The 144,179-nt window shown below is 36.8% G+C and overlaps 1 protein-coding gene and 1 long non-coding RNA gene across 3 annotated transcripts; one reads left to right on the top strand and one right to left on the bottom strand.

Annotated features, from left to right (window-relative positions):
• Window positions 1–54,555: 54,555 nt before the first annotated feature.
• LOC108401147 (uncharacterized) lies at window positions 54,556–92,421 on the bottom strand. Its single transcript, XR_001854096.3, has 3 exons — window positions 92,294–92,421; window positions 58,469–58,550; window positions 54,556–56,588 (listed from the first exon to the last, which is right to left on the bottom strand). It is a non-coding gene; the product is annotated as an uncharacterized lncRNA (long non-coding RNA).
• Window positions 92,422–92,464: 43 nt separating this feature from the next.
• On the top strand, window positions 92,465–117,949 carry TMEM106B (transmembrane protein 106B). Of its 2 annotated transcripts, none has more exons than XM_017666885.3 (8): window positions 92,465–92,639; window positions 94,876–95,097; window positions 104,883–104,946; window positions 106,305–106,464; window positions 110,077–110,217; window positions 110,471–110,520; window positions 111,256–111,309; window positions 112,059–117,949. In XM_017666885.3, the coding sequence occupies exons 2-8, from the start codon at window positions 94,878–94,880 to the stop codon at window positions 112,195–112,197; spliced, it is 828 nt and encodes a 275-aa protein (XP_017522374.3). In that variant the 5' UTR covers window positions 92,465–92,639; window positions 94,876–94,877; the 3' UTR covers window positions 112,198–117,949. The 2 variants fall into 2 exon arrangements, with proteins under 2 accessions (XP_017522374.3, XP_017522379.3); XM_017666890.3 differs by lacking the exon at window positions 92,465–92,639 and adding an exon at window positions 92,646–92,789.
• The last annotated feature ends 26,230 nt before the right edge of the window (window positions 117,950–144,179 follow it).

Genomic DNA, 144,179 nt, shown 5'->3' with positions numbered 1-144,179 from the left:
GTAACAGCACATGGTGCCGAGCCCTGTATACTCACAGTCTATCCCAACTTCTCAGCAGCAACGAGCTGATACTGCAAATTTGTGATTTCAATCCCATTGTATATTTTGAATACCAGCCATCAAACAGGGAAGGAACATCTCCCTGAATCACACGTTCTTTGCTTGGCTCTGTTGCCCTGTCTTGCCTTAACTTTTGCTATCACCTTAAAAATGCTAAACAGCACTGCCTGCATACCTCCATTCCAACCCCAATCACAGGCCAGAATTCTTTCATAGTGTGCAGATCACCTGGACCGGGATGCCACCAAATCTCACATTGTGCCAGTTAGACTTCTCATATTGCTGAACCCAAGTAAAGCACGGCACTCTATCATTTAACCACAGTTGCCATACCTATGGCTTGTCCAAGTCATTCAGATAATAGGCAGAGAAAGATACAGCTCTGTAGCTATAATCATATCCTAACCCCTATCAAGCTACGTCTTTACTTCATTTTTTTCATCAGCCTGATATATTATGGCCTCAGCATATCTCTTAAGCACGCATGTGCAAAGCCAAGATTAAATTCTGATTAAGTCATGAATTCACTGGGAAAGTAATACATTATCTGTTACTGAGAGTCTAAAAGTCCTAACTCTTGCTGAGAAATAAACAATCACATCATTTAAGCACAGAAACATTGAAGACAAAGAGAGTTGCCTTTGTTGATCTCCTGGTAGGCACATTTCCTTTTAAAGGCAGTCTTTGCCTGTACATTAAAAACATTCATTCCCCTCTTTTTCAGAAATTCATATATTTCTTTACCAAAAAAGTAACATAGAAATGATACTTTCTCACATGGGAAGAAGCTTTCTAAGAGAAAACACACCTAGGAATTGATAGAATACAAAAAGGGGAATTGCTTTTATTTTGGTTGATTTTGGTTGGTTATGGTTGTTTTATACTTTTTAAAATTTTTATTCCTTCCTCATGGTTCCTTTTAGTTGAACTAGTTGGTTAAAATAAATTGTAATATTATCACACTAAATTTGACACAAGAAGAATGAGTGGAGAAGAGAAATGTCAGACATGGAAGAGAGACAAGAAACAATGTCATAAGTAAAAAATAAATTTCTAACAACATTCTCCAAAAGTCTTTAAAATCTGAAAAATAAGGGAGCTTAGGGTCAGAGGACCCCCAGATACTCAAAAGTGTGATGTTTCTCTCTTTTATGGAGTTTACAAAGTCATGGGAGAAAAGCAGCCCTAAAAAAAGGCAGACAAAGCAACTTTATTTGCTTTCCTTCTTTGCCTCTACTTCTATGATGGTCCTCTGAAGGCTAATAATGCAAAATGCTATAACCTCCCCATCTGCTTTGCTTTCTAGAGCTATAGCATTAAAGGATAAGTGATAATATAAATTGACACTATAGAAGATCAATTTCTATTTGTAAATTTCAGTAGAATTTGGTAATTTGCTAAAGAAAGGAAAAAAGATGTTCGGCAACTTTGCCAGAGAGAAGACTTAGACTTAAATCCAGTGCTATAAAATAAACATTGTTTTGATATCATAACTAGATAATGTCTCCATCATAGCTACTTGAATATATCTAAGTATTCACTTAGTGATGGAAATATAAACAAAGAAAAATGAAGTATTTCCAGTTCTTGATTAGAAAGCAATGTAAAAATCACTTCCAAATGTGATACTAAGAGAAATATATAAAGGTGTGTGTGTTCAGTGACAATTGTACTAGTACTGGTAATAATAGGAGTAGCTAGCCAGTGACTAAAGTTACAGATATCATGTCCCAAACAGAATCTGGTCAGATAAAACCTCAATCTTTTACTGATATTATTAAAATATCAATCTGTTACCCTGAACTTAATAATTGTTAACTGATACTTACCAGTCACTGTGAGCCATGTCTTTTGCTAAGCCTTGTAATTACAGTATTTCAGTCAGTCATCATAAAATTCTATGACATAGACACTGGAAAGGAAAAATTAATAGCTGTTATCGTGGGTTTTTCCCCAAGCTTAGGAATTCCTGATGATTTGATGCTTGGTTAATTCTCCTAGCAATGTATTTCACAATATTTATAGAAAAGTAAGATACTAGGTAGAATATAAATGAGAATCCAGCCAAGAACTATGTATTGAACCAAGCACTTGCTTTACTGTCTAAAGTGAGTAATGAATGATCTATATTGATAAAAAGCAACTTTTCTGAAGATGGGACTAATTATAAGCATTTGAGGTAACTGTGTGCCTAATTAAAGAAAAAAGTTAAAGGGATTGCAATGCTAAACCCAGGTTGTCTAGTATTTTATCTTATGATCATTGTTCCAAGTATGGAATGACTAGGATGATGAAAGTAGTGCATATTAGTCATGCAAGATACATAGCCTCTGTCATGTTTTTGCTATGTGTGCTGTGTGATTTTCTTCCTGTCTTTCCTTAAAGCTCAAAAGTTTAGTTCTGGTTAAAAGATACTGTCTCTCCTAAACTTGATAGTCAATCCAAACATGGACCATTACTGTTAGTATGACAGAGTGGGTTTGCAAAGACTATTTACTATCTCTCTGTTGCAGATAAGAAAATATAGGATTCGAGATTAATTTATGTTACATGGTCAAGCAAGTACTGGAGGTGTCTGACATCTAAGAATGTGCTTTTACATAATATCAGATGTTTTGTCCACATTGCTCCCTGCCACCTTAGTTATGGGACTTTGAATTGTTGGTTACTAATGACTTCTTCATATTAGTGCATTTTGGTAGTCGATATATAATCTAATCACATTCTAAGTGGATGAAACTCACCATTGCACTATGGGGAATCTATTGGATACAAGAGTATCTAACTCCCAGCTCTCTCTGGTTTATTTCCCTTTACTATTTGAACTATCACTGAAGTCACATATTTTCCTTGAATTTCTCCTCAGGAATATAGGAGAGGATAACAACTTTTTTTTCCTGAACTTATTTATATATGCATCTATAACTATTTTGCTGATTTCTCCCAAAACATATCAAAATCTCAGTCTATTTTATTTTAATATTGGCATTATTTACTGTCCCAAATATTCTTTATGTGATTGTTCTAACCCATGTTATCATAAGACTATGACTACCTTAAGGGTAGGGTCTGTGTCTGTCAACATCTTCCTTTGTGTGCCCATGTATCATAGTGGTTTAATAGTGATAATTATTATAGTAAAAGATCATTAATGCACATACGTGGCATACAAAGCTTTTTTATATAAATAAATAATATCTACTAAATTCAACTTAGATTACCATTTTTACAGAACACCCAAACAAAAAAGTCAAAATTTATGAACCTGGATTTATGTTAGAGGGTGCATGAAAGAGAAATTTCATCTAAGTTGCAATTTCGTATTAGCCTTAGGTGTAGAAAGCTTTATTCCCTTTTGCTGTTACTTTTAAAGAAGGAATAAATTTTACTACAAAACCTACACAGACTTAATCATGAGAAGAAAAGGAGTTAGTTTCTTTTCTAACCTAACCTTGAAATAAAAACTGAATGACCTGGCTCTGCTTTTTATAAAGTCCTATAGGAAAGAGTCCCACTTGTCATTTTTGTGGGCCCAATTGATAACTGGCCTTTTTTGCATTTTACTCTGTTAACCTTTTAGAGTTCTTCTACCTTCCAAATTCCAGAAGCACAATTATCCATTTAACATCTCAATAGGTCAAATTTGGTTTTTATAGAGTACAAAAGCATGGAGTCAGTGATGACAAGATCTTTCTGGAAATACAAATATAGAAAATTTTCAAAGGATATTTATTATGAATGAGAAATATTTTCTTCTAACACAAATTATTTTTATTCTAAAAATATAAGGCAGTATAGATTCACTAATATTATATATTGTAATCACTAGCTTATCCAATAATTCTATGAGCTTAAAATTCTATTGTCTTTCTCTAGTTTATTGTACCATTGTTCCTTTTACATACCTAACTGAAGGTACATATTTTTATTTTTATAAAAATATATATATATATTTACACCCATATATATATTTTTTTAATCTATGACAAGTATCCTATTCTTTTTGGACTGCTATAAACACCATAGACCAGATGACTTAAACAATAAAGATTTATTTTTCAGAGTTCTGGAGGCTGGGAAATCCAAGATCAATATGCCGGAAGATTTGGTATCTAATGAAACGCTGTTTTCTAGTTCATAGACATACATTTTGCTGTGTCCTCACATGGTGGAATGAGCAGGGAACTGGAGGGCTCCACCATTAAGACTTAATCACCCCCCAAAGCCACACCTCCAGATATCATCACCTTGGAGACTGGGTTTCAACATATGAATTTGGGAGGGACACAAATGTTCAATATGTAGCAGTAAATTTTTGAAGTATAATTATTTTTAAAGTGTTAGAAGTTTTAATACATGGTCAATATAATCTTCTTACAAGTTTTACAAGGAATCTATTTTAATTACACTCTCTCAGAGGATAAAAGTGTGACTCAGAAAAATAAAATTAGTGAATACCAGACCAGGTTAGATTTAAACCAAATCTATGTGATTTTAGAACTTATTATACTTTATTTACAAAGCTTAATTTTTAAGTGGTGATTATAAAATACACATTCTTGTAAAAATAATTAATGTCAATAAAAGTATACAGATAATACATATTTAGACATATACACACATATATATATGTGTGTGTGTATATGTCTTGAATATATAATTATGATACCTAACTGATATATTTTTCTATTTATATATATATATGTATATATATATACACAAAGGCAGATGTGTTACTGTCACATATATTTTTTAAGGTTTTTTGTATATCCAGTATTATTTCCACTTTTCAATTTACAAGTTGGTGAGCTTTTTCATATATCATTAAACATTCTTTTCTCACATCACTTTTGTTTGTAATACTACCTTGTAATAATTTACAATGTAACTATAGTATTAACTTATAACTTGCAACCTGTGTTGTCAAGTATTCAGATTATCCAACAACATGAAGTTGGCCAAATAAATTTGTTTTTGAGATTGGTTATGTTCACCATCCTTTCACTACTACCAGCCCTCATTCATCCCTCAATTCTGAGCAATTTGAATTTTGTTCTCTACCAGTCAACTGAAACTGCTCTTGCCAGAGCAACTTATAACATTCTTGTTACTTAACCTAATGACAATGTGTCTTTGTTCTTAACTGACTGATCAGCAGGGGGTAACACCATGAACAACTTCCTTCTTTTCTTCTGTTGGCTTAAACGGCCATATTGACTTTTTTCACCTAGTAATTTTTTCGTTTTATCTTTCAAATCTCAACTTAAAAGCCTCCTCCCCAAAGTGATGCATCCAAAACATCTTCTATAAACAAGTTTCCTAAAGTTTTACATCCTGAGCACTGTTCATTCAGACTTTGTACTGTTCTTTAAAAAAAAAAAAAAACCTGTTTGTTTAGTCAACAGATGAAAAACAACAAAAAGCAAGAAACCTTTCTATTTTATTTAGCAATGTAAACCTATCATACATCACAATGCCTGACTCTATGTACTCTGCTGAGTAGTGAATGAACTTTCTTTTCTCTCATTCTTCATGGGGGAGAAGGACTTTATTTGGAACCTTATCACTGAAGGGTACAGAAGTACTCTCTGACTCAAAGCAATGCTGTAAGCTTTGTATAGTTCACCAAAATATATTTTAAGGTGGTAGCAACAAAAAGGAAAGAATGTGTTTCTTAAAGGAAAATAAATTATCCCTTCTTACACTCATGAAGTCCTTGTTAGTGAAACCCACTAAAACTCTGTCACTAACTGTGTGACATGATCATGAGCTATTTAATCAACTTGCTCCACACAGATTTTGATCCGTAATTAAAGATATTTCACCTAGACAAGTAGTGCAAGACTCTTCATTGAAAAAATAAAAACGATGCTAAGGAAATGTCATGAATTCATGTGGTTCTTTGTTTTCACCTTTAAAAGTAGATGATTCTATGATTCTTGAAGACTCAATTAAAGATCTCTAATAGGACAATTGCTATTGCAACACTCTTACTCTTGAAGATTAATTACCTTCCTCTAGTTTTCTCCTTCAGTTAAGTGTTTCCTGAAGCAGACATGTACTAGAGATTTCGTTGTCAGCATTTTTAAACTTCTATCTTAATTATATATAAACTTCTGCATAACTTCTTTTCAAGCTATTGTATTAAAAAGATACTAAATAAATACTTCTATGAGTTCTTGCTTTAGATGTCCCTATTTAGGTGTGCTTCTATGAGCTCACCTTTCAGTTTTATCTCCTGATAAGAAAACATGCTTGACTTTTCTCTTAATTACAGAGAATTGATTGAAGCTAACATCTTGGTTTAAAATATAGTTCAAACTACATTTTTTTCAATGTTGAGTGGCTCCCTGTGGTGCAAATGGGAATTTCTGATCCCGCTTGGCCTAAATGATACCCAATGTATATATACATAAGAGCCTGTTTGCACATGTATAGGACAGTTACTGGGGTCAGAGTGGCTGGTCAGTCATGGGAGTACCAGCCCAGGGGAGGAGTGGAGAGGAAACATCCATTCTCTCCTCCCCTCAGTTCCTGGTATGTAATCGGTCAGGCATCCGCCTGTCACCAGAGACCTATCCACAGAGTTCCTCTGGGTGCTAGGGGCAGGGAAGTAGGGAGAGTGATGCCAGGGGAGCAGGGAGAGAGCTGTGGAGCCCCAGTGCTCCTGGAGGATTAAGCCTCAGTGTGGGAGCAGGGAGCTTGGAGAGCAGAGGAGGGAAGCCTGACGAGAGAGAACTAGGTGAGAATGGATGAGGTGAAGAGAAACTGGGGCAGACGAGAGACTGAGACCTACTGCTGACATAATAAAACCTCTTTAAACCCCCAACTCTTGCCCTTGCCTTTCTTTATTTGATCTCATCAAATTCACAAAGAATTTGCCCTATGCGGGGAACCCCCTCCTGCTGGAGCAACACTCCCACAGAAAAAAAGCAAGTTCTGTGCAACCCATAATTAATCCAGCTCCTTTCCAGATCTCTATTTTCTCAAGTCCACATCGTCAGAAGTGTAGATTGTACTACAAACACAAACCAACCTCTTTGTTAAAGTCATCACTTGGCAGCCCCGCACAGATAGAAGCAGTCCCAGACCATGTTTACTTAACCAAAGTTCCTTCTTTTTTAATGATGCTTTTATGTCCCTTTCAAAGATAGTAGTAATTCTCAAAATCACTAATATTCCCAAGATATTTTTACCACATGTAGATAGCCTTAATCTTAAACATATTGCTATCAGGCATGGGTTTCTTTGTGAAGATAAGTAGATTGCAGCTGCAATAGGTTTCTTCATTATTTTTTATCAGAATGCATAGTCATTTACATTGTCCAAAATACATTTGGTTAGTAACAGTATGACTTGTAAAAAAATCTTGTTAATCAGTAAATAAGGGAAAAAAGTTAATCCATGATTACAACTCAGTGAAAAGAGCTGTTATATCCTGACAAGAAACCAATTCATATTTGGCATCAGAAATGATATCCTCTATGCATGAAGTTTTGTGGTGATTACTAAAGAATTACAAGTCACAGTACTTATTAAGATTTTAACAATTTATATAGAGAGTCAAACTAAAAACACAAGCATTTTTAAAAGTGTGAATCTTATTTTTTTAGTAACAGTAAAAGCTACTTCCAGTGGAGATTTATGTGGGTCATTCATTCATTCAACAAACATATGTTGAGCCCCACCAATGAGACAAACTATTTTAGGTACTGGGAATAAGATGATCTAGGCACATTAAGAGTATGCTCTCATGGAACTTGAATTTTACTGTAGAGAACATAGGAGCTAACCAGCAATAACCAATGCAAACCAGAAGAAAATGTCACCAGTTACTGGTTCCAAGTGTACAATAGAAACCAGGTTATATATACTCAATGATGAGTGGTAAAACTCAAGATTGAGTAGCCAGAGAAAGCTTTTCTGAGAAAATGACATTTACTTTGAGATGGCATTGATTAGAAGATAAGTGGGGAGAGGGAATAACCACTTTAAAAGACTACATTGAGAACAAATTTAGGGTATGTATGAGGTACAGAGGCGAGGGGGAAAATCATAGGAAATGTTTAACAGGAGCCAGTGCACATTGTCCTATAGACGTTGGTGACAAGTTTGGCCTTCATTTCAAATGTCTTGGGAAATTATCAGAATGTTATAAGCAGCAGCAGAAGGGGTTCATTTGGAGACCATGGATCAGATTACACTTTTAAAAGATCATTCTCTGAAATATAATAGATTATCAATCTCAACAGGATTACTTACCAGATCTTTACTTTTGATCAAGAACTTCATAAATGTATGTGTGGAGGACATACTCTTAAGGTGGCCTCCTGAATCATATCCTTGTATAATCCCCTCCTTTTGAGCATAAGCCGAACCTGTGACTTGCTTCCAATCAATAAAAACCAATAGAATGTGGCCGAGGTGATGGGATGTCATTCCCATGATTACCTTAGTTTATATGACTGGATCACATTTGCCCACAGATGGGAGAAATGCTCTTCTGATGGCCTCAAGTAAACAAACTGCTATGTTATGAATTGCCCAATATCATGGCAGGGAATTGCAGGTGGTCACTAGAATCTGAGAGCAATTTCTGGCCAATGGTCAATAAGAAACTGGAGTGCTCAGTCATGCAGCCACAAGGAAATGGATCCCACCTACAACCTGAATAATCTTGGAAATGGAGTCTTCCTAGTCAAGCCTCCAAAAAAGAATGTAGCCCAACCAATTCCGTGATTGGTTGAGCCTGAGCAGAGCAACCAGTTGATTCATTCCTGAACTCCTGGCCATGGGAGCTGAGAGATAACAAGTATGTATTGCTTTCAGCCACTGAGTTTGTGGTAATTCAGTATGCAGGAATATTAGAAAACCAATACATAGGAAAAAGTCCTTGCAGAGCCATAATGAGGTCTTGGAGAAAATAGGCAGTTGTACAACTATCAAATCTGAACAGATCCAACAATTCAGGATCATAATGCACAGGAAGAGAAAAAAAGTCCTAACCCAAAACAAATTTTTCTGTTTTGCTTTTGGTTTTATTTCTGTACTTTAACATACTATTTCAAAAAGTGATTTTTTTTTCACTGTAACTATTTTTTTGTGCTGATTTCTGATTTCAAGGAATTCTGGTATTCTACAACTTGACTATTCAATATGGCCAAACTGCACTTTTAGAAAATACAGCCATAAAAATGTATCAATATGTAAAAATGATATTCTGCTGAGTACTAAACAGTAAAAGAGGACAAGGAATTGAGGAACTGGAGGACAAGGTCTTAGATCAGTAGTTGAGAACAAATTTGCCCTCTAGGGAGAGGTGTAACTGGTATCGAGTGGCAGAGGCCAGCAATAAACATCCAACAATGTACAGGAGAGCACCCCACAGCAAAGAATTGTCCAGCCACAAATGTCAACAGCACTGGGGTTTAGATACTTTGTATTAGCTCTCCCATCGAATACTTTGAAACTTGGTAAGCATGTCGCTTAAAATCACAGGAAATGTTTTCTATTCTGTTAAGAAAAACAATGACTTAAAATGAATCTTTAGACTGTTTTTATTGTTAAAACTGTGAATCTATAATTCTGAGCATTATTTGATCTTCTTACTAGTGCAAAACATAGTGGTAGATGTTTGAGGAAATACAAAAGTAAAGAAAAATCACATTCCTAAAATGCAGTTGTGTAAGAGAGAAACATCCACAACACCACTGAGTAACAAAATAAGACAGTATAGTATTTAGTGGTAAAATGAGGATAACATGAGTTCACAGAAGAGGTAAACTGGATTATTTTAGTAAAAGTCCACTGACAATGTAGTTACCTAAGCACTGACTCCCTTCTTTGTGCTGCCATCATAATTTGTTCACAGTCATCATACAGCTCTCATCACCTGACACTGTTCCTTTGAGCAAATACGTCTGCTTTCCCATATACTGTGAGCTGTCCAAGATCAGGCGCTGTGTATTACTCACTTCTGCATCAGTAGTGCACAACATGAATCACTGCCTATAGACTAAGCTCATCAGATATTTATGAATCTGAATCAAAGGTGAAGCAGATGGGATATTAATATTAAGTAGGGTAAAAACATCATGAAAAGAAGGACAGAAATGAATGAGCGTGTTGCATTTATAGGGAAATAGGGTGACTAGAGGGAGGATATATGAGCAGGTTGCTGGTGACAATAACCCAGCTCAAACTAACTTAAGCAAAAAGGAAGAATGTACTGAAAGACCTTACATAAATGGAGGAAGAACAGAAATGATTAAGCATTGGGAATATACAGAGTGGTATAGTTTCAGGGGCCATAGCAACTGCAATCAAGAACTCTCTTCTGTTCCTCTTCTCAACTTCTCCCTCTATGTTGGTTTAATTAATTCTTAGTGAAAACCAGTTTCCTATATCTAGTTAGGGAGAAACTATCACACTCTAGGCTAATCATCATATCGTCATCACCTGAGTGCAGTTTTTTAATTAGTTCCAGTTCTAAAAATATTCAGTGGATCTAGTCCTGGGTCCCGTTTGGTTCACATGCCTATTCTCTGGACCAAATGCTATGCTACAGCAGGTGGTGACAGTGAGGGGGTATAAAATTCAGTTTTGTGGATGATGCCTTACCTAACACTGGAGATCTTAAAAGCTAGTCAGGTAAACATTAAAAGATTTTTAATAGGGAGTCACATATATAAAATAATGTTGTAAAAGGATCATAGGACATGGTTTGAAAGAGATTCTTTTTTTTTTTTTTTTGGTAATGTACCTTTTTTTTTTATTGAAGGGTAGTTGACACACATGAAAGAGATTCTTTAGTCTGTGGTGATAAGTATTTGAGAACATCGTGTATTTATTACATTTGCAATTTCAGTTTGCATGTGCCTATTAAGTCTCTAAATCTTTATTCTTCCTCCAGACAAACTATTCAATCCATCTGCCATGCTGCAACTAAAGAAGCCTTTCTAAAATCTTTTCATTACTTTTTCTCCTTCAATGGCCCTTTCAAGCTGAACAATATACTTTCAAACCCTTTGCCTTAGCATACAAGTCCCTCCACAAGACGTCCCTCCTCATGTTCTAGATTCATCCCTCATAATTCTCTTATGCTCCTGCCATACTTAACTATTCTTAATATTTAGCATGTGAAACATTTTTTCATATCCAGACCTTTACAAGAGCTAATTTCTCAGTCTGGAGCATCTTGGACTCACAACTTTTTTTTTTATCCCTGTTCACAGAGGACCACACACCCTCCCCAAAGAGATGACATCCAAATTTCCCATTAGCTTCTACTTAAGTATGATCTGCCTTATTCAGCATCCTCTGATGCTCCAGGCTGAGGAAAACATGCTTAAGCTTCATACACCTTGAACATCATTTTACTTACTGTATACACATTCACCTTGTCTATTCTAAATAGTAAGCTCCTTGAGGATAGGAATTGTTTATTTTATAAGTAAAGGTGAAGGTTAAGAGCATAGTAATTACTAACAGCTCATTTCTGCATAGGCATCAATTTCATTCAGTCACCTCCATCTGAGTTTGAGTGCATTTTGCTTTGCGACAAATTTCAATTTATTTCTACCCACCAAAAATCATGTTTAAACTCAGACATACTTGTCAATAATAGAAATAAATGATAAAGCATACTTTTCTTCATGTTTGCTTGTTTAATATTTGTCTGTCTCCCTTCTTCATTAAAATAAGAACAAGTAACCACATCATGTGTAGGTAAAGGGAAATATAGATGTCAATAAGTAAGTATAAGTTATTTTTAACAAAGCTAAATATAGATTTGACCAAGGTTTAATGGGAACATATCAGGTATTATAACTCATCATAAATTAATGTTTTGCATTTTTAATGTTTTTATCCTGTCATCTAAAAGCAGTTATAATTATATGTATATTAGTCTGTTAATACTACTTTTACAACAAAAGCTTCCAAAAAAGGATTTGTCATATAGGAAGCTTTGGCATCATAGCTAATTTACTGCAGTGCATTTTTTTATATACTTTTATACTAGGTAGACTTTTATACTATCTTTAAGTAGGTTTCCCATAAAAAGATAATAAGAGTAATGTGAATATCTATAATTTAACACCTCAGGTTACTTAATTTACATGAAATAGCAAACTGACTAATAGTGTGATATTATTTCTTTTACAATAGCCCAGTACTTCACATGCTCTAATTCCAACTGTGCTTAATCAGTACATTGCAAAAAATATGAACACTATAATTAGTAAAGCAAAAGAAACTCTAAAAATGAATATTAAAGTAAAAATATTTCTTGATCATTTAAAAGTCACTTTCTTCTATTATATTTATTTCCTATCATGCCAGAGTCATAGTATCTCTATTTTTATTTAGCACCAGGAATCATTTTAAAGCACAATGTATTTTCTATTTTCATAAATTAGAGGAGTTAGATAATATCAAATATCAAATTCTCTTTATCCTTAAAATAAGGAGGAAATAAAGGGCAGTAGAAAGAGTATTTATTGAGCATCTTCTTTATAAAAGACCATGCACTGTAAGTATAAATACTATTTTCATTATCTTGCTCTAATTCTTACTACTCTCCATGTTCTCTGTAACATATCTGAGATGACTAGGTCCTCTACATCCTTTCCAATTGGTGGTGTCATCCTACGTTCACTGTCCTCCCTACATAGCTCAGATCCCATTATCTATTATGTCAATACTCTCATCAGTATCCTTCCCTGCCATCTCCTTTGGCTTTTCCTCCCACCCATCTGCCAAAATCCCAACAAGTATCTACTATCTCTGAGCCTGCTTCTAGGTTGCTGAAGTCGGCTAGAAAAAAGTAACCAACAAGAGAGAGGCAGATTGTAACTTTGCAATTTCACTGATTTCAATAATGCCTAACAAATTTCTGAATGTAAAACAAATTTTAAAATTGGTGGGAGGTGGTGTATAGGAAAAGAAAAAAAAACTAAGCTCCTACAGAGTATATTTAACTCTATGGAAGTTATCAGACTGTCAAATCTTAGAAAATAAAATTTACTTTTATTGTGAAAAGTTGATGTGCTTACTGGAGCTGTGGAAATCAACCTATCAAGTGGCAAGATAATGATAAGCATGGATAAACTTTATGATGACTCACTCTCTGAAATAATCATTTGCAAAGATTGCTCTTAAGCGACCTTCAACTTTATTGGTATGTATGTTTTTTCCTTATGAACCAAAACAATATGCCAAAACAAAATCTACAATTTCTCTTGCTGTTTTTTATTTAACTCAAGGGTACCTAATTGCCATCATTCTGGCCCTACACATGTTATGTGGTTGAAGGTAAGAACCTGCCAATTTAGTCTCATTAGCCACTTCCTGTTCATTCACCTTTTTCTTATTTGTAAAGCAGTGATAAAAGATTTAGCTCATCTGTCACCTCACACAATAATTCTTTCCTAGCCATATGTAAGAAAACTGGAATTTAAGAAATTTATCCTTTCATAATTATAATGAATCCCTAAGCTTTTCAACAACTGTATATAAACTTAAACTTTTAAGTTCATGTTTTTATCTAAAACAATTCTTATTTTGAAGTCTATACTTAAAGGAACTTATTCCATTTTCAATACATGTTTTAAAATCTATTTAATGTGTAGTCCACCAGACAGAAAATAAAAGGATATATTTTTATCAGCATAGAACAAATTACCGGTATGAAAATTAGTCTTCTTCCTGTCATATCCGTTGGATGCTTGCAGGAAAAACATACAGAACCTGATTGATTATTGACTTTTCTTTCTGATACTCTTAGGCAGAAAAACAGACATGAGTGGGTGGAGGGAGAATAAGGTCAGTTGAATCCACTAAAAGGGACTCAGAGAGTTAACCAGATAAAACCAGAGAGCCAGAAAGGACTCAGAGAGCTAATCAGTTAATCAGCTGAAGTTCCAAAGGCCAGGAGCAACTTGGAATGTCCGGATATTCCCTAGATAAAGAGAAGTCTCAGAGCACAGCCCGTGTCTTCATTGTACCAATTAGATCACACCGTTGTAAAATCTACTTAGCCTGCAAAAAAAGGGCCCACCTTATTCTTTAACTTAACCTATATGCCCTTCTTCCTCTTCTTCCAGCCTCTTAATCAAGTAACTTTGTAACCAGGGCAGGAGGCAGGCCTCCAAAGTGTAAATAATCCTATGTGACAAAGAATGTTGAAGTCTGAACAAAAACACTGTCATCTGAAAAATCCTATTCTTAAGACAAAACTTCAAAGGAATTATCATTCACCTGTATACATGATGCCATATGCCAACCCTTACCCAAAAAGGCCGTATAAAACCCCAGACCCTAAATCCTTAAGTGCACCTCCTCTCTGATGTTGCCCATGCTCCCCTTTCTCCGAGGGTGTCACTCTCTCTGTTCTACTCCAGATAAGTAGGAAAGGGCTGCTGAGAGCTCTGATTTGGGCTTGCAAGTTCCCATCACCTGGGTGACCCAGAGGGAACTGCAGCTGTATGATCATGCTCTTCAGTAGCCTGTCTGAAAATCTCTTTTCGTTGCTTTGGGAAGTTCTCAGAACATTATCTCACTCCATCCAGGGCTCTGCAGATCCCCCAAATCCTGGGGTGGTATGAGCTTAGTTCCCATGCTGAGTAGACTCAAACACCCGCTGGACGCTAGATTACCCTGGCTTTAGGAGTTGGCAAGGAATTTGCCTAGTGCCAAGCAGGAGCTCAATGAGCTTCCTTTTCCTCCTTCTGGTTTTCCTTGCTCTCTGCTTTATTCAAGTAAACCTGTCTCTGTATATCTTGACTCTGGCCCACTCCTTTCTTGGAGCATATTCAAATAATCTTTCACTCTCTTCACTACTGTGTCTTTGCCCTTCAAATCTTTATTGCTGCAGGGACAAGAACCAGGGAGAATAAATTCAACCCATAATGATACTTTAACACAAGTTATTTAGAAATTCAGTTCTATCTATCTAATTGTCAAACTCAAAGTTAAGAATTTAATATCTCTTCTCCTGCTCATTCCTGCTGATTATTTTCCTCTGAATTCACATTTCCATTCTCCTTGTTCTCTTCTTCTAATTCAAGTTACGTATTCTATATTCTTTGCCTCCTCTTCTCTCTTCCTCTGCCCTACCCCCTCATCCTTCTAGAACACCAATAATGCATATATTGGCTGCTAAATGGTAACCCTTAAGTCCCTTAAGTCTTCACTTTTCTACATCCCATTTTTGCTCCTCTGACTCAAAAGTTTCAAATTACCTCCACTGCATTCACTGATTTTTTCCTTCTGCTTTATTAAATCTGCTCTTAAACCCCTCTATTGAATTTTCCAATTCAGTTACAATATTCTTCAGCTTCCAAATTTTTGTTTGATTCTGCTTTATACTTTCTGTCTCTGTTGATATTCTCATTTTGTAAATGCATTTTTCTGATTTTGTTTAGTTGTCTGTATGTGTTTTCCTATAGATTATTGACCTCCTTTAAGAAAATTATTTTGAATTCTTTGTCAGATAATTCATAGATCTACATTTATTTAATTTTTTTACTTTGGTTGGACCATGTTTCTCTGCTTCTTCGTGTCCGTGATTTTTTTTTTTTTGGCTGAGTTTTTGCATTTGGAAAAACTGCACTTCTCCAAGTACTTATGGGGTGACTTTGTACAGGGAAAGATCTTCACCAATTAAACCAGCTAGAGATTCTTTGGCCTCTGCAATCTTTTTCTGGTGGATTAACTTCTCTGGGTTTATACATGTTATTTCCCTTTTAGAGAGATTTTCTAGTTTCTTATAGGTGCTTATAATCTCTTGCTCCCTCTGGTGTCTGTCTGCAATACTGAAGGTTCATTGGGGCACCAGCAAACTGTCTGGTTCCCCTTTGTTCTCAGTGGCCCCCAGGCATCCAAATCACCTTGATTCCCTGTAAGGTCTCCAAGTCAGGCCAAACAGAAAACAGTGCCTCAGGGAAGCCAGATGAATGCTCCACTCTTCTTCCCTCCTAGAAACCCATTAGTTGGGTGCATTCTCCTAAAAGCACCAAGACACATTGGCCTCTGTCTGTGGTTCTACAAATTGGTGCAAAAGCAAACCACCCCCATTCTGTCTTTCTTTCAGAAGCACCTAAACTATGCTGGTACCACCTATGCCAGTACTCAAAGTCAGATATAAAAGAAACAAGTTCCCCAGGCAGCCTTCTGAATAGCTTAGCTTGCACACTGGACACATGTTCTACTCTTCCCCTCAGGAAGAAGCTCTGAGCTGGAGTTGTCTTGCAATGCACTGAGTTGTGCTGGCTTGCAGGTGGGGCGATGGAGGTAAAGTAAAATCGTTTTTCTCATTCATTTACATTCAGCTGTTTTTAACTTTTCATCTTCTTAGATTATTTCAATTTCTTAATTGGTTTACAGAGTTTCCATAAAAAATATTTTGGTCCATATATTGTTATGTCAGTGTCTCTGTGTGGGGACAAGCTCCAGGCCTTCCTGTTCTGCCATCTTGCTCTTATGCTCACTGATTTCTGCTATGATCATGATTATTTTTCTTTCCCACTTAGTTGGTTTTCTTTTGCTCTTCTTTTTCTTGTTTCTTATGATGAACACTGAGGTCACTTATTTGAGACCTTTCTTTTTTCCTAGTATAGGTTTCTGGTACTATAAATTTCCCCCTTAATACAACTTCAGTAGCACAATTCTGATACATTGCATTTTTATTTTCATTCAATTCAGAACACTTTCTAATTTTTCCTTTAATTTTTTTTCTTTGGCCCATGTTACTTAATTTCTAAATTTCCAGAGAGTATTTGGTTAATGATTTCTAACTTAATTATATTGTGGTCTGTAACATACATTGAATGACTTGAATCCCTTTAAATTTATTGAGGTTTGTTTTACGGGCCAATGCAGTCTATTGTGGTAAATGTTTTGTGTGTAATCAAAGGAATGTTTGTTTTCTGGTGGAGTATTTTATGTCAATTAGGTCATCCACTGATAGGGTTATTCAAAACTTATTTTTCTTGACTAATTTTTCTTTCTCTTGTTCTATCCATTATTGAGAGAGGGTTATTAAAATCTCCGACTATAATTATGAATTACTTTATACCTTCTTATAGTCCTGGCAGTACTTGCCTCATATATTTTCAGTCTCTGTTATTAGGGGCATAAATCTTGATAAACTGTCCCCTTTATCACTATAAAATAAACCTATTTATCCCTGGGCAATATTTGTCCTAAAGGCTACTTTGTCTAATAATACAACACATAGATTTTGTTTTATAAAGCATTAAGACAGTATAAATTCTTCCATCCTTTTACTTCACCTTCATTGTATCAATTTGAAATTGTTTATTATAGGTAGCATATAGGTAGTTATTGATTTATATCCAATCTGACAATTTCTGTATTTTAACTAGAGTTTCTATACCACTTAAATTTTATATTATTTATATGGTTAGCTCCAAGTCTATCAGGTTGCCATTGTTTTTTTTGTTTTTGTTTTTTTTGAGAGGGCATCGCTCATATTTATTGATGAAATAGTTGTTAAAAACAATAAAATTCTGTATAGGTCAATGCTCAATGCACAATCATTAATCCTCCATCTCAAGCCTAATTCCCATCAGTCTCCAATCTTCTGAAGCATAACAAACAAGTTCTTACATGGTGAACGAATTCTTACATAGTGAATAAGTTCTTACATGGTGAACAGTACAAGGGCAGTCATCACAGAAAATTTCGGTTTTGATCACGCATTATGAACTATAAACAATCAAGTCAAATATGAATATTTGTTTGATTTTTATACTTGATTTATATGTGTATCCCACATCTCTCCCTTTATTATTATTATTATTTTTATTTTTAATAAAATGCTGAAGTGGTAGGTAGATGCAAGATAAAGGTAGAAAACATAGTTTAGTGTTGTAAGAGAGCAATTGTAGATGATCATGTGTGTGCCTGTAGACTATGTGCTAATCTGAGCTAGACAAGGGCAATAAAACATCCATGGATGCAGAAGCTTTCTCTCAACACAGGGGGGGATGTGAGTTTCTAAGCTTCACCACTGCTGTTCCCCGATTTCTCACCTGATGGCCCCCCTGCGACTGTGCCTGTCTTAGGTTGTTCCTCCCTTGAGGAATCTTACCCATCTCTGGCTAACCAGTCATCTTCCGGGGCCATACAGGGAAATGTAAAGTTGGTAAGTGAGAGAGAGGAGCCATATTGTTTGAAAAGGTTAGCTTTTTACTTCTTTGCAGATTTATGCCCTGTGGCTTCTATGCCCAGCACTTGTCTCGAGGTATCTTTACAACCTGGAGGAATTATGATGCTTGGTAAATTCGATATGAGGCACGAATTCTATTTAAGGGTTGTAGTTAGGAAGGAAGAAGAAAAGCTATAGAGGTAGCATATGGAGGAAAACATGGGAGGATTGATTATTTCTTTGACATATCTTCTTGTAGAGTACCTTAAGCATGTATAGGTTTTAAACTACTAACTAACTTGCACACACATATTAACATATTAGGAATATGGTGACATAAACATAGCAAATCTATAATTACCAGCCATCTCCAGTGAAGCCAAGAAAACCAGTTAGGCACCCTAGGCATTTGTGAAAATTTTTCTATGATATGATGGATATTGTCCAACTGTACTTGAACAGTCTGAGAGAAATCAGACAAATTAAAGCAACCCATTTCTGGGATCTGTTCACATCCCATATGTTCTTTTAACCGTAGATAGTCTATAGTCGTAAGATTTTGGAGCACTACAACTTGCACCCCTCCCAACTCCTGGTTGAGTTCCAACAATACAGATCCAGTCAAATTCATTCTCTCACTGTATGCACATGCCAGCCTAGACATCTCCCTCCTCCTTCCAATGGCAAGTCCAGGAAACGGTGGGATGGATGCAGCCACAACCGCAGCATTGCCCGGATCCCTGTGGAGGCTTTTTGATGATCATCCCCCCGGCACGAGTCCTCCAGAGAGTGCTGATGCTGGAAGCTCCTCCTTACATCGTATCTTAGTTCATTTTCTGGGTAGCCAAGTTAGGCCTTGATCTTCTGCATAAAAACAAACAGACCCTTTGCCCACACTTTGACCTGCCCTCTATACCACTGTGTAGAACTCTTTGGAGGTCAGCACACAGGAACTGCTTTTTTTTTTTTATTAAGAGAAAGGAATATTATCAGAAAAGAGTACCTCCATAGCCGATCATCTGACACCCTTTAAGTGATCAAAATTAAGGATATTTAAAGCATGCGTTAATCTTTGATTAACCAAGAGTTTTATCCTATCAAGGAATAACCCCCTTTTCTTTCTTTCTTTCTTTTTTTTTTTAATCTTTAATCTACACTTACATGAAGAATACTATGTTTACTATACTCTCCCCTATACCATTTCCCCCCTAAAAACCACATTACAGTCACTCTCAAACAGCATAGCAAAATGTTGTAGAAACACTACTTGTCCTCTCTGTGTTGTACAGCCCTCCCCTTTCTCCCAACCCCCCTAGGCATGCTATTCTTAATACGCCCTTTCTTCTTCCCCCCCCTTATCCCTCCCTGCCCACCCATCCTCCCCAGTCCCTTTCCCTTTGGTACCTGTTAGTCCATTTTTGGATTCTGTAATTCCGCTGCTGTTTTGTTCCTTCAGTTTTTCCTTTGTTCTTATACTCCTCAGATGAGTGAAATCATTTGGTATTTGTCTTTCTCCACTTGGCTTATTTCACTGAGCATAATACCCTCTAGGTCCATCCATGTTGCTGCAAATGGTAGGATTTGTTTTCTTCTTATGGCTGAGTAGTATTCCATTGTGTATATGTACCACATCTTCTTTATCCAATCATCTACCGATGGACATTTAGGTTGCTTCCAATTCTTGGCTATTGTAAATAGTGCTGCGATAAACATAGGGGTGCATCTGTCTTCTCAAACTTGATTGCTGCATTCTTAGGGTAAATTCCTAGGAGTGGAATTCCTGGGTCAAATGGTAGGTCTGTTTTGAGCATTTTGATGAACCTTCATACTGCTTTCCACAATGATTGAACTAGCTTACATTCCCACCAGCAGTGTAGGAGGGTTCCCCTTTCTCCACAGCCTCGCCAACATTTGTTGTTGTTTGTCTTTTGGATGGCAGCCATCCTTACTGGTGTGAGGTGATACCTCATTGTAGTTTTAATTTGCATTTCTCTCATAATTAGCAATGTGGAGCATCTTTTCATGTGTCTCTTGGCCATCTGTATTTCTTTTTTAGAGAACTGTCTGTTCAGTTCCTCTGCCCATTTTTTAATCGGGTTATTTGTTTTTTGTTTGTTGAGACATGTGAGCTCTTTATATATTCTGGACGCCAAGCACTTATCAGATCTGTCATTTTCAAATATATTCTCCCATACTGTAGGGTTCCTTTTTGCTCTATTAATGGTGTCTTTCGCTGTACAGAAGCTTTTCAGCTTAATGCAGTCCCACTTGCTCATTTTTGCTGTTGTTTTCCTTGCCCGGGGAGATATGTTCAAGAAGAGGTCACTCATGTTTATGTCTAAGAGGTTTTTGCCTATGTTTTTGTCCAAGAGTTTAATGGTTTCATGACTTACATTCAGGTCTTTGATCCATTTTGAGTTTACCTTTGTATATGGGGTTAGACAATGGTCCAGTTTCATTCTCCTACATGTAGGTGTCCAGTTTTGCCAGCACCATCTGTTGAAGAGACTGTCATTTTGCCATTGTATGTCCATGGCTCCTTTATCAAATATTAATTGACCATATATGTTTGGGTTAATTTCTGGGGTCTCTAGTCTGTTCCACTGGTCTGTGGCTCTGATCTTGTGCCAGTACCAAATTGTCTTGATTACTATGGCTTTGTAGTAGAGCTTGAAGTTGGGGAGTGAGATCCCCCCTACTTTATTCTTCTTTTTCAGGATTGCTTTGGCTATCTGTGGTCTTTGGTGTTTCCATATGAATTTTTGAATTATTTGTTCCAATTCATTGAAGAATGTTGCTGGTAATTTGATAGGGATTGCATCAAATCTGTATATTGCTTTGGGCAGGATGGCAATTTTGACCATATTAACTCTTTCTAGCCATGAGCAGGGGATGAGTTTCCATTTGTTAGTGTCCCCTTTAATTTCTCTTAAGAGTGACTTCTAGTTTTCAGGGTATAGGTCTTCCACTTCTTCAGTTAGGTTTATTCCTAGGTATTTTATTCTTTTTGATGCAATTGTGAATGGAATTGTTTTCCTGATTTCTCTTTCTATTGGTTCATTGTTAGTGTATAGGAAAGCCACAGATTTCTGTGTGTTAATTTTGTATTCTGCAACTTTGCTGTATTCTGATATCAGTTCTAGTAGTTTTGGAGTGGAATCTTTAGGGTTTTTTATGTACAGTATTATATCATCTGCAAATAGTGACAGTTTAACTTCTTCTTTACCAATCTGGATTCCTTGTATTTCTTTGTTTCCTCTAATTTCCGTGGCTAGGACCTCCAGTACTATGTTAAATAACACTGGGGAGAGTGGGCATCCCTGTCTGGTTCCCGAACTCAGAGAAAAAGCTTTCAGCTGCTCGCTGTTCAGTATAATGTTGGCTGTGGGTTTATCATATATGGCCTTTATTATGTTGAGGTACTTGCCCTCTTTTCCCATTTTGCTGAGAGTTTTTATCATGAATGGATGTTGAATTTTGTCAAATGCTTTTTCAGCATCTATGGAGATGATCATGTGGTTTTTGTCTTTCTTTTTGTTGATGTGGTGGATGATGTTGATGGATTTTCGAATGTTGTAACATCCTTGCATCCCTGGGATGAATCCCACTTGGTCATGGTGTATGATCCTTTTGATATACTGTTGAATTCTGTTTGCTAATATTTTATTGAGTATTTTTGCATCTACATTCATCAGGGATATTGGTCTGTAATTTTCTTTTTTGGTGGGGTCTTTGCCTGTTTTGGGTATTAGGGTGATGTTGGCTTCATAGAATGAGTGTGGGAGTATTCCTTCCTCTTCTATTTTTTGTAACACTTTAAAGAGAATGGGTATTATATCTTCTCTGTGTGTCTGATAAAATTCCAAGGTAAATCTGTCCGGCCCCGGGGTTTTGTTCTTGGTAGTTTTTTGATTACCGTTTCAATTTCTTTGCTTGTAATTGGTTTCTTTAACTTTTGTGTTTCTTCCTTGGTCAGTCTTGGAAGGTTGTATTTTTCTAGGAAGTTGTCCATTTCTTCTAGGTTTTCCAGCTTGTTGGCATATAGGTTTTCATAGTAGTGTTTAATAATTCTTTGTAGGAGTCTGTCATGATTTTTCCATTCTCATTTCTGATTCCATTGATTTGTGTTGATTCTCTTTTTCTCTTAATAAGTTTGGTAGAGGCTTATCTATTTTGTTTATTTTCTCAAAGAACCAGCTCTTAGTTTCGTTGATTTTTGCTATTGTTTTATTCTTCTCAATTTTGTTTATTTCTTCTCTGATCTTTATTATGTTCCTCCTTCTACTGACTTTAGGCCTCATTTGTTCTTCTTTTTCCAGTTTCGATAATTGTGATGTTAGACTATTCATTTGGGATTGTTCTTGCTTCTTCAGGTGTGCCTGGATCGCTATATACTTTCCTCTTAAGACTGCTTTCGCTGCATCCCACAGAAGTTGGGCCTTTGTGTTGTTGTTGTCATTTGTTTCTATATATTCCTTGATCTCTATTTTGATTTGTTCATTTGTTCATTGATTATTTAGAAGCATGTTGTTAATCCTCCATGTGCTTGTGAGCCTTTTTGTTTTTTTTGTAGAATTTATTTCTAGTTTATACCTTTGTGTTCTGAAAAATTGGTTGGTAGAATTTCAGTATTTTGGAATTTACTGAGGCTCTTTTTGAGAGCTAGTATGTGGTCTGTTCTGGAGAATGCTGCATGTGCACTTGAGAAGAATGTATATACTGTTGCTTTTGGATGTAGAGTTCTATAGATGTCTATTAGGTCCATCTGTTCTAGTGTGTTGTTCAGTGCTTGTGTGTCCTTACTTATTTTCTGCCTGGTGGATCTATCCTTTGGGGTGAGTGGTGTGTTGAAGTCTCCTAAAATGAATGCATTGCAGTCTATTTCCCTCTTTAGTTCTGTTAGTATTTATTTCACAAATGCTGGTGCTCCTGTGTTTGGTGCGTATATATTTAGAATGGTTATATCCTCTTGTTGGAGTGAGCCCTTTATCATTATGTAGTGTCCTTCTTTATCTCTTGTTACTTTCTTTGTTTTGAAGTCTATTTTGTCTTATATTAGTACTGCAACCCCTGCTTTCTTCTCACTGTTGTTTCCCTGAAATATGGTTTTCCATCCCTTGACTTTTAGACTGTGCATGTCTTTGGGTTTGAGGTCAGTTTCTTGTAAGCAGCATATAGATAGGTCTTGCTTTTTTATCCATTCTATTACTCTGTGTCTTTTGATTGGTGCAGTAAGTCCATTTACATTTAGGGTGACTATTGAGAGATACGTACTTATTGCCATTGCAGGCTTTAGATTCGTGGTTACCAAAGGTTCAAGGTTAGCCTCTTTGGTATCTTACTGCCTAACTTAGCTCGCTTATTGAGCTGTTATATACACTGTCTAGAGATTCTTTTCTTCTCTCCCTTCTTATTCCTCCTCCTCCATTCTTCATATGTTGTGTGTTTTGTTCTGTGCTCTTTTTAGGAGTTCTCCCATCTAGAGCCGTCCCTGTAAGATGCCCTGTGGACGTGGTTTGTGGGAAGAAAATTCCCTCAGCTTTTGCTTGTCTGGGAATTGTTTAGTCCCGCCATCATATTTAAATGATAGTCGTGCTGGATACAGTATCCTTGGTTCAAGGCCCTTCTGTTTCATTGTATTAAATATATCATGCCATTCTCTTCTGGCCTGTAGGGTTTCTGTCGAGAAGTCTGATGTTAGCCTGATGGGTTTTCCTTTATAGGTGACCTTTTTCTCTCTAGCTGCCTTTAAAACTCTTTCCTTGTCCTTGATCCTTACCATTTTAATTATTATGTGTCTTGGTGTTGTCCTCCTTGGATCCTTTCTGTTGGGGGTTCTGTGTATTTCCGTGGTCTGTTCGATTATTTCATCCCCCAGTTTGGGGAACTTTTCAGCAATTATTTCTTCAAAGAGACTTTCTATCCCTTTTCCTCTTTCTTCTTCTTCTGGTACCCCTATAATACGAATATTATTCCTTTTGGATTGGTAACATAGTTCTCTTAGTGTTGTTTCGTGCCTGGAGATCCTTTTATCTCTCTGTGTCAGCTTCTATATGTTCCTGTTCTCTGGTTTCTATTCCTTCAATGGCCTCTTGCATCTTATCCATTCTGCTTATAAATCCTTCCAGGGTTTGTTTCACTTCTGTAATCTCCTTCCTGAGATCTGTGATCTCCCTCTGGACTTCATCCCATTGCTCTTGCATTTTTCTCTGCATCTCTGTCAGCATGTTCATGATTTTTATTTTGAATTCTTTGTCAGGAGGACTGGTTAGGTCTGTCTCCTTCTTAGGTGTTGTCTCTGTGATCTTTGTCTGCCTGTAGTTTTGCCTTTTCATGGTGATAGAGATAGTTTGCAGAGCTGGTACAAGTGACAGCTGGGAGAGCTTTCCTTCTTGTTGGTTTGTGGCCTTCCTCTCCTGGGAGAATAGTGACCTCTAGTGGCTTATGCTTGGTAGCTCTGTGCAGACAGGGCTTCTGCTTCCTGCCCGGTTGCTATGGGGTTTATCTCCGCTCCTGCTATGGGCGTGTCCTGGCTGGGGCTGCTCCTCCAAAATGGTGGATCCCCGTTGGAGGGGGAGCGGTCGGGAGGCTATTTATCTCTGTAAGGGGCCTCTGTGCTCCCTGTTGCCCAGGGGGTTAGAGTGCCCAGAGATCCCCAGATTCCTTGCCTCTGGGCTAAGTGTCCTGTCCTGCCCCTTTAAGACTTCCAAAAAGCACTCTCCAAACCAAAACAACAACAGCAACAACGAAAGACAAAAAAAAAATTAATTAATTAAATAATTTTTTTAAAAAAGGGGAAAAACACGCGATTTTCTTTTTCCTCAGGCGCCAGTCTCAGGCACCTGCTCACCAGTCTTGCTGCCCTGTTTCCCTAGTATTGGGGTCCCTGTCCTTCTAAGGCTTCCAAAAAGCACTCGCCAAAAAAAAAAAAAAAATTCACTCCTGTTTCTTTGTTCTCTGGCGTCGGCCTCAGGCACCCGCTCACCAGTCCTGCCGCCCTGTTTTCCTAGTATCCAGGACCCCACGCATGCACTTTGTCTGTGCTCTGGTCCAGATGGCTGGGGCTGGGTGTTCAGCAGTCCTGTGCTCATTCTCCCTCCCACTCAGACCTCTGTCCTCCTGCCAGGAGTCGGGGGGAGGGGCGCTCGTTTCCCGCTGGGTCGGGGCCTGTATCTTACCCCCTTCACAAGGCGCTGGGTTCTCGCAGGTGTGGATGTGGTCTGGATGTTGTCCTGTGTCCTCTGGTCTCTATTTTAGGAAGATTTGTCTTTGTTATATTTTCATAGATATATGTGGTTTTGGGAGGAGATTTCCGCTGCTCTACTCACGCCGCCATCCTGGCTCCGCCTTCTATTTTTTTTTATTTGTCCCATTTTTCCTTGTTTCTCTTTTCCTCATATTAATTTCTAATTTATGTGTTGATAATAAATATGAAGTAAATATGTTGCATGGAAATCTTTCTGAACTGTTAAACTTTGTCTTGCACATGAATTCTTTCAAAAAAATTTGTACAAAGAAATTATTTTCCTGACACTTCTCTTGCTTTGCTCACAAATACATTTACTTACCTGTAAGAAATAAATGCCCAAATCCAAAATCTAGTAATGGGCTTTCTTTTTAAAAATTGATATCATAATTCAATTAATAACTATCAAGTATACGATTGAATGACTTCAGACTATCCTGTATCCTAATATTTTAATATGCACAATATTATTTTTCAGAACTTTGGCTTGCTAGTGTGTACACAATTATATAATATGGATTATTTAAGTACATATTAAAATTCTGCAGATGCACACTGGGACAATTGCCTGGATTCACAATACTATCTCATTCTGTGCTACACTATTTTCTTATTACCAGGGATGAGCAGGAAATGCAAGCAAGATTCAATCATAATGCAGCCACTCCCTAGCATGTCAGGCCATGGATATGAAATTAATCTAAGTTAAGTTAATGAGAATCTCATCCCAAGATTTGGAAAAAGATTTGTGCCCTTCTTTTTTGAAAAACTGCAAGGATGCAAGAAAGGTGCCATCATGTACCATGGCTTCAGTTTTGTGAAGAATGAAACATTTGAGAAACAAAGTAATATCAGAAGGTAAATTGAAAGAATGTCCTGGTGCTCATCACAGCTTCCATCTGATGAACGTGTTCAGATATACCCATTCCCTTAGTTCAATGATAGTAGCCAATGATTCTCCTTTTATGCTGTGGAGAGTTTGAGCTGGGTGTCTATCACAGTCAAAAATTAGCCTTAAATGGTGATATTAAAATATTGAAATGTATTTTTAGAAGAATATCCAAGTAGAATTTTTAAGAATTCTCTTTATTTCATTTTAATGATGGGTAATAACAAAATAAAATATATGACTACAGATATCAGCTTATTTACCTATGAGACACTAAAATGGATTATCAATTAATAATCAAATCACATTTAATAAATAATTCTAATATTTTATCATGAAAATATTTTTTTGGTAATATTTAGATAAGGAAAATGACTCACATTTTCTTTCATTATTTTCCACATTCATGTACTGAAAAGAAAAATGTTTACATGTGCTCTATATTCAAATAAAGTTGCTTGACTCAAGATGAGTGTAACTACACAGTAAAATTTTAGGTTGTAATTGAAATCTTCGTGGTCTTTTTCAAGGACTTTTTCTTGGATAAAATCGAAAAACATGATGCAAAAGGAATGGAAAGATGGGATATAATAACATAACTGAGGCTTGAAATCAAACATGGAATGTCAATGAGACTGTGAGAAATCCAGTTAATTCTGGATTTAATACTATATTGGGAGTTCAAAACATCTTTATAAAGTGAAAAAATAATTTTTTTACATTTTATTTTTTCTTCCCTAAGTTAACCAGTAATTAATACAATATTGTGCCTATCTGTTACACATTTTTTCACTTTCTCATATAATATAATCATCATCTTTTTGTGAGTAAATTGAAAGCACATCAATCTATAGATAATCATTTAAGGCACTGTGGAAGGTACTGCAGGCAGCATTGAATGGGCCAGTGATTTCAACACTCTCATTTACTTTTAAAGTGTTTATACTATACATATGACTTAAAATTTTCTATCCTCTAATTGGCAGAATTTTTTAAAAACAAACTAACCAGTTAGGAAAAAGGAAGTGTGGAGAGTTGAGGAAAAAAGACTTGTATTCTCAATATAGCCCACATCCACCTCCAAATACTTTCCATATATGAAACCCCTACATTATACTGTAACCCTTCTCTCTGGAGTGTTGACCTACAATCTGAGAAATACTGGCATTGATATATGAAATACACAGATAATGCAAAAAACTCATTTTACCAGATAGTTTCACCTTCTGCCCCCATCAATCATATTACAAAATCTGTCAACAGGAAGCAAATTGCCTGGCTTAAATTTCACCCCACTCCCTTCACATGGTCACTTTAGAGGAAGTGTTAATGACCAATATAAATGCCAAAAGTGAGCAGAAATAAAGATCTGGAGATACCATTCTAATTAATTAGCCTCAAAATAGCAATACTAAAGTATATCACAAAGCTTGTATTGAAAGAAAAAAATGAAAAAGCCTCCTGGGATCATGTTTTATTATGTCTTGAAGAAGACAATATTATTCTCCAGTACCTGTGTTTCTGCATCCTCTTTGCCTCTCCTTCTATAGCAATTCAGCTATTCTTCTCATCCAACTTCCCTTCTTTACTTCATCTACTGCCTGACAAAGGTCAACATGGCAAGGGATACAAAGACACTTGAAAGAACATATTTTAGGTATATAAAATTACACAGTAAATTCTAAATTACTCTGTTTGTCAGTTAGATAATGAATATTTATTGTGTGCCTGCTACCTACCAGACAGTCATGTATTCAGATGATAGACATGGTTAACAAAACAGTTCCTTTTCTCATGGACATGATACCCAACAATTAACAGAGAAGGAAAATTATTGTACCAGTATTTATTAGTATTGAGAAACTTTTGTGCAAAATGTTAGGTATAGTATAAACATTAATAACTTGTTCCTAAGCAGTACTATACAGATATAAAAGAACATAAAACAGACTTAGAAGAGGGAATAACCTTTTTAAGTTCTTAGACCTATTGCTAAAATTACATGTAAACTATCTGGACCATAGGTGATTGATTCAATATGTATTTAAATATAAATTAATGTCTACTGTTGCTCAAAATTATGTATCTTCATTTTAATGTTACAGCTAAACTTTGTGATCAATATTTGTAGCTTATTGCTTATAGCATCTCTTCTAGATTATTGTTGTGGTAATAGAATTAATTTCTCTTTGAGTCTATGTTCTCTCATGTAGAATCATCATAAGGGAATAAAAAAGAAATGTATTTCAGTAATGTATAGGAATCTGGGGTAAGTTTAATTAAAAATAAGTTGAATATAATGTGGTTAGTCTGCATGAAGCAGTAAACATGAGGACATCAATTTCAATTATGTAATCTGAATTCGACGTCAGCACAAATCTTTCAAAATATGATTTTAAATGTATGACTTCTTACATATGTTATGGATTGAATTGTGTACCCTCAAAAAGATACATTGAAATCTTAAGCCCCAGCAGCTCCAAATCTAAGCTTATTTGAAAACAAGATCTTTATGAAGTAAGTGAGTTTAAATGAGGTCATGCTCAACCTTAGCCCATTATGACTGGCATCCTTGTAAAAAGGGAACATTTGGGCATGGAGATAGACAAAAACAGAGGGAAGATGATTCAGGGGAAGATCCTGGCCTACCACCTTCAGAGGACGCATGGCCTTGCCAACACCTTGATCTCAGACTTCTGCTCTCCAGAACTAACTGTGAGACAAATATTTGCTTTTTTTTTTCAACCATCCAGTTCATGGTACCTTGTTACATAAATTCTAGGTATACATGACTTTCTACTAGAAGTCCTGTTACTTTTCTGATGTCTAGTTACCTATCTTCCATAATCTTAATTCTAGTTCATTCAAACTGAAACTGTTTTGTAAGGATAGCACATTCCTATATAGAAACAATATTGAATTTGTGAAGGTGTATACCACAGGCATATGCCAGATTCTTTTTATCAGTAGATATTACTGTGTTCTCTTACTTTCTGAGAAATGTGTATTTCATTTATGCAGAAAAATTGGATTAGGGTTTTCCATAGAAACAGCTAATGTAAATTTCAGAGATTTTTTTTTACTAGAATAATTTCTTTTCTCTTTGATTGGCTTTTAGTGAGAAAAAGGATTTTCTGTGTTCTTGTACACCTTGATTTGGATATACAATAGAAACACATCTTAATGCTAATATTGGGTCAAGGAAAAAATGCTTAAAGAGAAAGAGATATACTAAACCACATATTACATATAATTTGAACCACAGTAAATGAGTGCATTGTATAATATGTATTAGTTATAACTATCCACCAGGAGCTAAGAATGAAACAAAAAAGAATCAACTAAAATTTCTATTATAAATTATTCCATTATACTTGAGAAACATATTTTGTATCATGCTTTTGAATATTTGAGAAAGTAAATTCATTCTTTAAGCCATAATTCCTAGATTATTCTTATATATAATGTATATAATCTATTTGCATAATTGTAAGAATGATGAACATGTTTACTTCTCTCCTCCTCCTCAAAAATACCTTCCTTCTTCCTCTTTCTTTAGGTTCAAACTGAGATTTTTCTCTGATTCCTTGACTTAATTCAGTTTTGAATTCCTCAGACAGGTTAATCAGAAGACTGAAATTTGTAAAAGAGTATGCCTATTACACAATGCTAAAGCAATTGCGGCCTGCAAAGACATAGGTTGACAGCTCCCAAGGAAAGGCGAAAGTACATTAATGTTACCTGGATGGAAAACAAAACAAAACAAATCAAGAAGAATGCAAACCCATGGAGGCATAAAGAATATCAATCAATGATCAGAAGCAGAAACCTGGAATCCAGGACCTAGGCAAGTTGAACACAAAGGGAAGCACTATGAAGGATGTGGATAAGTGTGTAGATTATGGAGTTACACCACATTCACTGGCTGTATCTCTTAGTAGCTCTGTGATATTGAGCATTTGTTTTCTCATAAATTGAAAAAAAGTAATATTATTTATCTCATTAGTTTCTTAAAAAGTGAGATGACCTTTTTAAAGCTCTTAGCACACTCTAAGCATCTGATAATAGTCACAAATTAGCTAAGAGTAGTAGCCAGGTTAGCAGACAAAAATGGACCCATTACATAGTGAAACTGATCTTAGAATTATTTTCTGCATTTTTCTTCTAATCTAGCTTACTGGAATATTTTCTCAGTATATCCATTGGAACACAACACCTGTCATTTCCAAGTCATTATTGATTATATTTTCACCCAGACCCAGGGTTTTAAGATATCAATAACTTGATAACTCTAAAATTTGTATCTCCAGCTCTGTGTTCCATCTGGAATGTAGATTCAGTTTCCGACTCAGTTTATTCACATGATGTCTATAGGTTTCAGGTGGTCCCCAGGATCCTTAAAGCCTGGCCTCATTCCCTTGTAGAATGCCCTCCCCTTGAGTGTAGGCAAGACCTGAGACTTGAACATGGCAAAAATTATGGGATGACACTCTAGTGATTATGTAACATTATACATAATGTTACATAAGGCTCCATCCTGCTAACTGACTTGGTCTGAATCTTGCTCTCCTTAATGATTTAAAAGAAGCAAGATACCATAAATCCTAAGGCAACAAGGAAAGGAAGTCTGTCAATAATCTGAGTGAGTTTATAAGCAGATCCTTCCCCCATCAGGCTATGAAATAAGAACCCAGCTGTCTGACACCTTATTTGCAGGCTTGCAGAGAACCCAACTAAGCAATGTCCAGACTCCACTTGAACCCAAATATGTTTACCTCCATAGTAACTTAACATGCTGCACAAAAGCCTTCATCACCTTGCAAGAATTATTAACCTTATCCTTTGTCCTTTTCCCTAAAGCTAATTCTGGGACGGGGTTGGGGGAGAATGCTGGTTGCCTGATGGCATTTAGTTTGAAGAGCTGCTGTAGACATGGAGCCAACATGAAACACACCTGGACCCCTGGTGGCACCAAGAAATGCAATTAGCATATAATTCCAAGAAGTTTTGAGGCCCCTCCAATTTCTGCCCTACCCCCCACATTTCTTTGCCAATAGTATCTAACCCATCCTTGGCTCGATTGGGCAAGACAGATTTGGGAAAGGTCCCATGCCTTCTTATTGTGCTGCCCTTCTGATAATAAAGCTTTCTCTGCTTCCAACCCAGTGACTCAGAGATTGGCTTACTGTGCATTGGGCACGTGAATCTGGATTTGGAGGTTCAATAACACAGTGCCACAGAAACTGTGAAATAATAAATTTGTGTTGTTTTAAGTCACAGAGTTTGTGGTGATTTCTTATGCAGCACAGAAAATAAATACTGAGCCCTAACAGGCATCTTCTCATAAATGTATCCCGTCTGAAAGAGAATACTGACTTCCCTGCCACTCAAATCTGCATCTCTTCTAACATTGTCTAAGTTACTGGCCCCACCATTCACTCAGCTGATCAGGTAAAACATTTTGGGACATTCTAGATGGCTTTGTTCCTCTTGCAATCAAAAGTCCTATCAGTCTTATATATTTTGTCCAGAAGAGGAATACTTCTTATAAGCAATTGGTTCCATCCACCACGAATTCTTCCCTGGGCTAATTTAATAGCCCTTTTCTTCAATTCTTGACACTCTAGATGATAGACACAACAGCCAGAAGATTTCTTAACAGATAAATCATTTATCAGTTCTCTGCTCTCAAGCCTTCCAAACATTCCCATGACACCTGGAACAAATTCCAAAGTATTTATATGCCTTAGGCTCCAAATGATCTGACCCATGATTAACTCATCTTATATCCTACTTCTTCCCTTCTTTATTTCTCCAGTCACACTGATCCTCTCGCCATTCTTGAACATTCCAGCTTACTTTGGTCCTTTAATTTGTTGTCCTTTCTGCCTGAAATTACTTTTCCTTAAATATTCTCACGACTTGCTTTCTTTTTTATTCAAGCTTCTGCTCACATGTTATCTCCTCATACAGGCCTCTTATGAATGACCTATCTAAAGTAGAAAACTGCATGAGTCCCATTTCACTTATCTTAGGTTTTACTTTTTTTACAGTACTTGTCAAAATTATCAGGATAATTCCTCATTTATATTTTGTCTTCTCAGTAGAATACAAGTTAAATAATGCTACATAACTTACTGGCTTTGTTAATTTCTATATTCTAGAACATTCCATGACACAAAGTAAGTAGTTGATCTATTTGGCACAAAATTGTAGTTGAACCCCAAATAAGCCAAACTGAAGGGACAAAACAGCAGCAGACTCACAGGCACCAAGAAGGGACTAGTGGTTACCAAAGGGGAGGGGTGGCGAGGGCATGTGGGGAGAGAGGGAGAAGGGGATTAAGGAGCCCTCTAATTAGCAATCATAATATAGGTAGGTCACAGGGAAGGCAGTACAGCATGGAGAAGACAAGTAGTGACTCTATAGCATCTTACTATACTGATAGACAGTGACTGCAATGCAGGGTGGGGGTATTTGATAATATGGGTGAATGTTGAAACCACAATGCTGTTCATGTGAAATCTTTGTAAGACTGTATTTCAATGATACTTCCAAAAAAAATTGTAGTTGAAACCATTTTGGAATCCTTCCAAAATAGATATTCTGCAACAGTGCTTTTAGAAGTTCAAATTACCTCAGAGAAGGCATAAGAGTACATTTGAAACTTTTATTGTATATTTAATTTAAACTAATCAAGAGACTGTATTATGCTTTCATTTTTTATATTCTATCTTGAGAAATTATTTAAGTGAGTTATTCTCATGAACTAATGAATGTCGCAAATTGCAACTCTTAACTTTTCTGCCAGCATCTCAACAATCATATTTTACTCTCTATTGTCCATTTGTTGCCAGGAAGCTGCATCTGGGGAGGTTTCTCCCTGTGCACTAGGACTAGGTGCTGAAAGGGGTGTGCTCTTGATTCAGACTGGGAAAGAATTCTTGATCAAGTTGAACAAGTGTCAGCAAGAAAGAAATTCATTAAACAAGTGTAGAGCAAATATCAGCAGCCATGCAGGCAATAGAGAGCAAGGAAGAACAGAGGGAGAAAAGGAAGTCCATTAGGAACTGCTCAGCATAGGGCAAATCCCTTGCCAACTCCTAAAGCCAGGGTCACCAGGCATTCAGTGTCTGCTTCATCTGCACAGTACGGAAATTATATCCCTACCACCCAGAATTTGGGGAAGCTGCGGAGCACTGGATGGAGTGAGATTATGTTCTGAAAAACTTCTGCTTCCCTACTCACCTGAAATAAAACAGGGAGAGAGATAAAGGATTGTGTTAAGACTAGAAAGCTTAATGAAATAACAAAGAGACAAAGACACTTTCCACTGGAGGTGGAGTTCAGTGAGCTCTTGTCTTCATTATGAAAAAGAGTTCAGAGATGAACTGCGATAGGTTTATGCAGCAAAAAAGTTTATCTAATAAGACAGTACACACTCAGACAGGAGTGCAGGCAACCTCAGAGAGGAGGAGTACTTACGCATTTAGGGTTTGGGGTTTTCTAGGGCTTTTTGAGTAGGGGTCAGCATAAGGCATGATGCACGAAGGTGATTCATAATTCCTTTGACGTCTTAAGAATAGGGTTATTTAGGTGTCTGTGTTTATGCAGATCTTGGAATTCTTTACCCATGTTGGTTCATTTACACTCCAGAGGTCTGCCTCTTGTCCTGGTTACTTAACTGATTAAGGGACTGGAAGAAGAGGAAGAGCAAACAGATCAAGGTAAAAATTAAGATGGGCCTTTTTCTCAGGCTAAGTAGATTTTATAATGGCATGACCCTTGCACCATTTCCCTACTCTATCTTACAATTTAATGCAAAGAAACAAAAAATAGTGTGGCAGAAGAGTAAATAACTGATTCCTCAAGTATGTTAACAATGAGTATAGAAGTCAGGTCTGTAATGTTATTTGACAGAGGCCAGAGACTGTTCACAAGAGATCTGCTTGGGGTGACACAATCCATCATACTGCCATTGTTTGACAGTCTCAGACAAGGGAAAATACCTAGGAACTGCAAACAAATTTTCTCACTAACAAGACATTGCAATTTTTAGAATGCTGCATTTAGCATATTTTATTCACATATGCTCCATACGTCATAATAAAAAAAAGGAAGCCACTTTTTATACTGTTCATATTTTATTCAGATCATATTTGCCAACATAGTGGTATAATATGTTAATAAATTGAATCAAATGATTTTCCCCTCTCTTGGGTGAGCCAGTGCTTCACTGTTGGAGGAATGAGTTGCTTATATGATTGATAACAGAATCCACAACATTTCACCTCCGTGTCACCAGTTTGAACCCAACGTAGTTGAGCAACGAGACATTTGTTTTCATAGGCAGCTGTCAGAGTCTTGCAGGAAATGAATGGATAGTCTCTATTTGCTTACTGGACCTGAAATAATAGTTACTTGCAACCAGAAATAAGTTCTGCCATGAGTAAAGGCCTAGATTATCATTATACTAATATTACTTTTTTAAGCCATAAAGTTAATATATGCTTTTGGTTGGTATTCAGTTTCAACTAGAATTTTACTCTCATGAAAATTTATATTCAGTGTTTTCAATGTTCTCTACATAAAATAAGTATTATTTTAGATTTTTAATAATTAAAACTTAAATGTGGTACAGTACTGAAGGGGAGTAGAATGTGCCACACCAAAATATCTCTTTGACATGGAAGGGAACAAATTTTGCCATCCAAAAATAAGCCTCTTCGGCATATGGATTATTTCAAGCTGATTATTTTTAAGAAACTGCAAACACAGAAGAGAAGTTCTGAAAACCTAGTAGAACTTATCCTTTGTTAAGAGATATTTACATGTGTAAAGATATCTCCATTTGTAAGGGTGTCCCTCCAGCTATACTAGGAAGAGGGGATGAATCAATTTCTAGAAAATCTTATCAATAGAAAAGATTACTTAAATCTGCATAACATGTTACTTTTGTTTAATGTGTTTTTCCTGGTAACCTCCCATAAATGATTGCCCATCCCCAGCATCTTTTGTTGTTTTGGTGTAAAATGATATTTAAGGTGAGAGCTTCAGCCATTTCAGGGAGTTATTTAGTATTCCTGGGCCTTTGCCATGCGTACATGAGGTATATGTATCATTAAACTTTGATTTTTTCCTGTTAATCTGTCTCATATCAATTTGATTTCCTAGACCAGTAGAAGAAACTTAAAGGGTATAAGGAAAATTTATCTTCCTCAATAGGCATAAAGATTATTTTAGGCTGATTAGTTTTAAGAAATTGCAAACATAGGCAAAGCTCAATAACCAAGTAGAAGGCATACCTCTGTAAGAGACATTTACATTCATAAGGGAAATGTTCACTTATAAGAATGTCTCTCCCAGTACCAGGAAGAGAAAGATGACCACACCTTTAGAAATTCTTTTTTATGGAGAAGCACCGAGTTAGATGTGCATATCAACCATATAGCTGGTGACTATGCTTCTCCTGGTCACCTTTCATAACTGGCCATCCCCACTCAATATCCTACTTTCATTTTTTAGCTGAAGATTATATTTCAGGTGGTGACTTGGGCTATTTGGGGGGAATTACTCAGTTTTCCTGAGTATTTTCCATGCACACAGAAGATATACATGTTATTAAACTTTTGCTTTTCTCCTTTTAATCTGTCTTTTATTTAGGAGTGGGGGATACTTAGCAAAGAACCTAGAAAGGTGGGAGGAAAATTATGTTATCTCCCCAAAAGTAATGAACCAAATATGCATGTGTTGGGTAGGAAAATAGACATGAGCAGCCAGAAAAGGGAAGATTAAGACTCAAAGAGAAAGACCCCCAGATAAGGTTCAAAGAAAAAGCTACCCAAACTCTGCCCAGGTAAGGGGTCTGTGGGTAAAACTGCAAAATTTCCAGAATCTCTCACCTGGCTTTATAGAGCATCTCCATATCAATAGGTGTTTCCAAGGGGTGGAGAGAAGTAGTCTCTATACCATCTCTATATCAAAGGTAATGCCATGGGTGAGTGAGGGTTTATCTGGACCTGAGAAGCTGGGTGAAGCTCTTGTCTTCTTCTGCAGCTGGATTGAGAGAGACATAGGACAACTGCTTGTAAAAAATAAATGGGTTTCTCCCACTTTATTTCTCCCTTTGACTGATTTCATTTTCAAAGGCAGTTTGCCCTGGGATTTCTCCTCCCTGGATTTACATCTGGCAGTAGTTGGCAGGACCTCTGAACCTGAAATCTGTCTACATGGGTGAGACCCTTGGGTGGGCTGCCCTAGAGATAGTGGGGAGATGCCTGGAACCACCCCCTGTGGATAGTTGGGAGGCCCCGGTGACTGCAGCGGCAGAGAGTGCAGCTTCACATGGGAGTCTCCTATCTGTGTAGCTTCCAATTTGGGAGCCCCTAGTGGGGAACTGGTCTAGGGTAAATCACCTCCAAGAGGGGTGGGAATTTCCCCATAACTAGGGAAGGGTGAAGACACCAGAAGCTGCAGAATTAGCTCTCCATGAGATAGAAGACTGCTTAGAGGCCCTGAACGGCCACGTAGCAGCTGGCATTATAGGGTCTCTTTTCCTCGAGACAGTGGAAAATGTTATCGAGGAGACAGGGGTATATAGGAGAGAGAGAAGACTATTGAGGAGAAAGAGAGGGTTACTGAGAGGGTCATCAAGGAGATGGAGGGACTTCAGCAGGAGGGAGACACACTTTGGCATCGCTTGGACGAGCTGGGTGATGACCTATGGGATGCCCTTAAGTAAGAGAGACAGTTACTGAGAAAATGGATCATGCTCCTGGAAGATTCCTTAGCAGTGGTGAGGGGGAAGCGGCAGCAAAAGCTGCATTGCAGGAGACTGTGGGGGAGGGGGAGGCAAGAGCAGTGCCTTCAGCCTCAGAGATGGTGGAGACTGGCAGAGATGAGGAGGCGGGGCCATGGGCCGATCTGCTGCCAGGCCACCGCCTGAGGCACCAGCCTCTCCTGTTTTAAAGGCCAGCCTGGCTATAATTTAAAAAAATATAAATAATCGTGGGCTCCTCGGGGGGTGGGAGGCAGAGACCCCTCCCCAGGATGTGGAGCACTCCATCCTCCGTCCCATGCCCAGAATGAACTGGTGGGCATGAGCGTCCAGTATAGGCAGAAGCTGTCAGAATCTCTGCCTACACAGCTTTTATGTCTCTGGGATATGGGTGTGGAAAACATTGTTATGTCAGGTACTGAGATGAGTAGTCTGGCTTCCCTGATGACTCACCCTACCCCCTGGCAGCAGTTGCAAAAGGCCTGTCATGCCTCAGGGAATCAGACACTTCTGGAATGGCTCACAGCTGTCATCAGGGCAGTTTGGTCTAATCAGGGTGCTTTACCATATTTACCCACTCGCTGGAAAACATATGTAGAGCTCCAACGGGTATTGCAGGAATTGGGCATGAAAAATATCATTTATAATATGGACCCCTGGGGCCTGGATGAGGAGTTGTTCACAATAGGAAGAAGAAATCTGGTTCTGCATACAGCTCCCATATCTCTCTTTGTACTTCTAGTGACTACTCTTGCCCCCCACATAGCGCAACCCATAAGTGAGGCCACTCATACTTTAGCAGATTTGGGGAGGTTGAAACAATAAGGGTGCAGAAGGAAATATGGGCTATGACCGAAAGAAGTGCAAAAGGCCTTGTGAAGGTCTCAAGGACCCAGAAGTGGGTTGATTTAATAGAGTCCAGGATAGCAAAAGAAAATCTTGATGGGCAGCCCAATAGGATCTTGTTAGAACTGTGACACCAATTAAAGCCAGAGCAGCAGTTCCAGCCCCTGAGGTCTAAGACACGGAAACCAGAATCAAAGCCTCATGCCTAGCCTGTGTCCCTGCTAAACTTGCTGGGAGACAGTACTCAGGATTCACCTGGGCCCTCACCCACACAGGAGGATGATTGGCTATCGTGGTTCAACTGAGTGGGGGGGGGGTGAGGGTCCCTACCTTGGGGGTTGTTGTGGGCACCAGAGGCCACATGTAGAATTACCAATTCATTGGACCCCTGTGAATAAATAACATGTCCTGGTGCTGGTGGACACAGAAGCTGAGCATTCTCTGATTTGTGGCAACCCTGAGCATTTTCTCAGGACCCCTCCATGATAGATGGCTATGGGGGTAAGGCAATTAGAGTGAAGAAAGCCCAAATCCCACTGGGGAGAGGGCGTTTACTGCCAAAGGAGTATACTGTGTACATTTCTCCCATCCTGGAATATATTTTGGGGGTAGATATCCTGCTGGCCATGTGTTTAGAGAACACTGCAGGTGAGTTCCGACTGAGGGTACGTGTGATAAAGGCAGTTCTGAGGGGACATGCTAAGCACCCACCTGTAGCTCTGTCTGTACTTCATGGGTGACAAATACTAAGCAGTATAAATTGCTTAGGGAGTACAAGGAAATTGGAGAAACTCTACAGGAGTTGGAGAAGGTGGGCATCATAAGGCCCACTCAATAGCCCTTTTAATTCCTCAGTGTGGCCAATGAAAAAGCCAGATGGCTCCTGGCATATGACCAAGGACTACACACAGGGAATTGAATAAAGTCACACCCCATTTGCATGCTGCTATCCCCTCTCTAGCAGCCATTATGGACACACTCAGTCATGAACTGGGAATGTATTGTTATGTTTTAGACCTTGCTAATGCTTTCTTCTCTATTGACATAGCACAGGAAAGTCAGGAACAGTGTGCCTTCATGTGGGAAGGCTGACAGCAGACATCCACTGTCCTTCCATGGGGATACCTCCACAGTCCCACTGTTTGTCATGGACTTGTACCCCAGGACTTGGCCAAATGCAAGAAAAAACAAAAGGTGTGGTTGTAACACTACATTGATGATATTATGCTCACATCTGATTCTCTTTCAGATTTAGAACGGGGCAGTTCCTAGACTGCTGCAACGTCTATAGGAGAAAGGATGGGCTGTGAATGGCACCAAGGTTCAGGGACCTGGTTTGTCTGTAAAATTCTTGGGGGTTCTCTGGTCGGATAAAACTAAAGTTATCCCAGAAGCAGTCATACACAAGGTTCAGGCTTTCCCCACCCCTACCCCTGTGGCAGTATTACAAGAGTTTTGGGGTCTTTTGGTCTCCTGGAGAGTGTTTATCCTGCACTTGGCACAAATTCTGAAGCCCTTATACTGGTTGGTATGAAAAAGCATCAGGTGGGACTGGAATGAGACATGTGCAGCTCCTTTTACTGCTGCCAGGCGGGAAGTCAAGGCTGTCTACCCCTTGAGTGTAATGGACTCATCAGGACCCTGTGAGCTAGATGTTCATGTAATCAAGGATAGTTATGAATGGGGTCTTTGGGAGCAGCTTGAACAGACACACCAATCTACTGGATTCTGGTCACAACTAAGGAAAGGAGCAGAGGTCCGGTACTCCTTGATAGAGAAGCAACTGGCTGCTGTGTAACACACCTTGCTGGCTACAGAGCCCATCACTGGAACAGCTCCAACCAAGTAATAACCATCTATCCCATCATGAGTGGTGGGGGCAAGACTAGACTCAAAGGGCACAGAGGGCATTGCACAGACACCTACACTGGCCAAATGGGGCACATATTTACAGCAGTGCAGTGCCCTTTCTATTGGCCCCTTAAGTGGAGAACTCCAATGCTTACTGGGGCCAGTGTCCTATACCGGTGGAAAGCAGGAAGAACTTGCATTTGAGCCACTGGTAGCCGAGAGTCCTTATCATGAGGGAAAAGCCCCTATACCTGAAGATACTTGGTATACATATGGCCCCAGTCATGGGCAGCCCCCAAAGTGGAAAGCTGTAGTTTTCTATCCTAAGACTGAGAAGATATTGATGGAGGATAGAGAGGGGAAGAGCAACCAATGGGCTGAGTTGTGGGCAGTATGGCTCCTGATCACCCAGGACCCCTCCCCTATAGTTTGCAGCACTGACAGCTGGGCCGTCTATTGGAGCTTGATGCTGTGGCTACAGACATGGTACCATGCCACCTGGGTGGTCGGTCACTGGCCCCTTTTGGGGCAAGAGTTGTGGCAAGACCTATGGGCCTCTGGTCAGACTAAGACTCTTACCATATATCATGAGTGGCCATTTGCCTTTGGCATCTGCAGGGAATGGTGAAGCAGACACATTGGTCCAGGTGCGCTGGTTAGAAGGAAAGCCTGCCTCTGATGTGGCCCAATTGTTACATCAGCATTTGTTGCACTCGGGGCAAAAGACAATGTGGGTTGTAGCCTGTTGGTGGAGTTTGCCATTGACCCTTGAAGAAGTCAGCAGAGTCCAGAAGGAGTGTCTTCTGTGCTTTAAGGGGAACTTAACACCAAGTCCCGCAACAACATGGGACAATGGTAAAGGGGCTGATACCCCTTGTCAGGTGGCAGATAGACTATATTGGGCCTCTGCCTGTACCAGAAGGTATCAGTATGCCATGACTTGTGGGGACATGGCTACTGAACTATTGGTTGCTTTTTCTGCACATCATGCAGATCAGCAAACCACCAAGAGGGGCTTAGGGTGTCCCTTTGTAGCCTATTGCCGGCCTCAGGTGATTGAGCACAATAAAGGCACCCTCTTTACTGGACATGCATTACAAGAATGGGTGCACACTTTTTATAATAGCCAAGATATGGAAGCAACCTAAGTGTCCATCAGTAAATGAATGGATAAAGATGTGGTACATATACACAACGGAATACTATTCAGCCATAAGAAAGAAAGAAATCCTACCATTTGCAACAACATGGATGGAGCTGGAGGACATTATGCTCAGTGAAATAAGCCAGGCAGAGAAAGACAAGTGCCAAATGATTTCCCTCATTTGTGGAGTATAACAATGAAGCAAAACTGAAGGAACAAAATGGCAGCAGACTCAGAGACTCCAAGAATGAACTAGTGGTTATGAAAGGGGAGGGGTGTGGGAGGGTGGGTGGGGAGGGCGGGAGAAGGGGACTGAGGGGTATTATGTTTAGTACACATCATATGGGAGATCACGGGGAGAACAGTGTAGCCCAGAGAAGGCACATAGTGGATCTGTGGCATCTTGCTGCATTGATGGACAGTGACTGTATTGGGGTATGGGTGGGGACTTGATAATATGGGTAAATGTACTAACCACATTGTTTTTTCATGTGAAACCTTCATAAGAGTGTATAGCAATCATACCTTAATAAAAAAATTTAAAAAAAAAAGAATGGGTGCACAATTAGGAATAAAGTGGAAGTTCCATGTACCATATAACCTTACCAGGGCAGGCATGACAGAGAGGTACAGTGGTTTGTTGTAATCTGGCCTGAAGTTGGACACCAATAGTCTATGGGGCTGGTCAGTTCAACTATGGACAGTGCTATGGTATTTGAATGAGAAGCCCCAAAAAGAGGCCTTGAGCTCTGTGGATATGCTAACACACATTGCTCTCCTATACAACTTCATGTGCAAACCAAAGAGCAGTTATTGAAGCCAGGATATGGCCAGCAGAGCAACATCCTGCTGCCAGCACCTACTGCATTAAACCCTGGAGATAGTGTTGAATGGACTTGGCCCTGGACATTTCGACACATGGACCAGTGATGGCTGGCTCTTCTGGCACCTTGGGGAAAAGGCCTGGAAGCTGGCCTCATGTATATTCCTGGAGTAACAGCAGAGTGACCCCCAAAGATCATGGTAGTGTATGCAAAACATCCAGAAGGTAAGAGCATATTCCGGGGAAGTTTTGTTTTATCTTTATGGCCAGTGCATGTACTTGCTGTAGCCCTGTATGTTGACCCATCCATAACACCCACAGGGAGGGAGCTGAAAGTCTGGTATACTAGACCAGGATGAGATCCCATTCCTGCCACTGTTTTATCACAGGACCACTCTCTTGCATGTATCCTAGCTGGTGTCATTAAGACATGTATCTTGTGAGGATACAGAGAAAGGGGAACCCTGCTGGTGGGAATGTAAATTAGTTGAACCATTATGGAAAGCAATATGGAGGTTCCCTCAAAAAACTAGAAATATCGCTGGACCCAGGAATTCCACTCCTGGGAATTTACCCAAGGAAAACAATATCCCAGATTCAAAAGACATATGCACCCCTATGTTTATTGAAGCACTATTTACAATAACCATGATATGGAAGCAACCTAAGCATCCATCAGTAGATAAATGGATAAAGAAGATGTGGTACATACACATAATGAAATATTATTTGGCCATAAGAAGAAAATAAACCCTACCATTTGCAGTAACATGGATGGAGCTACAGAGTATTATGCTCAGTAAAATAAGCCAGGCAGGAAAGACAAGTACCAAATGATTTCCCTCATTTGTGGAGTATAACAACAGAGTAATACTGAAGGAACAAAACAGCAGCAGACTCACAGACTCCAAGAAGGGACTAGTGGTTACCAAAGGGGAGGGGTGGGGAAGGGAGGGTGGGGAAGGAAGGAGAAGGGGATTGAGGGGCATTATAATTGGCACACATGGTGTATGTGGGATCACAAGAAACTAGCACAGAGAAGACAAATAGTGACTCTATAGCATCTTACTAAGCTGATGGACAGTGACTACCATGGGGTGTGGGGGGTACTTGATAATAAGGGTGAATGTAGTAACCACAATGTTTTTCATGTGAAAAACCTTCATAAAAGTGTATATTAATGATACCTTAATAATTTAAAAAAAGCATTTATCTTGTCACCCTTAAGGTTATTTTCTTCTATAGTTCTTGTGGCCGGTATGTGGCCCCTGGCTGCCGCTGCCAGGTGATGATTGCTCTGAACCCTCTACCTCTTCAGCTACTGCCTGCCTGTGGAATGCACGAGCTATGGACTTAAACTGCACAGGACTTTGAACCCAGCTGAATCCTCCTGCTTGAGGATTATCATGATTTTATTGCTTTTTGCTATTGTCTGTCATTAGTCTGGTTACAATGCTCCAGTTTTCTCACCCAGGGACCATTGTAGAAGATGGGGAACAAGTAGATGGTAAGGTGAGATTTTTGGAGGGGTGGCCTGTGGGTAAAATTGCAGTATTTCCAGAATCTCTCTTCTGGTTTTAGTGCATCTCCATATCAACAGGTGTTTCCAAGAGGTGGAGAGAAGTCGTCCATCTCCATATCAATGGGTAATGATGTGGGCAAGCCAGGGCTTATCTGAACCTTAGAGGTTGGAGGGAGTATTTGCTTGCTTCTGCTGCAGCAGGAGAGATGCGGGCTGATTCCTTGTAAGCAATATACAGGTTTTAAACTTTATTTCTGCCTTTGACTGATTTCAGTTTCAAAAGCATTTTCCCCAAGGATTTCCCCTCCCCGGATTTACAGGGTCCCATGTGAAGACAACAAAAGCTTTGCAGGGATATAACTTTCTTTCCAGCCAGATCTCAAGGAGGCCACAATTGAACAGAACTAAGAACTTCCCAAATCACCCCTCAGGATGGGGAAAAGACATGCTCACTGAGAGGAATGGCTATAATGAAAGTCCTGCAAATCAAGTAACCCCTCCTTGTCAATCAAAGAGGTGCCTCCTGATCAGAATGCAATATATAGACTGAGGCCTTTGTGTATCTTGATTCTGGCCTGTTCCTGCCTTGGAGTGTAACCAAATAAAACTTCCACTCTGCTTCGCCATTGCATCTACCACCCAATTCTTTGTTGTAGTGGGACAAGAGAACAAACTCAGCCTGTAACACATGTATTAATTAAGGTTTTGCCTTAGATTTATTTTCATTTCTCAGAGGTTGGGATGTCACTTTTTGGAAAATTTAAGTAGGTTTTATCATATTTTAAATTAATTTAATAATTAAGTAATGTAAAAAACTCAGAAGAATGTTTTCTAAAGAGATTTCAAGATGAGAGAAATTACATCTTCCTCTATTAGACTGACACGTGATACAATGGGTGTGTTAGTCAAAGTGAGTCAGGTAAATTGGGCCCCCCTTTTCCCTAGAGGCTATCAAAATATATGTAATGGAAAAAAAGTTATTTTTCATAGATAATTTAAAAATATATGTTATTTGTAAGAGCCTCCCGTGTTTTTGCTATTAATGGTGGAGGCTGTCATTATGTTAGAGTAGGTATAGCCAGACATGAGCAGGGATGGGGAAAATGGCCTACTGTTTACATTCTTTACAATCCATGTAAGCTATTCTTGTGGGGTGTGTGGAATGAGGGGATAGATATCAGACCAGCAGAAACCAGCCTGTTCCAATATAGAGAAGAAGTTGACTCACACTTCACCCTGAAATACATTATATAATTTTTAACATGGACAAATCATGCCTCTTTACCATTAAAATAATAAAAAACACACATCTCTGCACCATGACAGTTTCAATGAGAATCAAAAATAGCCAAAAATTTCCCCAAACAGGTTGGAGGTGGAGCAAGCCCAAACTCCAAGAAGCCCCCACCTGTTCCCTTGGAAACCTATCTCCACTTAGTCAACAGGCATCTTCCTTTACATAAAAAGGCTCCCTACTCTTTCCTCAGGTGACTCCTGCAGGCATCTAACCACACTCAGCTCTCAGGTATGTACTTTCTCTTTTCTTTTAATTCTTGTTTTCCAATAAACTTAAAGCTCAACCATTTTTATATCCATCCTTGAATTCTTTCTTATAACAAAACTAAGAACCCATTGCTGGAAACAATAAGAGCTTTTTAAAAATATTCCATTTGTCTTTCCTGGCACAGAGTAGGGTGTTACAACTTCTGCCCCTTTTGAAGTTAGGTGTGGACATGTCATTTGCTTTTTGTGCTTTTTGGATATGTGAGTGGGAATGACATGTGTCACCTTTCCTGCTGTTGCCATGATTATGGAAGCACGAATCCACCTAGTGCAAACCTCTCCTACTAACTTGCAGTGAGCATGTACAATGAGCAGGAATTTTTTTTTTTAATATTAAGCACTTGAGATTTAGGGGCCATTCATTACCAGGTAATAACATAGACTATCCTGACTGACACAAAGCTATTTCACAGACATGACATTGATATCAAATTTTGTCTGTGGGGATGTAAAAGTAGAGAAGCCTGAGGGCTAAAATATACAGCATAATAACGGACTAAGCTGAAGCAAAAGATGAGAGAATTAGAGGAAGAGCTCTGAAGAGGATATCACATAAATTATTAGGAGGGAGGCGGAACAGGACCTCACTGTCAGGCAACTGAGACAAAAGACATAGGAACTGATTCCCCAGGGAGATTTTTAAAGAAGTGAAAATGAAAATATTATGTGGTATATAGTGGGTGACCCATGCCCCTTTAAAGGTCTTTGGTAAAATCTTTTTTGCTCACTGCTCCTCTGTGGAGTGTATTTTCTTTGGAGGACTAGGGGAAAAAGTTTCGAGGTTACCACAGGAAGAAATGAGAAGCTACCAATGGGAGGCAATCAACACAATTTCTTTCCCAAAGTGTAAACCAAAGGAATACTTTATGTGGCTAGAAATCTATAGACTTTTGTTTTGATTGATTCATTTTAGGTATCCATAAATACTGCAAATACTAAATATTGATTCAACTACAAATTGTGCATACGTGTATTGGGACTATAGGAATGGGGAAAGTGTGTGATAGGAGGGGAGGAGCCAAAGAGAAGAAATAAAACCTCATGCAAGCAATTCAATAAATATCTGTAACTGGAAATATCAGTTATGTACATGTAATTTGAATATGGACTAACACGCTAGAATAAGCAATTAAATGAGATGAAAGAGCTTGTGTCTGGGTACTGGGACTTGGGAATGAGTAAGAGTGAGAAATGTATGGAAGAATCAATCAATCCTTCAAAAAGTTATACTCATTATTTGACAAAAATTAAATGGAAAAGTAAAATTAAATAACAAATGTTATTTAATTAAATAACAAAAGTAAAATTAAATAACCATCTCATTTTTAATCATCTAAATTTGTTTTGATGTCTTTGACTTTTTTAATACTTAATATTATTGTGACTATCAAAGAAAATATGTGCTCATTTTACAAAAATGCAGAAAATTATCATTCTAACTTGGCTGCACTTCCCTAACCAATGTGCAGAGCTATTCCACCTCACACAGGAAACGATGATCTCAAATGAAATAAGGAACCACTCAACAAAACATCAGTGTTTTGCTTGAATACTGAGGCTATCTTTCATATCAGTATCCACAGGGCATAAAGAACCAGCTTAATACATAAATACAAATAGAAAATTTCCAACTGACAGTTGAATGTGAGAAGAGTCAGTGCAGATCATCAGAGCACAGAGCAATGCATTCTATTCAGAAAAGACTTGAAATGATAAAAAAATTCATTACTTGTGGCATTTACACAATTATCGTGAGAAACACAAGAATACTCAACTAATTTATCTCACTGAAGACTTTTTGATTCAAGTAAAAAAACAAAGGAAGGAAACAGACAATGGTAGACATTTTTTCCCTTCCTTTTTACCCCTTGCTTCCTTCCTTCCTCCTTCTCTCCTTCTCTCTTCCCTTTTTTCTTCCTTCCTTCTGTTTTTGTAAAAAGCAGTGAAGGAAAGGTAATTCTTCGTAAGTAAAAATGTTCCTCTTCAGGAAACAGTTGTTTCAGGCTCAGGATTCAGCATCCATCAATCTCAGCTGAGGAGCAGAGGGGAGGGAAACAGGATTTACCAGGCACTTTTTTGGTGGCTGTGACCTCCAGGGCTTACCATTCTTGTTGATGTTGTTTTTTGACTTGTAGTTTTCTAATGTTTCCCACTAAATCGATTATTGCCTTTAGAAGTAATTTCATGGCTTTTGAAGTACTATAGCTTTATCTTTCTAACCTTCATGGTGCTGTGAAAGATTGGTCTCATTTCTTGTTAATTCTGATTCTTCTTTGAGGTTATTCTTTCACTCTCCAAGGGAATCATCAGGTATCTTTTTATTAGTCTTACACATCATGCCACCTCTGGGGAACTTGTACTATCCAATTCATCTTTTCTGACAATTGCCAAAATAAATGGTAGCCAGAGCACTTGTTTTATTTCTGTGAACTTATTTTATTGCTTGCCACCTTTCACAGCAGTGAGCAGTAATAAAGAACAAATAGACAAGGATTACCTTTTTCCAATACTATATATAATGGTCAGTTTTAAATCATTTTAGTGGTAAAACTTTTGAAAGAATAGTTTAATTCTACATTTTTATCTGACATATTCATTTCTTCTTATATGTGGCAGCAAAGGGTAATGGAAGAAATAACTCACTAGTATTGGAGTCTAGATTCTGGTCCCAGCCCTAAATATGAGCTCACACAATTACTGAAGTCCTCCAAACTTCGGTTATATAATCCTTTGGTTATATAATCTATAAAATATAGGAACTGACCTCTGGGAAGCTGGCTGGTTTTAATAGATTGCATTTCCAGTAAGAAAATACATCCCCATTTGCCAAGTCTTTAAACACCAACATGTTCACTCAAGAGTATATTTTACTATTAAAATGTATCCAAAAGATAATGTTATGTTCAAATGTCTCTATTTTTAGAGACATGTTTTATTATAAAATGTATTTTTCATATGTACAATTAAGAGTAGACTAACAGATGCCAGGATCAGAAAAGGCAGCAAAATTTGGAACAAGGTCAAGTTAGTAGAGTAATAGACATTTTTTATTTTGCCTCCAAAATCCAGTCTTCAGAGATTAAACTTTTCAGAAAAAGTTTTCCAATCCTTGGAGTTAAAGAAACAAATAGGGAAATAGGGGGGAAGGAACTATGGGGAAGCAGAGAACATTACCTCAAAATGTGCCACTTTGGCTTGTATTAGTTTTGAGCTGAAGGCAATTGGAACCTGCTAAAATCAGGAAAGCTGGTTTTGTTGTTGTTTGTCTCTCTTAACTGCCTAAAATAATTTAGATAGAGGACCTGTGCCAAGAAGACAGCCATATCAGAGATAACTTTTCATATCAGAAAGATTTATTCTGTAGGGCTTGGCAAATATTTGCTGTTCTCATCTTGTGAATTACCTTCTTCCCCTCTGAAATTCCAGAGTCTAATTCCCTTCTTAGCTCAGAATGGCAATAAGCCTCCATTGCCTGTCTTTGAGCCTCTCATATTTTTTGGGCTCCTGTACATATTAAATTAAATTTGGTTTTCTCCTGTTAATGTCTTAAGTGAATTAAATTATTATACCAGCCAAAGAACCTGGAAGAGAGCAGGAAAAGTTTTCTGCCTCTATAGGACAAATCTTCCTTACAGAAGAATTCCAAAGATTAAATATGAAAGAAGTATGAGAAACAGAAAATCACTATTAGAACACAACAGTAAAAACCACCGTAGGCAAGATTCATTGATGACTGGTAAAATTAGTGGCAAAACTTTAAGGAAAAACAGGATAGTTGCAGAGCAAAGAAGTATCTCCCATACAAATATGTATTAATTATTATGGTCAATATAACACACAACATTTTTTATATTATTGCAGAAAACTGAGCTCAATTCTGTTATTCTTTGTGTGGGCTGGCTTTAATGACTCACTTGTAAAGAAGAGAATACGCAAAAGGAAAAATAGTGACTTTGCTGTGGAGAACCTGGCAGATGCAATGTCAAATAAGAGATCAAGGTTAAGTTCAACAGTGGTAATGCACATTGGTAGTATGTGCCTCTGATAGTATGCAATGAGAAGGGCATTTTATCTATATGGTATTCTTCCCCAAGACCCAGAGTCTCAGTGTAATCATGAGAAAACATCACTTATGCCCAAATTGAGGGGTATTTCACGAAACAGCTAACCAGTAATTGTTACAACTTGCAAGGTCTTGAAAAACAAGAAAATACTAAGGAAACTGGAGGAAACTAAGAGACATGATGCCTCTTTTGAATGGCCCTGAATTATTGAGGCCATTCATGGTCATCTTACTGTTTATGACCATGAAAACATTTATTTAGTGGCTGAAGGGCACAGACATGAGACTTTGTCTGGATAGTATTACAGGACTGGGAAAGGGTCAGGTTATAATGTGTGCCTGAGATGGACACTGCATGCTGAAGCCTTGAGATAATTATCAGCATGCTCTGTGGATAGCATATAATTGGCAAGGGATGGTTTATATATCAGACAGCATAGTGTCATTCAAAGGAGACTGGAACAAAACTCTATCCAAGTTCTGAATGAAAGTTAAGTAATCTGGTAAATGACTTAAGAGGAGGAGCTGAGTAAAAGCTTGCTTTGCCATGGCCCACTTCCTCTTATTCTAAAGTTCTCTGTATAGGGTTAATGATAATACTGACCCTACTGTGTAACCATGAATCTACACACTGGATGAAATAATTGCAGGCAGGGATAATCTCTAAAAATATTTAAGATTTTTAATAATATCTGTTGTACAAAAGGGATATATATAGTAGTAATATATAATAAAATGTTAATATATATTAACATATGATAAAGATATGACTATTCCTTTTAAAATATGACATAAATTCTGAGTATTAAGTAAAAAGAAACACTGAATTGAGTTCCACCATGTAAAGGAGAGACTGTAAAGAATGAAACTTTATTTCTAATTTCCTGTTTTTTCTTTTAAAAACATATATTGTAAGGAAATGAAAGACAAAGTGTGAATAAAATGTTATGTAATAATATGCATTTACATGTTATAATTCTTGAGAGTGATGATGTACCTATATTCTAAAAAAATCCTGCAAAGTCCAAAAATAAACTCTTGAAATATCCATGTTTAATCATAATTGCATCTATTAGTAAAATAATTTTTTGTAAGTGCAGAATGTGAGGTGCCTTTCTGTTCACTATTCTTATAGAGAAAGTAGCCCAAACATTACTAAAACATATTCAGAGTTGTGCTGATAATTTCTTATTGAATCTGAATCATATAAGAACAAAGGACACCTTGTGCTCTGGACAAAGATAATTAGGTGTAAACTGTTCATTCACACTTCAACAGATAAAAGAAGCCTCTGGTTTCTAGGGCAAATTCAGTCTTTTTTAGAAAGTTTACCCCAAAGCCCCTAATCAAAAAGCTATAAAAACTGTCTGACTGCCCTCATACCAGTATGCTTGCTTTGTTCACCAAATTACATGTTTGTCAATGACTACCGCTGAAATTCAGCAAGAACTCAGTGACTTCAGTGAGACTACTACTAATTGTTGCCTCCTCCATTGTGCACCCTCCTTGAGTATAGGACACTTGAGTACAGGACCCCTCTACTGCAGATGCCTAGCATAACGCCTAGTTCATTTCCTTTCTTTCTTCTTCTTTTTTTAAATGAGAACGTTTATGGTCTACTGTCTTAGCAAATTTCAACCATGTAATACAGGGTTATCAACTATAGTCTCCATGTCTTACATTAGGTCCTCAGACTTTATTCACCTTATGCTGAAAGTCTGTACCCTTTTACCAACCTTCCCCTATTTCTTCCACTCCCAGAACCTGGCAACCAATTTTCTACACTGTTTCTATCAGTTCGACTTAACGGGTTTTTGTTTTTTGTTTTTAGATTCCACATATAAGTGATACCACACAGTATTTGCCTTTCTCTGTTTGACTTATTTTACTCAGCACTATGCTCTCAAAGTCATCCATGTTGTCACAAATGGCAGGATTTCCTTTTCTCTTGTGGCTGAGTAATACTCATACATATATAATCATCAGGGAAATGCAAATCAAAAACCACAATGAGCTATTACCTCACATCTGCTAGAATAGCTATCATCTAACAGACAAGAGATAAGTGTTGGTGAGAATGTGGAGAAAAGGGAGCCCTTGTTGGGGAATGTAGACTGGTTCAGCCATCACGGAAAACAGTATGGGGGGTTTCTCAAAAAATTAAAAACAAAAGTACCATATGATCTAGCAATTCCACTCCTGGGTATTTAGGTGGAAAATTTGAAAATACTAACTCAAAAAAGATACATGTAACCCTATGTTTACTGCAGCATTATTTACAATAGCTAAGATATGGAAACAACCTAAGTGTCCATCAATGGATGGATAAAGAACATGTGGTGTATGTATATAATATATATATACCATACAATCTGACTTCTATATGGGATCTAAAAACCAAACCAAAACAAAAAAATCAACTCAAAAATACAGAGAAAAGATTGGCGGTTGCCAGAGGGGGAGGGGGTGTGCAGCAAAATGGGTGAAGAGAATCAAAAGGAACAAACTTCCAGTTATAAAATTGTTGGGTAAGTTACAGAATTTCCAGAATCTCCTGCCTGGCCTTAGTTCATTTACATATCAATAGGTGTTTACCACTGCAGCTTCCCGAAGCCTCCCGGGCAAGGCGCAAGGCGCAGAGAGACAACACCATTCTAACCTCCCCTCCATTCCTGGTATCTAACTGGTCTGACATCTGCCAGTCACCAAGGACCCGCCAACGGGGTTCCTCCTGGAAGGAACTAAGTAAGTAGAGACCGCAAGGAAGTAGAGAAGTAAGCAAGAAGTGGAGACCGTGCCATGGCTCCAGAGTGAGAGCGTCAGGTGGAGGAGACAGACGGTGCTGGTAGTCTAGCTAGCAAATCTGATCAAGCTGTGAGCAATAAAAAGCCTTTCTCCCAATTCACTCTTTCCCTAGACTGTTTTCAGTTTCACTGGTTTATTCACCCTAGTCCAGGAACACCCTTTCCCCTGGAGCTACAAAAATAAATTAGTTATGGGAAATGTATTAATGTACAGCATGGCAACTATAGCTAAAATACTGTATTACATATTTGAAAGTTGCTAAGAGAGTCAATGTAAAAATTTCTTATCACAAGAAAAATAATCCTGTAACTATGCATAGTGACAATGTTAACTAGACTTTATTGTGGTGATTGTTTCACAATATATACAAATACTGCATCATTATTTTGTATATCTGAAATTAATGTCAGTTATACCTCAATAAAAAAGCAAAAAAATAAATATGAAAATATTATATAAATATACCATTTTTAAGCATAAAGGTTCAAAAACATGTATACTTCAAAAGCAAAAACGAGCCTACTTCAGTACATCAAATGATAAACTAGTGTAAATTTAGCATTGAGTATTTTAAAATTTTAGTCCAGACAAGGAAGAAAATTTTAATGCCACAGTGACAGTTTTGACTTTGTGTTGCTTCTTAATAAATAATCCTTAATTCAGAAAATAAAGAAAAAGAAAACACAACCCTTGTCAAAAAATACTAGAAAAGAACAGTGAACCTCATTCACAACAACAAAGCAGAACAGATGACAGGAAGGCCAAAGGCAGCTCAGGTCAAACTGAATGCAGGAGAATGTGGGGAAAGAGTGCCCCCAGCTGCACATCCCTGACAGTGCTGCTCGAATACACTTCTCCAAGTAAGTGTCTCATTCTGAGATACCGAACCAAAAAGCATTTGTTTACAATAAGGGAGAAAGAGTAAGAGGGCAGGCAGTGAGAGCCTTCATATATTTCATTCGGTAGAAGGCAAGGATAAATGGAAAAAATAAAACACAGATACGTCATTTTTGAACATTGCTTCTATTCCTGGATGTTTGTTACTCAAATATTCATTTGTGATCGTTGATTGTATATTTATGTTTGGTGCATTTTTCTGATGATATACCCCAATAAAAATAATTGGTAAGGGAGACTGACTTCTATAACCTGAAGAAAGAAACTGCACCTTCTGCTCCAGTTATTATGATAACGTAATGAATTACTCTAAATAACTCTTTGTATTTCATCTTCTTCTGTGAGAAGGACCCAAATCTGGGGGCAGGTATAATCTGAAGACATGTTCACTGTTGGCAGTTGATGCTGGTTCATAACCAGTTAGAAGATACTTTACAGACACTTCAATTACAAGAGCAACAGGAGAACACAAAAGAAAGAGGAATGTGAAAGATACCTATGAAAGTTTTAAAGCTCTACTGTGGACATACATCAATAGAAAATACAAACTACATTTGTGAGTTTCTGAGTTTAAAAAAAAAATACTGAAAAATACAGATGTTAATTTTTCCTTTGTCAATTTACAATTTTAATGTGATTCAAATAAAATAAACACAGCTTTTTTTTTCCTAGTAAAGAAATCTGATTCTAAGGCAAATTACATTGCTCTTCCACAAATTTTTATTGGATTCAGATCACCTTTGCCACCTCCACAGCTGGCCCAACCTCATCATTATCTCTCATCTGGGCTACCGGAATAGCCTACCTGTACTGCTTGCTTCCACTCTTGCTCTCCTCTCCCACATTCCCATCCCATCTGTTAACCTATTCCCTAAAATAGTGTTCCTTTGAAAGCATCAGTTAGCTCCCCTCCCATCATTCACCTGCTCCAATGGCTTTCCTACATACTTAGAGTATAATCCAAAATTATTTACGTATTCTGCAAGGCATTCTAGAACCTGGATCTCTCTCTGACTACATTTCCTACCAAATTGCCCTAATTATTCACTTTTCTATTTTAATTAATTTTTTCTTTTGCTCCAATCATGTTCTTCAAATATGTATTTCAAGCTCCTGCCTATCAGCCTTTGCACTCATTCTTTCATCTCCCAGCAATGGTGTTCTTACTCTGGAATCACATTCATTCCACTCTAATCTCAAATGTCACCTCCTCAGAGAGAAATTGTCATTGGAAATACTATATAAAATATTGGTATTTATTTATACTGCTTTATTTTCTTCATATCATAGATTGATTTTCTGGGGGTTTGTCTTTCTTCTCCACAAGGGAATAATTTCCATGAAGACAGAAACTCTTTTTCCTGAACACTTAGAATATCTGACATATAGCAAATGCTCAATACATATTGAAATGAATGAGCCAAGTCAGAATCATTCCAAGAATTAGCATATCATAAAAACAACAATATAACCCTATGATATGATAACATAAAGGGTTCAAACAATGGAATATACTAGAAGGACCATAAATTTATCAAATACAAACGCAATTTAGTATAAAAGAGAGGACACATTTCAAATTAGTTGAAGGGTTGGTTCATAATTATTGGTGTTTCAACAACTGAACAACCACTGAAAAATGAAAATAAATCTTTACCTTACCCCTTAAAGCAAAATTAACTCTGAATGAATTAAGTATTTAAATATTAAAAAGGAAACCTGGAAAAACCAGAAAACCCATGGTAGGATTTTTGAAGTTTCCTTAGAAATGGGATAAGTTATAAATATGACACAAAGCTCAGAAACCATTTTTTTAAATGTTGAAAAATTTGACTATAAACAGTTTTAAAAACCTCTTTATTTTAAAAATCACTTTTAAAAGATCAAAGGAGGCAAAAACATTTGCAATTCATATCAAACATGAATTACAAATTTTGTCAATATGAGTTCCTAAAAATAGCTAAGAAAACAACCCAGTACAAAAATGAGCAAGGTACGTGACTAGAGATCACAACTGAATTCTTAAATATGTGATTCTTAAAATAATACACTGAGAAAATGCAATTCAATTAACAATGACATGTTATTTGCCTATTTCATGGGCAAGCATTTAAAAAAAAAATGATACCACACTGTGTTAGAGAGGATAGGTCTAGACTATCAGGCATTCTTACACATACTGTAATGACTTCTATGAAGAATGCATTAGTTATCCAATGCTACATAACAAATTACTCCAAAACTTAGAGGCTTAAAACAACAATAAACATTTATCTTTTCTGACAGTCTCTCTGTATCAGAAATTTGGGAGCAACTTAGGCTGGGCAGTTCTGGCTCGGGGTCCCTTCTGAGGCTACAACCAGGATGTTAGGGCTGCAGTCATTTTAAGTCTTGACTAGGGCTGGATGATCCACTTTTAAAAGTGGCTCACACCTGGTTAGCAAGTTGATGCTTGTTGTTGGTAGGAATCCTCAGTTCCTCCACATGTAAGCATCTCCCAGAGCTGCTTGAGTACCCTCATGACATGACAGCTGGATTCCCCTAGAGCCAGAGATCCCAAAGTAAGCAAGGTGGAAGCTGTTATGTCTCTTCTGACCTAGCTCTGTAATCATTTTCTCAATATCCTATTGGTCACATAGGTCAACACTGTTCAGTGCAGGAGGGGGCTACACTGGAGCATATATCTCAGGAGACAAGGATAATTAGGGGTCATCTTGGAGGCTGGCTACCACAGGGGACAGACAATTTGGAAAATATTTTTCCAAGTGAAAATTTCACATAGATTCCAAAACTGAAATTCCACTTGTAGTTATCCTTCAGATATATAAAAGAAATATTCATGCATTTTTAGCAATTGCAGAAAATTGAAGTAATCTAAATGTTTATCAATAGGCCTCATTAAATAAATTATAATGCATCCATACAATGTAATATATGTAGGAACAGGATACCTCAGGTAGGATCCACAAGAAAATAGAAGTATTATTGCCTTGGGGAAAAGGAAGTGGTGATCAGCAATGGAAGAAGGAGAAATCTATTTTTCAATGAGTACTGTACCCTTTCTGTACCCTCTGTATTTTGCAACCATGTAAAGAATTATCTCCTTTGAGAAAGTAGATAAAAATACTTAACTGCTGTAAGATTTGCAAAACTACTTATTCCCAAAGGAAAGGTGAATTGGGATCCACTGAACCTTTATGGTCTTTTATTTTGTCTGTTATATATTAATCAGTTTACTACAGGAGCATCATTATTTGGACTCCCAACTCAATTCTTCTCTAAGATGTCAAACTTCATGAATATACTGATTACATAGCTCATTTTGTATCCCCAAATATTGCTAAGCACAATATTAAGCAACAGAAAGTACTCAATGCATATTTGTTTAAATCAGGGTTTCTTAACCTCAGCACTATTATTAATTTGGGCCAAATAATTTTTTCTTATGAGGGGCTGCCCTGTGCATTCTAAGATATTTAGCAGCATGCCTGGACTCTTCCTACTAGATGCCAGTAGCACTTTATGTCATGACTAATATAAATGTCTCCAGCCATTGCCAAATAGTGCTTGAAGGGGAGAAATCACCCTCAGTTGAGAACCACTGGTTTAAAGTAATAACATCCAATCTTGAGGAGTGGCTACAGAATTTAAAATACATTTTAAGCAAGATTTAGTATACATTTTCTACTACAATATAATAATTTGGTATGTACTACTGTAAGTGTATAAACAGTTAGAATATATGTTATATACCATAAACAAAGACTAATCTTTAATACTTTTGTCATTATTTATTATTCTTAATTGTTCTTTGTTATTTTATATCCAGAATTGACCTCGCATAGGAAGGTGAAAAATTCAGAATCCCTCATTTGGGGGATGGTCTATATGTGAGATACATCATTTTCTTCCCTCTTCTTTTCTTGATGACTATAATGATAGTAAAAATTGATTATCAGTACACTAAGGGTTATGATTTGGAATTAATATTACAATCTTTAATGCAGATCACTTCATCAGATAGGGATTAAACTATATAAAGATTAATTACACTAGCCAAAGAGTTAATTCTGGATGATTTCTTTCAATTGATAACCAATGGTTTACAAACAAGAAACTATCATCTGTGAAACTGGATAAAAGCCTTACAGTGAGAATGATAGTAACACCAAGAATATCTAAGATAGATCATTATCTTATCTCACAAACAATACTGGGAAGAGAAGAATTTCATAACATATGGGTATAGGAATTAACAAATCTCTCCCTTCCCTTAAGATTGTCATTTTGTCATTGAAAGTCTGTAGTATTAAGAGCATTTCCCATCTTTTCTTCTCAATTCATTTTCCCCTTTTGTGTTTATTTCACCAAAAGGAGGAGGAAGAAAAGAAAAAAGGCAGGAAGGGGCAATGCGAGGAGGGAAGGACTGAGGAAAGAGAAAGGGAGTAAAGGAGGAATGAAGGAAGTTTCTCTGTGACAGAATAAAAGTGCCACAGATTTCTAGTCTATGAGATTAAAAAAAAACTAGTGGCCAAATTTTACCTCTTCTTTTCCTTTAATTCCACCAAAATACAATGTAGCCAACACCTATAAAGCCCATCTTGAAAAATACTTGAGAAATTTAGTTAAAACTACATGTTCATTCATTTCCATATTGTAATCTTTTAAATGTGAAAAAAATATAAAGAACCACTATAGACAGACTTCCTGGTGTTGTGCAGCCTAACTTGCAATGATATTTTTATCAAAACTAAAAATTCCTGATTCAATTGTAAAACATTTGTTTGCATTGTTTTCTCTTATCTGTCTTAATACTTAAATATCTGCCACCGAATTCCAATGGTTTTATACATCTACCAAGAACTCTAGGTAGGTAAAAGAGAGCTAAAGGTACTTATTCAAATTTAAAATTTATGTATTTATCTCAATCCTAATCTGGCTAGGGTATAAGATAGAAGCATTGGATATGGTTTTTCATACTGACTGCATTTTGTTGGCAGCATCACTATATAACAGTCCACCCAGTTAAAACAACACATAAACAAAGAGTGAGGTATCAAGTTATTCCTTGTTTTATATTCATGGAGAATATGATTATAGCATCTTGTTATATATTATTTATTTATTTAGAAAGCTACCAATTTTACAGCTAGGCTGTTTATAAAACAAGATGCCATTATGGAATCATTCTTTGAAGGTAGGTCTCTTGTATAATAACTAGAAATTATAACTTCTGAAATCCACAGTTCAGAAGTACAAATGACTGCTCATTCATCAGGATTAAAGACAAAATAATTAATCAAGAACTAACATGCTTTGTGTTTGTGTGCTTTCAGGCAGAAATATTACATCTTTGCAAGACAAATGTTATTTCACAATAAATAATAATATCTATAACATGACTACCCTCAGATGAATTGCTCTTAGAATTCTGACAAAGCTAAGCATACTATTGATGAAGCAAATCTAAGGTTTGTATGCCAATTTATCTTTTTTCCAAGGAAAAAAACTGGCATATAGTATTATTCATGGTCTCTTCAAGGAAAATACCCAGTATGTTAAACATTTATTTTCCATTTTAATTTCTTATGTTGAGCAAAACAAAAGAAACTGAAATTTCATATGGTTCAACCTAATTGTATGAGCAAGAAAAACTAACTAACTGAAATAAGAGACAGAAAGAAAATATAAAGGAGAATCCTGGTTCAGCAAAGATAGACAATTCTCTTTAGTTATATTACATTCAAATTACTTTAAAAACAACTTGTAAAAATCCCAAAAAAATTAATGTCCCAGTGCTCTGTACTTACATAAAGTAATATAAGGCTTAAACAATCAATGCACATGTGACCGGTAAATTTTGCACTTTAACGTCGTGTCATAATCATGAATCTAATGGATGAGAGATTAACAAATTAAAACATTCTACTCAACACTGAATAAATATAATGAATGCATAATTCTGATTGTAATTTACAGAAATTAACAATATATTATCACAAGAAGAAATTCCTTATTTTCCTTTAAAAGTTGACAATGTCAGGTCTTTATCACCCTTTCTTGACTTAGCTTTTAAAATCATATTGTAGGGACTAAATGATGGTCTGTGTCTGGCTACAAACCTTGTAGGGAGCTATTTGGCATAAGCTATTAAGAATGTGAATGTCTATAATGGTTTCTAAATTATGAATCAACTATAAAACTGATATATTTTGAAGGATATAAAGGTCAATTACTTAAGGTGATTTAGAACTAATACTGATCTGAGAAGAACAAAAATGATGAAAACACCATTGATCTCAGCTTCCTTTTGATAACATAAAATTGGCACTATTTCCAGACCAAGTGAAATATAATCAGGCAACTTCAGAAATATTGTCTAGGTTAAGACACTTACAGTACAGAACTTCGAAGTATTCAAAACCCTTAGTGTTGAGTGTAAGACATTATTCAATACAAACATCACTGACAACACTTTCTATTTGAGTACTGAATTCTGGGTACTCCTTTAAGGTGCAGAATTATCTGGTAATTTAGGTTGAGAGAATAACTCAGAGGTTTCTTGCTCTGGCAAGTAGTATCACATTTTAGTTGCCACGTAATACAGTGCTGTTAATTATACTGTATCCTAGATCCCCAGAACATATTCATCTCATATCTGGAAGTCTGTATCCTTTGACCAACATCCTCACAAACCCTCCGTCCTTTCAGCCCCTTGCAAATACCATTCTATCCTCTATTTCTGTTTTGGCTGTTTTCCACATATAAGGGAGACATCTTCCCAAAACCTCCTCCCCTCCAGCCCCAACAAACACCATTCTACTTTTTTTTTCTAGGAGTTCAGCTTTTTTGGATTCACATGTGAGAACATACAGTATTTTTCTTTCTCTCTTTTTTAATTTCAAGTAGCATAATACCCAGAAGGTCCATCCATGTCGCCACATTTTCTTTATCCATTCATTCATCAATGCACACTTAGGTTATTTCTGTTTTGGCTACCATGAATAAATCGGTCAATGAACATGGGACTGCAGAAAGCTGTTTGATATCCTGGAGCTGGCAGTCACTGGGGGGAGTCAAGGACCTGGAATCCTCACCCGGTCTACTTAGCTCTTGTGAAGATATTTCCAGTTATGGTGAGTTATTCAAATTGCTGTTTCTGGGAGAAGGGTACTTGAAATTCCTACACTGCCCTTGCTGACATCCCTCCCTGGTTCAGGAATGTTTCAAACTAAAGCTTATATTATATTTCTAATTATAAGACTTCCATTTTCATTTCAAGAATTTCAAAATTTTGGTAAAGTAAAATGAAGAATTATAAAGGCACCAGAAATCTCACTACTTTTGTTTCTAGGTTTTTAGGTTGAATTACCAGATACTGTCTTTAGTGTTTAAAATGAAAATTCAAGTTAATTGGTTAGAATTTCACACACAAAAAAGAAACTTTTCATGAAAATGAATTAATGTACTGTTTCCACTTCAAATAATTTCTAGGTAGACAAAGTTTGAGACAATCCTCCTAGTTCATTAAATGTAACATCTTTATTCCAAAGGAACTAAAAGAATATGAACTGTTAGTTTGGGTATATGACAGTTTATAATAAGAATTTTTTTTTTAGATCTTTATTTCAAAAAATGAAGAAGGATTAGTCTACCAACCCATACATCCTCTGCCACTCTCTTTGGCCAAAAGTTGTTCCCTTTCTTGAGATAAGTTGCTTTGATCTCTGCTTCACACCACCATCTGCCTTCTCCATAGACCAGTGTCCTCTCTTTCATCATCCAATTCTGCGAGGTTGCCCTGAAAGGATGACCTCAGCGCCTGTTCCTTATAACATCCCACCTTGGCACCCACAACTAAGGAAATCAACTGTTACTGCTTATGCCAAGTCTAAAGCCTTCCACCACTCCCTGTCTGAAGAGAAAATTGAGATGATCCAACTAGAATCACATATTTACTTCTGGGCCATATCAGTGAGGGCAGCAGGAAAAGCCTTCTTGGTCATGTCCACCTGCCCTTTCCTGTACTGTGCGCAAGGGGAAAATTCTCATAGAAGATGTGGGCACAGACCAATCACATCACTAGTAGAACTTCATAGCATCACAGTGATCCTCAAAGAGATGGGGCCGTGATATTAGCCAAGTCTTCCTGCTAAGTAGATTATCTATTCTTTAACCCCTTCAGAAGATCAGACTGTTACCGTGTTTTGCTAGTATTCACCATTCTGGATGATCTAGTGTATTTTATTAAAGGAAACTGATCATTTTGTTTATGGGTTAAGGAGGAAAAAATATAGCCATCTCCCTACCTGGTATGTACACATTATTCTTACACTTAAGGAAGATAAAAAATAGCATGACAGAGAACATCAGTTTCCTCACACAGATTTTAAAAACTTTAATGAAAAGTCTGTCCAGATGTGTAGTGTACAATGACAAATGTGATGTTTTATGAACTTGACATTCTTAAAAAATATGCCTTGTAGCAGAAAACTGACATCCAGTACTTTGGTGTAAGTGAATTAGCCAAAAAATTTAAAAATGAAAAAGTATCTTTCTACATTCTTTCAGGTGCATAGCAGACAAATGTGAGGGTGTTTGCCAAGCCTATGGCTTTCTTCCCAGGTCACTACACTACCATTCCCTCCACCCACATAGAAGTGGGTCTTGCCAGTATGATTATTACTCTACTTACCCTGACTTCTTCCTGGCTACATTTATTTAGTTCACAGGCAGACATTTCACCTAAGCTTGCAATATTTCCAGAATCTCACCTGGCCTTAGTTCATCTCCATCTCAACACGTGTTCCCAAGGGGTGGAGAGAAGTAGCCATCTCCCTATCAATAGGTGTTTATAAGGGGGTGTGCATAGCAAGTGAGTACACACCTGGGCTGGAGAGGTTTGGTGGGACCTACACAACTGGGCTGCAAGAGACACTGGTGAGCAGGAGTAGATGACTGCTTGTAAGCAGTAAACGAGTTTCTCCCACTTTATTTCTCCCTTTGACTGATATGCCCTCACTCCCTCTTGTAATTACCTATTGATATGGAGATGGACTACTTCTCTACACCCCTTGGAAACACCTATTGAAATGGAGATGAACTAAGGCCAGGTAAGAGAATCTGAAGGTACTGTAATTTTACCCACAGTGTCATTAAACAAATGGAATTCAGGGGCATAATTTGGTTTCCAAAGATCTACAAAATAATTTGAGGTACCTTTTAAGATAAAACAAAAAACCTGTAAAAACAGCAGAAACTGTAAAGATAATTTAAGACAGATGTTACCAGAAATAAAGACTAAAATATTAATATTTCTATTTTTGTCAATGTCTAAGATATTATATTAAAACATATTCACCTTTGTTCTCATCATTAATTCCTAAACATGTTAGCAACAAATTGATCAATAGCATTCAAAGTATGGTCACTACTTGATAGTTAATTCTAGAAAAAAGTGGTCATTTATCACTTGTACATGATACTGTTATCTAAGTAAGGCTTAATTTAAGATAAATCATATTAGAGACAATCTCCCTTTGCATGCATGCTCTATACTTTCTGGTGCATATGAAAATTAATAATATAGGGTCAATAATCTTAAAATAAATATTTTACTAGAGGGTATTATGCTCAGTGAAATAAGCCAGGCAGAGAAAGACAAGTACCAAATGATTTCACTCATCTGTGGAGTATAAGAACAAAGAAAAACTGAAGGAACAAAACAGCAGCAGAATCACAGAACCCAAGAATGGACTAACAGTTACCAAAGGGAAAGGGACTGGGGATGATGGGTGGGAAGGGAGGGATAAGGGTGGGAAAAAAGAAAGGGGGCATTATGATTAGCATGTATAGTGTTGTGTGGGGGTATGGGGAGGGCTGTACAACACAGAGAAGACAGGTGGTGATTATACAGCATCTTGCTACGTTGATGGACAGTGACTGTAGTTGGGTGTGGGGGGAGGGACTTGGTGAGGGAGAGAGCCTGGTAAACATAGTGTTCGTCATGTAATTGTAGATTAATGATAGCAAAAATAAAAAAAATAATTTTAAAAACCACACACACATAAATAAATAAATGAATGAATAAATAAATATTTTGATTGATTAATGACCATAAATATATGACTTTCTACTAAATCTAGTCATCATTAACTAATTAGCAAGCTAGTTCTCTAATAATTCTTGGAATTTTAATTTTTTGTTTTAATTTTGGTTTTTCAGAAGATTTACCTCAGCCCTTGAACTATAAAAGTTAGCAGAGAAATTATTAGGCCAGTTACATCTATGTTTTCACATGTCAGACAAAAACATATCTCAGATTCTCAGTTGTATACTAGATGAGTAAGCCATCCCTTAAACATTCTACAAACACCCAGGAATTGAGTTTATATATAAAGAGGTTGTTCTACACTGATATGAACAGATAATTCTGGATAAATAAGGACTTTAAAAGCAGAGGAAATATCCAAAAATACAGAAAAGTAAATTTCTTTAACATGTATTTCACTTGAAATACATGAGTTTAAGAACTTATATCATCTTTCCAAGTGACAATAAAATTCCTCAATATTAGACGAGGTATTTTTATAATTTATATAAATGCATGAATTGCATTTTCAAAAATTTAAAATAATATTCTAAAATTTTATCTATCTTCAGTTTATAAGTTACCTCTTTCCCTCTTACAAAGAATTCTGTGGAGTGTAGCTTGCCTTCAGATAAAAAATGTGGCATTTCAGTTGCATATTTCACTGTTCTTTAATTTCAGCCTTAGATTTTTAATACTGGATGATAAGGCAAGAAAGAGTTAACTAAAATTTTAAACTGATGAGTGCATTATTATTTAACATAATTAATATTTTTAGGTAAGAAACCAAATTCTATTCTATACTCAAATAATTATAAGGAAAATCGAAAGTTATGAATATATATAATAAAAATTATCATGTAAAAACTATCATACCATTATGCTGACTTAACAAATTTTATGTGGTTTCCTTAAACTTGAACATGCAAACAAATAATTTAAGGAATGTGTTGAAATATACATTCTGACTCAGTAGGTCTAGTCTGACATTGTAATAAGTTGCAATTCTAACAAGTTCTAGTGATGCTATTCCTATAAGACCATGAAACACACTGAGTAGCAAGGGAAGATTTTAGGAAATTCCTGACACACTATATTTTAACTATTGCATTTTCCTTTTATGGACCATACTAACTTTCTCAATATTATTCTAAATTAGTATTTGTGCTGGACACAAGTTGGAGTGACTACCCAACTCACACTGATCCTTCCAGTGGCTTTAGTACTAATATAACTTCCCATCCATTTCTATCCCTGTCACAAGATATTGATTCAGTTAGAGACACACTGGATCCATGAAAACAACCAGATTCTTTCTGGATGATTATTAAAGCTTAGTCATTATAATGGCAGTCCCTCAAAATAATCTCAATCTCCTAATACTGAGTCTTTGGAAAAGACTTTCTGAAGTTCAGTTAATCAAATCATATTTTAATCCATGAGTAACTTCAGTACCCTTCCAATAAATCCTCCTCTTAATTTAAGTTAGTCAAAGCTGACTTGTGTTCCTTGCAACCCAAAGAACCTCAATAACACAATTTACCAGAGTAAGAGTCAAAATGTGACTATTACAAACCTTCCCTCTACTGAACACCACAAAAAAGAATCAGCACTGCCAGGCTGTCCAATTGGTCAGTCACTAAGCACATGTGACTATTTCAATAAATTAAAATTAAAGATTTAAAATTCGGTTCTACTGCCTCACTAGACACATTTTAAGGGTTCTATACTCATGTGCAGATAATAGCTGTTCTATTAGATGGTGCAGATCAATGACCTTTCCATTACTGCAGAAAGTTCTATGGGGAAGCACTGTCTAGGGACTTGGGCATCAGATAAATTAACTGGGGCTTAGGGGTCTAGCAAAGTCTGGAAAAAGATTACTCAAACATGTTAAGAAATTTCCCTATTGGCCATTGTACTAAAAACAAATTTATAAACTCTAACTCTAGGTTGTAATTCATCTTTTCAGAAGGAAACTATTCATAAACTGCCTAATCCTCCAGGAATGCTATTATATTCTTGACTCTCTTTCTGGTCAGTATGCTGATCTAATCCTTATACTCATTAGTAAACCATACAGAGTTATTATTTGATAAAGCAAATTTTCATTAATATGATAAAATTAAGCCTAAAATGGGAATTTAAATGAGCAAAAGAGAAGAGCATTAAAGTATTGGACCACAAATACTAATTAATTCAGCACTCATATGCATACTAAGTAAAATATGCTAAAATATTCATAAGTGAAATAGGCTAAAATGAGGCCATTCTCAAAGACATCAAAGCAAACCAGCCTCAAAGATTCATTGCAGACTGATGAGAGGCTCCGAGGCCATTCACCTTCTATTGATTGGACAATGATGTCTTTCACTGACAGTACAAGATATTATCTTGGTATTTTATTTTACTTAAAGCTATGTCATAATATATTTCTACATTACTTGCACAGAAAAAGTAAGATACCCAATGTTTATGTTAGAGACTAAATATCCACCATACCATCCCCCTAACAGGCACAAGCTCATTAACGTACAACAAATACCAACCTTATAAAGAGGGAGACTTTCCAGCCCCACAAACCTGGACACAGACTCATTATCTGAATTTTCAGGCCTATGCCTTCCAGTCACACTGTTTTCTCACTATATAAGAAGATTTAAGCATGGAAATAGCCATTTCTTTGGTTTTTCTTGTTATCAAGGTATACTGAATCTAAGAGGCAATAATTAATTCTAAAAAAATATTTTAAATAAAATAACCAAGTTATAATCTATACCCATATATAAACATGCCATTGTAAGAAAATCCGCAAGATTCTGAACTAAACTGACATTGATATGTTTATAGGCTGATGTGTTCTCTAATAACTTATAAGGCAATTCCTTTTCTATGTAACATTTCAAATGCAACATGGTTAATTCGTTAATATCGGTCTTTTTCATTCTTCTTAAATACCTTTTTCATACCTCTCAAGATTGTGTTTGTGCATCTGTGTGTATGTGTACTGTGTGTGTGTGTGTGTGTGTGTGTGTGTGTGTGTGTGTGTGTGTGTGAGACAGAGAGAGAGAGAGAGAGAGAGAGAGAGAATGACAGAGAAAGAAAAAGAGAGACACTGAATTCATGTAAATGATTCCTATATCAGGAAGACTACTATGAATACCTGTGCTACTGACACTGGATCAATAGTATTCTATTTGAAAATGACATTTAACCATGTTGCTTGTTAACTAAGTTACAACATCCTTTAAATCTGGAGTCTAACATGGTCTCCATTATATAATATGCAATTCTATAACTGATAAAAAAATTTTGGTGGGTCTTTCCGGCAGATTTACCAGTACTGTTTCCAGGTATTAAACCAATCTATTCAATAGACTGTGGTTCAATTCCATGTAATTGGCCTATGCTCTCTTAACTCAAAATACAGCACTCATGAAACTGTAATACATCTTACCGCCGCTTTACGTAACAAACACATACATCTAAGCCCTAGAGCAGCTGTGATGAAACAAAACCTCTTCCCTTTTGAATACCATTAGAAAACAAAACTGCTAAGTGAATCAAATTCATGCGGGAAGCTCAGATAGAACAGGAAAACAATACAGAGGGTGCTCCTCTGCAGAATTATGATCCTGGTCAAAGCAATTTCTCTCTAGAACTGTCATTAATGATCCTACACTTGTTCTAGAATACCTATATTGTTTGACAAATGGAAAGGGTATCTGTCTCGAGTATGCAATGTCATATTAAAAGACTCTGATGCTTTACCATTGCTCAGATGTCCCATTTCTCTCCTCGAAGTGAAAACATACATGTCATGATGTTATCATTAGTATTTCATGTTTATACTTTGCATTTTCCTAATAAAATTATTTAACATTGTATATGTTTTTATTTAACACTGTATAAAGTTTTTATTTACCACAGACACAAATTTTATTTCATATTGATGTTAATATGAGTAAGGAAATATTATTTTGCTATATTATCATTACTATTGATTATAGTGCTTGCAAATATCCAAGGTAATTCAGTGCAAGGACACTTTCAAGGAATTTCTACTGCACCAAAATGTTGTGTTTTGTTAAAGTAAATCTTTAATTTTTTAATGTAAATTAACATGTGAATGCAAGTTTAATTTTTTAGTAAAACAGTTCTATCTATATAAACACGCTGATTTATAGGAAGTGAGCTGTAGAACAAAAAGATGAGGCTTTAGAGAGAAGAGGCTTGCTGGGTGGAGGTACATGGATGAGGAGAGTGGTAGAAAACTAAGATACATAAAATGGTTATATGAATTTTTAATCTTAAAAGTTATTGTTCTTGTAATAAACAGTCATTTTCCACTGGGAAATGGATGAAATGGAAGAGGAAAAATGTTTACCAGATGCTGGCTGTTCCAAATAAGGAGAGGAAAGAGTACTCCTTCTCCCGACCTCTTACTGTACAAGTGCTATCTGACAATACAGCACTATAGTCAGACCATACAGTCCACTTTTGCAAGTGTCCTCCTGAGTGGTTATAATTAGCATGTTATTATATAATAAGTCATATCATTCCATAGTTTATCATTGGCTTCTTACTTCATTTTTTAGAGTATCTTTAAAGAGTCTTACGAAGTTCAAATGCTTTCAATACCTCAAGGCAGTAAATTTTTTTGTTGGGGGTGGGGGTGGGGGACAATGAATTGATATTGGTGGGGAGGAAGTAAACAATAAGTGAGCCAACATAAATAGGAATAGTAAGTAGTAATGACAGATGAAATAATGATGATGAGTAGAACCAGTTGATTAGTTTCTATATCTCAGGCTTTAGCACCATTTAACTGGATAAAATATATATGATTCAAATGAGTAAGATATTCTCCTCTCCTTGATATTCATTTATTCATTCAACAACTATTTCTTGTTCACTTATGATATTTCTGGCAATGTGGTCTGGGATAAAAATACTTTTTAAGTTTCCTGATACACATGAATTTTAGCTCCCCTGTTTTTGCACTTATACAAGATAGGTACCTTCTGACTTGAACTTGTGACAAACTTTTAAAAAGTGAATGAAAGACATATGCACCCCTGTGTTTGTTGCAGCACTATTTACAATAGCCAAGAAATGGAAACAACCTAAATGTCCATCAGTAGATGAATGGATAAATAAGAGGTAGTACATATACACAATGGAATATTATTCAGCCATAAGAAGAAAACAAATCCACCATTTGCAACAACATGGATGGAGCTAGAGGGTATTATGCTCAGTGAAATAAGCCAGGCAGAGAAAGATAAGTATCAAATGATTTCACTCATCTGTGGAGTATAAGAACAAAGAAATAACTGAAGGAACAAAACAGCAGCAGATTCACAGAACCCAAGAATGGACTAACAATTACCAAAGGGAAAGGGACTGGGGAGGATGGGTGGGAAGGGAGGGATAAGGGCGAAAAAGGGTCATTATGATTAGCACACATAATGTAGCTGGGGGGGGCACGGAAAAGACAGTACATACAGAGAAGACAAGAATGATTCTATAGCATCTTACTACGCTGATGGTCAGTGACTGTAATGAGGTATGTGGGAGGGGACTTGATAATAGGGGAGTCTAGTAACCATAATGTTGTTCAAGTAATTGTACATTAATGATACCAAAATAAAATAAATAAAAAAGTGAATGAAAGAAAAATAAAATAACACATTCACATAATTGAAAAATATGTAAAAAAATCTTGAATTCAAATATTTTACTTTGGGAAACAGGCAGAGAAGTATTCTTACAAGGCTATATTTTCACTTTGAAAGAACAAATGGTCTGCCCATTTGCTACACCTGAGAGATTTCTAAGCTACTTATATATTTTGTTAACAATTTCTTAGATCTACACCCACCATGGTGATCAAAAATCCTTTTCCTGAGGTATTTTGTCAAGATAAAATTAACTTTTACTATTATGTAATTAATATTAATTTTGGGTATAGCTGAAAGTATTGTAATTTCTCATCTAGGTTCTGTGTGAGGTTCCAATAAAGAAAACAGATCACTGGAATTTGGGAAAAAAATCACCTTCACTGTAAAAATTATATAATTAAATATGCAGACATTTATTATAAATGATATCATCTGTTGGCACCTGGTCTTAATGTATAGGAAGAAACCTATCAGTACTTTTAAAATTTAAGAGTATATTTAAGCCACCTGTTTTCAGACACAGTGAACAAAACTTTTGAGGTTTGATAGTCTCTATCATTATGTTTAGAATTATTTGTAGATAATCTAAGTTTTATCAGCATAAAATAGCTTACAAATAATACTTGAGGGGCTATTTGTGGCATCACACAAAATGTATCATGGTTAATATTATTTCCACTTTTTTCAGTTTGGATTCTTTCTTTCAAAATCAGTAGAATTATGTACCCCACCATGAGTAAACCACTTAGGCAGTTACCCAGAGAACACAGAACATCCATAAAAGAAAAAGAGAGGTAAACACCTTTTCTCTAAGAAGAAAAATAAGCTACATCTGGAAACATAAAGCATTTTTATAAATATAAGAAAGATGTCAATGTTTAAAAAAACACAACTAATTAAGACAATGCTTTAAACAAACATTGAATATGTGGAGTAAAAATTAGAAAAACGTGTAAACTAACAGGGGACATAGCATCGAGAGACATAGCAGAATACCTAACATATTTGGAAATTACAAGAAATGAACCCAGACTTGATTAAAAAGAAAGAAACATCCTGACATACACTAGGGAAAATTTCATTGCAATTTCATAATGAAAAAAGGAATATAGAAACTCACTGTCCACTGCACATAATCATGATCCCAGTTGACTGCATAGTATTATTTATATAGTTCTCATTCTATAGTGAGTTCAGTGATTCTAAACATGAAGTCTTTGTAGACTCTTAATAAAAGAATCACCCCAGGCATATTTGCAACAATGACCTCTATGTAATTTCTCTAGCCAAGTTCTGATGCCAAGAGTCTGAAAAACAAAATTAAGAGCCTTCTCACAGATGATTGTTTTCAACAAGGCTTACCTTTGTTTGGGTGTTCTACTTTTTACATATGCATGTGTGCTCTCTTGTGAAACTAAAACAGTAGGAATGTCAAGGTTAGAAGTGAGGCTCTATAATTTTCCATTAGTCATCAGGTACTAGATTCAAACAGCAGATTGTGTCTTTCAGATGGTTTACTTAGCTGGTGCCAAAGCCTGTTCAAATGTTCCCTGTATGTTGTTTGCTTTTGTATTTGTGGCTCAAAGTATTGCTGCCAAGTATTCTATGAGCTCTCCAAAATATTTCAATGAAATAGGTTGGCAAATGTCATCGAATGATTATAATAAGGAAAAAGTTCACGTAAATCTGCAAGCACTAGGGCAGAAAATGAGACAGAGACCGTGGGATTAGGCAGATTAGGGTGAGGGCCTCCAGAGAAAAAGCAGAGCAAGATAATTACAGTCAGAACAATGTAGCAATGTGCAAAGAAGTCCCTATTGAAATTCTCTGATAAGCATCATGCAAAGTCAGAGTCACACTAATTCTCTAGGGTAAAGATACCAGACTAGGAATATAGACATCTTCAGTGAGATCAGTTAAAACTCAAAAGGCCAGTAGCAACTTAGCCTGGAATGTCTGAGTGTTCTGCAGATAAAGAAAAGTGTCTCAGCATAACCTGTGACTTCACTGTAAAATTTACCTTAGCCTGCTAAAAGGCCCAGCTTATTTTAACCGTACCTTTGTGCTATATTTCCTTCTCTGATCCTAACCAAGTAATCTGCAACCTAGGAAAAAGACTAATTTAGTAAGCAAGCCCAAGTATAAACAGACCAAGAAGTTAAGAAGTAAGATTCTTAACTTACTTCAGCAAACAGGCAAAAACCCAGCCCACCTTGGGGGCAGGGTAGGCAGTCTTAACTGACATGCTCCCAGAGGGAAACTGCTATCTTGAGAAAGAATCTAGAGCTGAAAATCTCCTCTGTTACTCACCAAGAATGAGCATTCTGGGACCACTCAACAAGTCTACACCCCTAACCCTTTACCCTCATTCCTGAAAATCCTCAACCACGCATAAAACCTCTAGACAATGAGCCAACAACAGACTCTCTTGTCCCCTCCTGGCATGAGCCAGGAGCTCTGTCCTCTCACTTTATCTCTAAATAAAAGCCTGTACCTTGCTCCTCCTACCCTGAGTGTTTGTGAAGCTCATTCTTCGGCTTCGTGAACAAGAACCCCGGCATCAAAAACACTTCCATGTAGATCATTAATTCTTAATAATGAGGATAATAAAGGTAAGGCACTGATAATATACTACGTGTTTAACATTAACTGGGAAATAATGATTAAGCAGTAAAAACATATAAAACTGTAACTGGAAAGTGATGAGCACGTTCCAAGCAGAAAGCAGAGCAGGAATGAAACCAGTGGCAGGGAGAGTAAGACAAGAAGGGCAGAAGAGCAAGGACTGCACAGACCTGGCAGAATGTTTGTACTTGGAGTCCTTTGCAGGAGACATCAATGTCCTGTTAAATAGACATCTGAGGAAACACTGAAGCCAAATGCCCAGGCGCAGACACTGAGGGGCAAAAGCTGCAACAAGTGACCAGAACAAAAGGGCACACTTGTGTGGAATTAATGAGCCAGCTCTGAAGGATACGATTCTCATTTATTCCCCCTACTATCTGACAATATTCTCTAACTACTTCTCTAGGTTAAAGTGTAAATGGCATGTTGCTATTATCAACTGATAAATCAACTTGTTAAAGCTACTGTCAACTTTGTCTCTTAGTTTGCCATGGTTCAGTTGTATCTCTTACCTGTTTGAAAAATCTGAATATCACATGCCTGTTTTCTATCTCTTCTTAGTATCTTTGCCTAACCAGATTTTAAAAATAAATCAGAAAACAACTAATAGTAAATATGAAAATAAATCTGATACATAATTTACAATCATTTTCATGTTTGCTACACGTATGTATACCTCCCAAATTATTTACAATCAGATCAGGCCAGGCGTACAGGAAAAAACTATTCAAATATGGAATCAAAGCATCAAATCCCATTAGTCACCTCATTCTTTTAATTTACTTTTCATAACATAATTTCTTTCAAATTTGTATGATGCAATGCTAATATTTATTTCAAAACCAACATATCATTCCTCTATTTCATGAAGCAGCATTGTAGAGATAGCACTATGAATGAGAAAGATACATAGACACAAGAAGGAACTTCAAAGTTCCTGCACATACCTAAGTCAGTAGAGGTAATAGGTTTAAACTCCAGGAAAAGTTGGGCAACAGAGATAAGAAAATGGAACAGAAAGACTGGGCAACACAGGTCAGACAAAGGCAAGCCTTCTGTACAATAGGAATTTAGAGCCCAACTCTGAATATTAATGAGAATTATAGGATATCAAAATCAAATGAGGCCCCCAAATAATGAATTTATGACTTCATTTTTTTAGGAAAAAAAATATTATATTTATAATTAAGTTAGATTATTTTATCTGCATCAATCCTGGGATTCCACCACTTAATGAATGATCTTTTTTTAAACTTACAAACATTTAGGCTCATTCTTTGTGTAAAGTTCTATGGGTTTTGATAATGCATAGTGCCATAGGTCCATCATTGTAGTATTACACAGAATAGTGTCACCATCCTAAAAGATACCCCCTGTGCTTTACTGCTTCAACCCTTTTTCCCTCCCCCTGAAACTCTGGCAACCACTGATCTTTTTACTTCATGTAAAAGCTACCTCATGACTACCTTATGTACTTTTGCCTTTTCCAGAATGCTGTATAATTGGAATCACAGTACGTAGCTTTTGCCAACTGACTCCTTACTTTCCTGTATAAACATCCAGTTGTTTCAGCGCTATTTATTTAAAAGGCCATTTCTTTTACTACTAAGATGACTTTGTGAAAATTAACAGACCATATATGCATGGGTCTACTTCCAACTTCCCACAATATTCTATCTGATAGTATTTGTCTATTTTAATAGCAGTGATACACCGTCTTAATTACATTGGCTTTATAGCTTGAAACCTGAAATTAGAAGTCGTCCAATTTTGTTGTTCTTTGCCAAAAATATTTTTGCTCTTCTACATCCTTCCATTTTCATATAAATTACAGAATCTGATTGCTGACTTTATCAGAAAAGATTTCTGGGCCTTTGATGTGGGTTGAATTGAATCTGTAGATCAGCTTGAAGAGATAATATATTAACATTATTGAGACTTCTACTTTGTGAAAATGGTATCTTTCTTTTTATTTAGGTCTTCTTTCTGTTAAATATTTTATAGCTTTTAAGGTAGAGATGTTGCATGAGTTTAACTAGATTTATTTCTCTGTATTTAATATTTTTAGGTGCAATTGTAAATGGCATTTTTAGACTTTTATTTCCCAATTGTCATTATTAGCCTATTTAATTTATAATTGATTTTCGTATGTTTACCTGTGTCCTATGAACTTGCTAAAATAATTTAGTGCTTCTGGTATCCTTTTTTTTAAGATCCATAAGTTATTCTATATACAAAATCCTGTTCCTTTACATTTTTGCTTGTAAACTTTATGTGTTTCAAACTTTTTCATGCCTTACTGCACTAGCTAAGAATCATAGTAAAATGTTGATGTAAGTTGATGAGAATAGACATCTTGCTTTGTTCCTGATCTTTTTGGAAAGTCATGTACTAATTTACCATTGTGTATGATTCTATCCTAGTTTGTTGAAATCTTTTAAAATGAATGAATATTGAATATTGTCAACTAATTTTTTCTGCATTTATTCAGATGATCAAATGATTTTTTCTTCTATATTGTTATTTTGTGAATAACATAGATTGTTTTTCAATGTTAACCACTAGCATTATTCTTTTATGTATTCCTGCACTGAGTTTACTAACATTACCAAATTTTGCATCTATGATCATGAGGACTATTGGCTACTGTAATTTTCCTTTGGGGAACTATGTTTACCGGTTTTAATATCAGGGTTATGCTGTTTCATAAAATAAGTTGGGAGGTGTTTCCTCCTCTGTTTTTTAAAATAATTATTTATGAATAGTTTTACTTCTTCAGTTAATGTTGATATAATTCACTGGTAAAGCCATTCTGAGCTTTGAGATTTCTTTGGGAGGTTTTGACAACAATTTCAGTTTCCTTAATAGACACTAGACCACTCAGATTTTCCTATTCCTTTATGTGTCAATTTGGTAAGCTATATTTTTCAAGAAATTCATTCATTATTTAAGTTACTGAATTTATTAACACAAAGCAGAGCTTCTCAACTTCAACATTACAGGCATTTGAGGTTGGGGGTAGTTCTGTTACTGGAGGATGTTCTGTGTTTTGCAGGCTGCTTAGCAGAACCGTTGTTCTACACCCGTAAGATGCCAGTAGCACCTCTCCTGCTGAGGTTGTGAGAACCAAACTATTTCGTGATATCCCAAATTTCCCTTGAGGGCAATATTGTCCCCAGTTGAGAATTCAGTGCCATAAAAGTTATTCATAATATCCCTTTATTATGTCTTTAATGTTTGTAAGATCTGTGATGATGTCCCCTGTTTCTTAATGATATTAGTAATTTATATCTTCCTTTTTTCCTTTGTAAGAGTTTATCAAATTTAGTAGTCATTTCACAGAACTTTCAACTTTATCTTCTATTTCATTAATTTCTGCCTTTTTATGTGTTGTTTCCTTTCTACTTGAGTTTAATTTTGTCTTCTATTCCTTAATTGACTGTATTTTTCTTCCTTTCTGATGTAGACAATTAATGTTATAAATTTCTGTTTTACTCGTGTTTTGGGATGCATCCTACAAATTTTGATATACTTTGTTCCCATGATCAAAGAGTTCGAAATATTTCTCATTTTCCATTGTGATTCATAGGTAATTTAGAAGCAATTAATTTATAAATATTTTGGCATTTTCCAGATATTTTTCTAACCAGTTGTCACAAAATATATATACTCTACATTTCTGATCCTTGGAAGTTTATTGAGACTTTATGTGCTAGCATATGATTGATCTATCTTGCTGAATGTTCTTTGTGCAACTGAAAGGAATTTCTACTTTGAGTTGATGGGTATCTATCATATTCTATTACCTCCATTAGACCAAGTTAGCAGATAGTGTTATTCAAATCTTCTATATTTTTCCTGATTTTCTGTCTGTTGTTCTATCAATTAGTTTTTATAATTTGTCTATTCCTCCATTAAATTCCGTCAAATATTATTTTGTGGCTTTAATGCTCTGTTAGTAGTTGCATGCATACTGAGAATTGTTATACCTTCTTAAACAATGACTTTTACCAAAAAGAATATGTCTCTGTGTCTCTGGTAATAGTCTTTGTCTTGAAGTGTTATTTTTCTGATATTAATGTGGCTGAGTCCAACATTCTTATGCTTATTGTTTTCATGATATATTTTCCCCTGCTCTTTTTCTTATGTATCTTCAATTTTTAAAGTTTACCTTTAAACAATAAATTACTACTTAAAGAAAAATATAAGAACAGTACAATATCATAATTCAATTGACACTCCCTCCTATACTTTGTGCCCTGTTGGCATATAGTTTACTTCTTCATATATTATAAACCCAAAATACATTATTACAGTATTTACTTTGGTCAATAATCTTTTAAAGCTACATATAGCTGTACATATATATGTACAACATATGGGGTACATATAAAATAAAGATAATAGAAAACATTTTTATATGTTTACTCCTATATGAGGACTTCCATCTAATATAATTTCACATTAACCTGAAGAACTAGAATTTCTGTTGGAGATGTTCTGGAAATGAATTTACTTAGCTTTTGTCTGAAAATAGCTTTGTTTTGCCTCAAATATTTAAGATTCTTTTTTTCTGTCTTTCTAGGTACAGAATTTAAGTTGATACTAAGTTTTTATATTCTTAGAACCATTCAAAAAACCATTCAATTTTCTATGCCATTTATTGTTTCTGATATAAAAATCACAAGTGATTTTATTTAGCATTGTTCCCATATAGATATATGTGGATAAAGTGAAAGTTCCTATGGCCAGGATTCTCACCTGGCCCTGGTCGGCTTGCTACTACACATGTGTGGGCAATATGTTGCTATTGACTCTATGTAAAGAGCTCAGCCAAGTGCTCTGGGCGACATGGTGGTATGGCCGCATGGCTGCAGGGAGCAGAGACTGGCATGGTGGCAGCACTAAGGACAGACACTGAGACGGCTATGGGGGCGGAGAGGCCCAGAGGCAGAGACCAGCCTGCTGCATGCAGACTACCTCCGAGTGGACAGGATTCTAGTGATTGACCTGCCACTGTAGGAATAAAGTTGGGTATAACCCCTTTCACCCCAAGAACGTTCCATTGTCATTTTTCCATCTCACTAAATCCATAGTGAACTTGCCCTGGACTGAAACCCACTGGCAAGACAATATATAATGTGTATCTTTTCCCTATTACTGGTTTTAAGGTTTTTTTTGCTATGATTCCCTAGGTTTGGATTCCCTGAGCTTCTCGAATATATGGATTGAATATCTTTAGTCAGATTGAGAGATTCTTCAGTTTTTACCTCTTCAAATATTTCTTCTGCCCCCTTCTTTTATACCCTCCTTGGACTCCAAGTACATGTATGCTAGACCATTTGATATTGTCCTGCAGATATCAGACACTATCTCACGTCTGTCCCTTTCTTGCTCTTTATATTTGCTCAGAATTTCTACTGACCTGTCTCAAGTTTATGGATTCCTTCCTTGCTGTGTCCCATTTGCTGATAATCTTATCAAGTGGACTTTTTATGTCTTATACTTTATTTCTAGCATTTCCATTTGTTTTTTTAACAGTTCTAATGTCCATTTTTTTCTACAGTTCCTATAACATACTTAGCATTATTTTAAAGTCTTTTTCCAGTAACTTCAACATCTTGGCCATTTCTGTGTTTGCCTCTATTAACTGTTTCCTCTTTGGCCATGGCTCACATTTTCTTGAACCTTCACACCTCATATTTTTATTGTATGCTAGATATTGCATAGAAGAGAACAGGAAATAATATTTACCCTTAAAAATATCTTGCTACTTTTTTTAAATCAGGCTTCTTGTTTGGAAAGGTGAGTCTACTGAATCTTTAGATTTACTGAGCCTGGGCTTTGCTGAAAGCTTTAATGAGTTTCAGTAGACCATTTCCTTCAAATGTGCTTGGGTTCTTAGCACTGGCAAAACTCTTAGCACTGAAGATCCTCTGGTACCTGCTAGCCCATCTACTAAACTATCTGCTACTCTTTTAGCTCAAAATCCCAGCTTCCAGCATGTCCAGAGGATATTCTCTTTACTTCCCAGCACTACCTGTCTTTCTGTGTCTCAGTAGAACTCTCTCCATCCTGCTGCCTTGCACCCAGCCTTTTGGGCTGCTGCAGAGAGCTTAATGAAGGCCTAGAATCCTCAAAGCAATTGCACTGAGCAATTCTGCCTCACTCCCTGACTTTCACATACTACTTTTGAGCACTTAAGGCCTTTGGAAAAGAGTTAGAGGATGGATGCTGACTCCCTCTATGACTGGAGCTCCATGACATTGTAGTCAATCATTCCAGCCCACATACAGTCATTAAACAGCTGGTCTCTCTTGACCCCTGTTTATAGTACATTCATGTAATAAAAAGCTACCTGACGAATCATAAACTGTTGTATAAGAAATGGAAACAGCTGTGATTCTCTTTTCTCTTGGGAAGTTCTCATTACTTTTTGGATTTAAGGTCATTTGTGTTGTCAGCTCTAAGTTTTTTTTAACTGTCTAAAATCTCTGGGTTATACTTGTTAGCATTATTTTAAAGTCTTTTTCCAGTAACTTCAACATCTTGGCCATTCTGAAGAATCATAATTCTTTATGATTAATTTGCATTCTCAGTTTTCAGCCTAAGTTCATTTTCTATTTTATTCTCATTTGTAGACTTTGCTCCAATCATAGAGGTTTATGCTTTTAGTATTTTATAACTTGTAGGGAAAATGGAAGTTCCTAGGGCCAGGATCCTCACCTGACCCTAATCTACTTAAGGGTGTAATTGGCCTACTGCCTAGGCTATTTACACAGCCATTGGCACTGAGCTGTGTTGCTATAAAATGAGATCCATCCTGAGCCTAGGGCAGGGCAAAGCAGAGGCTGTAGATAAAGGCAGAACCTGGAGCAAAGGCAGAGCCCAAAGCAGAAGCAGAGCCTGGAGCAGAGCACAGAAGAGCCTAGAGAGGAGAGCAGAGGCCAGAAGAGACAGAACCTGGAGTGGAAGCAGACCAGGGGCTGTGAGGTGGCAGAGAAGCCCAGAGGCAGATTCCATACTTGATGGATGCAAACTGCCCTGGAGGTGGATGGGATTCTAGTGCTTGACCTGCCACCACAAGAATAAAAGCTTGGTGCTAAGACCTTTTACCCCAAAACGTTCCATTGTCATTTTTTGGTCTCATCTAGTCCATATTGAACTAGCCGAGGACTGAAACCCTCAGGAAAGACATAACTTTATAGATCCTGATTGGATTCAGTATTTTTCATATTTTATAACACTCTGAGAACACCTTCTCAAGGGTTTCTGGACCTAGTTCCCTTTTCAACAGTCGTATTGATCACTTACTAAAAGACTGAAAATATTTCGTCCTTTTCTCCATTAACTACTTAACTTTAGTCATGGTTCTCCCTTGCATTCATGGAGTAAAAAGCTACTTGATCCCCATTTGACTTTTACATCTGTCTTGTTTCATATTCTCCAAGTCTCTCACTCTAGTCATGTTTTCCTTCTTTACCTGAATAGTGGGATCTCCCTGAACTTTATGAACAATTTTAACCTTAGGCAAGAAATACAGAAATAAAAGTTACCACAAGGCCCTTGGTTTATTATTGAACTCCACTCTTAACTTAGTACCTACCACACATGTCTTGCTGATTTTGTTTGGTGAAAATATTTCACCAAACATACCATAAGGATGGCAAATAAGCACTTTAAAAGATTTGAAGATCAGTAACTATTAGGAAATTACAAATTAAAGCCATAAGAAAACACTACTCACTTGCATTATGTTGGCTTTCTATTCAGGGTTTTTCACACTGTTTGAAGAATAGGGTCTTCCTGAAACCTTTTATTTTTTTAAGACTAACCATCCTGTGTAACCCTGGAATCTGAAAGTACTACTTCTCAACTATTTCTTTTGTACTTGACTAATTGCCTAGTGAAACACAAAAAACTTGCCTACCAATCATTCTCTGACTTCATCTATAGTTACGGTCTCTGAAGAAAAAAAAATCTGTCATTTCCTCTTCCTTCAGTTACTAGAACTTCAACTTGAATAGTGCCATTGTCTTCCAAGTCATTTACTGGATATGTTGTTTCATCTGATTCTGCAGTTCTGATTATTTAATATATAATGTTAAAATACGAGTACAGGAAATACTAATTAAGACACTAATGCTAAGAGAATATATTATTTGAAGAGCAAATAAACTTCATTTTGTAAAACATGTGGGGATGTATTTTTAGTAGTGGGCTTCATCTATTCCTTGACTTGCAGTGGCTAGTACTAATCTAATGATCAGCTTGGTCTATCAGTCATCTCACTGATTCCACTCCACTCATTCATCAGGGAATAAAACATATAAAACAAATGATGAAATTTCTAATTATATAGCCCTACTCCTCAGCTACATCACTGACTTGTTCAAGCTTAAAAAATCATTTCTCCAAATTCCATATTTAACTCCTTCCACAATCTCTGAGGAAATATTCATTGAGAACCAAATCCTCCTGATTCTATTTCCCAATTATTCCTATCTATTTACCTGATCCCTGGCATCCTTACTTTTGTCCTGGATTCTTCCTCACACTTCTTACCTGGTCTCCCACCTTCCAATATTTCCCCCATCCATTCCCCATTCATTTTCACAATTCCCAAATGACCTTTTTAAAATGCATATATGACGATAATGATTAGTATTAAGTCATAACTCCTTAATTTAATGCATGGATTGCTTCATGATTAATTTGCACTCTCAGTTTTCAGCCTGTTTATTTTCTATTTTATTCTCATTTGTAGACTTTCTCCAATCATAGAGGTTTATGCTTAAATATACCATACTCTTTCACAGTATGAGGCCTGCTCACATTCTTTTCTTGCCTGCAACTCCATTTCCAGCTTTACTCAGCTAGCTCCTCCTCCAAAAATGAATCATTGATCCCTAAGTCTGAAACAAATGCCATTTGTTTTCTCTATGTCTCTTACGCAAATCCTTAAAATAGCACTTGTCACAGTATGTTTTAATTGCTGACTTACTTTAACTCTCTTCCCCACTAGGCTTTAAGTAGTGTTGATCAATTTGATTCCATCAAAATTGACAATTTCTGCCTTTCAGACTGGGAGAAAATTTTTGTACATCACATGTCTGATCCAGGATCCATGTTCATATCTAGAATATATGTAAAAAAACACTAACTCGGTAAAAATAAAAATAAAAAAATGAGTAAAACTCTAAAAAAATATTTCACCAAAGATACCATAAGGATGGCAAATAAGCACTTTAAAAGATTTGAAGATCAGTAACTATTAGGAAATTACAAATTAAAGCCATAAGAAACCACTACTCATTTATTAGAATAGCTACAATTTAAAAAGAATAGCAATATGAAGTGGTGGCAAAGGTGTGGATCAGCAGAAACTCTTAAGCAATACTAGGAAGGTAAAATGATACAATTACTTTGAAAAACAGTTCTACAGCTTCTTAAAACTTTGAACATACACCTACCATAGCCATTCTACTCCTAATTATATATTGCAAAGAAATGCAAGCAACATGTATTGGAAAGACTTGTACATGAATGTTCATAGCAGCTTTGCTTGTAACAGAAAGTTGAAATTTTAATCCAAATATCCATCAATAGGTAACCAAAGTATGGTATATGCTTATAAGGGAATGGATATTCCTCAGCAATAAAAAGGAAGGATTATTTATTAGTAGTTGCAACAAATTAGATGAATGTCAAAATAAGTAGACTGAATAAAAAAGCCATACAAAGAAGAGAACACAGTTTTGATATCATGTAAAATTCTAGAAGATGCAAGCTAATTTATAAGGACAGAAATTATACCAGTGAAGGAGTAACAAGAGTGGGATTACAAAAGACACAAGGAAACTTCTGTAGGTATGAATATGTTCATTATTTTGATTATAGTTATGGTTTTACAAGTATATCTATATGTTCAAACTTCTCTAATTGCACACTTTAAACATATATAGTTAATGATATGCCAATTATACACCAGTAAAATTTTAAAGAAATAAAAAATCTATACATTCCTGACCTTCTCCAGGGAATTTTCATCAATCCTTTAGTCTCAGCTAGACACCATTCTTCTATGCATACTTTTATCATTTATATACCTTATCATATTTCATTGCTTTTCTTAATTTACCTGTCTACCTCACAAGATATTAAACAATATGAAGGAAGATAAGTTATTTTTGAGATTTATTTCTCAGAGATAAAGATGCCTTCTCAGAAAATACACATTGCTTCTGTTCAAAGTAGAAAACTGACTTGAGTGGACATGTCCAGTACTGGTGGCCCAAAGCCCACTTCTATGTACTAATATTTGCTGTTTGTTTGAGGCCATACTTAGTAATTACTACAGTTTGAAATTTGAAGTCTGATCTGGGAGATCAGAACTGAACATCTTTTGAAAAGTTGGAATCAGAATGCCCAATATTATATATACTCTGACTCATCTCTTATAGGTATACCAGCTTCTACTTGACTCTTCTGCCTTAAATCTAAAACTAACCTGGTCACTCTATGCATTAATGTGGTTCATGAATATTCTCAAGAAACTCTGTTAGGGATCCCATGTTGGGAAATATAATAAATAATAATGCTAATATGTAAGACAATATCCAACCATCATAATTCAGAGTCATAGTGGGAAGGAGTTTTAGAAAACAGTGTTTAAGAAAATAAGTGTATGAAAATTAAGGACAGTTTGTGGTTAACACAAAAAAATCTCAACAGACATTTAAGATGAGATATAAATGGTATTCTTTCCTCCCTTACACTAAAACTTTTTATTCATTAATTTTTTTCCATTAAACTATTGCTGATATACAATCTTATATTAGTTTCAAATATACAATACAGTGATTCAAAAGTTACCCATATTACTAAATCCTCACCCCCACTGGTGCAGTTACTATCTGTCAGCATTGGAAGATTACACTAAAACTCTTTAGCTGTATGTAATAAAAAATTCCCAGGAGCTCTATTGTGTTTTGTCGTTTTATATGAATCTGTGTTGTCTAAAAGAATACATACTAGCCACATATGGCTACTGAACACTTGAAATGTGGCTACTCTGAAATGAATTGTGAAAATTTTTGACTTCATATGGAAAACAATGTAAAATAGCTCAGTAATTTTTTATCTTGATTATATGATGAAATAATGTCTTGGACATACTGGGTTATTAAAACTAATTTTACCAATATTTTTTCTGACTTGCCTACTAGAAAGTTAAGAATTACAGGATAGAATTGAAGGTGGAATAGGAAGGCAAGACCAAAACCTCCTCCCAAAAACACATAAAAGAGGAAAATACAGTATATGCAACTAGACCTGAAAATGACCCAAAGACTGCAGAACAGACCCCCTACACCTGAGGAAGAAGAGAGGGCCACACAGAAAAGGGTGAGGTGGCAAAGCCAAGATGGAGCAGGACCCAAACCCTCCCCCAACCCCAGCCTACAGGCGGGAAAAATAAAAAATGAGCTGGGAGGGCATAGGAGCCCACTGCACACCTGGTCCTGGAGATCTGCTCCAGGAGCACAAGGCCACATTACACTGGGTTCTGATGATTAGTGGGGCTGGACACCAGGGACAGGAGAAACACTCTCGAAGGCTGAGACTCCAGCCAGTGTGGAGGGCAGGCACACTCCACCAGTCCTGAGACCCAAAGCAGAGCGGCAGTTTGAAAGACTTGCCAGCAGTGGGAGGGGCACCATGGGGGTAAGGGTTGGATGGAAGTCTCTCTTTAGGAGAAGGGGCAGGTGGAGGATACCTCCTGAGTCCTTCCTTGGCCCAACAGATAGGGAACTCTCAGGAGCTCAAGACCCTCCACCCCCCTGCTAGCAATGCAGCCTTAAGGCTCTTCCCTGTGTGTGCTGCTGGGAACCAACACACTCAGTTCAGCAGCATCAGACTTTGCTGCCTGGCAGGCAGAGGGAGACTCTCCCAGCTTCCTTGGCTCCATTTCAGCCCAAATGGGGAGGTGCCTGCAGGATCCAGCCCCCAGAGCTCATTTTTCCCTGTGAGTGTCCAATCCTGGTGCTGTGGGTCCAGCCGGGGCAGAGCTGCACATTGGTCCACCTACCTCATTAACTCTGCAGCCCCACCCATAGTGAGCTCAACAGATTCTTGAACTGATCACAAAGACAGCAGTTCAAGCAAACTGCAGGCATAGATTGAGATGACTACAGATGCCAAACAGACAGGTGGCCCCACCCTCAGCATGCCCACAGCTGGAGCCTCTGTAAAACAGAACCAAGAATTAGAGACTAAAAATTCTTGAGCTTCTGGGCACCATGGCATGCCTTCTTCATAAAGCTATTACTCTATAGGCCAGGAAGCATAGCAGAACCATCTAATACAAAGGAAGAAACACTGAAACCCTGATAAAATGAGGAGGCAGAAGAATATGATCCAAACAAAACTACAAGACAGAACCCCAGAAAGAGGGCTAAATGAAATAGAGATCACCAATCTTCTTGATAAAGACTTCAAAATGAAAGTCAGAAACATACTCACAGATTTACAGAAAAGTATTCAAGATCTCAAGGAAAACTTCAACAGAGCTAGAAAACCTGAAAAAAAGCCACTCAGAACTGAATATAGTATCTGAAATGAAACATACAATGGAGGGATTTAAAAGTAGATTAGACCATGTAGAGAAGGTAAATGAATTAGAAATTAGAGAACAGGAAAACAAAGAAGCTGAGGAACAGAGAGAAAAAAGGATCTCTAGGAGTGAAAGACTGCTAAGAGAGCTCTGTGATCAATCCAAACAAAAAATATTTGCATAATAGGGGTACCAAAAGGAGAAGTGAAGAAAAAGGGATAGAAGGTCTTATTAAGGAAATAATTATTGAAAATTTCTCCAGTCAGATCATGGGAGTGCAGAGATCCCCTAACAAAAGGAACCCAAGGAAGACAACATCAATATATCTAATAATTAAAATGGCAAAGATCAAGGATAAGGAGAGAGTGCTGAAAGCAGCCAGGGAGAGAAAAAAGACTACTTATAAAGGACATCCCATCAGGCTCTCAGCAGACTTCTCAAAAGAATCTCTAAAGGCCAGAAGGCAATGGCATGATATATTTAATGTAGTGAAACAGAAGGACCTCCAACCAAGAATCCCCCACCCAGCAAGACTGGCATTTAAATTTGAAGCAGGTATAAACAATTTCCAGATAAACAAAAGTTGAAGGAATTCATCACCACTAAACCAGCCTTACAGGATGTAAAGGGACTGCGGTAGATGGAGATGACCTGAGGCTAAATAGCTTTCACCAGTGAAAATAAACCCACAGTAAAGGTAATAAACCAACTAAGTACCAAGCAAGTACAAAATTAAAACAAAACAAAAGAAGCAAAATCAACTATACACAAAATCATTCTAAGGATGCACAAAAAGTGCAGATTATGACATCTCATATGAAAAATGGGGAGGAAGAAGAAGGAGAAAAAAGTTCCTTTAGACTGTGTCTGAAACAGAGTAATCAGCAATTTAAGATATACTATTATATAGTAAGGAAGCTATCTTGAACCTTATAACCAAAAAACTAAAGCCCACAATAAATACAAAAAGAAAAAAGAAAAAAAAAAGAGAGTAATCCAATTACAACACTAAAGAAAACCATAAATAACAAGAGTATAAGAGAGGAAGAAAGGAACAGAGAGGAGCTATAAAAAGCAGCCAGAAAAACAATTAATAAAATGGCAGTAAGTTCATATCTATCAATAATCACCTTAACTGTAAATGGACTGAATGCACCAAACAAAAGATATAAGAGTTACAGAATGGATAAAAAAACAAGACCCATCTCTATACTGCCTACAAGAGACTTATTTCAGACTCAAAGACATACACAGATTAAAAGTGAAGGGATAGAAAAAGATATTCCATGCAAATAATAGGGAGAAAAAAAAGGATTAGCAGTACTTATATCAGACAAAATTGATTTCAAAACAAATAAAGCAACAAGAGACAAGGAAGAACATTACCTAACGATAAAGGGGTCAGTTCAGTAACAGGATATAACCATTATAAATATCTATGCACCCAACATAGAAGCATCTAAATATGTAAAAGAAATACTAACAGAATTAAAGGGGGAAATATGTTGCAATACATTCATTTTAGGAGACTAACACACAACTCACATCAATAGGGCAACCAGACAGAAAATAAATAAGGAAACAGAGGCACTGAAAAATACTTTAGATCAAGTGGACTTAACAGATACCTACAGATCATTCCACCCAAAGCAGCAAGACATATTTTTCTCAGGTGTACATGGAAGGTTCTCCAGAATAGATCACATACTAGGTCACAAGAACAGCCTCAATAAATTCAAAAAGACTGAAATTGTATCAAGCAGCTTCTCAGACCACAATGACATGAAACTAGAAATAAATTACACAAAGAAAATAGAAAGACCTAAAAATGTATGAAGGCTAAACAACATGCCACGAAATAATCAATGAATCAATGAACAAATTAAAACAAATCAAGACATAGAAAGAAATGAAAATAAAAACCGAACAATCCCAAGTCTGTGGGAGATGGCAAACACAGTTCTAAGAGGAAAGTACATAGCAATACAGGCTTACCTCAAGAACAAAGAACAATCCCAAATGAACAATCTAAAATCACAATTAAAGAAACTAGAAAAAAAAAACAATTGAAGCCCAAAGCTAGTAGAAGAAGGGACATTAGAGCAGAAATAAATTAGAGAAGAATAAAACAATAGAAAACAAATTAATGAAACCAGGAGTGGGCTCTTTGAGAAAATAAACAAAACAGACAAACCTCTAGCCAGACTTATCAAGAGAAAAAGAGAATGTACACATAAACAGAATCAGAAACAAAGAAGGAATAATCTCAATGGATACCATAGAAATACAAATAATTATTAAGAGAATACTATGAAAAATTACATGCCAATAAATTGGACAACCTAGAAGAAATGGTCAACTTCCTAGAAAAATACAACCTTCCAGGACTGACCCAGGAATAAATAGAAAATCTGAACAGACCAATTCCCAGAAATGAAATTGAACTGTGATCAAAAAACTCTCAAAAAAAACTTCCAAGTCCAGATGGTTTCACAGCTGAATTCTACTCTTACCAGCTAAGATGTTGTTTTTCCCAGGATCATGTTTTGGAGGACACAAAGAATGAATCCAGCAAACAAGAGTATGGCGCAACCAGCAAAGTTTTTACTGAGAAGAGAAAAGGAAAAAGAAAGATTCCCTCTAATTGGGAGGGGCTCTAAGAGGGGATGCCATTAGGGCTGCAGCGACTAGGGTTTATAAGCATAAAAATGGAGTAAATCATCCAGTGTCTGGGAGCTGTTGCTAGGGCCTGTTGCTATGGCCAGGCTAGAATCAAAGGAAAAGAAAAACTCCCTTTTTTCTCAGGCTGAATTTCCCAGATGTTCAGGATAAGGCTTCTTCTTTACTGCAAAGTCTTGACCCTGACTATAACTTACTACTGGGGCTTGAGTTCTATGAGCCTGTGTCCCACTAACACCTGCCTCACTACCAAACATATGATAGAATTCCCATACCTCTTAAAGTTTTCCATGGAAGAGGAGGGAACACTTCCAAACTCATCATATGAGGCCAGCATCACTCTAATACCAAAACCAGACAAAGACACCATAAAAAAAAAACTACAGACCAATATTCCTGATGAACTTGGATATAAAAATCCTCAACAAAATATTAGCAATGAATCCAAAACACATCAAAAGATCATCCATGATGACCAAGTGGGATTTATTCCAGGGATGCAAGGATAGTTCAATATTCATAAACTGATATCATACACCACATTAACAAAAAGAAGGATAAAAACCACATGATCATTTCAATAGATGCTGAAAAAGCATTTGACAAAATTCAACATCCATTCATGATAAAAACCATCAACAAAATGGGTATAGAGGGCACATAACTCAACATAATAAAGGCCATATATGACAAACCCATAGCCAACATCATACTTAATAGCAAAAGGCTGAAAACTTTTCCTCTAAGATCAGGAACAAGACAAGGATGCCCTCTCTCACCACTTTTACTGACATAGCATTGGAAGTCCCAGACATGGCAGTCAGACAACCAAAGAGATAAAAGGCATCCAAACTGGTAAGGAAGAAGTTTAACTGTCACTATTTGCAGATGACATGAAATCATACATATAAAAACTGTAAAGAATCCATCAAAAAACTACTAGAACTAATAACTAAATTCAGCAAAGTTGTAGGATACAAAATTAATACACAGAAATCTGTTGCATTCCTATATACTACCAACAAACTAGCAGAAAGAGAAATCAGGAAAACAATTCCATTTACAATTGCATCAACAAGAATAAAATACTTAGGAATAAACCTTACCAAGGAGGTGAAAGAACTATACTCTGAAACTACAAGACACTCGAGAGAAATTTAAGACAACACCAAAAAATTGAAATCTATCCAGTGCTCATGGATAGGAAGAATTAATATTGTCAAAATAGCCATCTTGTCCAAAGCAGTTTACAGATTCAATGCAATCCCTATCAAAATACCAACAGCATTCTTCAAAGAACTAAAATAGTTCTAAAATTCATATGGAACCACAAAAGACCCCAAATAGCCAGAGCAATCCTGAGAAAGAAGAACGAAGCTGGGGTGATTATATTTCCTGACTTGAAGTTTTACTATAAAGCTACAGTAATCAAACCAGAACAGACCCATGGATCAATGGAACAGAAGAGAGCCCAGATGTAAACCTATGCATATATGGTCAATATATGATAAAGCAGTGAATATACAATGGGGAAAAGACAGTCTCTTCATTATTGAAGAAAACTAACAGCTACATGCAAGACAATGATACAGGATTACTGCCTAACTCCATACACAAATGTAAACTTAAAATGGATCAAAGACCTGAATGTAAGTCATGAAATGATAAATTTCTTAGAAGATAACATACAAAAACCTCTTGAATATAAGCATGTGCAACTTTTTTCTGGATACATCTCCTCAGGCAAAGGAAACAAAATATAAAATGAACAAGTGGGACTACATCAAACTAAAAAGCTTCTGTACATCAAAGGACTCCATCAGGAGAACAAAAAGGCATCCTACAAGAAGGGAGAATATATTTGTAAACAATTCATATGATAAGGGGTTAACTTCCAAAATACATAAAGAATTCTTATATCTCAATGCCCAAAAAACAAATAACCCAATCAAAAAATGGGTGGAAGACCTGAACACACACTCCTCCAAAGAAGAAATACAAATGGCCAACAAGCAAATGAAAAGATGCTCCACATCATTAATCATCTGGGAAATGCAAATTAAAACCATAATGAGATATCACCTCACACTAGTTAGGATGGCCACTATCAAAATGACAAGAAACAAACGCTGGTGAGGATGAAGATAAAGAGGAATACTCCTACACTGTTGGTGGGAATGCAAATTGGTGCAACCCTGTGGAAAGGAGTATGGAGGTTCCTCAATAAAGTAAAAATAGAAATACCATTTGACCCAGTAATTCCACTTCTAGGAATTTACCCAAGGAAACCAAAATTCCTGATTCAAAAAGATATGTGCACCCCTATATTTATCATCGCACTGTTTGCAATAGCCAAGATACAGAAGCAGCCCAAGTGTCCATCAACAGATGACTAGACAAAGATGTGGTACATATATACTATGGAGTATTATTCAGCCATTAGAAGAAAAGAAATCCTGCCATTTGCAACAACATGGATGGATCTAGAGGGTATTATGCTCAGTGAAATAAGCCAGATTGGAGAAAGACAAATACTACACGATTTCACTTATTTGTGGAATATAGAAACAAAGCAAAATGGAAGGAACAAAACAGGAGTAGACTCATAGACATTGAGAAGTAACGAGTGGTTCCCAAGGGGCTGGAGCAGGTGGGGGTTAGGTGAGAGGGATAAAAGGGCAATCCCAATATCAGTTGATCACGGGGACTGTTCAACCACTGTGATGTACATTTGAAACCAACATAAAATTGTATATCAACAATACTTAAATTAAAAAAAAAGAATTAGATATATGACTTCCATTTGTTGCTCAATTATATTTTTATGGGACAGTACTGGTATAGATAATTAATACTTTCATCTAATGCCTGAACTGATAACTGGCATTTCAGAGGAAAAATTCCCATATTCATAGTTAGTCCTTTTATGTTCTAGTCATTCTATCTTTAATAGAGGAACAAAAGAAAGGATCCCCAAATTTTAATGGCAGTTGTTACTGCATTCTAAAAGGGTTCTGTGGATAGTGCTGTATTGGGGAACAATATTAGGGGGCACTTTAGTTAAAAAAGAGAAGTTTCTAAGATAGTCTTATGAGAGAGAGGTGAGGTTGGGATAAAAGTAGAGCCAAACTGACCTGTATGAGAGGAACTGTGCATTGTCCTCAGTAGCAGTGAAAAAGGGTGTCTGGGCCCAAGGTCTTAGAGAAAAACTTTGGGGAAAACTCCAGCATATGTACAGCCAGAGTGGACCCCTGGGGAACTGATGGTAGACTGGGCTTAGATAGAAGGGGAATCACTACAACACGACTCTTGGGAAAAATGTCTGATACTCAGTTTTATGTGTTTCCTTTTTTTGTACTTAATCCACTTTTTAATTTCTAAAAATATTTGGTGATAATGTGTTACAGATAGAGCTTTCTGTAACTGGTGACTTGTGATATGTTGTAAAGGAACTGTTATGTTTGAACATGCGGCAAAGGGATGTAAGAGAGAGAAAACAAGCAGTGATAAAACAATACAAAGTGATTGAGACTTGAGCAAGGAACAGAGTATATAAAATAATGAGAGTCAATTACTAGCAAAAAGTAGTAAGCCCCCCTTTTCATACATCTTTAGAAAAATTGGAAAAGTGTACTCCCTTGGAGAAGAGGGTTTAGGTTATTTTAATTGACTATTAATGAAAAGGGTAACTCTGGAAGACTTGAGAACTAGGGAGATACATTGGGTAATTATAGGTATGGAATTTCTGCTCTGTTTTTTTTTTATCAACTTCCCATTTCTATCTTAAAATTAATATACAATAAGGATAAATTTATTTAATTATAAGCTGTAACTAGATTTTTTAAAACATTTTGAGCTTGGGGGTTGCTAGGTCAGGATGGGATGAGCTCTATGTAAGAGCTCCCTTAAGATTTAAAACATTTACTTAATTTGATTTTTATTAATTTTAATACCTTAAATTTACACTCATTTTACTTTAAGTTCATTGGATTTATTGTATTTACAATAAATTAAACATTTATTTAAATTATATTTTAAATTTAATTTTACTTTAAATTTATTGTATTATATTTAGAAGATCACTTATATGATTAGAGCAGTGGTATGTTTTAAATGCAATCCATAAAATATTGAATCTACTTACATATCTTCCCACTGCTCCCCCTCCTTGGGCGGCCATTGAGGCAACTCAGAATAACCCATAGCTAGAATCAAGGGTGGCCCACTTCATAAACAAAAATTAAAACTCACTGCTTTACTGTTAAACTGGAATTTAAGTAATGACAATACTTTTTTTAACAGAGGAAACATGAAAATTGTACCAGAGGATACATCTGTTCAGGGTTTTTTGAAAAGAAATGCAGGGTCACCTAGTATTGACATACCACAACTGAATCTGCCTCTGTATCCCTAATCCCTAATCACTGTTTCCCAAAGCCACTTTTGAAAACATGGAGAAATAATGGCTAGCAAATATACCACCACTGTTGTGATGATTAAGGTCTAAATACAGCCATCTAAATCTAACTGGGTTTTCCATGACAATGGAATAATTTTCTTGCCACATTAATCCTTAGTTATTTTACAGCCAGGGTTTTTAATCTGACCTTCATGGACAGACTTCAAAAAAAAATCTGTGAGCCCCCTGAAAACATATTCATAATATTATTGTATGTCTCTTTTTCCCCCTTGAGAGAGGGAGGTCCCCATGATTCTGATTTGCTTTAGCCAAGTTATTTATTATGAAATTTCAAACAATGTTAGCAGAGGATGCTTCCCCTCTACACCCTCCACACACACACACACCTTTGGAAGATGGGCAAAATAAAGGAGGTGAAAATGATTTACCCAATGTGCCATTGGAAGACATGGGCTAAAAGAGGCTGAAACCATCCAATGCCCCGTTGTTGGACATTTAGGTTAAATGCACACACTTTGTACTGATAAGGAAAACATTCAACACAGCCGTCAAGGTCAGCAAACCACTTTTTTCGTCTGGTTGGCAAAGCACTCCCAGTTCCCTCCTCCCCTCTTCCAGGCTCCTCTTTTGCCCTGCTCATGCTTAAATGCCACATATCAAAATAATATAAATTGCTCCCCTTGCGTGTGCTCGGGGCTCAGACCTTGGAAGATTACTCCCCTCTGAGCCTGCTGTTGTAAAAATAAAACCTCAACACTCCAAGACCTCAGATTGCCCCTTGGTTCTTCCGTCAGCGATCCAGTCCAGGTTTTTCAGTATTTTCCATTAACAGTACAAAGATCTTTTTAGAATTCTGATTAGGTTTAGGATAAATTCCGAAGGGTGGGAATGCTGGGCTAAAGGACTGGAAAATTCAAATTTTTAATACTCTTCATACATATTGTTCCATTGCCTGTCAGAAAATTTAAAAGAATTCACATCTTCAGCAACATTGTGTGAGTTAAGCTCATTATTTCACACGTGGATACACTAGTTTTAAATATTGTTTAAAAGTTAGACTCTCTGCAATTTTAGTCTGTGCTTGACAGTTACTCCTTGTATCTCACTTAACCCTCAAAACAACTCTGTATTGTTACTCTTTTTCTAAATAAGATAACTTCGCCCAGTTAACTAACCACTGAGTGAAAGATGGGGTGGGGGAGACGGCCAAGTGCAAAAACAGAAACAAAATCAAAACAATTTTCCCGCCCACTTAGTTTCCTTCTGCTGGGTAAGAAGTTCTAAATTAACACAGATGGGACTTGTCGGCCACCAGACGTGCGTCTACCAACCAGTTTACCCCTCCCGCAGCATCGCGAGGGTCAGGGACAACTCGCAGAGCGTGGACGGGCAGGCTGCTCACCGGAGGGCTGCGGCAGATGGGGCATGTTTTTCCCCTTTGCAAAAGGAAATGACCAGATTGGGGCAAAAGGGAGGCAGTACTATTATTTTTACTTTTTCAGGGTCAGGACGGCCCATTTTTACCTTCAGGTCTGTGGAGACCACGGTAACGAATCTGCGAGCATGCGCAGCTGTGGTAGCCGCGCTTCCAGGCTTCCGGAAGGGGGGGGCCGAACGCACACGTCACGCAGGCTCTGGGTGCCTCGCCTCCTCCCGGCGCGCTCGGCGCAGGCGCGGGCGCCGCGAGCAGCCGCGCCTGCTGTTCGTTGATACTGTCGGCCTGCTGCCCCTCCCCCGACCCGACTCCGCAGCGACCTGGCCCTGCAGGCCAGCGGCTCCAGCCCGGCACCCGGGACTCTGGACTCCGTGACCCTGTCCTCCGCCTGTCTGCCCGGGAGCAGCCTCAGACCGCACAGCGCTGCGCGTGGCGGTAAGCGACCCCGCACGCGCAGCCCCCAGGTCCCCTTCCGGAGCGGGGCGAGCAGGGGCTCCACGGGAAGAGGCCATCCAGACGGGGAACTGCAGGAGGGGAGGCCATCGGGGAACCGGGGAGACCGCGAGGGACCTGGGGAGGCCTCTGGTGAGCGGGGCCCGCCAGGCGTCCAGGGAGGCGCTCAAGGCCGGGTGACGGAGGCTTGTGTCGCCTCCTCCTTTCGGGGCCCTGCCTTCTGCCAAAGGACTTACAGGCTTCAGCCCAAGCCCCTTGGACCGGCTTGATTGCAGACTCCCACCCACACTTTGTGCGGCCAGACGGGCCCTTGGTTTTGCTGTTCTTGAGTTTTCTTGCACGGTTACCAGGATCTTATCTCTAACCTATCCAGAGTAGTCTGTGTGCTGGTTTTGCTTCTGAAAGTGGTAGCTTTTGAAAGGTGCTGGCTTCCTCTCCCCATTACAACTCGATGGAGTGCTATGGTTCTTATCCTTGATTTTGAGCCTGATATTCCTGTTGTTTTCAGTAAATTAAGAGATTGTCATCAAAACATTGAGCACAGAGAAGAGGCCTAGCACCTGTTTATAAGCCAACAAGTCTTCAGGAATTTTTAAAGTGGTTAAATTGATCAGTGATCTGAGGTAAATCCAACTGAGAGGGCTGGGAAGCCTAGTACCCTTGATGAAACAAACACCTGTCAGAGGCCGACTCGTCAAGGCAACTGTTAGATAAACAAGCCAGACTGACAGCCACTTGGCCTTCTGTGTCTTTTCCCCTTAAGGCATTAGAGTAGACTGTACCTTACACTCCTTTTGTGTTAACAAAAGATCCCAGAAAGGCTGCCTCTGAGGCGGTGCTCCTGAGGCCCATTGACTCAGCTCATCTAGTATTCTACAGCCGCTCCAAGGTCACAGTGTGTGGGGACAGGGATACTAATTCACTCCTGAACCACCTGTGACTGGCAAATGTTGGTGTGGCTTGGATTTAATGTCACTGAGACAAAACAAGGAAAGATAATGCATTGTAAAAGTCATAAATAATTTATGTTTTTGCATTTGGACAATGTGTACATAGATTTTTTTAATGGTAAAACAGTGAAAATAAGTTTGTCATTCTATAGTTTTGCCTAATAACTATGTAGCTTTTGTATTCTGATGTTTACACTATGAATGACCCCAACGTGGATGGCATGGCAATTTCAAAAGAAAACTTTTCTTCATACTTACAGGATAAATTGAATTACTTTGGGTGTCAGTTTTCCTTGTATCAGTGAGAATTTTTGAAAGAAATACTATCTTTGTATGAATGTCTATGACAGTATGTTTTTAGGAATTGATAATTTGGAGAAGAAATGTTTTTTTTAAATTCTACTTTCTTCCTTCATTAATTTTCTCCTCAGAATATCAGCAGATTGGATAATATGACTTTGAAGTTATTTTCCTCCAGAAAATTGTATGACCTTAGCTGCAGTCTTATTGCATTATCTACCTGTGGAGGTTATTTTTGTATAGGTACTAGTACTACTTATTCTTACTAGGTTTTAAATTTATATTAGTTTTTTTCATGTTGTTTTTGATATTGGCATTCTAAAAATTTGAAATTAATGTTCTAAGTTTTGCTGCTCTGTATGGGTGAATTATGTTAATATTTTTTAGTATTAATTTTGTAACTTTAATTCTGCCAACTTTTGAATGAAAAAACCTGCAGGATTTGGTGTTTGAGTTTTGTTGCAAGTGTTAATATGTTTAAAGGAAGAAATGTGGGGATAAGGTTTGTGAATTGTATTTAACACAAAGGGGCACAATTTTTTTTTAAAGACTGAAAAATACTATTTTGAACTTACCTGGTAATACGTATAATACCTAGCTGTAACTTGCCCAAAGCAGCTTTTGCCTTCATTGCTAATTGGTTTAAAGACAGAATATTTTTGTTGTTTTATTCTAAGAAAATTGAAGCCAGCATGTTTAAGAGAACTCTAAGAAAATGTTTACTTTTGTCAATTTCCATTGTTGTTTGAAAACCCATTCTCATCTCAAGTCCTGTATATCATTTCATAATATTTTGTTAGATAGTAATTGGCCCTCTTATTTCAGATATTACTGAATATAAATAACCCCCCAAAATAGTTTGACCACTCCTTTGAAGTTTGATAAATTAATTAGATATAAATATCCCATAATGTTCTTGAGTGTACTTTTTTCCTGAAGCTTACTGTAAGATTTTTCTTTTTCTTTAGACATGGGAAAGTCATTTTCTCATTTACCTTTGCATTCAAATAAAGAAGATTCTTATGGTGGAGTCACATCAACTGAAAATATGAGGAATGGCTTGGTTAATGGTGAAGTCCATAATGAAGATGGAAGAAGTGGAGATGTCTCTCAGTTTCCATATGTGGAATTTACAGGAAGAGATAGTGTCACTTGCCCCACTTGTCAAGGAACAGGAAGAATTCCTAGGGGTATGTGTTACTGCATTGTTTTTCCTTTAAAGAATGATTCCAGGCATTTGTATAAATATTATAAAACCCGTGGGTCTAAGCACAACCTTCTGTGTTTTAAAGACTTTTATAATTGTAACTCCAGGGAGAGGAAATCCCAGAGCAAAATACCTCTAAAACCGGAATCCATCAAAGGGAGAAATAAAGTTTAAAACCCATTTATTGCTTACAAACTGCAGTCCAGGACCATCTCTTTCCTGCTCTGGCAGAAGCAAGCAAGACCTCCCCCTAACATCTCAGGTTCAGATAAGCCCCTGGTTGCCCAGGTAATTACACATTGGTTCATTTCTGTACCTGAGGAAGAACTGTTGGTATGGAGATGCACTAAAGCCAGGTGAGAGATTCTGGAAATACTGCAATTTTACCCATAGGCCACTTCTCCAGAAATCTCGCCTTACAATCTACTCATTCCCCCTCTTCTGCAATGGTCCCTGGGCGAGAAAACTGGACCATTGTGACCAGACTAATGACATACAATAGCAACAGCAATAAAATCATGATAATCCTCAGGCCAGAGGATTCAGCGAGGTTCAAAGTCTTACGCAGATTAAGTCTATAGCTCGCCCATTCCATAGGCAGGCAGTAGCTGAAGAGGTAGAGGGTTCAGAGCAATCATCACACAGCAGCTGTAGCCAGGGGGTGTATCAGGCCACAAGGACTGTAGGAGATAATAACCTTAAGGGTGACAAGGTACATGTTTTAATGACACTAGCATAAGCAAATCTTGTCCATTAGGTAGGATACATGCAAGAGAGTGGTCCTGTGATGAAACAGTGGAAGGAATGGAATCTCATCCTGGTCTAGTATAACAAACTTTCACTCCCCTCCCTGTGGAAGTTACAAATGGGTCAATATATAGGGCTATGGGAGGTACATGCATTGGCCCTAAAGATATAACAAAACTCCCCATAAGATGCTCTTACCTCCTGGATGTTTTGGGGGCACTAACATGATCTTTGGGGACCACTCTCCTGTTACTCCCAGAATACACACGAGTCCAGCTTGCAGGCCTTTTTCCCAAGGTGCCAGAAGGGCCAGCCATTGCTGGTCTATGTGTTGAAATGTCCAGGGCCATGTCCACTCAACAGTGTCACCAGGGTTTAATGCAGTAGTGGCTGGCAACAGGATGTTGCTCTGCTGGCCATATCCTGGCTTCAATAATTCTTCTTTGGTTTGCACATACAGTTGTATAGAAGAGGCAGCAAGGTGTGTTAGGATATCCACAAGGCTCAAAGCTCCTTTATGTGGCTTCTCATGCAAACACCGTAGCACTGTCCATAGGCAAACTGAACAGCCCCGAAGACTATTGGTGTCCGACTTCAGGCCAGATTTCAACAAACTGTTGTACCTCTCTATCATACCTGCCCCTGTAGGTTATAAGGTATATGAAATTTCCACTTTATTCCTAATTGCTGCACCCATCCTTGTAATGCATATCCAGTAAAGAGGGTGCCTTGATCGCTTTCAATTACCTGCAGCCTGCCATAGGCTGCAAAGAGATGCTCTAGGCCCCTCTTGGTGGTTTGCTGATCTGCGTGATATGCAGGAAAAGCAACCAATAGTCCAGTAGCCATGTCCACACAAGTCATGGCATACCGATACCCTTCTAATACAGGTAAAGGCCCAATATAGTCTACCTGCCACCTGACAAGGGGTATAAATCCCCCTAATATTGTCCCATGTTGCTGTGGGACTCGGTGTAAGTCCCTCTTAGAACATACAAGGCAGTCCTCATGGGCTCTGCTGACTTATTCAAAGGTCAAAGGCAAGCCCCACTGACGGACTACAACCCACATTGTCTTTTGCCCCACATGGAATACTGGTGTACCCATTGGGCTGCATCAGAGGCAGGCTTTCCTTCTAGCCAGCGCACCAGGGCCAGTGTGTCTGCTTCATCAATCCCTGGGGATGCCAAGGCAAATGGTCACTCACATGACATATGGTAAGAGTCTTAGTCTGACCAGAGGCCCATAGGTCTTGCCACAACTCTTGCCCCCAAAGGGGCCAGTGACTAACCATCCAGCTGGCATGGTAACATGTCAGTAGCCTTGACCTGCCCTGATAGCTGGGGAATGGAGGTCACATGTAATTAGCAATTCATTGGTCCTGCCTACATGGGTCAATCAATCCCTGATAGCTGGCCCAGCTGTCAGTGAAGACAGTTATAGGGGAGAGCTCCTGGGTGATCACAAGCCATACTACCCGCAACTCAGCCCATTGGCTGCTCTTCCTCTCTCCATCCTCCATCCATATTGTCTCAGTCTTAGGATAGAAAGCCACAGCCATCCACCTCGGGGGCTGCCCATGACTGGAGATGTCTATAAACCAAGCATCTTCAGGTATAGGGGCTTTTTCCTCCTGATCAGGACTCTTGGCTACCAATGGCTCAAAAGCAAGTTCTTCCTACTTTCCACTGGTATATGTCATTGGCCCCAGTGAGCATTAGAGTTCTCCACTTAAGGGGCTAGTAGAGAGGGCGCTGCGCTGCTGAAATATGCGGCGCATTTGGCCAGTGTAGGTGTCTGTGCAGCGCCACTCTGTGGCCTTGGGTTCAGTCTTACATCCACCCTGCAATGGGATAGGTAGTTATTACTTTGGTCGGAGCTGTTCCGGCAGTGGTCTCTAGCCACCAAGGCATGGTACACAACAGCCAGTTGCTTCTCTATCAAGGTGTACCAGCCCTCTGCTCCTTTCCATGGTTGTGACCAGAATCCAGTAGGTTAGTGTGTTCGTTCAAGCTGCTTCCAAAGACTCCATTCATAACCATCCTTGGTTACATGAACATCTAGCTCACAGGGTCCTGATGAGTCCACTACACTCAAGGGGTGGATGGCCTTGACTGCTTGCTTGGCAGCAGTGAAAGGAGCTGCACATGTCTCATCCCAGTCCCATCTGATGCCTTTTCATACCAACCAGTATAAGGGCTTCAGAATTTGTTTCCAAGTGCAGGATAGACACTGTCCAGAAACACAAAAGACCCAAAAACTCTTGTAATACTGCCACAGTGGTAGAGGTAGGGAAAGTCTGAACCTTGTCTATGACTGCTTCAGGAATAACTTTAGTTTTACCCAACCAGACAACCCCCAAGAATTTTACAGACAAATCAGGTTCCTGAACCTTGGTGCCATTCACAGCCCATCCTTTCTCCTGTAAATGTTGCATCAGTCTAGGAATTGCCCCTTCTAAATCTGAAAGAAAATCAGATGTGAACATGATACCATCAATGTAGTGATACAACTGCACCATTTGTGGTTTCTTCATATGGCCAAGTCTTGGGCTACAAGCCCATGACACATGGTGGGACTGTGGAGGTATCCCTGTGGAAGGACAGTGAATGTCCACCGCTGTCCTTCCCACATGAAGGCAAAGTGTTCCTGACTTACCTATGCTATGTCAATAGAGAAGAAAGCATTAGTAATGTCTACTGCTAAATGATACATTTACAGTTCATGGTTGAACATGTCCAGAATGGCTGCTATAGAGGGAACAGTAGCATGCAAAGGGGTGTAACTTTATTCAGTTCCCTGTAGTCCACGGTCATATGCCAGGAGCCATCTGGCTTTTTCACTGGCCACACTTGGGAATTAAAGGGACTATGAGTGGGCTTTATGCCTACCTTCTCCAACTCCTGTAGAGTTTCTCCAATTTCCTTGTGCCCCCTAGGCAATTTCTACCACTTAGTATTTGTCACCCACTGAGGTACAGGCAGAGCTACTGGTGGATGCTTAGCATGTCCCCTCAGAACTGCCTTTGCCACATGTATGCTCAGTGTGAACTGACCTGCAGTGGTCTGTAACCACAGATCTTGCCAGATATCTACCCCCAAAATATATTCAGGGCTGGGAGAAATGTACACAGTATACTTCTTTTGGGAGTAAACACTGTATTCCCAATGGGATTTGGGCTTTCTTCACTCTAAATGCCTTAGCCCTATAGCCATCTATTACACCAGTGTCCTGGAAAAATGCTCAGTGTTGCCGTAAATCAGAGAACACTCAGCTCCTGTGTCCACCAGTGTCAGGACACATTGTACATTCACAGAGGACCAGTGAATTGCTAATTACATGTGGCCTCCATTCTCCACCTTGGCCACCCCACCAGTTGAACCATGATGCCCAGATGTCCTCCTGTGGGGATGAGGTCTTGGGCAAATCCTGAGTACTGTCTTCCAGCAAGTTTTGCAGGTACACAGCCCAGGCATGAGGCTTTGACTCCATTTTCCATGTCCTGGATCTCAGCGGCTGGAACTGCTGCTCTGGCTTTAATTGGTGCCACAGTTCTAACAAGATTCTATTGGGCTGCCCATCAAGTTTTTCTTTCATTACCCTGGCCTTTATCAAATCAACCCAGATCTGGGTCTTTGAGACCTTCACGGGGCCTTTTGCACTTCTCCTTTCAACCGTGGCCCATACCTTCCCTCTGTGCCACTATTGTTTCAACCTTGTCCAGAATCTGCTTAAGTATGAGTAGCCTTGCTTATGGATTGCCCTATGTGGGGAACAAAAATAGTCACTAGGGACCCAAAGAGAGATATGGGAGTTGTATGCAGCACCAGATTTCTCATTTCTATGGTGAACACCTCCACATTGGGGCTCTGGGGGTCCCAATTATAGATTATATTTTTCATACCCAATTCCTGCAGTACCTGTTAGAACTCTGCATACGTTTTTCCAACTACTGGGTAAATATGGTAAATCACCCTGATTAGGCCAAACTACCCTGATGGCAGCTGTCAGCCTTTCCAGGACTGTCTGGTTCCTGGAGGCATGATGGGCATTTTGCAAACCCTGCTGGATGGAAGGGTGAGTTGTCAGGGAAACCATTCTGCTCATCTCAGTCCCCGACATAACAATGTTTTCCACACCCATATCCCGGAGATGTAAAAGCCGTGTAGGCAGAGATTCCGATGGCTTCTCCCTATACCGGACACTGTCCACCAGCTCATCCTGGGTATAAGGAACGAGCATGGAGTGCCACACAGTCTGCGGGGTGGCTCCTCCCTCTGAGGAGCCTGTGGTTGTTTCATTTTAATTTTTTTAGTTATAGCTGGGCAGGCCTTTAAAATAGGAGAGGATGGCACCTCAGGCGGTGGCCTCGGTAGCAGATCAGCTCATGGCCCCACCTCCTCCCACTTTCCCCCGAGGTTCTCCTCCATTCTGGAGCTGAAGGCATCACTCTTTCCTCCCCTCCCCTGCTACCTCCTGCACCGTGGCTTTTCCTGCCTCCTCCCCCCTCAGGGATGCTAAGGAATCTTCCTGGAGCGTGATCTGCCTTTTCAGTAACTGTTTCTCTTCCTTAACGGCATCCCGTAGGTTATTGCCCAGCTCCTCCAAGCGATGCTGAAGTGTGTCTCTCTCCCACCTAAGTCCCTCTCTCTCCTCACTAACACTCTCAATAATCTTCTCTTTCTCCTGTATAACATTTTTCACTATCTTGATGAAAAGAGACTCTACAATGCCAGCTGCTACATAGCCACCTAGGGTCTCCAAGCGGTCTTCCCACCCATGGAGGACTAATTCTGCACCTTTCAGTATTTCTGCCCTTCCCCATCCCTCTAGGAGGTACTTTACCCTCAACCAATTCCCCACTAGGGGTTCCCAGATTGGAAGCCCCACAGCTGGGGGGATAATAACAGGTGAAGCTGCACCCTCTGCCACTGCATCCACTGGGACCTCCCCACCATCCACAGGGGGGTTCCGGGCATCTCCCCACCATCAATAGGGGCAACCCTCCCATAGGTTGCACCCATTTTGACAGATTTTGGGTTCAGAGATCCTGCCAACTGCTGCCAGATGTAACTCCAGGGAGATGAAATCCTGGGGCAAAATACCTCCAAAACCGAAAGCAGTCAAAGGAAGAAATAAAGTTTAAAACCCATTTATTGCTTACAAACTGCAGTCCAGGGCCATCTCTTTCCTGCTCTGGCAGAAGCAAGCAAGATCTCCCCCTAACCTCTCAGGTTCAGATAAGCCCTCTGTTGCCCAGGCAATTACCCATTGATATGGAAATGAACTTTTTTCCATCCCTGAGGAACACCTGTTGGTATGCATATGCACTAGATCCAGGTGAGATATTCTGGAAATACTACAATTTTACCCACAATAATTAGAGATAAAATTTATCTTTTATATTCAATCAAAAGAATACAAGGAGACAAACAACAATTTCCTAAGACAGTAATGAAAACTGCCCTTCTACCTCCCAGTATTTTTTTTTTCCCACCTGTTGTAGCAGACATCTACTATTTTGACTGAAAACCTAAAAATCCTGTTATGGGTTGAGTTCATTCTCCTCAGTTTTTGTTCCTGCTGCAACAAAGAATTGAAAGGCAGAGACACAGTAGCGAAGCAGAATGAAAGTTTTATTTGAATTCTCAGCAAGGGAGAATTGTACCAGAGTTAAGGTCGACAAAGGCAGGTTTACTTAATTACACTCCAGGAGAGAAGCAGGCCAGCATCAAGGTAGACAAAGTCAGGCTGCTGACTGTGACACTTCTTTTATGGAGTTTTTAACAGGGCAGAGAAATCCTTGATTGACATTCTTTGGCGTAGGGGGCTTGATCTGATAAGAGGATTGAAGACATGGGCTGTAGTCTTGACTTTTTTTATTTGGGAAATTTTTGTTATCTGGGGAATGCCTGTACTCTGAGGCTTTTGTCTAGGGAGTGTCTGTGTCCTCAAGTCACTCTTAGTCCCTGTGACTTCATTTAATTTACTTTCTTGCTCTCTGGCTTTATCTGATTAACTCCCCAAGTTCTTGGTGGGCCCCACTCTCTTCATTCCGATCATACCTGTCTTTCTGCCTAACTGTTCTGTTGGGACATCAATAGAGGTCATATCCTAGTCCCTTTGCTATATTGGTGTTAGGAACAATGTAATTTGGTGACCAAATATTTTAATTCATTATCTAAAGAAGAATGATAAGCTGGCCATGCCCTTACTATTTTTAAGAGGAACTATGTTAGGAGGGATTTATATCAAGATGAGACTCAGAAAAAAGAAAATCAGTTTGTGGCCTATGACAGGGAAGTCAGAAGGAAATAATCCCCTGTGCTGTTTGTAGGCTACTTTAGTATCAGTGACAGCAATAGAAATAATAAAAGTACCTTGTGCTGTTCTCATTTTCTGCTTGGTTGAGCTTGATATGTGAGCCTGGGGAGACCCTGAGGGAAGGACAAAGTGACAGTATAAGGTATATCAGAGTCTCTTGAGAAATATCTTAGGTTGGGGAAGTTTATATTTGAGTTGGCCCTTTGAATGCATGATTTTATCTTTTCCGGGATAGTAAGCTGTTAATGAATGAAAGGATTATTATAGTTGAAAGAATTAATAAATCACCAGGCTTGCAGGGGGCAAGAGGGTGGGTGGAGATGGGGGGTTGGAGGGGCAGTTTAGCAACCTGGAAATGTTTTTGAGGTATGGTCAGCAGGTTTTATTGACAGCCTGGGAGTGGATTGTGACTACTAGTGTGAAAAAACAAAATTCAGCAATATATTTGAAGATCTAATTGGCCTTATTAAGCTCTCTATGAATCGGGCAGCATCCCATCTAACAAGTAGAGAGGTGATCTGAGCAATTGTACAAAATGGAAGGTTTTCATAGGAAGGGGGGAGAGGCAAGAAGTTACTGCAAAAGAAAAGAAAGGGTTGTTTCAGACAGATCACTCTCCCTTATGGGGAACAGCAAAGGGTCTTACACAGATAAACTCATCTTGTGGGGGGGCCCATGTGATGGACTACCTCATTGATGCTGACCAAAAAATTCCTATAAAAAGGTCACATTCCTGCAATAGGTTGAAACTGTAATTAAGTCTTGGTTTGAGGGGCAAATGACTCTATTTGGGCTTGTTGTTTCTTTTTTTAAGAATAGTTCTAAAAAGGGCCTGGAATTCATGTGCAAGACCTAGGCTGAAATCATTGGTGTATAGATGGTACTTAAAGCTAAGTTGAATGAAATCACCAAGCTTGTCAGTGTGAATAGACTTAGCAGTGAACCTTGGGGAACTGTAACTTTTCAATATCAGTGACATTAGAAAGAATTAGCAAAGACACTGAAAAAGTGCAGCTAGAGTTGTTGGAAGAAATCTCTGTTCTGTGGTGTCCTGGAAGATAAATGTAGAAAGTGTACTAAGGAGGTGAGAGTGATCAACTATGTTAGATGCTACTGATAGAACAGAGAAGTGAGGACTGAGAACTCACCCCTGGATTTGGTGTAGAGGCCTTTAAAAGAGCAGTTCTGGTAGCCTGCGTAAACACGTATAGCACATATAGAATGGGATCAAGAGAGCATAAGGGGAGCAAAGTTATATAATGAGAAAATAGGTTTTTTGAGGAGTTTTGCTATTTAGAAAAGGAGAGGAGAGATGGGAGCTGGAAGGGTTATGAGGTCAGGATAGATTTTATAGTATTTATATGCTGATACGAATGATCTGTAGAGAAAAGAAGGAGATTCTTTGATAATGCAGGAGAATTGCTAGATCTGGTGCACAAATGCAGAGGACTTCTCTTGCAGGAGCACCTGCAGTTTGCTCTTAGTGGTGGGAAGGAAGGTAGCGTGAGTAGACACAGAAGCAGGTAGGTGGGTGGGTGTGGTGGTGGGAGCTTGTGGACATTCTCTTCTGTCGTTGTCTCATGAGCTAAGCTTGAAGGTAGGGAAGGAGATACTGGTGATCTGAAGAGAGAGGTGAAGCTATGAAATCGTGATCTTGGCGAATTGGATTGAGAATGTGAATTAGGGAAACATAGTATGATTGTTGGCATCATGAAGGGCCACTGAGATTAGTCATCTACAGTGAGACCAGTGAGTGACTATGTTTTTCCATCCATATTTAGCCAAGTGGATTTGGGCATAATGGCTGAAGGGTTGCTTTTAACTAGGATTGTAGTTTAGCCATTTGAGTACCACCAAACAAGATGGGATGTGTATAAACACACACATAGATATATCTATATCATAAATATAAAATATTTATTTATGTGGGTATGGTAGTATAAAAGTACTATAAATGAGGTAGTACAAATGAGGAGAGAACTGTGGAGGGGACAGGGAGGAATAATGGAAGCATTATGGAAAGCTTTAAAAGAGAATTTGCTTATGGTGCTTTAATAGTTAATACCAAAAAGATAATTTGTGGTGCAGTTGGAAACTTGGCAGTTCAAGATCCATTTATCCACTAATTATATGGATATAGCTCAACCCAAGAAATAAGTGATGAGTTTTGAAGTTGCTTAACCTAGGGTTTGGCCTAAAAATTCTCAGAAGGCTTATTAATGGAGGCTTTTGAAGTGTGAGACCTGGAATGTGTCAGTTTGGGTTTTCAAGGGGGATAGTGTAGAAACCTCTGCAGTTACAGGGGTTTCAGGAGGTAGCGAAGTTTCTTCTGCTGTCATCCAGATAAGCAAATCAGAGTCTTAATGAAAAATTGAGTTTGAACGAAGGCCTGGTAAATTCAGATCTTCTGAAAGCTAGGGCTTTTCAGATTTTTTTTTTTCCCAGTAAAAGAATTATTCTTTCTCATTTCTTATATGATTCCAATTAGCTAAACATCTAGATATGAAAAAACACAATATTTGCTCAGAAACTCAACTTTTACTAGATAATTTTTGTAAGATTTTGAGACTAATTTACTAAAGGAATGAGATGAAAACTAGATAATATGCTGGTCTTTCTAAACCAGACTTTGAGGGGAAGCCACTATATTTTTAATTAGTCCTGTTAATAATTTCTAAACTACTTCTTTACTTTTAGGGCAAGAAAACCAACTGGTGGCATTGATTCCATATAGTGATCAGAGATTAAGGCCAAGAAGAACGTAAGTGATCATAAGAAAATGGCAAAAAAAAATTGTATATTTTTCGCTTCTCAAAGTATGTATAAATAATTAGTTAACACTATTAAAAGGAAAAGTGTTAATCCCAGTATTAAGTTATGCTATCATATGCTTTGTGTCATTTAAAAAAAAGAGATTTTATGGTTGGGGCAAAGTCTTCAAAACAGCATAGCATTTGAATCTTCTCAAATCTATTTATTAAAACAGACAAACGTAGAATAGTAGTAGGAAACACAGAGATGACATTTTCATCAAAAATGGGTGTAAGGCATTTCTACTCACACCAGAATAAATCAGTATTCCAGCCACGATGACAGCAAGGACACAGACATTCTTAACAGCTGCATGGAAGCTGCGAAGGGAAGCAAAACAAGAGCCTTGGTTCAAAAGTAGATGCTTTGCCCCAAAAGGAAAGGGCCTAACTCAGAGGACTTCCAGCAAATACCTCTGAGATAAGGTAACTTTTTAAAATGGGAGGACTATTCATGCTTTACCTGGGAGGGCACACAAAAAAGGCCACAGAGATCCGTGAAGAGGCCTTGAGAAGACCAGAGGACCTAGACCATCCTAAATCCTCAAAGACCTTAGAGAAACTCAACGGAAACTCTTGCAAAAGGACAGTCATATCCTAAGGAAGAACCTGCTGGTGATAGAATCCAGTTTGTATAGGGCAAGAATAAGGGTACAGGAAAGAAAGACTCAGAAGCTAAGAGAGAATCTCAGAACTATAGAAGTAGATATTCATATAGGCCATCTTTTTAAAAATATTTTGCATTACAACAGAGGATGGTGTCCTTAAACAGTGAAGCTAGGAAAGCAACCCTGGCCCATCCTCATCACCTAAAATGGAAACTTATGTTAAAAGTACAAAAACATCTCATTTAATTCTGTGCAACAGAAAAGGATTGCAGTCAGGTATCATAATCAAAGTCAATCACTTTAGGGAATCATATAATGGCAAACTCACAGGTAAAAATTCTGCTTCAGTGAATTCAGAAGGAAGAGGAGAGAGTCTTGAAATCTGTATTTTTATAGAGCTCCACAGCTTGATTCTTAATGTGTAGCCTCATTTGGGAATCACTGCAGTAAATGTTCTATCTGTAATAAGCCTGAAATCCCGGTCTCCAAAAAAAGTAATACATCTTTTAAGGAGAACAGTTTAACGCTTAATAGACTCAGACCCAACCCTACTCAATACTTTAATAATGTAAAAAGTTGGTAAAATTGTACATCTGTTTCTGCTAGTGTAATAGGTGAAAAAATCAAAGTTGAAAAAATCTCTAAATGTTGCATGTAATTTTTTATGCACACATATTTGAATACTCCATTTTCCTTTTCAGAAAGCTGTATGTGATGGCGTCAGTGTTTGTCTGTCTGCTCCTTTCTGGACTGGCTGTGTTTTTCCTTTTCCCTCGCTCCATCGATGTGAAATACATTGGCGTAAAGTCAGTATATGTCAGTTATGATGCTCAACAGCGTGCAATATATTTAAATATCACGGTAAGTACAAATTTACATTACAGATACTTGATTCATCTCTTGATGATATTAAGCAGCACATTTGTCCCTGTTGAGAGAATATTAAATGTGATGCTGGGTAACTGGTTTTGTGTATGTCTGCTGTATTAACCTTCTCCATCATTTCTGGTTCTGCTGAAAATGGAAAATAATAACTACTGGTGATTAGGTATAGAATCATTTAGCATTTAAAGATCTTTAACAGGGTAAAATATACTATTATTGGCAAAAAAGTTATTTACAATCTGTTCACTTTCCAACATTTGACTCTGAATAGACACAGTCGATCCAATAGTATTATAAATGTAACATTTTCATTTCTTTTTATTTTTGTGAAATACAGTTTTTAACATCTTTAACAGATCATTCTTTTGTTGTATTTGAAGATAAAATACAAGTAACTGATTTCTCCTGTAAAAATGTCCTCTGTGTTTCTGTGTTTCCCTGGACAGTAATTTTTAGTATTCCACAGCCTCCCCTGTTCTGATCACACAAAAAAACCTAAGAGAAAGTCTTCTACCTGTTTTAGATGTTAACATTTGCTTGAGAAAAGCATGGTTTGCAAACCACTGTATTAGTAAAGAGGAAGATATATACAGGTTATACAGGTTGTACCATTAACAGTCATTTATAAATGGCTTCAGGCCTCACAGTCTTTCTGTGTGGCAGTGACTTGTTGGGAACAGTGATGTCTGGTCTTCAGTCGGTTTTCCTTGCAGAGGTGGTTGGTATGCCTGAAGTTGAGGTAGAGATGGTAGTTGGGAGGAGGGTGGTTTGAAGGGACAGGAAAAAGGGAATGGTGTGTTAAAGTGGAGTTACCACTTAATACAGGGAAGTCGATCCATTTATTCTCATTGCTTACTGTCAAAAGTTGTCAATCTAAGGGCTTTCTTAAAAAACTATAAGGAAAAATATATATACATGCATAAAGCATAACAATGCTAATTGTAAGTTATTTCATATGACCAGAGACTGATTTTTAGAACTCCACAGCCTCCCTTGTTTAGCTAGGTGACAATTAGATAAAAGTCTGAAATTTCTGTAGGTTCTCTGGCAGTATTTTGAAAAGTGAAATTACATAGTATTAATTCTGTTTCTAGAATGAGTAGTGTATGTGAGTACTATTTACTCTTTTTTAAAAAGTAACAGTTGGGTATTTTTCTATAGCCATTTGGAACAAGGAGCATATTTTCCTTTTTTTGTTCTGTTTAAAATAATGGCCAAATTTTTTTGGCCAACCTCCCAAGTCTGTTTTAGTATTAAATAAATATGGTAAATTTATAATAAAAAATAATAAAAACCATGTGATGTTCCCTTTTAAATATCAGAAAATGTATTTAAATGTAAATGTCATATTTTAAATTATTCAGGAATTCTCTCATTTTGAAATACTAGCACTTAACTAAATTGGGAAAGACAACATTAAATAAATGACATTTTTATATAGATGAACATTAGGTTTTACTAGGTGACAATTAGATAAAAGTCTGAAATTTCTGTAGGTTCTCTGTCAGTATTTTGAAAAGTGAAATTACATAGTATTGGTTTTGTTTCTTAAAATGGGTAGTGTACATGAGTACTACTTACTCTTTTTGAGTACTACTTAAACTTTGTTTCCATTTCAGGTTATTTCTTTAAGATGAATTCCTGAGCTTAAATTAGCCAATAAAGATTGTACATAGTGTAGACCTTTGATAATAAGTTACCATTATTTAAAATTTATGATTATGGCCCTATATAAATTAAATGAATTCTTACTACTTTCAGCAGCATAATGTCTGATCTTTAGTACTAAGCTTTTTGTCTTTATGTGTCTTTTTTTATGTTTATCTTTGTGTTTTCTTTCTAACTCCTAATATATCTTTTTCTAATTCTTATAAGTACTTATAAGTAAGGATTCCAAGATTGCACTGCATCACATTCCTTGATCCTATAAGGAGGTCCACTGACTTCAAATTAACAGTTCATTTCCTATGGTGTCTAGAAATGAAATTGACAGGTTTAAGAGCCAAGTAGATGAAAATGTTTATTTACATAAAGGTTATGTATATTTCTACTATTTTAAGTAATTTTTAAACATTTCTCTATACATTTATAACTATAATAAATGAGTGTAAAATATGTGATCATACTGCTGATTGCTAGTACATTCTTTACCCTTTTTTAAAGACTGTTTTTTCTTCTTTCCACTTACTCCATTTTGCATCTTTCCATAGTTTTCTCCATATTCATATTAACTTACACACATGTTCAATTTTTCTTGTTATTTTTTAATACTATTTTATTCATACTTCTATGCATCTTTGTTTTACTCACTTGTTAATGCTTTATAGAAGTCTCTCCTAATTTTCTATCTCATAGTCTTATAGTTAATCTATTCTTTTTAATGGCTACATAATAGTCCAGGTAATGACCATATTTTTCAGTGTTATTTACCTTATTTACGGGTTGTTTTTTTTTTTTTCTTTTGGTGGTTGGTTTTTGGCTTTTCGCCACTAGAAAGAACACTTATTAAGATCCTAATGTCTTTATTTCTGTGGCATAAGTTCTCAAAAGTAGGATTGCTAGGTCAAAGGATATACATAATTTTTATTTTAATGGACATTTTGCTAGATTACTACCAAAGTGGCTGTAATGCTTCATGTATTATAAGTGAACCGGAGAATTTCAAATTTGAGAATTTTCTTGGCCATTTATATTTGTACTTTTTTGTTTATTCATATCCTTTCTTGCTTTGTTTTTTTTCCTATTAAGGCTTTGCCTTTTTCTTTTCAGTTTGTAAGGGCTCTTTGTATAGATGGTAACCATTTCTATGTACCTTTCAAATATTTCTTAAAGATTCATCATCTAGTGTCTACTATTTTGCTTATGGTTTCTTTTGATATGACTATTTTAGATGTCTTATTTATTTTTTGTTATTTCTCAATTTGATGTTTTCTAATTCTTATTTTCATTGACTGTTTTCTAAAGTAATTTGAGACAGCATTGTGAATTAGAATTGCAAAAGTTGGCCCCAGCTGTTAAGTACAAAAATAATGCAGCTGCATTTCTTTCCAACCAAACAGACTTGAATCTATCCCATTTCTTCTCCATAGTGACTTGGTAAAAATAAATACACATATATAAGTTAAAATACCAGTTTCTTTTAAATTAAAAAGTTTAAAGTTTAACATTTTAAATGATCATCTTTATAGTTAATAGAATAGGAAATAGTTTACTAATAGTCTGTGGAGACATGTCTATATTAACACTCAGTAAAAATTAAATGAAATTTTAAAATTATTTTTACTGAATTTTTGTTAAGGCCACAAATAGATTTTCTAACATCCACTCTTTCATATATGTGTGCTAATCATTTTCTGGACCTTTTTTTTTTAATTGTTTATTGTAGGCTTAACATATACTTAGTACTCATGCATAAGTCCAGCAGTTGGTGCATTTAATGCTTCTTAACATTTTTGTAATACTTTTTTTTCCTCCTCATAAATGAATTATGGCCACAGCTGAAGTCATTTTCTTTATTAATTTTGAATACATATTTGTTATGCTTACTTTTAAATAACTTTTACATTTTCTGCCTTCTTTCTTTTGCAGAACTTGCTAAATATAACGAATAATAACTATTATTCTGTTGAAGTTGAAAACATCACTGCACAAGTTCAGTTTTCAAAAACAGTTATTGGAAAGACACGCTTAAACAACATAACCACTATTGGTCCACTAGACATGAAACAAGTAAGCTTTAGTCATGAAATATTTTGGTGGAGTTAAATAAGTCTCAACCTTGGTATATCATACTAACTAGAGGAAGAAAAAGAATTTCCTCCAAAAATTGACTTTGAAATGTATCCCATGCATGCGTAAGAGAATGTCTTAGAATCAAACTCATAGAGAGATTTCTAAAGTTTGAAATTATGAAATGTATCCAAAATGCTTGATGTTTTGAGCCTGTTTTCTACTGGTATATTTTAATTTTTTTGCCTTTCAGATTGATTACACAGTACCTACTATCATAGCGGAGGAAGAGAGTTACATGTTGTAAGTGCAGATTATCAATAATTTTTTCCCATTCAATTATAAAGTGTGAAGAATAAAGTATATGTATGTTTTTAATTTCCCATAATCTTAGCAGTCAGCAGACCACATTTTGGAATACTCCTGACCTCTAATCATCTCTGTTTTTCTGCCTTTTAACATATATGACATTTATGTATATACACCTGTACATATAAAATTTGTTTTTTATTTTTTACTTCTAAAGAATTGGGATCCAACACACCATGTCACTTTTTATTTACTATATTACGAGAATCATATTCTCATGTATTTTAATATTTGTTGACGTTTTAATATAGGAGAACCAAAAATGTTCATAATGTATAATACTTTGCTATTGGTTTGAAGTTCTAAAGCTTTTAAATTGGGTATAAATGATTATTAATTCTTGTTAAGGAAAAGCAATGATAAATTGTTGTCATCTTTTGACGTTAGTCTGATGAGAATTACTGAATAACTTACTGGTTCCTAAAATTTTTAAACAGAAAGTAGAAGTAATTTATAGCCCTTGTTGACCAATTCTACAACTGCTATAGTTAAAGTATGTATATTTAGAATAAAAAGTCATAAAAATGTTAATCCTTGAGGATAGAAAATAAATGCTTATTTTATTATGTCGTCTTACTGGTATCTCTATTAGTTTTTAACATAGGAAGAGGAATCATAAACTTTTAAATTTATAATGTCATAGTTGTCATTTTTTTTTCTTTTTAACAGTGATTTCTGTACACTGGTATCCATCAAAGTGCATAACATAGTACTTATGATGCAGTAAGTATGAATTTTCTTTTAAAGAGGTATTTCTTTATTAAAATTCAAGATGTATAACATTGCCTTATAGCATATACAGAGTGTAACATTGCCTATAGCGTATACAGATGGCATTTACAAATGCATCTCACTTGGGTTTTAAGCTTTGTAAGAGTGCTATGAGATCAAGTACATATTATCACACTTCACAGATGAGGAAATGGGGGCTCAGAGAGTAGTGAAGAAGCACATGGCTGCTAAACAGTTAATCTGGACCTTGCAGGAGCTCAGGAAAATGGCAGGGGTTCAGGTAGAGAGGAGGACTGAGCTCAAGTTCCAATTCCTTGCTGCCTGTGGTAAATAATCATTAACAGTAAATGAGGAGAAGTACTATTATTGATTTGTAAATTGGGCATTATCCTTAGCCAGTAAAACATTGTAGGTTTTAGATTTGGTGTTTGGGTCATTAGCTGACATTAACACTTTTCCTATGATGAGAGAACTATAATGGTTATTTTTGAGAATGTAATGAACTTAAGTATTTTTAATAATGATAGGTACTTTGAAAATATTACATCATTGTATACAATTATTTTTATAGGGCTTGTTCAGTTAGCATTTATGTTTGTTGGAGAAATACTGTACAATATTAAGTTATCATTATTCAGATAATCTTGGGAGAGAATTTCGATGTACAAAAGTATTGTTATGTTAGAAAATTTTTTTATATATATCTATTCAATCTTTCTCCCCATTTGTTTTATTTTTAGAGTTACAGTGACAGCAGCATACTTTGGACACTCTGAACAGATATCCCAGGAGAGGTACCAGTATATTGACTGTGGAAGGAACACAACTTACCAGCTGAGGCAGTCTGAATATCTAAATGTACTTCAGCCACAACAGTAAAAACTGAAAGGCATGCATCTAGAGAATACCTACTGATTATTTTCTGAGCTCTTAAGGATGAGGTACTTACTTCCTCATAGGAGATCCTTAAACATAAACTGAATGAACAAACCTAAAGTTTACACTAAGAGTACAGTTAAAATTATGTGGACTTGCAGGTTATTGCAACTCTGTTATGTGTTGATGATATTTGTACCAGGATCTTTTACTCGAATCTAAATTTACTGATTGGTTTTCTTCTCCCTTTCTTCCTTTCTCCCTAAAGGGGAAGACTGAGACTCCCTTATAGGACAATAAATAAGTACTTAAAATTCACAGCTCCAGTTAATTAAAAACATAATTTTGGTGATGAACACACTTTGAGAAACTATTTCTGAATGTTTTATAAAATATTGCTGACAGCCTATTATTCATGAAAGACTTTTAAAGAATAATAATTTTTTCCCATTTTATAAATTCCCATTGCTACCTGGTAGTAATTCAACTATATATCTTTGCTTTTTAGCTGAACATTTATAGTTTTTCATTTGTTGAAATTCTACTCATTTGCAGTTTGTTACTCTTATTTCAAGCCAGGGCTTGCATAACACTTATAAACTGAAATAATTGTGGCAAAATTCTGTACGTAATATTTTTTAAAGCTCCTAAGTGTATTATTTCACACATGTCTTCCCATGTTACAGTTTTGCGAAGTTTTTGTGTAATCTTCAAATATAGTTAATGTACAATACTATAAATAAATTGTGCATGGCTTTTTTACAGCTTTAATAAATGTTAAGTAAAGTGGTACAGATTCAAATAAAGTTGCTCATAAAATAAATAAAACAGGAAAATAAAATTCAGAAGCTTATAGAATGTGAATATGGTTCCATTTACATATCAGATTGGGCATAAAGTAGATTTGAAATAACTATTTTGATGCTCCACTTTCTTTTAATGTTGCTTTTCCTACTAAAGAATCATGAGGACACTTAGTAGTTTTCACAGCTTAAGGTACCCAAGTCATCAATTATATGAATGTTTGAGAGGAGGAAATTATTTCTTTGGTAGAAATTATCCAAGAAATCCTGTCATTAAATGGTGGTAGCCATATCAAATAAAACCTGTATTACATTTTTAAAAATTTAATCACTTTGCACATCATGTGGATATGATGCCTCTAGCAGTTACATTTTTTATGTTTTCTACTTTAATTTTGGATTTTATTTAAAGTTATTTTCAAGTATAAATTACTCACTTAGTCACTTTGCTGTTTTATATTTTCAGCACCATTTTCCATTTGGACCTTTGCCTTTTCATTTACCAAGTTCTAAAAACCTGTTAAGTACATATCACTGAGTGTAGGGGCTGTGATACCAAAAAACTTAGGTGGCTTGAGATTAATTTCTTTCTATTCTCTAGTGACAGAAATCAGGTTCCCCCATTTCACATCCCCCAAAGTGCCTAACTTAGGTCTGAAACCTGCCTACTTATCAGTGTCTGACTCTCAGTCAGTTTCTATATGTCTAACCAGTCACCTATCTAGTTTCTCATTTAGCTAGGGACCTAGAGATAGCAGTATTTCAGTGACTGTGTGTGTAAATCAAAAAATGTTACAAGATTCTCTGTCATATTGTTTTGTTCTCATTTTGTCCTCATGTCCCAATAAGTTCAAAATCACCATTTATTTCTTCAAAATCATCCTTCATAAATGCCTCCTTCAAAAATCAGTTCAGATTTATTTTCTTTGTATCTCTTACCTTGAAAAATTGTATGATGTAAATTAATTTTTCTCTTGATCTGTGGTTCTAATATCCCTTTTAGAGTACATGCATAGTAACTGCTGAGGAGGCAGGAAAGTGAGGAAACACTTGCTTTTAGTGACTTAGTTTTGAATGTTTTTCTCCATTCTTTAAGAACTTTATTATACCCACTTTCTGTGTAGTTTTAAGTCAGAAAAAAACTAGAATTTTAAATATGTAAAAAACCAGTACAGAAATAATGATTATCTGTGACTTCTTTTAGAGAGGGTTAAGTAACTTGCCATGGTAAGCTTGGGGCCAAGCAGGCTGTAAATCAGTAAAACTACAAAAAAAAAAAAAAAAAACAGATTCAGGAGAAAAGAATCATAGCCTTTAAAAAAATCTGGAAAGAATGAAGGAGGCTTTAGCTGTTCTTAGGTCATGTCCAATGCAGTTTCTTAAATGGTGATAAGATAGATACTGATACATTTTTCAAACTGCTCTCAAACCTTGTCCAAAGGGCATGGTAAAGATGCTGCAGTTTTTTCTAATACTTCCAAGAGTAACTTGCTCTTAAATTACACCTTTAATGGACTGGCCATTCTAACCAAATCTCATACTATAACAAGTCTCTGTGTGTTGATAGTACATGTATATAGCACTATGCCCTTTTCAGAGCTCTTTCATGTGTTTTTCTTACATTATTTCCCATATTCCTATGAGTCAGACAAAGGAGTGGGGTAAGATCCTCATTTTTTAGAAGTGAACAGGGAGGCATGGAGAAGTTGAAGGACTTGATGAGATCACATATTTAGTAAATAGTTTATAATTGGGACCAGATCTACTTTTCCTGTATCACATATTTGTGCTCTGTCATTTAAAATGGAGTTCATTGGAAAGCCCTTGTTGATTCAGGTTACTGTGATTAAAACTTAAAAACATTCACACAGTTAATAATGAAAGTCAAAATAATACTGATGGGCTAAGATTTGGGTACCTTTAAGTGTGGTACCTGAAATATTTTAAATGGGAAATGAACAGGTGTAAATATTTTGGAGCATAATCTGTAGCTTAATTTTTATTAAAAATTAGTACTCCTGGATCATGCCAATAAAGATATGGCTGATATGTTGTCAGAATAGACTGTTATAAATAATAGAGATTAGTGTATTTGAGATTTGAAATAACAGTATGAAAATATTAGACACCTGATAAATTGCTAAATAATCATCTTTCTTGTAGTACATTTTATATATATATATATATATATGTATATATATATGTATATATATGTATATATATATATATATATATATATGACTATGGTTTTGTCTGCAGTTTTCTATGCTTTTTTGTTTGTTTTGGCCAATGGGATAATTATTTTCTCTAAAAATTGATGACAAAATTTTACTTCAGATCTTCTGAAGTGTAATTTGGAAATGACACAGTGCAATGTTAAAATATATAGGAAGTGACTGCCAAAACTCAGTAAAAGTAGCTAAGGAGAATTCAACATTAGGCAAAGAATCCTTTCTGGTTCTTAACCTTATCATTATTGCAATATAATTCTGGATGTTTCATTGGAGGGCATGTCCCCAGTTCTCTTACATGCTATTTTATTCGTTTCTTTTAAGTTCTTAATTCTTTTTTTTTATTTTTTTTATTTTTTTATTGAAGGGTAGTTGACACACAGTATTACATTAGTTTCAGGTGTACAACACAGTGATTCAACATTTATATACATGATAATTCTAGCTACCAGCTATCACCATACAAAGTTGTTACAATATTTTGACTATATTCCTTATGTTATACATTACATCCTGGTTACTTGTTTATTTTACAATTGGAAGTCTGTACTTTTTTTTTTTTTTTAGAGGGCATCTCTCATATTTATTGATCAAATGGTTGTTAACAATAAAATTCTGTATAGGGGACTCAATGCTCAATGCACAATCATTAATCCACCCCAAGCCTAATTTTCGTCAGTCTCCAATCTTCTGAAGCATAACATAAGTTCTTAATTCTTTATATAATGATTATGTTATTTATGAGAATAGCTTGTTAGGTGCTTGTCCCCGAAGGTCAAGTCATGCTCAGTATAGTTGTATTTATTGGTTACTTACTGTGTCACATACTGTAGGAGTGGTTTATGTGCACTGTCACCTTATTCCTCAGAAGAGACTGCCAAGGCAGATGCTGTCATGTTACTGCCCCCGTGTTACATCTGAGGAAAATGAGTTTTGCAGAAGTTAAAATATGAGTAAACTTGAAAGTGGCAGGTTTGAGATTCAAAACAGGTGTGTTTGACTCAGGCATCACTGCTCTTACAATTAACATTTTTTTCCGGCCTCTGAACATGTCTTATTTGTAAAAATATGTTGCTTTTTGTACTTGACATAAGACTTTGAGATTTTTTATAGTATTTTAAAAAAATACTATTAGGATACTTTATTCTCTGTAGATTTTTGGTATAATAGAAATGTTCATCATTAATTTTTAAAATAATCATACTTATCTGTTAGGAAGTTTTTTCTTTTGAAAAGAAATACAATTTTAAATTTACACTCTTCTTTGGTAAGCAGTATGAATTGGATTTCGAGTTATTAGGTTGTCAGCCAGAGGTTACTTACCATGATGTCATGATCTGTTGTTCATAACATCTGGAAGCAGCAACTACTTGGCTCAAAGGCATCTAAGAATAATTACTTTTATTTCTCTCTCTTTTTTATAACATCAGATTTTAAAAGAGATGTTTATCATAGACTATTTTACTTTAAGGAAAAACTGTGTATTTGAGAAGGAGTAAAGAGACTTAAACATTATTTCTTTAAAAAAAACTTATTTTTACATGAAAACAAAATATATTTGCGATGTGCTTTGATCAAAACTTTCACTTCTGTATCCCAGAGCTACTTATTTCAAAGTTAAAAATTTTCACTTGTCAACTGATACTTGTGTATTTTTGTGCTTATAATGTAAATTTCACAGTGGATTTTGAAACTTATCCTTAATTTGGATAAAAGCAAGTGATATATTTATAAAGTTGCTGTAGGGATAAAAATGGTAATTTCCATTTTATAAAAAAACTACTGATGTGATTATGTTTGTAGTTCTTTTTACATCTGTTTAGCACAGGTTCTAAATTTAAAAATACAGTATGGTCTGTATTGACCCTAAAAATATTCCATAAATTAATTTAACAAATATATGGCAAGTTTTTCATAGCTAAATCTAACTCTTCTAGAAGGAAAGGGTTGTCTTCTGTTTAATTACATTAATTGAAATGTGTTTAAGAGAAATGTTTTCAACATATTTTGTATACTAAAAAATAAAAAGAATTAGTATTGAGCCAATGGCCAATAGGTACTATTACTACCATGTAGACTATTACTGTTCAAATTGTCCCACTTCCCCCAGGATTTTAGAAACTAGAAGTCTGGGAGATTCTGTATCAGCTGTAGTCGAGTGATTCTAAGTATGTAAATACTATTCATCTTTCAATTACTGTATGAAATGGAACAAATGCCACGTTGCAAAAATGCATAATTTTATTATGGTTTATTTTTAGGCATAAAATATCAACAAGCCATGACTTGTGTGTTTTGTCTCATATTTACTCGTAGAACTACATTAAATGTGATCTTGGAATGTGATTTGAAATGCTTGCCGCCTTCATCTGCTTGGTCAGATATTTTACTGATGGCATTACTCAGTAGATTCTAACCTGTGATAACTGTGGAATAAAGAATAATATAAAATGTGAGACTATGTTTGGGCTCTTACTCTTTGTTTATATTATGTATTATGACATCGTAACAAACTTAACGAATTTCCAAATTGAGCAGTTCTGTAATTGTAACCATTGGAGCTTTTCATGTAGCAAAACATGCTTATGATAAGTGAATAGAAGTTCTCCAAAATGCTTTTTTTTTAATTCACTTGTAACTGTTACTCTTGTAATTGTGTATGACAAAATAAAATTTGTAAATGTTTTAGCATGAGAAATAAAATTTGTATCAGTCAAGTAAGTATCTTGGTTATGCTTTTGAGATTCTCTTGACATAAATCAGATGTTGAAAGTGCTGTAACCTAAAGCTCCTAAGTCCTTACAGCCCTTCCCTGAACTCCACTTTAGCATCACTTTTCATTACTTTTTCTTTCATCTATTTAGCTTCCAATCAGTTGCCAAATTCTATCTGGTTTACCTCTTTAACATCTCTGGAATCTCTCATAATTGAAGTCTGTTTTATTACTCCCTGATATTTTATAGAAAAACACCCAAGGCCTTACTGTGGTATGGAGAACCTTTCATTATTTGGTGACAAGGTAAATTCACAATCTTACTTCCTATCGTTGTCCTTCACCTACATCCCAGCCAAGATGAGATGTTTGCCATTCCTTGGAAATAGTTCTTTTCTTTACCCATACTTTTCTCATTCTGCTCATTTTTTCCTAGAAAATTATTTGACCGTTTCTTTAATCCCCTAATCTTACGTATTTTTTCAACACACAGCTCTAACTCCTTTCTCCCTCAAACTCACTAAAAAATTTGGTGACATTTTTCCAAAAGTTTACTTTCAAAAGAATTGCTCAATCACAAAGAAGATGCTGTTTTTGTCTTGAAATTAACTTAAAACTTGTTTTAAACTTTTGTTTTAATCGGCATTTACTCACACATTTTGCCAGCTCAGAGCTAGTGTTTTAATTATGGTTTTAAAAATCTTGTATCAAGTAGCATGATCTAAAGTTGGATGAAATGTGATAAAAAAATATCTTGGTAGAATAATAGTAAAAAAAAAAAAGATTTATTACCTGGGGGTGCTCTATCTAGCCAATTTCTCAGGAAAGAATGAATTACCATTAGCAAATTCATGAGGGCTTTTGGTCAGGATGTTTTTTTAAGTTGTGAAATCTATTTTTTAAACAACATCTTACATTGAATATGTGACAAGACATAGTAGCTTTGATTTAATTGGGAGCAGGCAGCCTGCAGTCCCTGGATACTCACCTTCCAAATGGCCCTGAAACCATTGCCTCGGGTGTGGTGTGCAACCACTTCTTGAATGCTAACAGTGCGATTTAACGAAACTGGTTTGGTTTATAACCAACGTATTTCACAACCAGGCAAATGCAAGCTTAAATTTGTAGTTTAAGTTTATATTTTATAAATAGCTTTGGAAATGACCATGGAAAAATATATAATTCCTAACTTTCTAATTAGTAATGCTCCATTTTTACATATATTTCAAATGATTAGTCTTCAAAAGGAACTTTAGAAAAAAATTTGAGACATTGGGCAATGTATATCACCTTAAAGTGATTTTATAATGAAGATTCCAACATTTATTTTCATTTAGTGAATTCCAGATTCATGAAGAGAATATATTCATAATAGCATTCTTTAAAAATTACTCAGACTGGAACTACAAAGAATTCAAATCCCAAATCTGCTTCAGGTATTTAATTCTTAAATTTTAAAGAATACACTTCCTAAACAAACAACTAACTATTCTGCCTGGTCGGTAATTTGTGAACATTTATTTCTACTGGTTAGAATACACATGGAGATACCAGTTGTATCTGTAGTAGCCCATGTAAAGTTAAGAATAAGGTTAAAGTCAGATTTTTATTATAGGGAGTTCTTTACTCAAATGTAAATTTTCATGTAACAAAAATTTTCTAATTTGAGTAAAAAATCTTATCCCAAAACTTATTTGTTCACATACAAATTGTAATTTCTTAAAGTTAAACCCTTACTTGCTTATATGTTAATTTTAATAGTGTCCTTACCAGATAACTTGTGTTTTTCAAGTTAAGCAATACGGAATTTCCTAAAGGTGCATTCTTTGAATATTCATACTATTCAGCACACTTACTTTAAAAGCATCACCTTCAACCAATACCTTATTTTCCTTCCTAAAATACTGTTTTATAAGCCTGTGCCTGGTTAGGAAAGGATAAGGATGCTTTCAACAACCCTGAACCGTGGAATTCCCATCCTTTCTGTACCTTTTATTTTTTCCCTAGCACCTATCACTATTAGAGAATAGGGATTCTTGTCTATTAACTGCTGCAACACTCATCACCCAAATATTCATCAATGAAAGCATATCTTCAAATAACAGATTTTTACAGAATCTAAAAAAAGTTTGTATTTTCAAGGTCTTTTCATTTGTATACTCAATATAAAAACATTGTTTAGATATATAGTGGGTGTTTCATCATTACCATTATTGATTTTAAGAGTGACATCGGTGACATTCAAAGAGAGGAGACCAAAACTTTTCTGTTGTGCTAAAAAAGGCAGCTCATTCTTTATGTGTTCTTATACTGTAGGTCCAACTGACATTTTAATGTATAAAGAAAACTGTATGAAAGACCACACTGATTCATTTAAACAGTCTTTTTATACTATTTAAATTTTAAAAGAGAGCTTATGTTTCTTGTGGAAAGAGAAATCACAATGGGAAAAGTACAAGTACATTGTGCTATTTACTTAAAATGGAGGAAATTGTTCAGCTCATACATAAAGCCATGCATTCACATACTTAAAAAAAACTTCGTGGTACTCTATAATCTTTCATTTCATTGAGTACTTGTAAAGAAATATAAACGTCATTAAAAAGGCTTCAAAAAGTTACTTCAGAAGTCAATTTGTTTAATATAGTAAAGTTGGTCAAAATAGCTAAAATGTTAAGAGCTATTTCTATGTCAGGATCTATAATAAGCATTTTTTATGTGTTATTTCATGTAATCTTTATAGGGTTTTAACTTTAGTCTGCTTTTATCATTTTAAGATATACTAAAGGCAAATGTGTAAACAGTATCATACTCCCTCTTAAGAAAAATATTATATTTAAAAGCATATCTAAAGATTTAATTATCACACTTAGAATTGCAAGATTAAAAATGATGTAGTGGGTACCCAAAGTTTCAGTCTAGTAAACTTTGAGCAACAGTTGTAAACAAGGCACTGTATTTGTTACTAGAGGGGATACAAAGATAAACAAAATACACTCCCAACAGCAAAAAACAGTTTACTGGCTATGAATAAAGTGGTCTCCCACCCTTAAATCTTGGGCACTTTACCCTCCTCTCCTCTTCAGTGTCCATTTCAGTACTGTAGTGGAATAGAGCTGGAGTTCAGCTATGGCATCTTGGGGGCCTGGGAGAATGAGAAGCAGGGTAAGGAAGATCACGGGCAGTCTAAGCTGAGCTTCCCAGTCAGTGGACTGCCAATGGACTACAGGGTGCCTGTCCTGCCCTCTGGCCACCGGAGAGCTACTGCAGGGGCTACCGGTGATCACAAGCTGTGGACAACTGCACTGGTTTGTTCTAATGGCCTGAACATACATTTTCTATGCATGCCATGGAGGGAAAGTATTGGGATCTCCTGTACTTTAAGGAGATAATGAACAAACTAATCTCTCCATTAATCCTAGTAACTCTATTAGGAAGTGGCGTATTTCCTAAACTTTCATTAGAATAGAGTGTAGTATCATAAATATTTTCCCTTATCAACTCAGGGTTTTAACTTAGGTCTAGTTTTATCATTTTATGACTTATTAAAGGCAAAGAAATACATATAATACACACACACACACATATATAAATGTGTATATCATCTTAATTCTAAGCATTAGTAAGATTAAAAACTGACTTCTGAGGACAATTATATCCCAGTTTTGGGTTTATTACACATATTGCTTACAAGGAGGTCAAAATGACTATATATAATGAGTCACTTAAAATACTTTTTTTGAAGCAACATGATTTTAAGTGCTGGTGCCTTTGTTCAAATCCTCTTTTCGCTTTTCAATTATAGAAATACAGTATTCAAAGACATTTGCTGTCAGTGGTAAGCATTTTTATTTCATTTATCTAGAGCTGTAGGCCAAATCCTGGAAGTAAGCTGCCCCTTTGAACTGTTTTCCAAACTACCTTCTTAAATTTTGGACAGTTACTCTAATAGGATTCCAGTGGAGCTGCAGATACTTAGCCAGGCCACCTGCCTGCATCTAGAATTAACTGCAACTCTAACTAGTGCAATATAACAAATGTATTCATCTGTATTTATTTTTCAAGGTTAAGTTATTTTGTGGCTGAAAAGTTGGAACATAACAGCACCCTTATAACCATGTCTGTTTATTTTAGCTATGAGCATTACTTTCTACTTCACGTCACAGGTAAAGTAATGACCTGATTATTTGGGCTTGATTTTTAGCCCACCTGTCCGTTTATGATTTTATGCTTAAATAAAAAAAGATGAGGCTAATATAAGTCCATCCTATCAAATCCATTTGTTTCAGATATAATTCCAATCCAAGTATCTGAGTTGGAACTTACAACTTGAACTCAAAAATAGATGAAAATAAAATGGGATTTTTTTTCCTTTCAGATGGAAAATACTAAAAATATTTATATTAACCGTTTGTGAAAACGTGTGAAAATTGTCTTCACTGTGCACTCTTTTTGGCAGGACTGTACACATAGCCTTATTGAGGAGCCATTTAGCATTCTCTCTCAATGTAGATGTACATTCACCTGAACACAAAAATTCTGCTTTCAGTTTTTTCTTTCTGGAATATTTATAAGTAAATAAATCATAGCTATGAATTTCAAGTTTTAACATGTTAGGTATTGTATGTAGTATATTCATGCTAACCCAGACTTTCTTAAAGGAAAAGAAATAGCTTTTTTCTTTCAGAAAAATAGACAGGATCATATTAAAGGGAGAACATAGTCCATGTAATAATACCATTCAAAAAGATGGGAGCAGTTGGCTAAATGCCTGTAGGCAGAAATTGGAGCAGGAGAGAGCCAAAGGGAAACTTACAGTATGATCATCTTGGAATAAAACAGTGGGAGTTATACCAAATAAAACAACCTAAAATACAAAAAGCAAAAAGTTTCTGCAACTAGTCATGTGTTACCACCTCCTACCACCATTCCAGCTGCCCTTTCACTCAGTAAGCTCCTCAGGTTCTTTAATGGCTTCTTTACTTGTTGGAGTGACTCAAACCTTCTTTCTTGAAGGATCTGGGCCATCGCAGCCCTGCCTGAATTGGGTTGTAGTTCTCATTGACTTTATTTGCAGGCTGTAGTAATTCTAAGAGACCCCCTAAGAGATCTCCTGTACTCTATAGACAGATGTCTCCTTTCCTCTTTTGTTTAGTAGCCATCCTGTCCCCCTCAGTTATCAGGACCATCTCACCAGCCAGCACAGTAACCCCTTTCTTTGCCTGCTGATTCAGAGGCATAAAGACCTGTTGGGGCAGAATTGGGAATCATGGATGATTATTCCCAGGTTTTAAAACCTAATGGAATTAGTCCAGCTGGATTTCAAAAGTGCTTTGGACTTGTGGCCCCTTTTGACCTTCCATTTTCCCTCTTGGAGCTGAAGTGTAACTCTTATCCTCTGACTGTCCCCGCATCTTATATTGGGAGTGTTGGGGAGAAGATAATTGATCCCTTTAGTCTCACAGGTCCACCATCGAGAGCAATTCTGTCCCAGAAGTTATGCAGAAAAGCCTCATCTGCACCTGCTTCAGACAATTTAGATGAGATTATGCATTTTGAGCAGATGAGACTCGGATGTAGATTGAGGATTGGAAAGAGTAGTCCTGGTCATTTTTGAGTCTCTGGCTTCAACATATTCTGATACCAGCTCTAAGTCGGCTTCCCCTTCCTTGTTTTTGAGTTGGTTTCTGTTGCTTGTAACCAAAAGATGCCTTCCTGTTATGCATCAGGTGTTAAAGAACATGAAATAATAATAAAACTTGAGGAAAAAAATGGGCAATGTATGTGACAAAGGGTCATATCCTTAAAAAGTTAATAAACGTTGAGAAAAAAATCACTTTTTAAGAATAGTCTTATTTTAACATATAAAAGTTCATTTGGATTTAAATCAAAATTCCAATCTCATTCTGAATTCAAAATTGATCCCCAATCCCAGATCAGGCTTCATCATTTGGGTTAGAATTAAGCAGAAGAGAGAGGGAGGGATGATCTCTTCCTTCACATTCTTGATCTACTTCTTCCTTTTCCATTTTCTGGGTTTGGGGATGTAAAGATGTAGAGAAGCATAATTAGAAAAGAAGGGGCAATGATCTTACTTATCTGGTCATGTTTACAGTTTCCTTTGGAAAAGTGACATAGACTGAACATCATGCCTTCCACTGTGGCAGACAAATACGTGTTAGCTTCTTTGTGGAGTCCTTTGTGGGGTCTTGGTGCAGTTTTAGGACTCTGCCTTAGGGACCTACCTGCTGCACTCTTCCCTGGTCCATCATCACACAGCCTTTCTTCTGGAGTTCCCTTTTACCAGCTGGCAGCCTCTTATATGGGTTATATGACAGATGTGATCATAGTCATATGAACTAGAGGAAGTTTGCAGAAATAGTTGAGTCACTGTGGGCTGTCACACCAGAATTCAGAAGGATGTATACACAGTAACAATGAAATCTCAAGTAGTGAGATTCTGTATGGTTTTACTTTTCTTCTATTTTTACTATTTATAATTTCTATTTTTTACTATACTAAACTGGCGTCAGTTGTATAATTAAAGCAAGAAATATACTCACATAGTACCAGACCGAATTGTTCCAGAGAAAGATATCTAAGGGAGCTAAAAAAATTTGTTTAAAGATGTCATTTCAATCATACATCTTTTAGTATCAGTGTGGGCAATGTAGTTACTAAAACTTAACTTTCTAATTGATAGTGATTACTTTGATAAGAAATCCAAATGTACAGTATAGACAGTCTCTTTTGAACAGAGATATTTAGTATGTCACTTAAACTTAGGTTTTACAATCCATTTTATTTTGTTCAGTGCAATATAGTAAATAGACATTCCTATTGTAAAATCTATTTTTTAAATGAAGACAATTTAATGTTTTGTTTTCCATATTAGTAACAGATTTTCATGATGCAAGAATCTTTATAGACAACTGAAGATTATGGAAATCAAGTTGATATTGCTTAGTCAATCTTTACATGAAGTATGCTTGCTGAATCATGTCATTTATGAGTTATATACAAACAATGTAAAATAGGTGAATTGTGCTGACACTGTAGAGGTGATTATAGTATTTAGATTTATGTGAGCTCAAAGAATAAAGCAGCTAAAGGACTAATAAATCAATTGCCCTTTGTGTGAATGGCTTCTTTATGCATTAGTCATCTATCTGTTGGGACTCTTATGATTCTAATGGCCTAGTTCCTCACAAGGATAATGTTACTCCTTCCTCTGCTGGAGCCTTCTAGATGTCTCACAACATCCATTCTCTTTTTTCTCTCAGAACTCTGAATTTTTGGTGGGCCCTTTGCCAACAAATAAAAGACTACTTTTACCAGCCTGTTTTGTGGCTAGATGTGGCACATGACTAAATCTAGATCAATTAATATGTAAGTGGAAACACTCTATATGGGATTCATGAGTAGTCTTTGAAGGAAAATGGTGTGCTTTTCTCTCCCAACCTCTTCTGTTGCCTGGAACCTAGACTTAATGACAGGAGCTCTAGCAGCTCTTCCAGACTATGAAGTTACCATAAATTTGGCAAACAATGCCAAAGGATGAGCCAGAAATATACTTTCTCAGACAAAATGAATGTTGTGGGAATTTGTTGTCAGTAGACCTAACTTGCCAGAAATGTCAAAAGAATTCCTTCAGAGAGAAGATACAGGTTAGAAACTCAGACCAACATAAAGAAAGGAAGAGCATTAGAGATGGAATCAGTGAAACAAAGGCCATTTAACCCTGCCTTGTGGTGTGATGGTCCCTTGGGAGCTCTTCTGTGAATCCCCCAGCCCTGGCACCCTGTGCTGCAGACCTTCTGCAAGGTTTTTTCTGAGAAGTAAACACTAAAACCTGGAATAGGGCATGTTGGGGCTCACAGCCTGCCAGAGCAGTGTTCATCTTCCAGGCAATGCCAGTTTTTTATCATTACCCACTTCACTTTTGGCATTACTGTAATTTCATTAGAAAAGGAAAATTGTTACACAAATCTTTAAAACAGAAAATAAACAGAAAGTAGAACTAGAATCGTCACACTCTTCTTATCTGTATACTCTTAAATACACCCCTTCTTCACACTACAACACACAATTAATTCAAAGTCTGTGAAATGGTATTGTGGAGCAAACGGAAATTTCTGACCAGGATTCCTGCCTAGCCTTAATAGCACCCACTGTATATATATATATACATAAGAACCTGTTTGCACATCTATGAGATGTTTACTGGGGAAAGAGTGCTGGTCAATCATGGGAGTACCAGCCTAGGGGAGGGGTAGAAGGGTAGTGAGGAAATACCCATTCTCTCCTCCCCTCAGTTCCTGGTATGTAATTGGTCAGGTATTTGCTAGTAACCAGAGAACTTCCCACGAGCTCCTCCTGGTTCTGGAGGGGTGGGGGAGGGTGCTCCTGGAGAATTAAGCCCAAGCAAGCATGGGAGCAGAGAGCTTGGAGAGCAGAGGAGGGAAGTCTGGCAGGAGAGAACTAGGAGAGAATGGATAAGACAGAGGAAAGCTGGGGCAGATGAGAGACTGAGACCTACTGCCATGAGAAGAAACCCCTCTTTAAGGCCCCAACTTCTTGCCCTTGCCTTTATTCAGTCTCATCAAATTCATAGAGAACTTGCCCTAGGCAAGAAACACCCTCCTCCTTGAGCAAGAGATATACAGTAGGTTAACCAAACTGTAGGCATTAATGCACTACCTTCATTATTGTTATCATTTCCACTTACCCCAACCACAGAGTCTATGTACTTTAGCCTCCTGAGCAATAGTTTTCATTATATCCTAGTTTGATGGTAAAATCATATTATTTTTGAAGGATGTAATCATTAAAATATATTCATTAAAAATATATTCATACAGAGAAAAATAAAGCCCTGTTGCCTCTGGTAGCAAAGATATCACAACACATTGGGAAACTCACGGGTGGGGCTTAGCGTATTGGGTTAGGAGTCTAAAGACCAGAGTTCCAGGATTGGCTCTACCACCTATGGAGCCGTGCTTTTGCAAAGTATCTAACCTTTCAAAGTCTTAGTTTCCTTCCTCTGGAAAGCATTTAGCACAATCCAGGTACATAGTATAGTTTTCACTAAATGTTAGCAAATATACCAATAATTTTCATGTCATCCATTGTAATATTGTCACTTGTAATAAGAAATGTGTATTTGGTCTTCATCACATTTCTGGCAGAGGTCCTAAAACCTTTGAAATTTCCTAAGTGCAAAGAGCGACACAAGTACCTTTTGTTATTCATAACCAGTCCCTTTCAACCACACCTGGGTTTATGTTAATGAGGTGCTTTTCAGAAAGACCCTAAAGATGGAGGCTGGTTGCCAGGGGAACCAACTGAAGGATTAGAGGATTGGAACTTTCAACCAAGCACCGAAGGGATAGGGGTTGGAGATTTGAATCCAATCACCAGTTGGCCAAGGATTGGATCAATTGTGTCCATGTAATGAAGCCTCCATAAAAAACAAAAATGACTGGCTTTGGAGAGCTTCCAGGTTGGTGAATGTATCCATGTACTGAGAGGGAGACAAACCTCAGTTCATTGCATGAACACACAAGCTCCTGCACTCAGATCCTCTGGACCTCACCCAAGGTACCAACTTCTCAGGCTGTTCATCTGTATCTTTTGTAATAGCCTCTGTAATAAACTGGTAAACAATTAATGTTCTCTGCACTCTGTGAGCTATGCTAGCAAATTATTGAATTCAATAATTCACGGGAGCCTTGGTTTTAGTATCAGAAATGAGTTAAATTTGTAGAATGCCCAGTCAGTGTTTGCTAAGAATTGCAGAATTGATTGGTAGTGTTGGAAAGCAAACCCCCCACCGATTACTTTTCATTCCTCAAGTATTTTCCCTCTTCTCCATAACTGTGGAAGGATTCAAAATGGCCTTTCAACTATAAGGCTTTCTACAAGCTGGGTGAGCTCTGTTTCTGCTATGCTATCTGAAGCAGGTGACAGCCAGTAATACACAAGAGACAGTCATGAAAAATGAGCTGATTTTATAAACCTGAAATGTGATTCTCAGATACAGAACACGAAAAAGCCAACACTTTCTGCACGAGCCATTCAGCCGTCCAGGGGAAACTTTATTTGTCTGAATAATAAGCTATAATGATAATACCCCAGTGCATCTCACAGGAGTACTAAGTTTTAATGACTCAATATTTGTGGAACCCTTTGAGCACTTCCAAAGTTATGTAAGCATAAATGAATAAGTAGGGACACCATATACCAATTGTTATTTCTACATTAAATCTCTCCTGATAATTTCTTATAAGATAGGTACTGCATGAGACTAATATATGAACAAAGTTATGGAAGAAATAAAGTATAAAAATAATATATAGCAGCAATTTCCAATGAAATAATTATGCCTTCATATTAGTGAAAGAATGGAGTCATTAATTGCACCTCTAAAAAGTCATTCCTAGGTTATAAAATAGGAAAATGAAAATGTAGACACTTAAGATAAAAATGTCTGTAAAGAGTATGAAAAAACACTTGCTTTTTTTTTTTTTCTTAAGGAGACAGCTAAGATTTTGGTTGCTTTTTTGCGCTGAAGGACCGTATAGGATATCTGTGATGGTTTTGTTTTTTTATTTTTTATTTGTCTTTTATTGAAGTATAGTTGACATACAGTACTATATTAGTTTCAGGAGTAAAACATACATGAGGAATGCTTGCCATGATAGGTTTAGTTACCATCTGAACAAAAAGTCCCCTGAGAGGATTCTGTTCAGGAGACTGTTCTCACCCTTGCTGTTTACCATTTGCCTAGCTGACATCATTGTCCTCAAGACAAAGGGAGTTTCTACGAGTGAAAAGGAAAGGAAAAGTTGTTAAGTTCCCCTATTCATGAGGACAGTAATTCTGCGTGGGATAACTCCATACCAGGTTTTGAGCAGGTTCTTCATCGGGAGTGAGAGAGAGGGCAGAGGGGACATAGGAGGTGAGAGGACCTAAGGACAAAACCCATGTGCTTTATGTTCTGTCTAGGACCAGGTGGGACTGCCAGTAACCATGGGAGCCACAGGCTTCTGGTCATATTTTCCATTCACTGAATATTCTTGCCAGTGTTCTGCTTTTTATTTATAGTTTTGATGTTTTGAACAGTTAACTCTATTTTATATGTTGAGCATACTAAATCTTGTCACTCCAGTTGCACTGTGATCAGTACAACCCTTACACTTGGACAATAGGGCCTGCACCCCAGCAGGTGTTGGAGCCACCCTTCACCATGTCAGTCTCCACAGGGCCAAGGGCATGTGGCCACTTTCTAAACCCTGCAATGGGTACCTGGGGTTCTGGATCATCTGTCCCTTAAGCCCTAAGCCTGCTTTTCAGCCCTATGGGTCTCTCCTCGAGTCGCCCTTCCTGCCGGCTTGCTCGCAGCAAGCGTCCTCACTCCTGGATCCTGGGGTGGTCAGGAGACAGCAGTAAGGAGAGATGCCCGTGGCTCTGGGGCGGGAGGTGGGCATCCGAGCTGCTGGAAGGGACAGGGGAAGGAATGGTGGTGGGGTAGAGCTAGCTGGAGGCGGAGAAGGGATCACATTCAGGTGTAGAACAAAGACAGTTCTGAAAGTCTCGAATAGAACCCGGCCTTCAGCATCAGGCCTATCCCAGATTTATTTAAAGAGCTTCAGAGGTGGGGCTTGGGGTCATCAAGTGGGCTGATGATTGCAGGCACAGGCCAGTGGGGTAAAGAAAAACCTTAGAGATGCCAAGCTTACTCCTTTCCTGCATAGGCTGCCTTGCCACACAATATTTCTGGCAAAAAAAATATTAATTTTAAAATTCTGCTATCCATTTTACTGTTCCTTTACCCTCATTAAAAAAATGTTGTAAAACTGTACTTGTTTTTCTAAAGGTAGGAAGTATTTTATTTAGCAGCTCGTTGCCTTGCTAATTGTATCTTTTACGTTTGGACAGGCCAGACCTGATTATGTGACACGGCACTCATGGCTTTCCTGGGTGCAGTTTGTGGTGTATGACTGAGGGGAAATTACTGATTCAATGAGTATTCTTGTAATATTTTCATGTCACAATGTAAAAAGGGGAGAAAGAATGGAGGTTTCTTATGCATGCTAAAAATTTTTCTTAAAATTGTACTGCCACATCTATCAAAATGGCTGTTTTTCTCATAGCTGGCAAAGCTCTGATGTATATTAAAATGGAAAAATGATGAAATTCTTGTAAGTCTGCATATTTAAGTGACTATCATAGAAAGTCATAATATAGTATATTAAAAGTTATTGTGGAACTTTTTATTAGGCAGTAGAATGGAAGAACTTTAGAAATATCCTTCATCTTATATGTATAAGGAAGTTGGAATCCAGAGCTTCAGCCAAGTCTCCCTAATTAAACAGTGTTGATGCCAGATTTCTAGTATAAGGAGCTTTCTGCTATATTACCTCCCCAATGGCTGATCCATCATTAATACAAAATGCCCCAAAAGCTACTTAGTATTACATATGGATGAAATTTCTGTTAAACTAGTGTGAACATCCTCTGGTTTCACCTCTCTAGATTCATGGTTTGTCATATTAATGCTTAATAGTTTAACTGGAATTGACTGAGTGTTACTAAGCAAATATTTTACAAACCCAGGGAAAACTATAAAGAAAGGGTTAACTGGATAGTTATGGTCCTTAGTTCTTAATTTAAAGACTCCTCACCAGACAATGAAGCAACCAGTGAATGAGACATTTTCATTGAGGGCAGTATCTAAAACAAACTTTCAACCCTAAAAATATGGTTGCTTTAGATCTTTGATTAGTATCACACTCCCACTTCTCAATATTTGACAAAAACATTATGAGTAGATGGTTCTGTATATACTTGGCAACAGACTGATTCAGTTTTTTATAATGTGCATAGTTAGCAAGCTCAACATTATTATTATGAAAAATACATTAGCAATTAAATTTGAAAGGAAAATATGTACTGTTTTGGTCTGCAGCAAAACTAAAAATTGACTGCGTGAGGAAAGATTTCAACCTTCTACGGACTTCATTTGCATGGGAAAAGAGAATGTGACTTCAAAAAATAAGATAAAACTTACACAAAATAAAGTGTTCAAGCCATAAATATATGGCTTGATAAATTTTTACATGTTGATTCACTCATGTAACCACTACTCTCATCGAGATATAGAACATTCCAGACCTCCCTGCAGATCCTCCTTCCCATACAATAGCCCCCACACCCACCACCACACACACACCACTATTCTGACTTTGATCACCACCATGTTAGTTTTGTTTCTTTTTGAACCTTCCGTAAAGAGAGTCACACATCACGTAACTCTTTTGTGTCTGGTTAATTTTTCTTCAGCATTAAATCTGTCAAATCCATGCATGTTGTGTGTATCAGAAATAGGTTATTTTTCATTACTGTGAAGAAATTGGTAGGTCAAGGAGTCTAAGTATGTTGAGCATTTGCAGGGAAAGGTAAATATTTTTCCAAATTTGTGATAGTAGTAAAAGTGCCACTGTGCCACATCCACATCACCCTCACCCAGTCTTTTGGTCTTTTTCATTTCAGCTATTCTGGCGGATATGGTGTGGTTTTAACTTGCACTTTTCCAATAACTAATATTTTGAGGATCTTTTTATATATTTATTGCCCATTTTGATATTCCCTCTTAGGAAGTGTTGTTGAAATCTTACCTATTAATAACTAAATGTTATTTTTGTCATTTAATACTAGGAGTTTCTGGATATGACCTGTTGATACATAGGTATTGAGAATATTTTCTGTCAATTTTGGCTTACCTGTAATTCTCTTAATAATTTGTTTTAATTAAAAGAGGTTCTTAATTTTAACAAATAATACTTTTATAGTTACTGCATAGATATATTTACTTTGTACTCTTGTGGAGGCTTGATTGGTTTTAGCATTTTCATTTCTATGAGCAATCTCAAAGTAATTTTGTATGTGGTGTAAACTAAGAGTCCTGGTTCTTTTTTAAAAAAAACTATGTGTAATCCAACTGACCCAGTGTTGAGAAGACTGTCATCTCTCTCCCAAACTGTGGTTGAGACACATGCAAGAACCAAGTACAAGTACAGATATAGCATTTCCTTTGGAAGTGGTGGAACCTGTCAAAAAAAAAAAAAAAAAAAAAGAGGAAAGAAGGAAGGGAGGGAAGGAAGAAGAGAGATAATAAAAAGGAAAAGGGACATTCTCAAAAATGTCTCTATTTGATATTAGGGCACATTTAAATTTTGGATTAATATATAAATTCTGAAAATGTATCTAAATATTATAAAATAAGAAGATTTAAAAAATGAATGCAGACTTCCAGTTTCAACTCTGACATGTAAGTAACTTAGAAATCATCACTCTGATACTTAAAAGAAGAAAAATGCTGGAAAAAAACCCCTGAAAATCAGTGACTTATCTTGGGCTTATGAGAGAACTGATGTTTCACAACAAACTGCCATGCAAAATACAGAGAATCACAGATGAAACCAGCATACCTGAGAGGAAGCTGCTGTAGACACAAACTGGTAGGATATTTTAATGTTGCTTTGATGAATTGCAGGGGACAGTGAACTAGTGTAAGGATGAGAAACTTCTGGGGACTGTAGTCTTAGAAAAAGTCCTTGCACTTTTTCTGGGTTTTATCTACAGATTTTATTTCCACATTTTCTAATTTTGTCTTCTCTGTTCAGTATGCTTTTAAAACAATTTGGTAAGTTATTAATATCAGATACTATATTTTGCTGTTTTATTGTCCTAAAATGTCCATTAAATTCTTTTGATTCTAAAGCTCTGTAGAAATTATTCATTTTCCATTCATTTCCTCATTTTTCTAATTTCTAATATACTAATCACAGTAATTTTGAAATCTTTTTCTGCAACTCCATTTCCTTTAATCACCCCTGGTTCTGAATCTATCTGAGTATTTTGTATCTTGAGTATCAACGACGACCTGTTTTGTTTTGTTTTGTTTTGTTTTGCTTGTTCAGTAATTTTTAATTTTGTGTTAATCATTGTGAATTCTTTTACGTGGGGACTCTTGATTATATTATGTTCTTCTAGATGTTGTCATGTTTTGCTCTGGTTAGCAGTGAACTACTTTGAAAGGTCTGATTTAAAGATTAAGTGTTGCTGGTCTTTGTTAGCTATCCTCTTGCTCCTTGTTTATTGTTCTTATTTGTAAGGCCGACCTTTCTGAGTTTTTAAGTGAAAGCCCTGATTATGAAGGATTCTCTATTCTGATGGTACAAAGCTCAGTCTCTGTTTTCACAGTACTATGCAGCTTCTAGAATCTCTACTCAACCCTTCAGCATGCCAATAGCTATTCTCTGCCACACTTCCTAGGGCTTCACATTAATCACACAAAACTTATGAGTTGGTCAGAAACCAGAAGGGAATTTTTATGCAGCTTTTGGGGCTTATTGTGTTGGCCGCCTTCTGTTAGTATTCTGATCCTCAAATCCCAAGTGATTGTGTAATTACGAACTCTGACCTTTGTTTTCTCCACCCAGTGAAACTGAAGTCTGGGGCTGGGCTCTATTTTCCTGGGTTGCTGTTTGGAAAATGGCTCAGTGAGAAACCAGTGAACGTGAGGCTCTCCTTATCTTCTTCCTTCTCTCAAGAATCATAGGCAGCCTTATGGGATAGCTTTCCAGTGCCTACAAATTGTTTTTTACATTTTAGAAGTTTTTCCTAGTTTTTATTGTATCCGCAATAGGAGTTTAAATCTATTCCTAGCTACTCTGTAGTAGTCAGCACCAGTCATTACATCTTGGAAACTCATTTCTTAGAAGAGAAAAAATTGTTTTATTTTAGTATGTATTTTCAGTTAGACAATAGGATATTTTAGCTATTTTTTGAATTTTGTGGTTTATTCTACAAACTTTTTCCTTAAAAATAAAGACTATAAGATACAACGGAATCGAGAACAAGGGCCCAAATTTTTAGTGATAGTGCACAGTGTCTGTTTCCTCTGAAATACAAATCAATTACAGTAAAAAGCATTTTAACACTAGGTCTTCTTATAAAAGACTATTTGTATATGCTAAACCCTTGGCCCCAAGCCATGAAAGCTCTTGATAAGATAAATGATTGAGCTAGTCAGGGGCCTATCAGGAAAAAAAAAAAAGATACATTTGAATTAGATAATTTGAGTAGCGTTGTTTTTTAAAAGTGTGTGGGTAAAATCCAGGGAAAACACAAGAAATAGTGCTACACATTGAGACTAGTCAATCATGACTCCAACATACTGCCCTTAGGACGGAAGGGGCCAAGGGCTGTTTGACAAGAATTCCTGACAGGAGCTATCTTTAGTCAAGGGTCTCTGCCAACTCATGTTACTCCACAGGAAGGAAGCCAGGGAGAAAAAACACATTTAGACCTCATTTTCTTCTCATCTAATCTGTTGCTAGGGTTTACCCATTTGAACAGGATTACAGAGGACAATGGAGTTAATTGATATAATCCACACAAGTTCACTTTTCAGAATACAGAGTAGAGAAAGTAGGGTGGAGATAAATAGTGTTTCTAGTTGGGCAAACAAAAATTGTCAAGCGCAGCACTGACAGAGTTTGTTTTGCCCTTAATAATAATGATTGCAGCTTAGACTTATTTTTTCCTCAAATGAAATAATAAATTCACAACACATTCATACAATGTGGATATATTTTACATATATATTTAAAAATAATTATTTGTTGCACCTCAGTTAAGTAATTTCCAAAAGTGAAGTTTAATTTGAGAATAATTAATTAATTGGGAACGTGTTAATAACCATGGCATTAAAAAATTTATAAACTGACAATGGAAATTGCTACTTACCTTATCTTGATTTTCTAGCTGACTCAAAGGCAAAGTTGTAAGGAAAGTTAAACTCTTTTCTCCTTACTTTTGAGCAATTTCCACTTTTCCATTTTATTGTATTCTCAGAGGTTCGAGGCGTGAGCACAGTCTCCTTTCATGACTACCTCAGGAGAAGGCTTCCTATCCTATGATGTCACTTAAGATATAGGGTTACTTTCACAGTGCAAGTAATTTATACAAGATATTTTGTATTTAAGATTTCACAAATCCTTAACATTCAAGGAAGAACCCACTTCGGTAAAAATTCTTCTCAAAGATGATAATTTCAGTGTAGAGACATGGCATTAAAAAACAAATCACTTGGTGATCAATCCTTTTGATTATATAAGGGAAAAGGTCCCATTTTTTAGTAGCTTTTATTGATCTTGCAAACATTTTCTGATTTCCTCCTTTAAATAAGTAGAGAGCATTCCACAAAGTCAAAGTCGTCAAGGCCAAAGCAATGACCAACTGAAATCATTCATTAATAAAGTCATTTTGTTCTCCTTGTGTTAATTTTATGTTGTTAAAAGCAAGTGTTAACCTGTTTAATATGTATTGAAATGGTATCTTTTCTTTATTATACAAACTTAAACAAAATGAATTACCTTTAAAAAGGTATTAAAATAATATAGGCAGATAAATGGATATATCTATAGATATGGGAAAACTTATCGAGCTGATAAGGAATGACCAAGGTTTCAGGAAAATGGACAAGGTCTTTGTTTTTGTTCTCCGTTGGATTCTCAAGTCTTTGAACAAGTTGTGCTGCATAGTAGAAATCAACAAATACTTGTTTTGTGACTGAATCTCTAATTGGAATTTAAGACAGAATAATAAGTGGGGGGTGTCTGAATACACTCTCAAGCTATATCATGTAAGCCGAAATTCCTATTTTGTCTACCCAAGAGGCTGATCCTATTTTTATAGAATGTTATCTTTCAAATTCTGTCTCATTATATTACTAAAATTTTATTGAAATACATCAATTTTGAAATCTAGCTATGCTAAGGACTTCTTGAATACTTTCTAAAATTTAACAAGTCATGACTTAATTGACTAGCTGTTTATTCAGAGTAATAAAGTACAAATTAAATTTAAAAATAATAATCATTTGATTATTTACAAGATAAATTACTACATATTTTCATCACATCTAAGCTTTTATTACTAAACTACAACAATCAGCAGACTGTTGACTACAAAATCTAATTTCATTTCTTATAGTCATAAAATGGTATAAAAATTCACCACATGATAGTTATTTTATTTTTAATTAGGCATAAAACATGTTTAAACTAGGAAAACAAATGCCTTTATAGGTCATTAAAGAACAAAGAATTTTCAGGGCTTTATACAGATTTACTAAAAGGATTTTTTTTTAAGAAAAACCAAATGGCAAAAATATGTTTTACTAGGGATGTTGTCAATGGAAGAGTGGTTATAGTAAATCTGTCTTTCCTTTCATTCCCTTAGTTGATACAGCTAACATTTACAAGTTGACTCTTATTAGTAAATGATATTAAACATGAGCTATTTCTTGCAGCATGCATGAGAAATTAACTTTTGATTGCATTAGGCTACTGAGATTTGACTGTGGTTTATATCTACAGTATTATCAAGTCTATTTTGACTAATACAGCATATGTAATATAATCTAACATATTATAACAGTGGTAGTAAAAGGCTTTGACCTAAAGAAATTCCATACTCATTAGCAGTCACTCCGATTCTCACCCCCCTTTGGCTACTGGCAACCAGTAATCTACTTTCTGCTCTATGGATTTTCCTATTCTGGACATTTTCTATAAACTGAATCATTCAATGCATGTCCTTATTGTATGGAATGGCTTATTTCATGAAGAATAATGTTTTCAAGGTTCATCCATGTAGTACTTCATTCCTACTATGGCTCAATAATATTCCATTGCATGGATATGATATAGGTTGTTTCTACTTTTTGACTACTATGAATAATGCTATTATTATAAAGTTGTGTGCACAGTTTTTGCACAAACATACATTTCAATTCTCTTGGGTCTATTCCAAGAAGTGGAATTATTGGGTAATATGGTAACTCCAGGTTTAACTTTTGAAAAAATAACATACTGTTTCCAAACTTACTGCACCATTTTACATTTTCACCAGCAATATATATAGATTCCAGTATTTCCATATTGTCATTAACACTTGTTACTGTCCATCCTTTTGAATATAGCAATCTTAGTTAATATGAAGTGGTGTCTTATTGTGGTTTTGATTTTCATTCTCCTAATAACTAGTGATGTAACTTATCTTTTCATGTGCTTATTGGCCACTTTTATATTAGCCAATAAGAAATGTCACTTCAAGTCATATGTCCATGTTTTTATTTTTTTTAAATTTTTTTTTAATTTTTTTTAAATTTTTTTTTTGTTTGTTTTTTATATTTATTTCATATGAAACAAAAATCACATGAAAAATAAAAATCAGTACAGGTAGTGAAAGCCATGCAGGGAACCAATCTAGACCCCTCCCCAGACTTAGCTAATTTTTTTTTTTTTTTTTTGAGAGGGCATCTCTCATATTTATTGATCAAATGGTTGTTAACGACAATAAAATTCAGTATAGGGGGGTCAACGCTCAATCTACAATCCTTAATCCATCTCAAGCCTAATTCTCGTCAGTCTCCAATCTTCTGAAGCATAACGAACAAGTTCTTACATGGTGAACGAATTCTTACATAGTGAATAAATTCTTACATGGTGAACAGTACAAGGGCAGTCATCACAGAAACTTTCGGTTTTGATCATGCAATATGACCTATAAACAATCAGGTCAAATATGAATATTCGTTTGATTTTTGTACTTGATTTATATGTTGATCCCACATTTCTCCCTTTATTATTATTATTTTTATTTTTAATAAAATGCTGAAGTGGTAGGTAGATGCAAGATAAAGGTAGAAAACATAGTTTAGTGCTCTAAGAGGGCAAATGTAGATGATCAGATGATCAGGTGTGTGCCTATGGACTAAGTATTAATCCAGGCTAGACAAGGGCAGCAAGACATCCACGGATGCAGAAGATTTCTCTCAAAGCAGGGGGGGGTGAGGTTCTGAGCCTCACCTCTGTTGATCCCCAAATTCTCACCTGATGGCCCCCCTGCGACTGTGCCTGTCTTAGGTTGTTCCTCCCTTGAGGAATCTTACCCGTCTCTGGCTAACCAGTCATCTTCCGGGGCCATACAGGGAAATGTAAAGTTGGTAAGTGAGAGAGAGGAGCCATATTGTTTGCAAAGGTTAGCTTTTTACTTCTTTGCAGATTTATGCCCTGTGGCTTCTATGCCCAGCACTTGTCTCGAGGTATCTTTACCACCTGGAGGAATTATGATACTCGGTAAATTCGATATGAGGCACGAATTCTATTTAAGGGTTGTAATTAGGAAGGAAGAAGAAAAGCTATAGATGTAGCATATGAAGGAAACATGGGAGGATTGATTATTTCTTTGACATATCTTCTTGTAGAGTACCTTAAGTATGTATAGGTTTTAAACTACTGGCTAATTTGCACACACATATTAACATAATAGGAATACGGTGACATAAACAAAGCAAATCTATAATTACCATCCATCTCCAGTGAAGCCAAGAAAACCATTTAGGCACCCTAGGCATTTGTGAAAATTTATCTATGATATGATGGATATTGTCCAACTGTACTTGAACCATCAGACAAATTAAAGCAGCCCATTTCTGGGATCTGTTCACATCCCATATGTTCTTTTAACCATAGATAGTCTATAGTCATGAGATTTTGGAGTGCTACAACTTGCACCCCTCCCAACTCCTGGTTGAGTTCCAACAGTACAGATCCGGTCAAATTCGTTGTCTCACTGTATGCACATGCCAGCCTAGACATCTCCCTCCTCATTCCAATGGCAAGTCCAGGAGACGGTGGGCTGGATGCAGCCACAACCGCAGCATCGTCCGGATCCCTGTGGAGGCTTTTTGATGATCATCCCCGGCACAAGTCCTCCGGAGAGTGCTGATGCCGGAAGCTCCTCCTCATATCGTAACTTAGTTCATTTTCTGGGTATCCAAGCTAGGCCTTGATCTTCTGCGTAGAAACAAACAGACCCTTTGCCCACACTTTGACATGCCCTCTATACCACTGTGCAGAACTCATTGGAGGTCAGCACACAGTAACTACTTTTTTTTTTTTTTTAATTGAGAGAAAGGAATATTATCAGAAAAGAGTACCTCCATAGCTGATCATCTGACACCCTTTAAGTGATCAACATTAAGGATATTAAAAGCATGCGCTGATCTTTGATTTACCAATAGTTTTATCCTGTTAAGGAGTAATCCCCCTTTTCTTTCTTTCTTTCTTTCTTTTTTTTGTTTTTTTTTAATTTTTAATCTACACTTACATGAAGAATACTATGTTTACTATGCTCTCCCCTATATCAGGTCCCCCCTAACAACCACATTACGGTTACTGTCCATCAGCTTAGCAAAATGTTGTAGAGTCACTACTAGTCCTCTCTGTGTTGTGCAGCCCACCCTCCCCTTTCTCCCTCCCCCCCATGCATGCTAATCTTAATACCCCCCTTCTTCTTCCCCCCCCTTATCCCTCCCTGCCCACCCATCCTCCCCAGTTCCTTTCCCTTTGGTACCTGTTAGTCCATTTTTGGGTTCTGTAATTCCACTGCTGTTTTGTTCCTTCAGATTTTCCTTTGTTCCTATACTCCTCAGATGAGTGAAATCATTTGGTATTTCTCTTTCTCCGCTTGGCTTATTTCGCTGAGCATAATACTCTCCAGCTCCATCCATGTTGCTGCAAATGGTTGGATTTTTCCACTTCTTATGGCTGAGTAGTATTTCATTGTGTATATGTACCAAATCTTCTTTATCCATTCATCTACCGATGGACATTTAGGTTGCTTCCAATTCTTGGCTATTGTAAATAGTGCTGCGATAAACATAGGGGTGCATCTGTCTTTCTCAAACTTGATTGCTGCGTTCTTAGGGTAAATTCCTAGGAGTGGAATTCCTGGGTCAAATGGTAGGTCTGTTTTGAGCATTTTGATGCACCTCCATACTGCTTTCCACAATGGTTGAACTAATTTACATTCCCACCAGCAGTGTAGGAGGGTTCCCCTTTCTCCACAGCCTCGCCAACATTTGTTGTTGTTTGTCTTTTGGATGGCAGCTATCCTTACTGGTGTGAGGTGATACCTCATTGTAGTTTTAATTTGCATTTCTCTGATAATTAGCGATGTGGAGCATCTTTTCATGTGTCTCTTGGCCATCTGTATTTCTTTTTTGGAGAATTGTCTGTTCAGTTCCTCTGCCCATTTTTTAATTGGTTTATTTGTTTTTTGTTTGTTGAGGCGTGTGAGCTCTTTATATATTCTGGACGTCAAGCCTTTATCGGATCTGTCATTTTCAAATATATTCTCCCATACTATAGGGTTCCCTTTTGTTCTATTGATGGTGTCTTTCGCTGTACAGAAGCTTTTCAGCTTAATGTAGTCCCACTTGCTCATTTTTGCTGTTGTTTTCCTTGCCCGGGGAGATATGTTCAAGAAGAGATCACTCATGTTTATGTCTAAGAGGTTTTTGCCTATGTTTTTTTCCAAGAGTTTAATGGTTTCATGCCTTACATTCAGGTCTTTGATCCATTTTGAGTTTACCTTTGTATATGGGGTTAGACAATGGTCCAGTTTCATTCTCCTACATGTAGCTGTCCATTTTTGCCAGCACCATCTGTTGAAGAGACTGTCATTTTACCATTGTATGTCCATGGCTCCTTTATCAAATATTAATTGACCATAAATGTTTGGGTTAATTTCTGGGGTCTCTAATCTGTTCCACTGGTCTGTGGCTCTGTTCTTGTGCCAGTACCAAATTGCCTTGATTACTATGGCTTTGTAGTAGAGCTTGAAGTTGGGGAGTGAGATCCCCCCTACTTTATTCTTCTTTTTCAGGATTGCTTTGGCTATTCGGGGTCTTTGGTGTTTCCATATGAATTTTTGAATTATTTGTTCCAATTCATTGAAGAATGTTGCTGGTAATTTGAGAGGGATTGCATCAAATCTGTATATTGCTTTGGGCAGGATGGCCATTTTGATGATATTAATTCTTCCTAGCCATGAGCATGGGATGAGTTTCCATTTATTAATGTCCCCTTTAATTTCTCTTAAGAGTGACTTGTAGTTTTCAGAGTATAAGTCTTTCACTTCTTTGGTTAGGTTTATTCCTAGGTATTTTATTCTTTTTGATGCAATGGTGAATGGAATTGTTTTCCTGATTTCTCTTTCTATTGATTCGTTGTTAGTGTATAGGAAAGCTACAGATTTCTGTGTGTTAATTTTGTATCCTGCAACTTTGCTGTATTCCGATATCAGTTCTAGTAGTTTTGGAGTGGAGTCTTTAGGGTTTTTTATGTACAGTATCATATCATCTGCAAATAGTGACAGTTTAACTTCTTCTTTACCAATCTGGATTCCTTGTATTTCTTTGTTTTGTCTGATTGCAGTGGCTAGGACCTCCAGTACTATGTTAAATAACAGTGGGGAGAGTGGGAATCCCTGTCTGGTTCCCGATCTCAGGGGAAATGCTTTCAGCTTCTCGCTGTTCAGTATAATGCTGGCTGTGGGTTTATCATATATGGCCTTTATTATGTTGAGGTACTTGCCCTCTATTCCCATTTTGCTGAGAGTTTTTATCATGAATGGATGTTGAATTTTGTCAAATGCTTTTTCAGCATCTATGGAGATGATCATGTGGTTTTTGTCTTTCTTTTTGTTGATGTGGTGGATGATGTTGATGGATTTTCGAATGTTGTACCATCCTTGCATCCCTGGGATGAATCCCACTTGGTCATGGTGTATGATCCTTTTGATATACTGTTAAATTCTGTTTGCTAATATTTTATTGAGTATTTTTGCATCTACATTCATCAGGGATATTGGTCTGTAATTTTCTTTTTTGGTGGGGTCTTTGCCTGGTTTTGGTATTAGGGTGATGTTGGCCTCATAGAATGAGTTTGGGAGTATTCCCTCTTCTTCTATTTTGTGGAACACTTTAAGGAGAATGGGTATTATGTCTTCTCTGTGTGTCTGATAAAATTCTGAGTTAAATCCGTCCGGCCCCGGGGTTTTGTTCTTGGGTAGTTTTTTGATTACTGTTTCAATTTCTTTGCTTGTAATTTGTTTGTTTAACTTTTATGTTTCTTCCTTGGTCAGTCTTGGGAGGTTGTATTTTTCTAGGAAGTTGTCGATTTCTTCTAGGTTTTCCAGCTTGTTGGCATATAGGTTTTCATAGTAGTCTTTAATAATTCTTTGTATTTCTGTGGAGTCTGTCGTGATTTTTCCATTCTCATTTCTGATTATGTTGATTTGTGTTGACTCTCTTTTTCTCTTAATAAGTTGGGCTAGAGGCTTATCTATTTTGTTTATTTTCTCAAAGAACCAGCTCTTGGTTTCGTTGATTTTTGCTATTGTTTTATTCTTCTCAATTTTGTTTATTTCTTCTCTGATCTTTATTATGTCCCTCCTTCTGCTGACTTTAGGCCTCTTTTGTTCTTCTTTTTCCAGTTTTAATAATTGTGATGTTAGACTATTCATTTGGGATTGTTCTTCCTTCTTCAAGTGTGCCTGGATTGCTATATACTTTCCTCTTAAGACTGCTTTCGCTGCATCCCACAGAAGTTGGGGCTTAGTGTTGTTGTTGTCATTTGTTTCTATATATTCCTTGATCTCTATTTTGATTTGTTCATTGATCCATTGATTATTTAGTAGCATGTTGTTAAGCCTCCATGTGTTTGTGAGCCTTTTTGTTTTCTTTGTAGAATTTATTTCTACTTTCATACCTTTGTGGTCTGAAAAATTGGTTGGTAGAATTTCAATATTTTGGAATTTACTGAGGCTCTTTTTGTGAGCTAGTATGTGGTCTCTTCTGGAGAATGTTCCATGTGCACTTGAGAAGAATGTATATCCTGTTGCTTTTGGATGTAGAGTTCTATAGATGTCTATTAGGTCCATCTGTTCTAGTGTGTTGTTCAGTGCCTGTGTGTCTTTACTTATTTTCTGCCCGGTGGATCTATCCTTTGGGGTGAGTGGTGTGTTGAAGTCTCCTACAATGAATGCATTGCAGTCTATTTCCCTCTTTAGTTCTGTTAGTATTTGCTTCACATATGCTGGTGTTCCTGTATTGGGTGCATATATATTTAGAATGGTTATATCCTCTTGTTGGACTGAGCCCTTTATCATTATGTAGTGTCCTTCTTTATCCCTTGTTACTTTCTTTGTTTTGAAGTCTATTTTGTCTGATATTAGTACTGCAACCCCTGCTTTCTTCTCACTGTTGTTTGCCTGTAATATGTTTTTCCATCCCTTGACTTTTAGTCTATGCTTATCTTTGGGTTTAAGGTGAGTTTCTTGTAAGCAGCATATAGATGGGTCTTGCTTTTTTATCCATTCTATTACTCTATGTCTTTTGATTGGTGCATTAAGTCCATTTACATTTAGGGTGACTATTGAGAGATATGTACTTATTGCCATTGCAGGCTTTAGATTCGTGGTTACCAAAGGTTCAAGGTTAGCTTCTTTAGTATCTTACTGCCTAACTTAGCTCGCTTATTGAGCTGTTATATACACTGTCTGGAGATTCTTTTCTTCTCTCCCTTCTTATTCCTCCTCCTCCCTTCTTCATATGTTGTGTGTTTTGTTCTATGCTCTTTTTAGGGGTGCTCCCATCTAGAGCAGTCCCTGTAGGATGCCCTGTAGAGGTGGTTTGTGGGAAGCAAATTCCCTCAGCTTTTGCTTGTCTGGGAATTGTTTAATCCCACCATCATATTTAAATGATAGTCGTGCTGGATACTGTATCCTTGGTTCAAGGCCCTTCTGTATCATTGCATTAAGTATATCATGCCATTCTCTTCTGGCCTGTAGGGTTTCTATTGAGAAGTCTGATGTTAGCCTGATGGGTTTTCCTTTATAGGTGACCTTTTTCTCTCTAGCTGCCTTTAAAACTCTTTCCTTGTCCTTGATCCTTGCCATTTTAATTACTATGTGTCTTGGTATTGTCCTCCTTGGATCCTTTCTGTTGGGGGTTCTGTGTAATTCCATGGTCTGTTCGATTATTTCCTCCCCCAGTTTGGGGAAGTTTTCAGCAATTATTTCTTCAAAGAGACTTTCTATCCCTTTTCCTCTTTCTTCTTCTTCTGGTACCCCTATAATATGAATATTATTCCTTTTGTATTGGTCACATATTTCTCTTAGTGTTGTTTCATTCCTGGAGATCCTTTTATCTCTCTCTATGTCAGCTTCTATATGTTCCTGTTCTCTGGCTTCTGTTCCTTCAATGGCCTCTTGCATCTTATCCATTCTGCTTATAAATCCTTCCAGGGATTGTTT

The sequence above is a fragment of the Manis javanica genome, chromosome 6 (assembly GCF_040802235.1).
Source record: "Manis javanica isolate MJ-LG chromosome 6, MJ_LKY, whole genome shotgun sequence".
Lineage (NCBI taxonomy): Eukaryota > Metazoa > Chordata > Mammalia > Pholidota > Manidae > Manis > Manis javanica.
The sequence above is the reverse complement of the archived record's forward strand: the minus strand, read 5'-3'. Positions and strand labels throughout refer to the sequence as shown.

Coding starts and splice junctions, on each gene's coding strand:
- TMEM106B (XM_017666885.3), top strand. CDS start 94,878: ATGGGAAAGTCATTTTCTCATTTACCTTTGCATTCAAATAAAGAAGAT. Junction 95,098..104,882: donor AACAGGAAGAATTCCTAGGG/GTATGTGTTACT, acceptor CTTTACTTTTAG/GGCAAGAAAACCAACTGGTG. Junction 106,465..110,076: donor CAATATATTTAAATATCACG/GTAAGTACAAAT, acceptor TTTCTTTTGCAG/AACTTGCTAAATATAACGAA.